This window comes from Hyperolius riggenbachi, chromosome 6 (genome assembly GCF_040937935.1).
Source record: "Hyperolius riggenbachi isolate aHypRig1 chromosome 6, aHypRig1.pri, whole genome shotgun sequence".
Taxonomy (NCBI): Eukaryota; Metazoa; Chordata; class Amphibia; order Anura; family Hyperoliidae; genus Hyperolius; species Hyperolius riggenbachi.
The window spans coordinates 371911634-372055812 of NC_090651.1; the positions used below are offsets into that span (position 1 = coordinate 371911634).

General features: G+C 46.7%; 2 protein-coding genes across 4 annotated transcripts; both read right to left on the minus strand.

Annotated features, from left to right (window-relative positions):
• Nucleotides 1-35370: 35370 nt before the first annotated feature.
• Nucleotides 35371-43616, minus strand: LOC137523063 (serine protease inhibitor swm-1-like). Of its 3 annotated transcripts, none has more exons than XM_068243258.1 (4): nt 43415-43616; nt 38354-38412; nt 38203-38247; nt 35371-36091 (listed from the first exon to the last, which is right to left on the minus strand). In XM_068243258.1, the coding sequence occupies exons 1-4, from the start codon at nt 43480-43482 to the stop codon at nt 35721-35723; spliced, it is 543 nt and encodes a 180-aa protein (XP_068099359.1). In that variant the 5' UTR covers nt 43483-43616; the 3' UTR covers nt 35371-35720. The 3 variants fall into 3 exon arrangements, with proteins under 3 accessions (XP_068099359.1, XP_068099357.1, XP_068099358.1); XM_068243256.1 differs by having other exon boundaries at nt 38354-38729; nt 43415-43442; XM_068243257.1 differs by lacking the exon at nt 43415-43616 and adding an exon at nt 43002-43067 and having other exon boundaries at nt 38354-38729.
• Nucleotides 43617-58938: 15322 nt separating this feature from the next.
• On the minus strand, nt 58939-99044 carry LOC137523064 (zonadhesin-like). Its single transcript, XM_068243259.1, has 5 exons — nt 98946-99044; nt 94262-94309; nt 84317-84364; nt 60775-60945; nt 58939-59150 (listed from the first exon to the last, which is right to left on the minus strand). The coding sequence occupies exons 2-5, from the start codon at nt 94299-94301 to the stop codon at nt 58969-58971; spliced, it is 441 nt and encodes a 146-aa protein (XP_068099360.1). The 5' UTR covers nt 94302-94309; nt 98946-99044; the 3' UTR covers nt 58939-58968.
• Nucleotides 99045-144179: the final 45135 nt, after the last annotated feature.

A 144179-nucleotide genomic window follows, 5' to 3' on the forward strand; every position in this document is an offset into this window, starting at 1 on the left:
GATTGGCCAATGACTGACTAATTTTACTACCTACGAGCAGTGTGAAAGCCAACAGATTTTTAATACAATGAATAGAGTGTGTAAGAAACCTCTCAGACCATCTGGAGGTGACAAAATTGGCCAATCATCGGCCAATCAAAATTGGGTTTGTGTACGCACCCTAAAGCCCGGTACACACTTTCAGTTATGATTGGCCAATCACTGACCAATTTTTCCATCTCTATGTAGTATAAGAGCTTACCTACCCAATCTACTCATAGTACTCAATATCTGTTGACTCTCATACTACATGGCGGTGGTAAAATTGTTCATTCATTGACCAATCATAATTGAAAGTGTGTACCTGGCTTAAAGATAGGTGAATTTGTTACTTGAAGAGTCACTATGTCAATGTTTGCTAATAAATCCCGTGATAGTGTCAAAATCATCATTTTATACACCCCCCAAAATCATATATTAGGCTACTTTCACACTATGGCGAGGAGAACGCCAGCGCATACCACTAAGGCTGCATCTGAAATGACCACCAGCTCAGTGTGCAGCACCTAAATAGACTTTCTGCACACTTCGCATTCAATTCAGATGCAAATCATATGCAAATCTGCTACTACTTATCATGCAAACAGGAAACTCAGGAGGAGGGGCTGGGAGCAGCTAACCTGATAGATATACAGTTACAAAGTTAAGAAAAGGCCCATATGCCATTCCCTTTTTTCTCCCGAGTTTTCTCCTAGGCGATAATTTTTCAACTTCGATTTTTAGTAACTTTTTAGCATTTTGCAATGGAACAAGTACCAAAACATAGTTGAAAAAGTACTGTAAAATTTTTTTTGAGTATTTGTTTGCTTGCTGGTGATTTAACCACTTCACAACTGAGGGGTTTTACCCCTTGAACACCAGAGCAATTTTCACCTTTCAGCGCTCCTTCCATTAATTCGTCTATAACTTTAATATTACTTATCGCAATGAAATGAACTATATCTTGTTTTTTCCGCCACCAATTAGGCTTTCTTTAGGTGGGACATTATGCCAAGAATTATTTTATTCTAAATGTGTTTTAATGGGAAAATAGGAAAAAATGTGGGAAAAAAATTATTACTTTTCCGTTTTTCGGCCATTATAGTTTTTAAATAAAGCATGCTACTGTAATTAAAACCCATGAAATGTATTTAACCATTTGTCCCGGTTATAAAACCATTTAAATTATGTCCCTATCACAATGTTTGGCGACAATATTTTATTTGGAAATAAAGGTGCATTTTTTTCAGTTTTGCATCCATCCCTAATTACAAGCCCGCAGTTTATAAAGTAACAGTGTTATACCCTCTTGACATAAATATTTAAAAAGTTCAGTCCCTAAGGTAACGATTTATGGTTTTTTTTATTGTATTTTTTTTTTTTAATTACAAAAAAAAAATAAAAAAATTGGGGAGTGTGGGAGGTAATGAGTTAATTTATTGTGTAAATGTAATGTTTGTATATGTAAAATGCTTTTAGGGTGTAGTTTACTATTGTGTGTTTGTTTACATGCGACCTGTAAGCGTCCTTCCGGACGCTTACAGAAAGCAGTAGGAGGCTGGGAGAATCACTATGATCGCGCTGTTTCTAATAGATGCAGCGCAATCATTGCGGTGGCTTAGATCAACGAACGGGAATAGATTTTCCCGTTCATTGATCTCCGTGCGAGCAGGCGGCGGCGTGCACGAGCGGCGGGTGCGCGCGCACGAGCGGCGGGAGCGCGGACAGCGGCGGTAGCGCGGAAGGTACGGATTTCTCCGTCCCTGGTTTTTAGGGGGAAAAAAAGGGACGGAGAAATTCGTACCGCGGGGGTTTAAGTGGTTAAAAGGGATTTCATTGACAAGATTGAAAATTTCACCTAGGAGTAAACTCATGGGCCATCTGCAATTTACTTTTTCTCCTGAGTTTTCTCCATGGGTAATATTTTCACAATTGTCAATAAAATGTCTTTTTGAATCATGAGCAAGCAAGAAAATGCTCTGAATGGTTATGATAGTACTTTTTATCTACTTTTTAGTACCTTTTCAATTGAAAAAAAAAAGTTATTTTAAAAATAAGCTAAAAAATTATCTCCTAGGAGAAAACTCAGGAGGAAAAGTTAGCTGCTTAGTTATCTCCTTGGAGATTATTTTTCATCTTCTCTTTAAAGGACACCCGAGGCGAAAATAAACTAATGAAAAAAACGTTTGTATCTATCTTCCTTGTCCTTAAAATGACTGTTTAAGATATTCCACAGTTTTATTTTATGTTTAAATCCACTTTTTACGTTTTAACTGTTTTATTGTTTTTGCTCAATGACACATTCATTGAAGTATGCCAGAGCTAAAATCTATGAACTATTGACCGTTTTTATCTCTTTCCTGCTCTCAGGCCTAGTGCACACCAGAGCGGTTCTGCTGTGGTTTGCGATCCGCTTGCGGGTGCGGATCCGCTAGGGTAATGTATCTCAATGGGCTGGTGCACACCAGAGCGGGAGGCGTTTTGCAGAAACGCATACTCCCGGGCTGCTGCAGATTTTGGATTGCGGAGGCGTTTCTGCCTCAATGTTAAGTATAGGAAAAACGCAAACCGCTCTGAAAAACGGCACTTCAGAGCGGTTTGCCAGGTGGTTTTTGTTACAGAAGCTGTTCAGTAACAGCTTTACTGTAACAATACATGAAATCTACTACACCAAAAACGCTACACAAAACCGCAAAATGCTAGATGAAACGCTACAGAAAAAGAAGAAAAGGCGTTTCAAAATCTGCTAGCATTTTGCGGATCTGCTAGCGGTTTTTGGTGTGCACCAGGCCTCAGAAGACATTTTCTGCTAGGAAAGTGTTTTATAGTTGGAATTTCTTATCAGTGAGGGTCACACTGTAGTCACTTCCTGTCTGAGTCAGGACGGAGTAAGCCACTTACATACCTGATATTTAACTCTTACAAGCAGAGAAAGAAAAATAAGGAACACAGCCTATAACTTTTCCGGATTTTACAATTGAAATAGTAGTTAAAAGTTAGTAAAAAAAAATAGTTCTGTCAAAATTATTTTGAAGTATTTTCTTGCTTGCTGGTGGCTTAAAAGGCATTTTATGACAGGGGGCCTTTTCCACCTGTGCTTCCTCCTAGGTGATACTTTCACAACTTGTAATAAAAATGCCTTTAAACCTCCATCACGCAAACAAATAGTTTAAAGAAACTTCCCCTGGGGGGTACTCACCTCGGGAGGGGGAAGCGTCAGGGTCCCAATGAGGCTTCCCCCCCCTGTAGCTGCAGGCAGTCCAGCCCTGGCTCCCCCGAAGCCTCCCTCGACAAGCCTGTCAAGCGCTGATTTATTTACCTTCCCTGGCTCCAGTGGGGGCGCTGTTGCAGCTCTCTGCACGGAGATAGGCGGAAATAGCTGATCTCTGTCGGGTCCGCTCTACTGCGCAGGCGCCGGAGACTTGCACCTGCACAGTAGAGCAGGCTGACAGCGATCTGCTATTTCTGCCTATCTCCGTGCAGAGAGCCGATACTGCGCCTGCGCTGGAGCCAGGAAGGTAAATATTTACATCCTCGCTGTTCGGAGGGGCACGCGCGAGACCACCGTGGGACACAGGAGGACGGGGGAAATCTTGATAGGATCCGGAGGCTTCCTCCACCCGAGGTGAGTTCCCCCCAGGGGAGTTTTTTTGGTTACAGGTTTTCTTTAAATAATTTTGGCAGTACTTTTTCGCCTACTTTTTGGTACTTTTTCCATTGCAGAATGCTAAAAAGCTATTTTAAATCGAAAATGAAAAATGATCTCCTGGTAGAAATCTCAGGAGAAAAAGTGAATTGCCTATAGGCCTATATCTGTTGCAGGGTGCATCCACATGAATACTACATCGCAACAACGATGAAAAACTGCATCACCCATTTTCAACGCGCTACATATGGTGCAGCGTACAGTACACAGTCTTAGTCTTCTTTGCACACCACGCATGTTGCCCTGTAACGCACTGCATACAGTCTGTTGCACCGCAGCTCAAATGTGCCAGCGTCGGAGCGCCACTGAAATATAATTGCATTTCAATGCAAATATATTGTCTATTGTGCTGCGCTGCAAGGAACGTGGGGCCGCGAATATTTCCGTTACCACGCAGGGGAAGCACCGGCCATTAACCCTTAGTGCCACGTGTGTTACCATGGTAACGTGCGTGCTGTTAAAGTAAGGCTCGTTACACCACACGTTACCATAGCAATGCCTGTGTTAACCCGGTATCATGCATGGCACTAAGGGTTGACAGTCATTGCTCCAACTGCGCTAGTAATGGTGCAATTACTGCATCAGGCCTGTAGTGTAATAGAAGCCAAACAAAGTGAACTTTGTTTCTCTATTATTAGTTTTGATTTTGGAGGGGTTGCTTTTTTTTCTGATGTACTTGTGGCATGTTACACACCCTCATGGGGGTAGGTGTTATATGCAGCCATTATTAAACAATTCTCGCTCCCTGTGAGACAGCTGAATTTTGTAGGTTTACTCCAACAAGTTCCACAGTACCTAGGAGACCAGCAGAGGCACTGGCCATCTTCTTTTAGTTACTTGCTGCCAGGGACAACCTTAGGCATTTGCCATTTGTGCACGTGCATAGGGCCACCATTCTCAGGGGGGCCAGAGATTCAGATGTAATGGGGCCCTAGGCGAGGTATTTGATTTATTTGGGGCGCCTTGTGGTCTTCTTTAGCCCTGCCCCTACCAGCAAGGCGAAAGGACGCCACAGGCTGAGACAGTGGGGGCAGAGGCAAAACGCTGTGGCAAATTTCAGCAAAAGTTAGAGAACCCGAGGTGGGTTCTGTGTCCAATGACCTACCTCTGTGTCTGTCCCTCCCCGCCTCCGTAAGCTTCCTCCAATCGGAAGCTAAGCCATGACCCAGGAAGTACTTCCAGGGTACTAGCTTAGCTTCCAATTGGAGGAAGCTTAGGAGGCGGGGAGGGAAAGGCCACAGGCAGGGACCCGTGCAATACAGGAGGCGGGGAAGCGGCGATGAATGACAAGCACAGGTAAATAGCAGGCTAGCAACAAGCAGATTGTCGCTAGCCTGGCGCTTTTTTTAAGGGGGACAGCAGAGCCGGGGGGGGGGGGGGGTGGAGGGACAGTAGAAGGACACAGAGTCAGGTCATTGGACACAGAACATGCCCTTGTGTCCTATTATGGTTTGACAAACCCACCTCGGGTTCTCCATAAGCATTTGTGTCATGAGCCCAAGACTGCTATGCAGCGTCCGCAATGGATGTGGCCGTTTACTGTGCGTAAAATACTGTATTGACATTGGTAGGGGCAAAGGGGCCCTTTTTCTCAGCCCAGGGCCATTGCGCAGAAGAGAATTAAGATAAACTGGAGCCCTAGGCAAGATAGCAGTTGTCACCCACCACTGATGGTCACCTGGCTTTTTTAGCAGCATTTGGTGGGGGCTAACATCCACCGGGCCCCTAGACTCTCTCCAGGCCCTGGGCAACTGCCTAGGATTGCCTTGTGGATGACCCGGCTCTGCCACCACGAGCCTAGAGCTGCCCCTGTTCCTGCTCATCAGAAGGCATATCCCGTAATCACCACTTTATCTAAACTTTAGGTGCTGCTACTCGTAGCTAGGTGAGGTTGAGCCTCTCTCCATCAAGCTGCACATACCTGACTAGGCACATGCACGGTCATGGGCCATGGCCTAGGGCGCCAGGATACAAGGGGCAGGCTATGGGCAGCAGACTTTATTGGCAGTTAGCCTGCCGAACATTCACAACGGTCGGGACACGGGCGTCGGCCATACCATTTCTGCACAAGCATAGATAGACACTAGCTTTTAGCAGTAGCAGCCAGACCCAGTCTGTGGCCACTTTGCTTAGCTTGTATATAGCAGAGGGTGGCCAGGTCTGGCACTCAATCAGGGGATGAAAGGACTCTTTCAGCAAACTCCAGGATGATGTATCTCTGTGTGAGGCTGGCTTCCCAGCATGTGATGTGCTCATGCGTTTTACTGTGGATGAAGGAAGACTTGGAAGCTGAAATCTGAATGGTCCTGGATGCTGTTGGTCAGGGGCGGCTGGTGATAGTGGGCCTTGGGCGGTAAAAAGTATAAATCCGGCCCTGTGCACGGTGCATTATAGATAGGCTTACTTTCAGTGGAAAAGGCTTGTCTAGTGTGTAACCTGAAAAGTAAATAACTGCTTTTAAAATGGTTTCTCCTCAAAGTTCTTATAGGAGATACAAAAGAAGTGACACTGAGAGCCCAATATAGTGTAGTATGTACTGGTAAAATGGATGATTAGTAAAGAGTATGAAGTTATACTCACAAACACGGGTTATCGCAGAGGCAACCGCTGTACAGGATCTTCTCAAAAAATTAGCATATTGTGATAAAGTTCATTATTTTCTGTAATGTACTAATAAACATTAGACTTGCATATATTTTAGATTCATTACACACAACTGAAGTAGTTCAAGCCTTTTATTGTTTTAATATTGATGATTTTGGCATACAGCTCATGAAAACTCAAAATTCTTATCTCAAAAAATTAGCATATTTCATCCGACCAATAAAAGAAAAGTGTTTTTAAAACAAAAAAAGTCAACCTTCAAATAATTATGTTCAGTTATGCACTCAATACTTGGTCAGGAATCATTTTGCAGAAATGACTGCTTCAATGTGGCGTGGTATGGAGGCAATCAGCCTGTGGCACTGCTCAGGTGTTATGGAGGCCCAGGATGCTTCGATAGCGGCCTTAAGCTCATCCAGAGTGTTGGGTCTTGCGTCTCTCAACTCTCTCTTCACAATATCCCACAGATTCTCTATGGGGTTCAGGTCAGGAGAGTTGGCAGGCCAATTGAGCACAGTTATACCATGGTCAGTAAACCATTTACCAGTGGTTTTGGCACTGTGAGCAGGTGCCAGGTCGTGCTGAAAAATGAATTCTTCATCTCCATAAAGCTTTTCAGCAGATGGAAGCATGAACCCACTTTTGAACCAGAAACAGCGGCAGAGGCGCCTGACCTGGGCTACAGAGAAGCAGCACTGGACTGTTGCTCAGTGGTCCAAAGTACTTTTTTTTGGATGAAAGCAACTTTTACATGTCATTCGGAAATCAAGGTGTCAGAGTCTGGAGGAAGACTGGGGAGAGGGAAATGCCAAAATGCCTGAAGTCCAATGTCAAGTACCCACAGTCAGTGATGGTCTGGGGTGCCATGTCAGCTGCTGGTGTTGGTCCACTGTGTTTTTTCAAGGGCAGGGTCAATGCAGCTAGCTATCAGGAGATTTTGGAGCACTTCATGCTTCTATCTGCTGAAAAGCTTTATGGAGATGAAGATTTCATTTTTCAGCACGACCTGGCACCTGCTCACAGTGCCAAAACCACTAGTAAATGGTTTACTGACCATGGTATTACTGTGCTCAATTGGCCTGCCAACTCTCCTGACCTGAACCCCATAGAGAATCTGTGGGATATTGTGAAGAGAAAGTTGAGAGACGCAAGACTCAACACTCTGGATGAGCTTAAGGCCGCTATCGAAGCATCCTGGGCCTCCACAACACCTGAGCAGTGCCACAGGCTGATTGCCTCCATGCCACACCGCATTCAAGCAGTCATTTCTGCAAAAGGATTCCCGACCAAGTATTGAGTGCATAACTGAACATAATTGTTTGAAGGTTGACTTTTTTTGTTTTAAAAACACTTTTCTCTTATTGGTCGGATGAAATATGCTAATTTTATGAGATAGGAAATTTGGGTTTTCATGAGCTGTATGCCAAAATCATCAATATTGAAACAATAAAAGGCTTGAACTACTTCAGTTGTAGTGTAATGAATCTAAAATATATGAAAGTCTAATGTTTATCAGTACATTACAGAAAATAATGAACTTTATCACAATATGCTAATTTTTTTAGAAGATCCTGTATAGGCAGGTGAGGAGATTAGACCTGTCCCCACTCAGGATGAAGTCGCTCTCTGTAGACAGGAAGAAAGGGGGTATATCACCCCTCCACCAGGGGTGGACATAAGTATTGTATGTAGTAAACAGAGGAGCCAAAAGAATAAAATAGGCTAACAGGGCCGGTTCTAGATACAATGGGGCCCTGAGGCAAAAGTAACTTGGGGGCCCCCTAGCAATGCCCCCCGCTTTCCCTGCAGCCCTCGAGCCACTCCCAGGATCCATCCCACCACACTCCCAGCTACACAAAATCATTAGGTGTCCATTATATATCCCCAAAACCATTGCTGGGGAGTGGGGACCCAGCCATGATCTATGCTCCAGACTTCTCCCCACGTTCTCTTCCTTGTTCTCTGCAGGCATGTATGGGGTCACCATAGCTGGAAGGGAGGGGCCACACCTAGGGGGGCCCCTACAGGCTCTGGGCCCCTAGAACATTTGCCACCTTTGTCTCTATAGAAGCGCCAGCCCTGTTGGCTAAAATAGTTAAAAATGCTTGGAAGGCAGTGGTGGACTTAGCGCCTTAAAGCAGATACAAAAACTGTCAATTTCAACAGGCATACATTTATTGATATACGCCACAAAGTGTCCAACGCGTTTCACAGGTATAGTCCTGCCTCTTCAGGCAATAAAAAAGGGGGGAGTATACAACAGTTGTAGGTCAAAGATGCACCAGGTGCTTACTTTGTACTCCTTATACACACAGTTTTATCATCTGCAAATAATACTTATGGTATATCACTGCATAGTATTGTGCCACTTTGTAAATTAACTTTCTGGGGACCGCCGTAGGTTTGAATCAACGTCCAGCAGGTGTTGGTACAGTTCTGACCGGATGTTGATTCAACGTCCGCGCTACCAAACCATCCCGACGCGATCGTGTGCACCCGAGAGGGGAGATTAAGCTGTCATGTGACAGCTGGCATCTCCCCTCAGTGATCAGCAGCCATCGCATATGGCTGCTGATCACGTGATCACTACGATCGCCGTTGGATCGTAGTGATCACTTTGACAGCGGCGGCGGCAGGGGGGAAAAGAAGAGGATCCACTCACCTCCCTGCTGTTCCAGCGACGATCGGCGCCCCCCTCCGCTCTGGCCGGCGTCTCTGCTCCGTCTGACGTCAGCGCCGGGTCCCGACTTGATGACGTCATCAAGCCGCGACCCGACCTGAGCGTCATTTGGAGCGGAGATGCCGGCTGGAGAAGAAGGGGGCTACTGCGGCTCATCGCTGGAGCCTGGAAGGTGAGTGATTGCTGCTGGCGTAAGGGGGGACACTTGCCACCTTGGGGGGGGGACACTGCCCAGCCAGCCACAGATGGGATCCGGCGGCCTGACCCCCCCAAACGCGCGCACCCCCCTCCACTGCAAAATGCTCTGGTCCTTAAGGGCGGTTAGGCGGCCGGTCCCGAAGTGGTTAAAGATAATAAAAGTAACAAAGTTGAAACAAATAAAAGACTGACATTGCAAAAACTAAAGTTCCTGGACCTAGTGATTGATAACCCGGTCCTATTGTTCCTCATGGCTTGCCTCCAGAGCGTACAAGGCACAACAACTGAGGCAGCTCCAAATAATACATGGGCAGAAGTTCAAAAAAGTGTCAAGGTGAACTACAATACAAATCTGCCCTGTCAAGGCAAAAAGTAGCAAACCCACTGTTAGTTTGGAATTATTTAAAGTAAACTTAAAGCCGAATATAAAACTGCATTTCAACTTTGCTCTAAAACATTATTTACAGCATATTATATGCAACCAGCATTTTTTTTTTTACTAGACCAGCATTGGAAGGGTTACACAGAGTTTTAAAGTTCCAGGAGATTTCTGCAGATGAAGCTCAGATAGATACATTTTGTTTACATAAATGTATCTAAGTGTTGAATGTGACTCATCTCTCTGATTGAGAAGGAGCTGGAGTACAGCCAAAGTGTGTAACATTCAACACTTAGATACATTTATGTAAACAAAATGTATCTATCTGAGCTTCGTCTGCAGAAATCTCCTGGAACTTTAAAACTCTGTGTAACCCTTCCAATGCTGGTCTAGTAAAAAAAAAAAAAATGCTGGTTGCATATAATATACTGTAAATAATGTTTTAGAGCAAAGTTGAAATGCAGGGTTATATTCCGCTTTAAAGTGAAAATAAACTTATGGTATAATGAATTGTATGTATAGTACAGCTGAGAAATAGCACATTAGTAGTACAGATATGAGTCTAATATTGTTTCCAGTAATGGAAGAGTAAAGGTACCTATACACTACGACGATTTCCCGTGTAAATAAAACGTAAAACGCAAATGTTGACCGATCTACCGATTTCCACCCGAATTTTGATCGATTCAGTTGATCTGTCCAGGCAGAAAATTTTGCTCGATCGCCGGCGGGTCGGGAGCGTCAATACGTCCACGACCGACGCAGCAATACATCACTTGTCCGCCCGGCGTAAGTCTCCGGGTTCCCGCAGTCTCTCACTTCTTCCGGCATTTTCTCCGTCTTCACTTCCTGTCCCGTCCTGTGAGAAGGCGAAGTTCAAACAGTAGAGGGCGCTTTACTGTTTGAACTTCTGCTTGTCGCAGGACGGGACAGGAAGTGAAGAGGAGACAGAGGAGGACGCTGGAAGAAGGGACAGAAGCAGCAAACGGGTGATGTATTGCGCTGGCCAGGGGAGCATGGGCGGCAGCGGCAGTTCCACAGGTTGTGAATCGATTTCATGCTAAATTTGATTCAAAATCTGTATGCAGTGTATAGGCAGCCATTAGATCCTTCTCCAATCAGATTCCATCAGAGAGGGACCTATCTGGTGGCAATCGACCAGTGTATGGCAGCCTTTAGGAAACTTCACATGTTATCTATGCAAAAGAGCTTCTCTGAGCTCTCTGACCCAACTTGGTCAGCTACCGTCCTGTTTTCTGAAGCACGTTTACTTCAAAGAAACAGAGAAAGACAACTTCAGTTAAGATTTTATTGCAAGGAAGTTCAAAGGGTCATTAGCTCTGCTCTGTTTCATAGTTTCAAATCATGTGTGTAGTTTGTAAACTGCAAATATTAGAGACTGATGCAATGTTATAAAAAAAAGCTATATAACTGAAAATAAACTGAAAATAAAAATATGAGACTCTTTTCTTTGCTGCTAATGTTCTATGAATTACCCGTACTACACAGATAATTCATTTTGGGTAGGAACACACTAAGGGCCCTTTTCCACTACGGCGTTTGCGATGGCTGAATCGCAAAACCGCAAACCGCTAGTGATTTTACAAATCGCTACAGTTTGCTTTTAACATAGGAATCGCGGTAGGTCATTTCCACTACCGCGATTCGTTTTTGACCTGATCGCGATCGCGCGGCGGAGCGATTATTGCCGCGATTTTGCTATGCAGTGCTTAGCATAGCAAAATCGCGGCCGCAAACGTCGGGAAATCGCCGGTCATTTTTTACATTTTGCGATTCAGCAATCGCTAGCGTTCAGCGCGAACGCTAGCGACTGCTAATGGAAAAGGGCCCTAAGCAGAATCGCACATGTGTTTTCCACAATGTGCTATGGAATATGCGATTCTGCCTTTTTTTTTTCTTTATTGTCACTTTAATTCATTAACTGTGTTAAAGGAAGCAAGATCTATAGTTTAGTAACACCTCTGTAGTAATATTTTAACTTTCAGAGATTTTTTGAGAATTTTAAAGAGAACCCGAGGTGGTTTCCTAAGAATGAAATCAGCACACAGAGGCTGGGTCTGCCTATACTGCCCAGCCTCTGTTGCGTTCTCAATCCCCCCTAAGCCCCCCCTGCACTCTGCTATGCCCTCATAAATCACAGCCGTGCTGTCGACATGCAGCGGGCTGTGTTTACCTCTGTACTGTCACTCACACCGTTCCCCCCGCCTCCTGCATAGCTCCGGTCCCCGCCCACGTCCCATCCCTCCAATCAGCGGGGAGGGAAGGGACGCAGGCAGGGACCGGAGGTATGGAGGAGGCGGGGGAGCAAGCAGACTGACAGTACAGATGTAAACACAGCCCGCACAGCTTGGCTGTGATTTATGGGGGATTGCAGAGCGCAGGGGGAATTTAGGGGGGAGTGAGATAGCAACCGAGGCTGGGCAATATAAGCAGACCCAGCCTCTGTGTGCTGATTTCATTCTTAGGAAACCACCTCGGGTTCTCTTTAAGACGTCACTAACTGGCTGACGAAGCATATTGTTATTGGCAATTCTTGAAAAAAAAATCAGCTTTTATGGACTGTCCTCCATTTGCCTAGTCAGGGCAGTAATATTAAGAAAATGATAAAAAGATCTCTGAGCATAAAGCTAAATATAACTTTTATACTCTGGCCTGTTTGCAACAACCAATAATCAAAGGTATATTTTAGCTGCTGTTAAGATGGCTTTTTATCAGTAGCTCTAAATGAGCATCACGTCATTTGTGACAGTTACTGTTTTTGCATTTAAAAGGGGGGAAAAAAGGAAAAGGAAAAATTAAAAAAATCTTTTTTTCCTTTATATGTATTTTTTTAAAAAAGTAAAAGATCCACTTAGAATTATTTAATAATTATTTTTTTTCAGATTAGATTTAAAGAGACACTGAAGCGAAAAAAAAAAATATGATATAATGAATTGGTTGTGTACTATGAATAATTACTAGACGATTAGCAGCAAAGAAAATATTCTCATACTTTTATTTTCAGGTATATAGTGTTTTTTCTAACATTGCATCATTCTATAATATGTGCAGATTACACAACACTCAGCATTCAAAATGATTCTTTCAGAGCAGTCTGTGAACTAATGACCTCTCCTCTGGCAGAGAAAAAGTAAAAAATTAACTAACAGTTGAGATAATAGAAGTCAGAAAACAGCCCTCTCCACGACTTTGAAAATCTTAGAGCTTAAAGGCCCATACACACGTCGGATTTCCGCGAACGACGGGTCGTTTGAACGTCCCGCCGTTCCGTCGTTCGCCCGCTAAATCGGACGTGTGTACAGACTATCGTTCGTTTGCCGGGCGGATCGCTCAAACCCACTCTTATCAAACAAACGATAGTCTGTACACACTCCCGATTTAGCGGGCGAACGACGGAACGACGGGACGTTCAAACGACCCGTCGTTCGCGGAAATTCGACGTGTGTATGGGCCTTAATGGCTTTTTTGTATAGAGATAACAACTGGAGTTTCTTAACTCTTCGTGTACTGGAAACAATTAGACTGATGTATCTGATTTTAATGTTTTATTTCTTAGCTGTACTACACATACAAATCATAATATCATAATTTTTTTTCCGCTTCAGTGTCTCTTTAAGCTGTACTTTGTTTAAGAAAAAAACAAAAAACTGGAGTTCATTATGAGAAAATAACATCATTCTGTGTAACCATTTTCATTGGTCCAGACCAGCCTTTCTCAACCTTCTTACCCTGGAGGAACCCTGCAAACACTTTATGGATCTCAAGGATCTCCTCCTAGTAATTTTTGGATCTCAAAGAACCCCTGGCATGGTCTTTAAAAGCTTATGTGGCTGTTTATGCCACTACCCACTTGTACTGCGCCCTTTATTAGAAATTCGAATGCTTTTTATTAATGTGCTCATTATTATTCTGACCCTCATTTTAGTGCTTCTTTTTTACAGTACCCCTTATTATAGTGTGATCTCTATCATATTTCCCCCAACCCCCACAATGGGAAAAATGCCATAGAACCCCTGTAGAGATTGAGTACTCAAGGAACCCTGGGTTTCCAGGGAACCCTGGACGAGAAAGCCTGGTCCAGACAGTGGACCAATGGGGATTGCCGGCGGTGTAAGAAACTATACGTTGGTTGCTATGGGCAACAACACAACAGCTTTGTTCGGCACCAGCAACTCCTTAGAGCTGCAACTCACAGGAAGTGTGAGAACTCAACTCTCATCACAGCAAGTAGTATAGGAGATAGAACTTCTTAGGCGTCTTCAAAGTTTCAGGTGTTTATTCAGTAAACAGACATACAGATACAGTTTGTTACATCTTTAGCCAAGCAGATTATTCTTTGGTAATAGTTTCTTACAGGCGGGAGCTTCAATGCTGATGTGTCGGGGCTCAGAGATAATTACAGCGACGGGAGTTGAGGCAAAGGGACCGCGGGTGTTCAGTGAATGCAGGTAAATTGCTCCTGCCTCATCTGCGGGAGGACTTGCAGGGGGGAGTTAGCTGATTTAGATCTGCTCTTTGCAGACCTAAGCTAATGCTCATGTCTGACCAGAAGCACCGCTTACCGGCAGCATTAAAAATGTAATAGAATAGGGTGTAATGAGCTTGCTGGGAGATTATATCACCCAAGCGAGTTCTTTTCCACCCGGTGGGGAAATGATCCCCAAGTGTCTCCCATCGCCAAATGCTCTGATCGCCAAGAACCCGCCATCACTTATCGCTGGTGAGCTTGATTACAGAATATGGCCCTTTGTGTAAACAATCGTATAACTAACCTTTACTGTGGGGCAGATAAGATCCTCTGGCTGCTTGAAGATGTATCGTACCTGGCAACAAAGTCGAAACAATGGAAAACAAAACACTTATTCACCATCACACACTTTATTTCATATACAGTATATATGATTGACAGGACATCACTGAATGGCAGGTGGACAGAGCAAAAGCAAATAAAATACTTTCAATCATTTTATGTATTAATATTATTTTATTTTTTTTCAAATAAACCAAGGTAATACTGTACACCTAAAATAATTTTTTCAAAAAAAACAAAGCACACTTTTGTGACGTCCCATCTGAACATGAGGAAAGTGCAATGTAACTATATCCTGAGACGCTAGTAGATGCAGTAGTGAGCAATGTTGCTATTTTTGCAGATGATACAAAATTGTGCAGAATTATCAACTCTCAGGAAGATAGTGTCATGTTGCAACAGGATCTGGATAGGATGGCTATACGGGCACATACATGGCAGATGAAATTCAATGTTGACAAATGTAAGGTCATGCATTTTGGACGTACTAATGGTCTAGCACCATACAAAATAAATGGGATACAGTTGGGAACATCAAACTTGGAGAAGGACTTAGGAGTACTCATTGACAACAAGTTAAATAATTGTACTCAATGCCAAGCAGCTGCAGCTAAAGCTAACAAAATTTTGGGATGCATTAAAAGGGAAATAAAAACTCGAGATGCTAGCATAATATTGCCCCTGTTTAACTCTCTAGTAAGGCCACATCTGGAATATGGAATTCAGTTCTGGGCACCACATTACAAAAAAGATATTGCAGTTTTAGACCAGGTGCAGAGACGAGCAACAAAATTGATGCGTGGGATGGAAGGTCTCACTTATCGAGAAAGGTTAGATAAACTGGGTTTATTTAGTCTAGAGAAAAGACGCCTTAGAGAGGATCTAATTAACATGTATAAATACATCAGAGGGCAATATAATACCTTGGCGGATGAGCTTTTTGTCCCTAGGCCTTCTCAAAGGACTAGAGGACATGATCTGCGCATGGAGGAAAAACGTTTTAGCCATTTATTTAGGAAAGGGTTCTTTACAGTAAGAGTGATTAAGATGTGGAATGCATTGCCACAGGAAGTCGTTATGGCAAACTCTATACCTGCATTTAAAGGGGGCTTAGATGCTTTCCTTGCGTTGAAAGACATCCATGGCTATAATTACTAGGTAATGCCTAATGATGTTGATCCAGGGATTTTATCTGATTGCCATCTGGAGTCAGGAAGGAATTTTTCCCTTTAGGGGCTAATTGGACCATGCCTTGTGGGGGTTTTTTCGCCTTCCTCTGGATCAACAGGGATATGTGAGGGAGCAGGCTGGTGTTGTACTTTATACTGGTTGAACTCGATGGACGTATGTCTTTTTTCAACCAAAATAACTATGTAACTATGTAACTATGTAGCTATACTGATTTTCTTATATTTTTCTCACCTTACATATCAAACTGAATTTCAGTACAGTTCCCCAAAAAATAAATCCTTCAACATGTTGTTCCTTAAAGGGAACCTGTACTGAGTAAAATTATTTAAAATAAACACATGAGGTAACTTCAAATGAACATTACATAGTTACCTCGTCATCAGTTCCTCTCAGAAGCTCACCATTTTCTTCTGACAATAATCCCTTCCAGTTCTGACAACATTTTGTCAGAACTGAAATATGTCAGTTGCTGTCAGTTATATATCAGTTGCTGTCAGTTACAGCTGAGAGGAGAACTGATGTGTCCAGTTATGTCCATGTTTCCCTATGGCACAAGTGGGCGATGTTACAGTTTAACTGTGTGCTGACCAGGAAGCTGTTATGGGGTAATGGCCATTTTCAAAATGGAGGACAGAAAATTCCCTTGATCACAGTGGACAAACAGGATGCGGGAGAGGAGAAAGAGATTGAGGAGTAGATTACATGGGAGGCAAGTATGACTTGTGTATGTTCATTTTGACTTTTTATTTTCAGTTCAGGTTTTCTTTAAAGGGCAACTGAAGTGAGAGAGATTTGAAGGCTGACATATTTATTTACTTTTAAGCAATACCAGTTGCCTGGCTGCCCTGCTGATCCTCTGCCTCTAATACTTTTAGCCATAGCCCCTGAACAAGCATGTAGATTAGGTGTTTCTGACATTATTGTCCGATGTGACAAGATTAGCTGTATGCTTGGTTCTGGTGTGATTCAGACACTACTGCAGCCAAATAGATCAGCAGGATATCCAGGCAACTGGTTTTGTTTAAAAGGAGATAAAAGGAGATAAATATGGCAGCCACCATATTACTCTCGCTTCAGTTCCCCTTTAAAGCGGACCTGAGCTCAGAAAAAGCTTCCTATCTGCTCTAAAAGATAAGCAACAGCACAATAACCTTTAACCACTTGCCGACCGCGCACTCATACCGCGCGCCAGCAAAGTGGCAGCTGCAGGACCAGCGACGCAGTTCTGCGTCGCCGGCTGCAGGCTAATTAATCAGGAAGCAGCCGCTCGCGCGAGCGGCTGCTTCCTGTCAATTCACGGCGGGGGGCTCCGTGAATAGCCTGCGGGCCGCCGATCGCGGCTCGCAGGCTAAATGTAAACACAAGAGGAAATAATCCGCTTTGTTTACATTGTACGGCGCTGCTGCGCAGCAGCGCCGTAAGGCAGATCGGCGATCCCAGGCACAATCAGCGGCCGGGGATCGCCGCCATGTGACAGGGGACAGCCTGTCACTGGCTGCACAGGACGGATAGCGTCCTGTGCAGCCCGGCTTACCAGGGGGGAACAGGTAGGAGAGGGAGGGGAGGAATTCCGCAGCGGAGGGGGGCTTTAAGGTGCCCCCCCCCCCGCAACACCCATCAGGCAGGAGCGATCAGACCCCCCCAGCACATCATCCCCCTAGTGGGGAAAAAAGGGGGGCGATCTGGTCGCTCTGCCTGCACCCTGATCTGTGCTGAGGGCTGCACAGCCCACCCAGCACAGATCAGCTAAAACAGCGCTGGTCCTTAAGGGGGGGTAAAGGGTGGGTCCTCAAGTGGTTAAAGAAAAAAAAACATCCTGCTTTGATGGAAACAGACAACAGGTTAAGACTTGTAGAAAGTCTTGGCGTCACACTGTTGCCGCTGTACTCAGCTGTCTAATGACTGCTAAGCTCCGTCCAAGTTCATTGGCTCCTGACCCAGTGACCACTGTGAGCCAATCGCAGTGGTCACATTAAAAAAATAAAAATAAAAAAGAAAGAAAGAAAAAGGCTCTGGTCTGTAAGGGGCAAGAGCCTATTAGTCCTGAAAGGGTTCACATTTTCCAGTTCCAAGTTGCAAATATATCGATACAATTAACTTACAACCTGAAATTATCTCACTGATCATGTCTTGTCTAGTCCTATTTTCACAAAGCCTTTGTTTGAGATATAAAAAAAGTGTTTTTCTGAATTTACAAAAATAAAAAAAGTGTGATGTATTCAGCCGATCCTTTTTGTTATTCAATATTATATTTCAGATTTGTAAACTTAAAGGGCATCAGTAATTATAACTTAATTCTTACCTAATAGAAATATACAGTGGCAAAGTTTCAAGCCCATCGTTTTGTCACACTTAATAATCTAGGGGAAAAAAAAGCCGAAAAAAAGTTACTTCAGTGCAATAAGGAGACACTTGGAATGAGGATCGATTTGATTGGGTAAATAATATTTTTTTTTTAAGTATAAACTTTGCCCCTCCTCCCTTTGAGTGGCAAATTACTGTAGACCGTAAGACCCATAAGTGTTCAGTGATTAAAGCACTAATGAGTCTTCTTAAAAAAATATCCCTAGAAATGCCATCCAGTCTCCATCGTTCAGTTCTCCATGAGTCCCCAACTTTACTAAACTGGGCCCTAATATAATTAACCAGGACCATGGGCTTAAAGAGGAACTCCAGTGAAAATAATGTAATAAAAAAAAAAAGTGCTTCATTTTTTCAATAATTATGTATAAATGTAGTCAGTGTTTGCCCACTGTAAAATATTTTAAATCCCTAATTTACATTCTGATATTTATTACATGGTGACATTTTTACTGTTGGCAGGTGATGTAGCTGCTGCATGCTTTTTTGTCAGTTGGAAACAGGTATTTCCCATAATGCAACAAGGTTCCCAGACAGGAAACTGCCAGGAGTACCACGGTCCTCGGAGTTTCTTGTGGGAGGGTTTTCACCACAATATAGGCCACTGCAGCTTTAAGGGCTCACTGCAGGGCCGTACAACTCAGCACACAAGTGATTCCCCCCGCCCCCCTTTCCAGCCCACCAACAGAGCTCTCTGTTGGTGGGGTCTGATCCCCGCTGCGATGTTTATTTATTTTTCTACAAATATTTATGTCTTTTATTTTTAAATATATTTTGCTATATATATATATTTTTTTTTACTGAATTCCCTCCTTCCCCCACCAGCCAATCACTGTGATCGGCTGTCATAGGCATCAGCCTATGACAGCCGACCACCGCTGAGCCTGCCAGGGGGACAGCCATGTCACACGGCTGTTCCCAGTACAGCGCTGCTTTAGATTGCAGCGCTGTACGGAGTAAATAGATTGCGGTTTCGCCGTCTAACAGTCTCCTAGAGGCGATTGCCGCTGGGAGACTGATGGCGGAGCTCTGTCATTTCAGTGGAGATGCGCACGCATCGGCGCATGTGATCTCCTGCAAAACACACCCCCAGGACTGCACGCTGGTCCTGGGGCTGCCGCCACGTGCACGCCAATTGGTGTGGAGCGGTCGATAAAAAGTTAATGACATTAATGATCACATACTGTACAATTGCACATATGTAAATGTGAGTTATTTAAATTCAAGGCATAGTAATGAAACAAAGATGAAATAAGTTGTGTTGAGCAGTGCACAAACGTTGCATCCTATTCTATAATCTCCCTGTGTCGCTGCCTCCAGCTGTCCCTGTATCCCTGTTATTTGCCTACTGCGCATGTGCGGCGGGTGCGTGCACGTGCACGGTGGTTGTGTGTGTGCGCTGTTTTGCGTGCGCATGTGCACTGGCGGCGGCGGCAGCAGAAAAAAGACCTAGAGCCCCTAGGGCTTGGGTCTACTAGTAACCATATAATTTTGCACTGTAACTAACAATGATTATGCAAAATCGTAATGCAAGATTTCAGAATTAAACATAATTAATTTTGTTTGTAACCTTTTCCAGGAACTGCAATTTCATAATTTTGAGAACTTTATCACGTAATGTTGTGCCGTCTTTGTCACCAAAATGGCTACATATGTTATGGGGATTAGTGGGAAAAAGTCAAAGAGACCTTGTAGCTTTTGAGAAAATTGATTTTAAAAAATACAAAAGGAAAAATGTTTTTTAAACTTTCATCTTTTCTGAGTTTATGAATCATGTTTCCTTTGCATTTTTAAAATCAATTTTCTCAAAAATGACAAGGTCTTTTGGGATTTTTTTTTTTACTCATTCCTACTATTCTCCTTAACATACGTAGCAATTTTGGTGACAATAGGGGGGCTTTGCTATTAACTTCTAACATCGGGATAAAATTATACAACATGAGGCGTAATTACACAAAATTACGAATGGATTACTCAATATCAATTGTATTTCCAAAGCACAATTACGTGTGGCTGTAATAACATTTTTTTACGCACAATTTTGCGTAATCCTAATTAGCAGAGTATGATCATGAGTAGTAATCAGTTATTTAGGTCATCCATAGAATTCAGAATTTCTGAATATTTCATTTGCATCGTAAGCAAGGAGCGATCACCATTCATAAGCAAAAAGGCAAATGCGATAACATAGCAAATGGAAACACAGAATTGTATCATTATTATCTTTATAGCAAAAAGCAGGAAGAGTTGACCGAACTCACCTTTCGTAGCATCCTAAGACAGAATGGAACATCTCAGCGATGTCCAGCAGGATCCTATTAAGAGAATGGATCGATATTACACCTGTTGGGCTACTGTGTCCCTGCATTGTATGTGGCACCAATTATGTCACGTTAACACTTGTGCTAACAATGAGTTACCTGCGGCTGATTGATGGCGGGATACACAGCCGTGAATGGAAACAATTTGTCACATAAGAGGTAAGTGTCTGCTTTGCAGGCTCAGATTATCAGTGTTAAATTGAACCCGAGGAGAAAATAAGCTGATGAGATAAACAATCATTTTTATCCTCCTACTCCTAAAAATGACTTTTTTACTTATCATGGTTTTATTTTATATTGAAACATTTACAAATGTTGAAGGTTTTACTGTCTCTAATCAGTGGCAGCCTATTAAGTGTCCCAGAGTTAAAGAAAAAAAAAAAGTCAATAGTTCGTGTATTTTATGCCTCCCCTGCCCTCAGAAGTTGTATTCTGCCAGGAACACTTTTTTTTCCCATCATATTCTTTTTATTGAGTAATATAACAGGTTAATTTCCATCAACAAATGGTGCGTGAAACAAAGCATTGACTTAACCAGAAAACACAATGCAGCAATGACAATTTTGCAACAATGAGTATACTTTTCATTTCTGCCTGAGTATAGGCACCTATCAAAATGCTTCCGCAGTGGCATTTACACAACCTGATAGGTAGCCTGCGGGAGAGCTGCTTTTAATATTATTACACCCGACAAACCCAGTGGGCCAGCACGGACCCTTGTCTAAAGAGACACTGAAGCGAAAAAAAAAATATGATATAATGAATTGGTTGTGTACTATGAATAATTACTAGAAGATTAGCAGCAAAGAAAATATTCTCATATTTTTATTTTCAGGTATATAGTGTTTTTTTCTAACATTGCATCATTCTATAATATGTGCAGATTACACAACACTCAGCATTCAAAATGAGTCTTTCAGAGCAGTCTGTGAACTAATGACCTCTCCTCTTGAAGAGGAAAAGTAAATAGTCCAGGAACAGTTGAGATAATAAAAGTCAGATAACAGCCCTCTCCACGACTAACTTAGTCGGAGAGCTTAATGGCTTGTTTGCATAGAGATAACAACTGGAGTTTCTCAACTCTTCCTGTACTGGAAACAATTAAGGTGGCCATACACTGGCCCGATTCGCGGCCGTTTCGACAGCAGATTCGATCCTGGGATCGAATCTGCTGCCAATTGTTCGCGCTAAACGCACCCGCCGATCCGATTTCCTCCCGAAATCGGATCGGCCCGTCGATCGCGCCGTGCGGGAAATTACCCTTGATCGCCCGCGGGTAGGGAGCGCGTCGCTAGCGGCGGCCGATCCGATCAGGTATACATTACCTGACGCTGGCTCCCGGGCGTCTTCTCCGCATCTTCTCCCCGCTGCACCCGCTCCATCCCGGCACTTCCTGTCACTGCAGTGACCAGGAAGTTCAAATAGAGGGCGCTCTATTTGAACTTCCTGGGCACGGAGTGACACAGGAAGCGCCGGGTGCAGCGTGGAGAAGATGCGGAGAAGATGCCCGGGAGCCAGCGTCAGGTAATGTATACGCGGGGGGGGGGGGGGGTACAGGCGGCAGCGGCGGCTCCACAGATTGTGATCGGTTTCAGGCTGCAACCGATTCCCAATCTGTTTGCAGTAAAGGCAGCCATACGATCCCTCTCTGATCAGATTCGATCAGATAGGGATCTGTCAGCTGGTCGATCTAATGGCAAATCGACCAGTGTATGGCTACCTTTAGACTGATGTATCTGATCTTAATGTTTTATTTCTTAGCTGTACTACACATACAAATCATAATATCATCATTTTTTTTTCGCTTCAGTGTCTCTTTAAGTTCAAAAGAGTAACAGCAGGCTTAATTGAATACCAAATACCAAAGAGAAATTAAAAAAAAAAAAAAGAAACAAAAAACATATACTAATGAGAGAAAGAACATATGAAACTGAATGAGACTATTTGAGAAATAACACTATTTTTATCACCTAATGAATCAGCTTCTCTTCTCTTCTGCAGTTTTGCATTGAATCAGATTGTGTATTGAAATATAGAACGTGTGATTATTTTGGAAAGATTTATCTGTGGCTGACTTCAATATCCACCTTCTGGAAAGTTATAGTTATCCATATTAAGGCCTAGTCTTGCTCTCACCTTCTGTTCCAGTGATATACTGTATTTGTTGGACTATAAGACTCACTTTTTCACCCCCAAAAGTGGGGAAAAAAGGTCACTGCGTCTTATAGTCCAAATGCAGAGAGTTCCTGACACCGCAATGTCGGAGACTCCCTGTACTGTGCCCATGCAGAGTAGGACATAGGGCGACAAACGAAGGACACAGGCGGAAACAAAACGGCATAGCGGACACAAGGGGGACACAAAGGGGTATAAAGGAAGATGCAAGGAGGACAGACACGGACACATTGGGACAGAGGAGGACACAGGGAGACACAAGAGGTACAAGGGGGCATGAGATACAAAGGGGGCATAATCCACAAGATGCCCCTTTACCAAGAATGCACCAGGTTTAGTTTATATTTTTTTCTCTGTTCTTTTTGTCCTCTAAACCTAGGTGCGTCTTATGGTCAGGTGTGTCTTATAGTCCGAAAAATACAGATTAGTATTGGCAAGTAATTGAGAAAACGAGAACTGTTCTGCTGACTTCCAATTGGACGTGATAATCCTGCTAGGAAAACTTTTATGGTTGTAATTTGCTTATCAGTGATGTTTACTATATTCCCGACAAGCTACAGACAAGACAGAAGCTGTCACTCCCATGCCTAGAAATTAACTCTTTCAGGCAGTTAAATAAAACAAGTAAAACAGCCTGGTTATTAATATGTTTTGTACTGTACATACACATGCTTATCTCATCATGTCACCTCCGGTACACTTTAAAGAGGATCTGTAACGTCAAAAGATCCCCTGGGGGGTACTCACCTTGGGTGGGGGAAGCCTCCGGATCCTAATGAGGCTTCCCACGCTGTCCTCCGTCCCTCAGGGGTCTCGCTGCAGCCCTCCGTGAAAGATGACATCAATATTTACCTTCCCGGCTCCTGCGCAGGCGCTCTGACGGCTGTCGGCTCCGAAGTAGGTGGAAATACCCGATCGCCGTCGGGTCTGCTCTACTGCGCAGGCGCAAGTTTCCGACGCCTGCGCAGTAGAGCGGACCGGACTGAGATTGGGTATTTCCGTGTAGTTCGGAGCCGAAAGCAGCCACAGCGCCCCCGCTGGAGCCAGCAAAGGTAAATATTGAATTTACAGTCGGGTCTGTCGCCGGCTGTTCGGAGGGCTGCAGCGAGACCCCCGTGGGACAGAGGACGGCGTGGGAAGCCTCATTAGGATCCGGAGGCTTCCCCCACCCGAGGTGAGTACCCCCCAGGGGATATTTTTGAGGTTACAGAGTCTCTTTAAACTGGCCTTACAATTTTACAGGAAACCTAGGAAGGAAAAAAGTGCCCTACAGGGGTACTTACCTCTGTAGAGGGAAGTCTCTGAATCAGAGCCGGATCACCCACAAGGCAACTAAGGCAGATGCCTAGGGCTTGGAGAGATTCTAGGGGCCTGGTTTGTGCTAGCCCCCAACGATTCTTACAAAAAAAAAACAAAAAAAACAGGTGACCTTCATGAGTGGGTCCGAAGTTGTTGCTTGCCTAGGGTCCCATTTCATCTTAATTCTTCTCAGCGCTGCATAATCCAGAGGATTCCCCCCTCCCCCGCACCTCCACCGATCCAACATTGGGACCCCCTGAACTTCTTAGACAAGGGCCTAGTCAAAGACTGCTCAGGACCGCACTCCCACTGGTGAACGAGTGTGGCTGCACTGTGCAGGTTCAGGGCACCTTGCGCCTTCCCAGTAGCTTAGAGCGGCACTCGTTCGGGGGGAAAAGTCAAGCCCAATCGACTCTGTGCTACCGTGCAGACAAGAGGTGTCCAGTACAGTGTGGCCGTGCCCATTCACCATCACCAATGGAAGCCACAAACCAGGGGGGTCCTGGCGTCCAGTGGTGGTCTGGAGCAGGACATAGGAAGCCTCTGGAGGATGTAGATTTGAATTTTCCAGTCTGTACCTTTATCTTCAAGATGCTGCACGTTAGAGACAGAGATGTCATCTTGCAGGAATCCCGTAAGAAAGCTCGACTTTCAAAAAGCAGAGTTTAAATTCTTCCTGGACTTCTCCGCAGAGACACAGAGGCAGCGTCGGGCTTTCCTTACAGTGAAAAGACGACTGTGGGATAGGGAGATGCAAAACTCTGTGATGTTCCCCGCCACACTGAGATTCCATGCATTTTTTCTCACACCCTGGAGAGGCCATGGCGGGGTTAGACAGTGTAGTGGATTAAAGATGGCTGGATGCTACCAATAGACTGTAAGCACTTCTGACCTTCTTAGCAGCATCTCCTCTCCTACGAAACTCTCTACCACAGCCAGTTTGTCATGCTCCGAGCCTGGAAACCTGCAAACATACTCACAAAACACACCTGTTTGCATAAGCCTATTATTTGCTATAGGTAGCATTGAAGGTTCACAGTTCACTGAGAGATGGAGGGACAGGAGAAGTGGGCTGATTGCAAGCATTGTTATCTGTATCCACTGGCCTCTGCAGCCTATTCAGTGAATACAGATAATAATGAGGACAGCCAACATCTGTAATGAGAATGGAAGGTCCTGACTTCCTTCTTTACTAGCACACAGCACCCCCTGCAGGGCTGTGCTCATACCTGGCTCTGTGCTCTGTCAAGTTCCCCAGTGCTGCTCCAAGCTCTGCAAACTGCATCCAAAGTCAAATGTAACTGGGAAAGAAAGGGGGCGGACGGCACATAGTGCAGGAGCAGCATGGTGATGTGAGCTGCAGGATGCCAGCAGACATTCTGAGGTCTCAACTTGTACCTGTCCACAGACACTGCATTGGCCCGGGTCTGAGGGGGGATTCTGGGCAACAGTAATCCCCCCCTACACTTGCCAATGATACATATGGCATCCCTATTACTGCGCACATTCATTTTACACTCTGCTGGCTGCACGGTACACTTTGCCTTTAGTGATGTCACAGCCATTGCAGACGTGCAGAAACGGAAGGAGTGAATATTATTTTTCATCACAGTTTATCTATCCATGTTTGTAACTATTCTCCTGCAGGATCCTCTTAGAACTCATCAGTTTGTTACCTGTTAGGCTGCTATGTTCTTTCTGTTATGTCACCTTAACACCGGGGCTGACAATGAGTCCCCTGAGGGCTGATGGATGGAGTGTCAGCTGAGAGTTTGGCACAGGACAACCATTTGTCACCTAACAATGAGAGTATTCATCCAGAATGCACACCTCATTAAAGGAGACAACATACACGAAGATAGAGCGATAATTAGTCTACAGGTGCTCACTACTATACTGAAATAATCTGAAAACCCTCCGAATAATCTATAAAAAGATGACGTTTATTAGAACACGTAGGTTACTGAAAAAACATATTAAAACCACATGAGATGGCCATCCCCACACGCTAGCACTCATCACGCGTACCAACAGGCATACTCCTGGCCAGGATGAAGTTATATAGATGTTGTTAATGACGACAGAGAATGTCTAAATGGTAACCTGCTTCAAGCTTAAAGAGAAACTCCAACCAAGAATTGAACTTTTTCCCAATCAGTAGCTGATACCCCATTTTACATGAGAAAGACAATGATTTTCACAAACAGACCATCAGGGGGCGCTGTGTGACTGATTTTGTGCTGAAACCCCTCCCACAAGAGGCTCTGAATACCGCGGTACTGCTGGCAAACTGCCACAATGTAACAATGTTCAGAGACAGGAAATAGCTGTTATTAGCTGTCTCTAAAGCTGGCCACTAACGGTCCAATTTCTAGCGAAAAATCGTTCGAGCGATCAGAAATTCTGATCGGATTGGTTGTAAATAATCTCCATTGGTGGACACAATCGATTATGAACGAGTGAAAAAAATGTCGCCCGAATGAATTTTCGTCGAACGAAAATTTGGATTTTCTTGGTGGTCGTGATAGATAGGAAGCAAAGATTGGTTAGTTGATGGTGTAGTGAACGATTTTTCGTCCGATCAGAATTTCTGATCGCTGGAACGATTTTTCGCTAGAAATTGGACAGTTAGTGGCCACCTTTACAGACAGAGCAGCTAGAAACAGCTAAATAACCTGCCCACAGTAACAATGTCACCATGTAATAAATGTCAGAATGTGAATCTGGGAGAGGAAAGATTTTACAATGAGCAAACACTGACTAAATCATTTATACATAATTATGGTAAAAAATGAAGCACTTTTTTTACTACATTATTTTCACTGGAGTTCCTCTTTAAGTTATTGTAAGCAACATGCAGTTCAATCCAGCTGTGGTGATGAATATGCGTTAGAGAGCAAAGCAGCACAAGCGGGGTGCAAGTTAGATGCAGCAGCAGTCATTGGTAACAGTTCACATCAAAAAATGGGAATAGCAACCATCATATCTCACCACTCCACCGTCTTGGGAAAGGAGCTTGAGTGATCCACTTGTGGTTAAAGGTTACCCTGGAGCTGCTGCACTGCAGACTGTCACAGCTGACCAACCGGAACAGAGTCTCCAAAACACTTATGGGCTGGCTGTGTGGAACATGCCGTCCTAGGTCAGTGTAGATGTGAGCTTGCTCAGAGGGATGCGAGCAGGAGCAGGCATAGGTGTGTAGCCCAGCTGGAACCAAGGCATATAAGTCCTGTGCCGGAGGCGGCGGAGAGTGCTGCGGATGGGGACGGCGTCTCATGCAAGCACGTCCTTTACATGTTTCGCCGTTCTCACGGCGTCATCAGAAGGCGTGTCTTGCCGTGCTGTGCAATCATTCATATCCCCTGTGGCAGCCAATCCCAGCCTAGCGGAAGTGCGCGTCACGGTCGGAAGCTACGCGTGCGGGCCACAAAGGAGGAAGTGTGGCATGCCTCTCACCGCCGCGTCTCAACCCACAATGACGCGATTCAGCAGCGCTACGGTGGCTCCACAGGGACAAACATCCAGACCACATACAGACATCCCAGTCACTCTCGGCAACTAGTGTCCATATTTGTTATCTATACCAAAATTCAGAAAACAAATCAAAAAATGCATATATATACAGATATACTTAATAAGTAATGTGAGGTCTAAATGGGCACAATTTATATATATATAAACTCCCGAATACCAACCCACAAAGAGTAATGGGGCTGGATGAGAGATCCATGCCTGCCTGAGGCACCATAGCCTACAGATCTGCATGTGAATAACGTAAGGGAGCCCATCATATGCCAGAGAGTGGACAACATCGCAGCCCTATGCAAAAAGCTCAAGCAGCCAACGGGGGACCCATTACTAGGTTAAAGTAGAGTGACCAGACGTCCCGGATTGCCCGGGACGCGTCCCGGATTCGGGGTCCGCTGTCCCAGGCTTAATGAGGTCCCGGGAAACGTCCCGCTTTCAGCAGCGGGACGTCCCGGCCTCGGGACTCTGGCCACTCTCTCCTCAATGAACTGGCAGCGGCGTCTATAGACGCCGTGCCAGTTCATTGCCTGCAGCCCCGCTCCAGCCTCCTCTTCCGGTGTCTGTTCCGACACCGGCAGAGCAGAGCAGGGCTACGGCAAGATGGCTGCCGAAGCCCTGTACTGGAGACCTATTTGTGTCTCCAGTACAGGGCTTCGGGCGCCATCTTGTCGTAGCCCTGTCAGCGCGGGAGACTGCAGGAGAAGTAAGACGGTCCCAGGAGCAGCGCGCCAGAGGCCGGAGACTTCTGCCAGGTGAGTAAATCAATGCTTTATTTTCCAGGTGAAATGTTTGCCCACATTGTTTCTTCTACAGGTGAAATGTTTGCCCGCATTGTTTCTTTTACAGGTGAAATGTTTGCCCACATTGTTTCTTTTCCGGTGAAATGTTTGCCCGCATTGTTTCTTTTCCGGTGAAATGTTTGCCCGCATAGTTTCTTTTCCGGTGAAATGTTTGCCCGCAGTGCGTTTCTTTTCTGGTGAAATGTTTGCCCGCAGTGCGTTTCTTTTCTGGTGAAATGTTTGCCTGCATTGCGTTTCTTTTCTGGTGAAATGTTTGCCCGCATTGCGTTTCTTTTCTGGTGAAATGTTTGCCCGCATTGCGTTTCTTTTCTGGTGAAATGTTTGCCCGCATTGCGTTTCTTTTCTGGTGAAATGTTTGCCCTCATTGCGTTTCTTTTCTGGTGAAATGTTTGCCCGCATTGCGTTTCTTTTGTACTGACATGTTTGCCCGCATTGTGTTTATTTTGTACTGACATGTTTGCCCGCATTGCGTTTATTTTGTACTGACATGTTTGCCCGCATTGCGTTTACTTTGTACTGACATGTTTGCCCGCATTGCATTTATTTTATACTGACATGTTGCCCGCATTGCGGTTATTTTGTGCTGACATGTTGCCTATTGCGTTTATTTTCTGGTGTCTGGGGTAACCGTTACTGCAATTATTATTTAATGGTCATAGATGGCTATGTTTGCTGCTTTGTGGTTACGGTATACTATTAGCATCACACAGTTTCTGCACACCCATGATGCAAAGTCCCGTTTGTCCACATCATGGCGTAAACACTGCTTTCTTATGCCTCGCTGTTACATCATTACGTTAGCTCCGCCCATACAATGTCATGGCCACACCCATCCCCCCCCCCCCCCCCCAGTCTTCGTCGCTGCGCGCTCCTCAGTCCTCCCCACTTTTCGCCCCCCCCACGCCCCCCTCCCCGTCCCAGGTTGGACCCACAAAAATCTGGTCACTCTAGTTAAAGGGGAGGGGGTGAATGACATGCAGGAGGCCATCAACACAGGATCAATGAGGCAGGAAATGAGCAACGCTAAAAGTCTCGTTCAGACCCGGGGGTTGGCATGCTTTTAAGTTAAAGGGGAACTGAAGTAATAGGTATACGGAGGCTGCCATATTTATTTCCTTTTTTAAGCAATAACAGTTGCCTGGCAGCCCTGCTGGTCTATTTCTCTGCAGTAGTATCTGAATCACACCAGAAACAAGCATGCAGCTAGTCTTGTCAGATCTGACTTTAAAGTCTGAAACACCTGATCTGCTGCATGCTTGTTCAGGGGCTATGGCTAATAGTATTAGAGGCAGAAGATCATCAGGGCTGCCAGGCAACTGGTATTGCTTAAAAGGAAATAAACATGGCAGCCTCCATATACCTCTCTCTTCAGTTCCCCTTTAAAGCAGACCTGAACTCAGGACTTCGTCTCTGCTCTAAAAGATGAGCAACAGCATAATAACCTTCAGGCTAGGTTCACATATAACATAACATTTTTTTCTGGCGTTTTCCGCAGGTGCGTTTCCGTTAGAGTAATCAGTTTTTACTGTGTTTTTGGTGCGTTTGCGTTTTTTTGAATACAGATGCGCTTTTCATGCATATGTACGGTTTTTCAGTTCGCTAATAGAAAACGCATCTGTGTTTTCTGTGTGTTTTTTTAATTAATTATATGCAAATCATTAGGAAGACAACAGGAAGCAGAAACATGTCAGAGATCTTTACTTTTTAATTAAAAGCGCAGCATAAAACACATGGAAAACCACAATGCATAGACGTCTCCATAGACTTTCATGATGTGCGTTTTGGCAGCCAGCCTGCATATTATGCAACACTGCCAGCGTCTGCAGAACGCTTACTGTAAATCGCAGGTGGAACGCTGGTCCTTCTGCGTCCCATAGACTAACATTGCTGCATAAAACGCAGCGTTTCCTGCTCGGCAAGCGTTTCTGCCATGTGTGCAGCCGGCCTCACAGAAAAACATTTCTGTGTTACAGCTGATACAAATCCTGTAATAAATCCGCAGTATGTCTACTTCCTGCTTTCATGGAAGCAGACATATCAGGAGTATTGCCTGTTCTCCTCTTGGGAGAGGAGAATGGGAAATCTTCCTGGTATGCCAGTAGTGGCAGTTGAATTAAAGGCGCACTATCTATGGCAAAAAATGTAAAATATGTGCAAACATAGACAAATAAGAAGTCCATTTTTCCAGAGTAAACTGAGCCATAAATTACTTTTCTCCTATGTTGCTGTCACTTACAGTAGGTAGTAGAAATCTGACAGAACCGACAGGTTTTGGACTAGTCCATCTCTTCATGGGGAAATCTCAGGGATTTATTTATTTTCAAAAGCACTTAGTGAATGGCAGTTGCTCCATCTAACTGCCAAAAAACTGTGTAGCGAGCCGGGAAGCTGGCCAGCATCATTGTTTAACCTTCCTGGCGGTAAGCCCGAGCTGAGCTCGGGCTATGCCGTGCAGGAGGATTTTTTAGGCCCTGCTGGGCCGATTCACATTATTATTTTTTTTTTGCAACATGCAGCTAGCACTTTGCTAGCTGCTTGTGCATTCCGATCTCCGCCGATACCCGACAATTAGCCGCCGATCGCCGCGTCATCCCGCCCCGTCACCATCCCGCCCCGTCGCCCTTCAGGAAATCCCATTCTTTCAACTGGATTTCCTGATCAAAGATCGCCGGAGGCAATAGAAGCGGGCGGGGGGATGCCGCTGCACAGCGGCTATCATGTAGCGAGCCCTAGGCTCGCTACATGATTTAAATTTTTTTTTTTTAAAACTGCTGCGCTACCCCCTGGCGGTTTCTAATAGACCGCCAGGAGGGTTAAATCCTTTTTAAGGAATATCTTTGTAAAGAATAAAAGCCTTGCTGAGAATCCCCTATGAAGAGATGGACTAGTCCAAAACCTTTCACTTCTGTCAGATTTCTACTACCTACTGTAAGTAACAGCATTATAGGAGAAAAGTAATTTATGGCTCATTTTACTCTGGAAAAAACATACTTCTTATTTGTATATATTTGCACATATTTTAAATTTTACAATTTTTCACCATAGTGCCACTTTAAGGTGCACTTTACTTCTGGGTTAGTGCAATATCTGCTGGAACGCCACATTTACTCAGAGTTGTCTAACTTTCTCTCTGCTAATTCCCTGTTGGACCCCTTCCAGTCTGGCTTCCGCCCTCAACACTCTACGGAAACTGTTCTCACTAAGGTTGCCAATGACCTCCTAGCTGCTAAAGCCAAAGGCAGATTTTCGGTACTAATACTCCTAGATCTGTCCTCTGCCTTCGACACTGTTGATCATACCCTACTTCTCCAGACCCTCTCAACACTGGGAATCAAGGGCCTAGCACACTCCTGGCTCAACTCTTACCTGTCTGGACATTCTTTCATGGTCTCCTATGCCAATACCAACTCCTCTCCGCGCCCACTGTCTGTGGGAGTACCACAAGGGTCCGTCCTTGGACCCCTCCTCTTTTCCATTTACACCCATGGCCTGGGACAGATAATAAGCTCTTTTGGGTTTCAATATCACCTCTATGCTGATGACACCCAAATTTATTGTTCTGCCCCAGACCTCTCCACACTACTATCGAAAGTTCCCGAATGTCTATCCACTGTATCTACATTTATGTCATCCCGCTTCCTTAAACTCAATATGAGCAAAACGGAGATTGTGATATTTCCACCTTCGCTCTCTGTTCCACCTCCCATTGTCACAATCAATGTAGATAACACCCCAATAGCATCAACCCCCAAAGCTCGTTGCCTAGGGGTAACTCTGGACTCTGAGCTCTCCTTTAAACCACATATTAACACTTTAACTACCTCCTGCTACTTCCGTCTCAAAAACATTTCCAGAATCCATCCCTTTCTTTCACAAGAAGCAACTAAATGCTTGTACATGCCCTAATCATCTTCCGTCTTGACTACTGCAACACACTACTCTATGGTCTACCAAAAAGTAGACTGGCACCTCTCCAATCTCTACTAAACTCTGCGGCCCATCTCATCCACCTCTCTTCTAGATCCTCTGAGGCAGCCCCTCTCTGCCAATCCCTCCATTGGCTACCAGTTGCCCAAAGGATCCAGTTTAAACTTCTCACACTTGCATACAAAGCCCTACACAAGCTATCGCCTCCATACATTTCCTCTTTAATCTCCAGATATCTCCCCGTCCGGACCCTCCGTTCCTCACAGGAGACCCTTTTGTCCTCCAGCCTAGTCACCTCCTCTAACTCTCGCATCCAAGACTTCTCACGGGCTGTCCCTCTCCTTTGGAACTCTCTCCCTCAGTCGGTTCGTCACGCCACGAGTCTGGAAACCTTCAAATGTACTCTGAAAACACACCTGTTCAGACAAGCCTATAATTTGCTATAGGCAGCACTGAAGGCACACTGGCTCACCCACTAATCCTTGTGTTTCCTTCCCTTTTGTTTCCTCCCCACTACCCTCTAGATTGTAAGCCCGCAAGGGCAGGGACCTCCTCCTAGTGTTTCTCATACTGCTGTTATTTTAACACATGTACATGTACCAACTACATATCAACTATGTATGTATCTGTATTTATTCTATTCAATGTCATGACTGTACAGTGTCTTGCATTTCTTATGTATATTTGTTCCCCATTATTTGTTTGTACTATGTACAGCGCTACGGAAGATGTTGGCGCTATATATCGCTGGATCGCTGTAGGTAAATATCAACCTCGCCGCTGTTCGGGGGCTTGCAGTGCTGGATTGCTGGGATGGAGGAGGACGGGGGAAGCCTTATTAGGATCAAGAGCCTTTCCCCTCCCGAGGTAAGTTTTCCCCAAAGGGTTTTTTTTGGTACAGGTTTTCTTTAACCACTTCAGGACCGGCCGCCTAACCCCCCTTAAGGACCAGGGCAATTTTCACATTTGGGGGGGTTGGGCGGCCGGATCCCGTCTGTGGCTGGCTGGGCATGGTGTCCCTCATGGAGGCAGGTGTCCCCCCTGTAGCTGGCAGCCATCGCTCACCTTTCAGGCTCCAGCGATGAGCCACAGTAGCCACCTCTTCTCCAGCCGGCATCTCCGCTCCAAATGACGCTCAGGTCCGGGTCGCTGCTTGATAACGTCATCAAGCCGGGACCCGGCGCTGACGTCAGATGCAGCAGAGATGCCGGCCAGAGCAGAGGGGGGCGCCGATCGTCGCTGGAACAGCACGGAGGTGAGTGGATCCTCTTCTTTTCCCCCCTGCCGCCGCTGTCAAAGTGATCACTATGATCCGATGGCGATCGTAGTGATCACGTGATCAGCAGCCATACGCGATCGCTGCTGATCACTGAGGGGAGATGCCTGCTGTCATATGACAGCTTAATCTCCCCTCTCCGGTGCGCACGATCGCGCCGGGATGGTTTGTTAGCGTGGACGTTGAATCAATGTCCGGTCAGAACAGTAGCACCACCTGCTGGACGTTAATTCAACGTCCGTGGTCCCCAAACGGTTAAGTGCCGAGGCATATACATATTCTGTGCTGTTGATCCACTGTGAAGTGGGAACCTCTGGCAGCTGTTTATATAGTTCAGCGCTTATATCATCACCTACCATGTAGTAAAATATCGTTATTATTTACCAATGTTCTACTACGTTAATTTACTCTATTGAAATTTAGAACATTTGTAATCTTTACAGATAATCTACCAGCCGAAATCGGGTGTCCAGATCTCCTTACGCACCTGTTTCATGTACGCTTGCGCAAGGCTGCATCAAATGATTTGCACTGCAGAAGGTGATGAAGCCTTGGGTCAAAGCTCCAGCATAACACAGGGGTGAAAGAAGAAATTACTGGACTTCCCAGCTTAACTTTGAAGTGTGAGCGGGCCGAGTGGCTTTCTACTGGAAACTTTTGTGGTGCCCTGGGCCCTGTACGGAGTTTACATGTTCTCCCTGACTATGTCTGTGTGGCAGTGGTGTAGCAATAGGAGATGCAGAGGTATCAACCGCAACAGGGCCCTGGACCATAAGAGCCCAGTAGGGACCTCCTTCAACTGTTTTATTAGCTCTTTGTTGATGCTCTGTTGCTAATGATCACCTCTATATGTGCTTTGATAAGTTATAACCTTTAATAGACTATTCTCCTCCCCAGCTTACACCTCTCTGACACTGCAGCTGTCCCCTCCCCTGCTTATACCTCTCACACTGCAGCTGTCCCCTCCCCTGCTTACACCTCTCTGACACTGCAGCTGTCCCCTCCCCTGCTTATACCTCTCACACTGCAGCTGTCCCCTCCCCTGCTTACACTTCTCTGACACTGCAGCTGTCCCCTCCCCTGCTTACACTTCTCTGACACTGCAGCTATCCCTTCCCTGCTTACACCTCTATGATATGGCAGCTGTCCTCTCCCCTGCTTACACCTCTCTGACACTGCAGCTGTCCCCTCCCCCTGCTTACACCTCTCTGACACAGCAGCTGTCCCCTCCCCTGATTACAGCTCTCTGACACTGCAGCTGTCCCCTCCCCTGATTACACTTCTCCGACACTGCAGCTGTCCCCTCCCCTGCTTACACTTCTCTGACACTGCCGCTGTCCCCTCCCCTGCTTACACTTCTCTGACACTGCAGCTGCTCCCCTCCCCTGCTTACACTTCTCTGACACTGCAGCTATCCCCTCCCCTGCTTACACTTCTCTGACACTGCAGCTGCTCCCCTCCCCCTGCTTACACCTCTCTGACACTGCAGCTGTCCCCTCCCCTGATTACACTTCTCCGACACTGCAGCTGTCCCCTCCCCTGCTTACACCTCTCTGACACTGCCGCTGTCCCCTCCCCTGCTTACACTTCTCTGACACTGCAGCTGCTCCCCTCCCCTGCTTACACTTCTCTGACACTGCAGCTATCCCCTCCCCTGCTTACACTTCTCTGACACTGCAGCTGTCCCCTCCCCTGCTTACACTTCTCTGACACTGCAGCTATCCCCTCCCCTGCTTACACTTCTCTGACACTTCAGTTGTCTCCTCCCCTGATTACACCTCTCTGACACTGACACGGACATTAGAGTATGACTATGGTAGAATTAGATTGTGAGCTCCTCTGAGGACAGTCAGTGACATGACTTTGTACTGCAAGAGATGTCGGTGCTATATACACAATAAATAAATACAATTAAGATTAATAAAATAAAATGTTTATTTAAACAGTACATTTACTTTTCTTACATTTTAGATTCAAAAAAGCGCTTCATAAAAATAAGGATTTTGAGCTTAATAAAGCAGACCTGTACTCAGTCAGAACTTCATCACTGCCCTAAAACATACACAACATGCATAATAACCTTTAAAGAAAAACATTTATTTGTTATAGTGGACACAAATCCTGCAATAAATCTGCAGTGTGTCTGCTTCCTGCTTTCATGGAAGCAGACATATTTTTAGCATCCTGTGTTTACAAATTAGCAGCTCTGCCATGGCAAAGAAGATTCCTGAGCTGAAACAGCTGAGAGATCAAATTACACTGGTGATTAGTCACAGATGAGGGGGAATTAGACAGGCTAAACTCTCTAAATACATACAGGGTGGATTTCTCTATGTTTTCCTTCCGTCCTGTGAAAGAGTTCAGGTCCATTTTAAGTCCTTGAAGAGGATGCTGCTTTGCTTCACACTACTGAGAAGAACGTTCCTTTACTTCCCTCTGAATTGCGGGCATGTCTTCAGCTTTATGCAGCGAGGGGCGGGCTCGTCGGACAGAACGTAGTTGTCATCACACAGACATCGTGGGAAGCATTTTTCAGACTGCTGATAGTGGATCCCCCAAGTGTCGCAGGTCACTTGGGGCTGCTTGTAGCATTCGTTAAAATGGGAGTTTTGGGGACAGGTGACATGACAGGTCTGAACCGGCACACACACATCAGACTCTTTAGACTGGAAGACGAAGCCTTCGTTGCACTCACACAGTGACAGGCACTCTTTACTGCAGAGGGTGAGGTTGAGGGTATCACAGCTGCTTCGGCAGTCCAGTCTGCAGCCAGGGGAGGCATTAGGAGGACAAGAACCTGCAGCGATAAAAACAGGCACCACAAACAATGAAATTATTAATGAATTCAGCACATCACTGAAACCTACACCAAAATACCCGGAGCTGAGTGGAGTTACACTGAGATGTTGGGATATGTCATCACTATAAAGCAAACCGGAGGACAAAACAATTGTAACCTTTAAAAAACATGTAAACACATACCAATAGGAAGTATTTTTCTTACAAAGTAAAATGAGCGATAAATTACCTTTCTCCTATGTTATTGTCAGCAGGAGGTAGAAATCTGACAAACTGACAGGTTTTGGACTAGCCCATCTCCTCATGGAAAAAAAGTGTTTTCTTTACTTCTAAAAAGCACTTAGTGAATGGCAGTTTCTCCGACGCCTACTGCCAAAAAAGTGTACGGTGAGCGGGGAGGCTGGCCAGCATCGTTGTATAAATCCTGTTTGAGGGAATGTCTTTATAAAGAATAAGGATTGTGCTGAGAATCCCCCGTGAGGAGATGGGCTTGTACAAAACCTATCAGTTCTGTCAGATTTCTACTACCTATGGAAGGTGTCAGCAGCATAGAAAAAAAGTAATTTATGGCTCATTTTACTGTGGGAGAAATATGCCATACTTCTTATTTGTATGTGTTTACATGCATTTTGCATTTTTTTCACAATAGTGGCCCTTTAACTGTTAAGATTAAATGAAGGATGGTGGTCCTACAAGTTTACCCTGTCCATGACCTCTATTGTTTCCCCAGCTTGCTCCAGAATCTTTATTTCCTGACGCTGAACTGAAAGCCCCACACTTATGAACAAGGGCATGTGCAAGTCCGTGAACTGTGCATAAGGACACCTGTAAAAGGAAGTACTTTCCTTTGTGCCTGAGCTATCGTTCTTACTGAGCATGCTCAGTTCAGGAACTCCTGCAGTAAACGTGCTTGTTGACGATTATGCGCGGTGTGTGCATGCCCAATGCACATGCTTTGTTTGCATCTGAAGGCACTTCTAGACACAAGGATGCAATTGTCTGGGCAGTCTAACAACAAAACATGCTGGAATGGGGAATGGAAGGGAAACTGGTCTGGAGCCTGTTACTAACTTAAAGTGAACCTCCGGACTAAAAATCTACTCAGCAGAACTGAAAAGGTTTGGTATTTCTTTAACAGTTTCACAGCATCAGAACATTGTTTTTCTTACTGAAGCATCATTTTTAGCTGCATTTTTAGCTAAGCTCCACCCATCAAAGAAAAAAAGCCCGGGCTTTTTTTCCTTGATGCTGTGCAGAGCATGATGGGATTTCCTATGTTGTTATTCACGTTGCCTAGCAACTGGGAGAGGTGCTCAGGACACAGAACAGTTGGAACTGTGTCTCATGCTCCCTGTCACCTCCTTTCAACCAAAAAGATGGCTGCCCCCATGAAATCAAACATTTGCCTGTTCTTTTAAAACAGGGTGGGTAAGAGATTATATTACCTATCTATTTTAATTAACATAACTAATGTAACTTAATGACAGTATTTTTGTTTAGGCTGGAGTTCCTCTTTAACATTAACGTCCACCTCCGCAAGATTGCAAAGTCCCCTATCCATCCCCCGACACCATCAAACGACTGGTCCATCACCTGTCTGGACTAAATAAATTCCCTCCTTTCTGGACTTCCTGAGACCAGGCTCCGCCCCCTGCAATCCGTTATGAACGCAGCTGCCGGACTCATTCACTCCTCCCACCGCTTCTCATCAGCTGCCCCTCTCTTCAAGTCCCTTCACATCTAGATCTTGTCCAGAAAGACTCCCCAACCCATCTTGGGAGGCTCCAAGACTTCTACAGACAGAGCAGCCCCTACTCTATGAAACTCCTTTCCTACCACCATCATGATTATCTTACAATATCAGTGCCATGAGGTTCACGGACAGCAAACTGTCAGGACCATGGTCATGACATCACACTGTGGGAGGGGTTTCAGCACAATATCAGCCATACAGATGTCCGTGATGATCTATTAGAGAAAAGGTTAAGATTTCTAATGGGAAAAGGGGTATCAGCTACTGATTGGGATGAAGTTCAATTATTGGCTAAAGTTCCTCTTTAGTGCTGTCTGCCATGAGAGAAGAGAATGGAGGATATTAAGGCTACTCACCTGTAGGGACACCACGACATTCTCCAATAAAAAGCACAGCCAAAGCTGAAAACACAAAGGAACAATGTAACATGAATAATCAGGAGAGAAGAGCAATGATTGAAGAAAATCTTCTATGATAACGTGACAGCGTCTTGTAGCATGAACTCACCCAAGCAAAGGAACGGGACTGCCGTGTGGACTCTGCTTTTGCCCATGACCGCTTTGTTCCTGCAACAAAACCAAAGTGAGGTTGTATGAAAGTATATGAAGAAATGTTCTTGCCTTTCTCTCTTTCTATTTTCCTTATCCACTCTGCAAGTGTGAGGAGTCCTGCAATTTCCTGGTTCATCTGATGGTGGCAGCATGTGCTAGAACTTCAGCTATTCACCAGCAGGTGGCTCTGTATTTTTTCCTGCAACTCCTTTTGAAGCCAGTAGGGGCAAGTGCTTGAATTGCCTTGTACCTCTACTTCCCACCAGCAGGGGGCCCCTTACCACTTCTTTGGCAATTATGTAGCAGATGTGGATCATCTATTTAAAGAGAAACTGAAGCGGAAAAAAAAATATGATATTATGATTTGTATGTGTAGTACAGCTAAGAAATAAAACATTAAGATCAGATACATCAGTCTAATTGTTTCCAGTACAGGAAGAGTTGAGAAACTCCAGTTCTCTCTATGCAAACAAGCCATTAAGCTCTCCGACTAAGTTAGTCCTGGAGAGGGCTGTTATCTGACTTTTATTATCTCAACTGTTCCTGGACTATTTACTTTTCCTCTGCTAGTAGAGAGGTCATTACTTCACAGACTGCTCTGAAAGACTCATTTTGAATGCAGAGTGTTGTGTAATCTGCACATATTATAGAATGATGCAATGTTAGAAAAAACACTATATACCTGAAAATAAAAGTATGAGAATATTTTCTTTGCTGCTAATCTTCTAGTAATTATTCATAGTACACAACCCATTCATTATATCATTTTTTTTTCGCTTCAGTGTCTCTTTAACCTCTTGAGGATCACAGGCTAAAGGTGGCCACACACCATACAATTTTTTAAATATCTGTTCAATTTAAGAATTGCAAGAATTTTTTCTGACTGATTGTAACATTTCAAAAATATGACCAATGTACCACACACACAATTTTTCCCCAATTATGATAAAAATAATTGGAAACTCTGACAAAATTGCTAGGGTATGTATATTAATAAATTGACAATCCAACACCCACCATACAATCTTGAGAAAGATTGAAGAAAAATATCTGGCATTCCGGATCGATTAAAATCGAAGAAAACGGGAAATCCGATCGGATTTTTCAGTCGAATGAAAAAAAAGCTTTCGTTTTTATGGGAGATCCGATCGTTTTTATCGAATTAACGTAAAATCGGATCATTTTATTGTATCGCGTGTGGCCACCTTTACACCCCCCTAGTCACCAGGCGATTTTTACAATTCAGCACTTCGCCGCTTAACTGATTAATCCATTCTTCATTACAGGCCTCGACCCACCGCAGGGTCGCCTTATCAGATGGGATTAGAATCGCCGCTTTCAACAGCAAACGCATTTGCGCAGTTCGCTTAGCCACTGGTGCTGCTGCGCAGGTTTCCAGCCCTGTCTGTGGGCCGTCCTCGCTCTGTGATTACGTCATGTGGGCATCCCCACGTGACCGTCCACATGGCTAAGTTAAGATCTAGTTAGCCGCGCCCCCTCAGCATACACTAGCAACACTGAGCCAGCGAGGACGGCCCGCAGACGGGGCTGTAAACCTGCGCAGCCGCACTAGTGGCTAAGCGAACTGCGCAGGCGTTTGCTGTTTAAAGTGGCGATTCTAATCCCATCTGATAAGCCGACCCTGGGGTGGGTCGGGGCCTGTAATGAAAAGTGGATTTAGATAACAGAGCGCCTGAAGCTGACAAGGGAGGCACTGATCGTCTGCCCTGAGGTCTGATATTGCAATACCAGGCCCAGATTTACATCACAGGAGCCTGTAGACACAGATATCCTGGCACCCTAAACTTCACCCACCAGAAACCCACAAACCCCTGCCAAACTGCACTGCAATTGTACTGGCTGACCCAGCTTTGACTTCTCCCTTTCTAGTTATACTGTAGGTAGCTACAGGTGTCCCTTAGCATTAGGTAGGCTGACCCAGCTTTGACTTCTCCCTTACTAGTTATACTGTAGGTACTTACAGGTGTCCCTTAGCATTAGGTAGCCAGCTAGTGGTGCACCGACTGAAGGGAGCTCTTGTCAGTGGAATGTCGAGAGCCAGGTGACTAAACTCTCATTTGCGCTTTGCTCAGGACTCTGCATAGAGAAGGTGGGAGGAGTTATGGGAGGGGAGTGAGCCGCCTTTCCATCATAGGCCCTCATAGGCACGTGGCTACAGTGCCTTATGGTAAATCTGGCCCTGTGCAATACGGTAATAAACTTTTTGCATGACAATCGCCTCGTAAGTCTTTTAATCATGTTCAATATTTCCTTCTGTGCTAGCATTCCATTGATGTGGGCACCTATTTCTTATTTTTTTGGACTTGTAAATGTTGCACTTCACCTTAATGTTAATAGCAATATTTATAGCAACATCATATAATCAAAAAGAGGTACAAATACAGTAAAGTTTTGGTTATACCGCAGAGGTGTGGATTGCTTGATACAAGAATACTGTATGTGTAATACCCAGTTGCTTGAGAACTCGAGTAACCTGGAGCCTCAACATAACACTAACTACCCCCCCCCCCCCCCCCGCCCGCCCGCTTCCTCAGGTCAATACAAACAAACAACCTTATGCAGGAGTCCTGTGGGGCACGGGTGCCTTTTAGATCCTAAATCCTTTTAGATTCTTAGGATCTGCTAGGTGCCCTTGCCCCACAGGACTCCTGCATAAGGTTGTTTGTATTGGCCTGAGGAAGCGGGCTGAGACCCGTGAAATGCGTTGTCTACAATTAACCACTTTATAATAAAGACTTCTTATATCCTATCCGAGTGAGTCTTCTTTGGAGATAAGACACCTCTTTCTACATAACTGTACAGTAATTATACTTAGACCCATTAGTAGAGTATCCCGGCACCTCCCCAAACCTCTTAATCTTAAACAGGAATCCCCTGATGACGCTAGTTTGCAAAACCGGTCGGGAAGGAGACAGGCGGCACCTTCATACTGTCCTTTACAGCTGACTCATACACGCGTGCAACTTTCTCGGGGTTCCCATTGCATGGGCCCCGTATGTAAGTTTTGTTTTTATGCTATTTTTAAGCTGTTTTTACTATGAAAACTCTATATTAAATGGTTTACACTTAGAGTTGTTGTTTGTTTGTTTTTTTATGATGTTTACTGATATCCATTTGTGAGATGAATCATTGCTGAATTGGTGGATCCTGGACAGACTGTTGCTTCCTGATGTCCTACCAAAGCGTTGATACAACCTTATAATGGGGGTTGTCACCAGCTGGTAAGCCTCTTTCCTTTTTCTGGGTATCCATGATTGCAGAGCTATGCCGTGACCCCCATACTTATTGTGGTGGAGATATGCCCGCTCTTATTCTTTGTTGAAGACTCATCTTTTGTTTTTGGATTCTGTGCTGATTCTATATAATTTACCTGTTTGTGAACTCTGGACATTGTTCTTCTCTCAGCAGCGTCCACTTTGTTTCCTTGGCGCTGATACACATATGCAAACTTGTATCACACCAGAAACATGCAGCTAATCTTGTCAGATCTGACAACAATGTCAGAAACACCTGATCTGCTGCATGCTTGTTCAGGGTCCATGGCTAAAAGTATTATGCCTAATACACATGGTACGATTTTTTGTGCGATCTGATCCGATAGATAAAATCCGTCATGTCCGATATTGCTCCCGATCGTTTCCGCGCTCCATTTCTCATAGCGGTGAATGGAAAAAGATAAGAAAAACTAATGAAGACAAGAGAATTGAGCGCAGAATGGAGTGCGGAATTGTGCAGGAAAAACAATCGGGTCGCAAAATCGCACAGAAAATCTTACCGTGTGTACCCAGCATTAGAGGCAGAGGGTCAGCAAGACAGCCAGGCAACTGGCATTGCTTAAAGCACAGGTGTGGAACTCCAGGCCTGGAGGGCCAGATCCATGCCAGTGTTTAGGATGGACTGAGAAAGAAAGGAATGTGTTCTACCTGATGGACCGCACTTTTCCTGATTCAGACCCATCAATTCATTTGAGCTGAGTAAAAAATGTGTGAGGACCTCGGCCCTGGAAGGACTGGTTTGACATCCCTGGCTTAAAGAGACACTGAAGCGAAAAAAAATATATGATATAGTGAATTGGTTGTGTACTATGAATAATTACTAGAAGATTAGCAGCAAAGAAAATATTCTCATATTATTATTTTCAGGTATATAGTGTTTTCCAACATTGCATCATTCTATAATATGTGCAGATTACACAACACTCAGCATTCAAAATGAGTCTTTTAGAGCAGTCTGTGAAGTAATGACCTCTCCTCTGGCAGATAAAAAGAAAACTGTTCACTTACAGTTGAGATAATAAAAGTCAGAAGACAGCCCTCTCCGCAACTTTGAAAGTCGTAGAGATTAATGGCTTGTTTGCATAGAGATAACAACTGGAGTTTCTTGACTCTTCCTGTACTGGAAACAATTACACTGATGTAGCTGATCTTAAAGGGGCACTATTGGTAATCTGCTTAAAATAAGTCTCTTTAACATAAATATTTGCTAGTAAAGCAATGTTAGTGAGGAGTATGAACACTGATCAAAAGGTATTTCCACACTGCCAATACCCACTGATAGCCAGATAGTCACGACGGCAGATTTACCTTTCTGACGCCGACTGGGCTAATCCATTATGTAGTAGGGGGCTCCTGTAACTGCTGCTTGAGCTGCCGTTGGTTTTCATCTGGTCAGCTCAGCTATGCGCTTTCAAACTTCTAACTGCACTATCGTGCAGTTACTGTGCTCCCAGCGCAGCCGCCGTACAGCGCAGGACAGCGCCGTATGGCTCTATGTTTATGCGCTGCCCGGAAAGGACCCCTTATGGGAAGCTGGCAAAGACACGGACACCTATTGTTGTCCGTCGCCCTGGTAACCAGACTTCGGCTTTTTTTCCATATCCCTCTCACTTCAATTGTCCTTTAATGGTGCTGTCCGCTTACCTACTATATGCTACTATTATAACATGTTTTTCCTCTTACTATTGTTGTAATGCTAATATTAATAATGATAATATTACCTGTGCAGCTTCTCTCCTGGTATTCTGGTCTCTGCAGGAACAATCCTGCGTTCCCTCTTATAAAGCATTGATCTAGGTCACCATAATGTGGCGTAGGCAGCAGGTTTGGTAATCCTCATTGCTGCAACGGCTGTGAGTAACACCTTGGGGTGTCATGTGCCGCTGTCATCATGCAATCCCCCAGAAGATCGTACAGTTTGTGCTGCTGAGCCACTGTGTGTAAAAGAGCCATAATACAACAAAAACATTTCCTTATGTTCCTTTCCTTCCCGCCACAACTCCTAGCCAGGGACGCTGTATGACGCAATATGTACTTTTACAACATTGCAGAGAACTCTGGCATTACACCAGATAAAAAAAAATATTACACATACAGGAACTTTATTATATATTAAAGAGGAACTGTAACCCAGGATTGAACTTCATCCCAATCAGTAGCTGATACCCCCTTTCCCATGAGAAATATTTACCTTTTCTCGAATGGGGAGGGGGGGGGGGGGTCTGTGTGGCTGATATTGTGGTGGAACCCCTCCCATAGTGTGATGTCATGACCATGGTCCTGACAATTTACTGTCTGTGAACCTTGTTGCATTGTGGGAAAATTACTGCCTTTTTCCAACCACCAAGCAACCAGTATGAAATCAGCTTCTGACCCACAGGGCTCTGCCGTTAAAGAGACGGCAGAGAGAGTGAGCTGCAGCGGGGAGACAGTGGCGAGATCATTGGGAGCAACGACAGCGGCGAGGACACGCGGCGTCGGTGAGCTGAAATCTACGCCCTGGCAGCCAGATAGCCAGGGACGGATCTAGGGGGGCGAGCGGGTCTCTTGCCCCAGGCGCAGTTTGTTGAATTCTTAAAAAGCCGTCAAAACTGGATAGGGAAAGGCAGTTTAAGCACCAAAACCTGTCCTTTAGGCACCAAAACCTGACCTTTAGGCGCCAAAGCTGGATGAGAAATGGCGGTTTAGGCGCCAAAACCTGACCTTGCCCCAGGCGTAATTTGGTCTAGATCCGTCCCTGCAGATAGCCATGAAAACAGGGCATAGATTTCGATTAGCGCGGCCCATATCTAGTTATTGTGTGGATTTTAGGAAGTGTCTATTTTTGCTCTGATGTAGCGATGTGTGTACTCCAGGGTGAGCAGCAGTTATAAACATCCTACATTTTACATACAGCTTTGTACGGTTCTGATCCAGCTCTCTATCTGCCTGAAACTTAAAGTGTCAAAAGCTTGTGAAGAAATCTTTTGCAGCCTATCGACTATCCGATTTGATAATTATTATAGAATCGGATGAAACTTGTACAGCGACAAGTGTGCCCAATCTACAAATCACCCGCTTTTGAGATGACATCAGTCAAATGTATCGATAAATGGGAATTTACAGGCCAACATAGCTGATTTAGTGCACCGTGATAACAGCTACTAACAGGTGACAAGCGCAGTGGACCCCCCGGCCATTTCCCCCCCAAATCGTAAAGGTGCACCCAGGTGCCTGTGCATAAAATTACTTTACCTGTCCAGCTGCCTGCTAGTGTCCAGCTGCTTCCGCATTCCCACCCCATGTGACTACCGGCATATAGGTGGTGGCGCATGTGTGACACCCCATGTGTTTACAGCCATGTGGGCCGCCAATGTGGAAGCTGGAGGGTTGGACATTAGCGGGTGGCCGGACAGTTAAAGCAGGCCGGGCCGAGACAGAGGCGAGAGAGGCTCCAGCCTCAGGGCGCAGTGTAGGAGGGGGAGCAGGGGCGGGGCCGAGGTAAGGGAGGCTCCAGCCTCAGGGCGCAGTGTAGGAGGGGCGCACAACTCACTCTGCTATCATTCCCTATTGTGTTTGAAGCAGAGAGAAATAAGAAAAGGGGATACATGGCAGGGACTGCAAGTCAGATAACTGGAGATGAAGGTGTTGGGGACCCTGGGGCGCCTCTTAGTGTAATAGCAACCAGTGTGTGACGGCTTGGGTGGGAGGGATGGTGGGCACACTTTGGTGTCTCAGCCTTGGGTGCTGGAGGACCTTGTCCCAGTTTAGTGAAATTTTTTGCAACTTTATCAGATTTTGCAACCAGTTGCACTTATTTATAGGTATAGCTATCAGAAAGTGCAAGCTAACCATTGACTTCAACCTATCTGTATCAGAAAAAACAACCCAGCCAAACCCCATTCTCACACAGAGCCCTCCCCTCTTGCTCAACTAACAACCCCTCCCTGGAGGGAACAATCCCCCCCTTCTTACTCATGTAATAACCCCCTCTGGAGGGAACAATCCCCCTTCTAGCTCAATGGGATCTGTGGTTGCAAAAAATTACAGGCGTGTTAACAGAGAGAAGCCACGTCTATGCAGTTATTCACTGTCCTCTATAGCAAGTTGCAAAATATAATGGGTTGCAAGATCTTTCATTACACCGGCTCTGAGTTAAAGTATTTAAATGCATGGGCAACAGGGGGGCACATATAACCTTTGGACACCGGAGGAGGCGGCGCCACAAGGTCAATTCCTGAAAGATTCCATGCTGGAATTGCTCAGGAATCATCCTGTGGTGTATGAGCAGCCAACAGATCTCTCTCCTCGATCAGTTTCGATCAGAGAGATCTGGCTCTTAGCCCAACTGCCCAAAAAAACATTTTTCCTTTGCATTTTTAAAATCGATTTTCTCAAAAACTACAAGATCTTTTTTCAACATAATGAATTAGCATGTATGGGGGCTATGCTATTAACCACTTCAGGACCACACAGGTTTTACCCCCGCCCCCCCCCCCCCCCCCCAAGACCTACTTTGTCAAATAGGACACTGCAGCTTTAAGGCCAAGCTGCAGGGCTGCACAACACAGCACACAAGTGGGGCACTTTTCTCTCATTGGTAGGGTCTGATCGCTCCCCCAATGTTTTCTTTTTCTTTTTTATTTGTAATTTTTTTTTTTATTTATTTTCAAATAAATGTCCTTGTTTTTTTTAATTCTAAACCCTCCCTGCCTCCCCTGCGCCAGCCAATCAGTGTGATCAGCTGTCATAGGCTTCAGGGCTTCAGTCTATGCCAGCCGATAACCTCCGAGCCCACAGTGGGGACAGTCGTGTCACACGGGTAATTAGATGGCGGTTTCGCCAACTAACAGTCTCCGAGCGGCGATCACCGCTGGGAGACTGAAGGTGGAGTGAAGCTCCGCCTACCAAGCAGGAGATGAGCGCAATCTCCTGCAAAAGCAAGCCCCAGGACTTTATGCCTTGGTGCAACCGTAACTTTAATAGTTTTGCAAGACCTCACCAGAGGGGCTGGTGAGGTACAATCAGTACACTGACAGTATAATAGCGTACAAGCCCCAGCAAGCTGGAGATACTGATACTGAAGAGATAGAATCTCCCGAGGAGCGGGTGATTCAGACTGTACTGCAGCCCAGTGATCACCCGAGGAGCAGGTGATTAAGACAGTACTGCAGCCTAGAGGACAGGAGATACAAACAGTACTGCACTAATGATCACCTGAGAGGCAGGCGATTTAGACTGTACTGCAGCCTAAGAGCAGGAGATACAAACAGTACTGCACTAATGATCACCTGAGAAGCAGGCGATTCAGACTGTACTGCAGCCTAGGAGCAGGAGATACAAACAGTACTGCACTAATGATCACCTGAGAAGCAGGCGATTCAGACTGTACTCCAGCCTAGGAGCAGGAGAGACAAACAGTACTGCACTAATGATCACCTGAGAAGCAGGCGATTCAGACTGTACTGCAGCCTAGGAGCAGGAGATACAAACAGTACTGCACTAATGATCACCTGAGAAGCAGGCGATTCAGACTGTACTGCAGCCTAGGAGCAGGAGAGACAAACAGTACTGCACTAATGATCACCTGAGAAGTAGGCGATTCAGACTGTACTGCACTAATGAATAACTTCACCAGAGGAGCTGGTGAAGCTAGCATTTCACCAGTGGTGAGGGCCCACTGGTGAGTAGAATGGTCAGACAGGCAAGGTTCAGCAACAGAGGGGTTAGTTTCAGAACAGAATTGTGAGACAGAAGAGTAAACGGTAATCAGGCAGAGGTTCAGCAACTTTAAGGCAGATAGGCAGAAGTACAGAATCAGAAAACGAGATCAGAGTCAGAGTTGAGCCAGAGTCATACACAGGAAATCAGTAATAATCAATACAATCAAATGAGCTAACTATAGATAGATATCGCAATTATTGCATATACATCTATCATCAACTGGAACCTCACTACAATATACAAAATAACAAAAGTCCTAGTCTTGTGTGAAATCCCTGGTTTCCTCCCAGATCAAAACACACCGGAACTAATCTGAGGTCTGAGCGCTAACACACTAGTATTCACGACAGCAGACAAGGACAGAGTAACAACTCCAGGTTTAAATACTGAAAGCAGATTCAAGCAGCCCCGCCCAAGGGGCTGAACCAACCTGCAAGGTAGATTGACAGGTAGAAGTCAGCTGACCACAATGTCAGCTGATGTGTCTCCTACGCCCATAAAGGTCCTTTTGCTCCATGCGCAGGCGTGTGGACCTAAGCTGCTGTGCAACAGAGACTCCTGTCCCACCTGAGTCGGGAAGCGACACCCGGGATGGCGTGGCCACAGAGGTGACATCAGGTGTGAAAGCAGCTGCGCTGCTTTCCACCACAGAGGTAACATCTTCGATCGTTACATTACCCCTCCCCTGAGGCGTGGACTCCGGACACGCCCTAGACAGGCCCCCAAGAGACAATGATTGCAACGTCCTCATCTCATACCCAAACTCTTCACCACTCTTCACCTGCTCGGGTACCAGAGTCGAGGACCACCCTGTTTCAGATTCAAGATTTTGGAACAAGGTATCAATGTGATAGTCAAAGCATTCCTCACATTCAGAACACAAGTACAACCTCTCACTGACAAGCGGTGCATCAGGTACAAAAGATTCCCCACACTCAGAAAATGAAGTGAGGCCTACTATGATTGATGAGATCTAAATTATGCTCGAAACATTTCCCACACTCAGAACATAAATGCGGTTTCTAATTACTCACTATCTGATCAGGTAATGGAGCCGATGACTGCACTGTTTCAGGCTCCAGAACTTGTTGCACTGCAGTAGGCAAGCTTGACCCCTGTCCAGCAGATACACTGCAGTAAGTAGAACTATCACTCTCATCCAGTTCTGAGCTGCTGTCCGCATTGTAGCTTTCTATCTGCCGCCTCTCCAAACTAATTTCTGATACCAGTGAGTAGGGATGCTCATTCGGATTCCGCGGAAATGCAATTTCTGAAATTCCGATCGGAAATTGCATTTCCGCATCGGAATGCAGAAATCGGTAATGCAAGTGCCGTAGGCGGATTTCTGCCGGAAATCGCGGAAATTCCACCCGACTTTAACATCGATTTTCTCAAAAACTATAAGGTCTTTTTGAAAACTTTTTTTGCATCTTGTTCACAAGATTCGGTTTAATAAACCCTGAAAATTTGATGTTTCTAGAACTTAAGGGGGCTTTGCTATTAACCGCTAAAGTCGGCGGATTTTTACTGTAGTGTAAAATGCAGAAAATCTGCATCTGCCTATTTTCTGCATTTTACATTACAGTAAAAATCCGCCAAATTTAGCAGTTAATAGCAAAGCCCCCGTAAGTCCTAGAAACACCAAATTTTCAGGGTTTATTAACCTCCTTAGCGGTAACCCCGTGTGTGACACGGGGTAAGCCGCCGGAGGGTGCCGCTCAGGCCCTGCTGGGCCGATTTACATAATTTTTTTTTTTGCTGGACGCAGCTAGCACACCCCGATCGCCGCCGCCGCGCGCCCGATCGCCGCTATCCGGTGCGGCGCGCGGCCCCCCCAGACCCCTGCGCTGCCTGGCCAATCAGTGCCAGGCAGCGCCAAGGGGTGGATCGGGTCTCCCAATGACGTCCCAACGTCGGTGACGTCATTCCGCCCCGTCGCCATGACGACGGGGGAAGCCCTCCAGGAAATCCCGTTCTTTGAACGGGATTTCCTGATCGCCTATCGCCGGAGGCGATCGGCGGGGCTGGGGGGATGCCGCTGAGCAGCGGCTATCATGTAGCGAGCCCTCGGCTCGCTACATGATTTAAAAAAAAAATTTTAAAAAAAAACTGCTGCGCTGCCCCCTGGCGGTATTTTTCATACCGCCAAGGGGGTTAAACAGAATCTTCTGAACAAGATGCAAAAAAAGTTTTCAAAAAGACCTTATAGTTTTTGAGAAAATTGCTGTTAAATTTCGGGCGGAATTTCCGTGATTTCCGGCGGAATTTCCGCATTGGAAATTGTAGCGGAAAGCGGAATCGGTAATTGGTACATGACGGAATGCGGATTTACCGCGGAATCGGAAACTGGCATTCCGACCATCCCTACCAGTGAGGTCATACTTCCCCTATTGGATTTCAGAGAGCCAGGGGATGCCTTAAAACATTCCCTATACGACTTCTCACCAGTGTGAGATTCCTCATGAATGATAGGTTGTGCGGGATGTACGTGGGATCTCCTATGACTGAGAAGATCTGCACAATATACAAAACCTTCTCCACACTCTGAGCATGAAAAAGACCTATCAGATGGACAGGAGGCATCTAAATCAGGAGTGTATCTGAGTGACAAGCTTCCCACGGTAATTTTAGTTACACCAACACACACATTCTGCAATCCCGGATCCAAACAAGTAAGAGATCCACTATTTTCCTGAGATAGTGCAGCAGACTTATTAGATGCCGTATTCCTCCCAAAAAATTTTCTTCAACTTTTTTTTGCAATTCTGCACCCAATGACCTCTCACTCCACAGTAAAAGCAAAGACCCTCTCTGCGTCTTCGCATCCTTTCGGTTTCAGACAGTCTAGAGTGACCCAATTGTGTTAATTTATTAGAACCATTCAGGGCTGAAGTGGTGGGGGATACATTTTTGACAGGTGCACTTGATCTGCTCTGTTTGAGCAATCGAGCTCCGTGATCACTCCCCAAATCCGACTTGTGATCAGATAACCCCTGAGGTACCAGTCCCTTAAGCTCCGCAACATGAGGGGGGGCAATGATGTTAATATTACCCGCAGGTTATTCACAGTGTCAGCTAGCAGTTTTAATTGCCCTTGCTGTGAAACAATGGTGTGGTGTAATTGACCTATAGCTGTGGTCAACATCTGTACCTGTCGGTAAAATGCCTCCATACTATTTTGGTCTGCTGTTCTGTAACGGTGGGGTGCCGCAACTCAGATGTCTGATTATATGGTGATCTGCAGAATCACCAATAATGCAGATGCTATACTTGATTATGTGGTGATCTGCAGAATCACCAATAATACTAGTATAGCCACAAGGATGCTATGAGTGTAGTGCTTGGTGCAACCGTAACTTTAATAGTTTTGCGAGACCTCACCAGAGGGGCTGGTGAGGTACAATCAGTACACTGACAGTATAATAGCGTACAAGCCCCAGCAAGCTGGAGATACTGATACTGTGTTATGATCGCTTCTGCAGCGTTTACTGCTGACTGCAGTGATATTGCAAACCAAGCAGTTCTAATGTCATTACATGCATTTGCTTGCATAGTTTGGTTTGCACTTAAACTAGTTGCTGATTCCATCTGCAGTCGCTCTGAAGTTAATGACAGTTTAATATGCTTTTGTGTAAACAAACATTGTCTGCTGCAATGGAGGGGCAATCCCTTTCCTGCAGGCTGCATATCATTGTCTGCCTTTTCCTGCTATCAGCCTGTGATTAATTACCATTCACTTGTGTGGGAATCTGCAGGTCTGCTCCCATTGGATGACCTCAGTATAAAGAACTGCTTCCTGCAATGCCTCATGGGCTATCATAGTCTCAGATTGTATCTGTTACTCTGCTCGTGCCCCACCTCGTTCCTAGTCCGTGTGGACTGCGCTGACTCCTGCGAAGGGGTCAGCGAGTCCTCCTAGTTCTGCTCTTGTTCTAGAAGTTGTTACTCTGCTTGTCTTGTGTCATATATTGGTTCATCGCCAATATATACACATACTTGCACATTTTGTTATTTTCCTTGTATTCGTGTTACGTTGATACATCAGTGCCGCTGATATATACGTACACGAACTGTTTATATCCTGTGTTCCGTTAGTCAGCGTTCCAGCACGTTTTAGTGGTTGCGCGTATCGTGATCACCCGTGCTGAGCTAGTTATCCTGTTCCTGGTCCTGTTTGTGGATTGCGTTCATCTCCGCGAGGAGATAACGAATCCTTCTGAATCCTGTCCTGTTACCGTTTGTGGATTGCGTTCATCTCTGCGAAGAGATAGCGAATCCTTCTGAGTCCTGTTCCCTGTATCGTTCCAGTCCTAAGTCAGTGTTCCTGGTTATGTCATATATCGGTTCGTTGCCGATATATACATATGTTAGTCAGACGTTACAAATAGTTTCATTGATAGCTGTAATTGTAATACGCTAGGAAATCATACTTATTGTATATTTATCTGTGTTACGTTCATCTATCTTGATCCTGCTATTTCCTGACTATCCTGTCCTGTCTTGGTGAGGCACGCCATCGCTGCAAACGCATTGGCTACCTCATTCCAGTCTGTCTTGTTGTGGACGCTTGCTGTCACTAAGTAGTGGCTAGTTAAGCAAGCGTTCATTCTGTCTACCTGTCCTGATCTCCTCAGTCCTGGTTTATGCGCTCAGCGCTACTTTGCGCTGAGACGTTATTACGAAAGTGTTGTTTGTGGCTGTTTGGATCTGCACCGGCTCTGTGCACCACAATCTCCTATTGGAGTCAGTCCTCTCCTCCACTAAACTGGGGATATCCTGATTCCTTGTGCTGGTGTGTGTACCTCCTTCACGTCAGCTTATGTGTTGCATGCTGACTGTGGAGATTACACCTCCAAGCTTAACATTATGGTAGCCCCATTACCAATCCCCATTGTGGGGGGGGGGGGGGGGGGGGTTCCCAGCAAAAATGACACTGTTTGTTATGGTTCCTGTTCCTTTAAGAAATTTGAGAAACTTAATTCTGAAACAGAAAATGAGTTTTTTTCTGAATGTACCAGGTTTTTGGCCAATCCCGAGCTCCAGGCTACTCCTGTTTCAACGTGGGCCCCCCAGTTAATTTATGTTTTGTTTAAGGGAAATTTGTTCCAGTGGGCGTATGATGTCTTGGATCATACGAATTTGAAAGAAAGACCGCTGGAATTTCTAGCGTTTGTGATCCATAACTGGCTGCGCAAAACCGATTTGCCTAGCCCTTTTGATAAGCTCCTGGCAGCTTGTCAATCAGCTGCTCCTTCTACTGCCTACAAAAATAATCAGCAAGCAGATAATTGTTCTGATAACTTTTCTTCTGCTTTGAATAAATCACCTAAGGCAGCAGGGTCTAAAGTCAAACGTAAACGCTCCAAAAGAAAAGCGTTACAATCAGCGGAGTCGTTGCCCTTAGCGATTGCGCATCAGATCTGTAATGAGACTCCGCCATTAGCCGATAATGAAATTCAGTCACCATTCAGGGGAGTCAAATGGACCTATGAAACTACTAATGAACTTTCATTGCTAGCCAGGGAAAATAAAAGTTCTTGTTTAATTGAATTATCTGAATATGATTATGAAGATATATTACAGAGCATTGAACAGATCAATTTATTCGTGCAGCAAGGGAAATTTGCATACACTACAGTTCAACACTTGCTACAGATATTGGAGATCCTTAGGAATAAGAAATCGGCCAATCACCTGCTAAATAACCCAATGTATGTTTCTGCCACTAACACATTTGCAAACTATGATCAGCTTGAATGCTCAGCTGATAAATATGCATGGGATCCTCCATTTGAGAAAGGAGAGATGGAAGCCCTGGTCTATGAATGGAAGAAAGATGCAAGTTCATTTTGTCCGTTTTACAGTGCAAAAAGTGAATTAGTATTGAATGCATGCATTAAGTCTGCCTATAACCTAATAAAAACTGGTGTGTGTGGGTATGACTTTGTGGCTCCATTGATCGATGTGTGGAAGATGATTTTGGACGATTTTTATGCGATTCAATCAGTTGATACCAGGGAAGACACACTGTCAATTGGAGACTGTCCCACTTCTCCAGTTACTGAGTCCCTGCCATGTCTTGTGAATGTTCCTGTAACTCCACCCTGTACCATGGATAACTCAGTGTTACTTCCCAGTAAAACAGAAGCCACTGATACTTTCTTAACTTTGCCCTGCACAAATTTCTCAGCAGAGAATCCAGAGGTCCTGTTGACTTCTGAGTCCAGCCTAGCCAGTACTCATGAGTCTTTGTTCAGTGAAACAGACACCAGAAAAATCTTGCCTGTCTCTGCAAACACTTCTGCAGAAATTACCTGTGTTAATAAAGTTCAACTCCTGTCTGATCCAGCAGATGCCAATAGATGCACTACATTCGTTTCTGAGTCCCAGCAATCCTGTCTAGAAACCTCAGAACCCCAGTATCTGAATTTCCCAATTTTACAATTGAATAGTGCTTCAGATGCACAAACTTTGTGTCTTGATCTTCCTGTCTCTACACCTCGCTCTAGTTTCGTGAATAGCTCAGAGCATCTGCTATGTGAACCTGAAGTCGTAGAGTTATTGCCTTGTTCAGAAAATGTTCCAGTAAATTTGCCCTGTACCATGAATTGTGCAGTAGATCTTCCCAATGAAGCTCAGGTCACAGAATCATTATGCTGTCCAGCAGGTGCTTCCATGGTTTTGCCCTGCGATATGGCCTGTTCAGTGATCCTGTCCAGTAAAGCTGTGGTCGCAGAGTCTTATGCTTCACCCAGTACTTTGGATACTTCAGATCCTCTAGTAGAGGAGTCTGAGGCACTGCTTACTTCAGTGGGTGTTGCAGTAGTATTCACTTGTTTAGCAGCTGTTTTGGAATTACAGTCTGCTCTAATAAAACTTGATGAATCTCTGCCCAGTGAAGCAGAAGCTATTGAAACATTGTCTTTGTCAGCAAGCGTTTTTGATACCTTGCCCTGTACACAGTCTGATTTAGCTAAAGATGTTGAGTCCCTCTCTGATCTCACAGTAGTCAGGGAACTTCAGCCCTGTCCTCTGAATGTTTCAGAAGTATTGCCCTGTAACATGGATAATTCTGACTCGCTGGAAAAAATAATAGAAATCTCAGAATTTCAGTCCGGGTTAATGAGTGTTTCTGAAACCCAGCCCTGTATCCTGGAAAATTCTGGTTTTCTGGCCGGTGTGGCAGTAGTTCCAGAGTCCCCTTCCTGTCCAGTGAGTTTCTCAGTTTTGCCTAGTTCAGTGGGGATTGCTGCAATGCTGACTTGTTTTGCAGCCCTTCATGAGCTCCAATCCAGTGTATTTGATGAGTCTCTGTCTAGTCCAGAAGAAGCTATGGGAACCCTGTCTAGTTCAGTGCATACATCAGAAGATTTGCCCTGTCTTGTAAATGCCCCTGAACATGATTTGTTAATAACCTTGCTGGAATCAGCGACATCTAAGTCTGATCCTGCAGTTTTTAGTGAGAATCCAGTAACTGTGAAGTCTAGTCATGATGAATTTTTTTTGCCCAGCTCTGGTTTCGGTCCTGTCTTGACTGACTTTGAGGTTCGCAGTTCCTTGACATGCCCAGAGGTTTCTCTTGTGCCGGTGTGCCCAGATGTGCTTCGTATGCCAGAGTGCCCAAGTGTGTCTGTGTTAGCGTGCTCACGTGCTTCCCTAGTGGAGACATGTTCTGATGTTGCCGGTTGGCCTGCATGCCCGGAGATGGTTCTGGTCCCTAAAAGCCCTGATCTTGATGTTTGTCCTTGTGACCCTGACTCTGGAGTTGTCCTGGGTTCCATAGGGGTTCTTGATAGTTCTCCATGTGAGCCTAAGGGGCGTTCTGACCTGTGGGGATCTCTTTGGAGCTTCCAAGTGTTCTGGGAGATCTCTGAGGAAACTTGTCCTGGTACCTTGGACTGGTTCAACAGTGGGTTTTGTGTTGGTAAGGACAGTTCCGGTGGGCATTGCAAAGGCTTTGGCGTTTTTGGACGGTCCCTGGAAGGCGGTGGGTATCGCTCAGAGAGTTTCTTGGGTTTTTTTTCTGGAAGTCGTGGTTCTGACGGGTATCACACTGAGGCTTGTAGTGCTGACGGGCATGGTTCGGTAGGTTCTGGTTCCAATTGGTCTAGTTTTGGTGAGACTGATTCGGGAATGTGGTTTTGTCGGGCTGATCCGACCTTCATGAATTTTCAGTCAGATCAGTTTGCTGGATTTCCCACTTCTGATTTTTTGGTTTGGGTGGTTCAGGAGAAATATGTCAGTTTTTATAGGCGTCCAGAGGCCGCGTTTAAGGGGGGGGGGGGGTACTGTTATGATCGCTTCTGCAGCGTTTACTGCTGACTGCAGTGGTATTGCAAACCAAGCAGTTCTAATGTCATTACATGCATTTGCTTGCATAGTTTGGTTTGCACTTAAACTAGTTGCTGATTCCATCTGCAGTCGCTCTGAAGTTAATGACAGTTTAATATGCTTTTGTGTAAACAAACATTGTCTGCTGCAATGGAGGGGCAATCCCTTTCCTGCAGGCTGCATATCATTGTCTGCCTTTTCCTGCTATCAGCCTGTGATTAATTACCATTCAGTTGTGTAGGAATCTGCAGGTCTGCTCCCATTGGATGACCTCAGTATAAAGAACTGCTTCCTGCAATGCCTCATGGGCTACCATAGTCTCAGATTCTGTCTGTTACTCTGCTCGTGCCCCACCTCGTTCCTAGTCCGTGTGGACTGCGCTGACTCCTGCGAAGGGGTCAGCGAGTCCTCCTAGTTCTGCTCTTGTTCTAGAAGTTGTTACTCTGCTTGTCTTGTGTCATATATTGGTTCATCGCCAATATATACGCATACTTGCACATTTTGTTATTTTCCTTGTATTCGTGTTACGTTGATACATCAGTGCCGCTAATATATACGTACACTAACTGTTTATATCCTGTGTTCCGTTAGTCAGCGTTCCAGCACGCTTTGGTGGTTGCGCGCATCATGATCACCCGTGCTGAGCTAGTTATCCTGTTCCTGGTCCTGTTTGTGCATTGCGTTCATCTCCGCGAGGAGATAACGAATCCTTCTGAATCCTGTCCTGTTACCGTTTGTGGATTGCGTTCATCTCTGCGAAGAGATAGCGAATCCTTCTGAGTCCTGTTCCCTGTATCGTTCCAGTCCTAAGTCAGTGTTCCTGGTTATGTCATATATCGGTTCGTTGCCGATATATACATATGTTAGTCAGACGTTACAAATAGTTTCATTGATAGCTGTAATTGTAATACGCTAGGAAATAATACTTATTGTATATTTATCTGTGTTACGTTCATCTATCTTGATCCTGCTATTTCCTGACTATCCTGTCCTGTCTTGGTGAGGCACGCCATCGCTGCAAACGCATTGGCTACCTCATTCCAGTCTGTTTTATTGTGGACGCTTGCTGTCACTAAGTAGTGGCTAGTTAAGCAAGCGTTCATTCTGTCTACCTGTCCTGATCTCCTCAGTCCTGGTTTATGCGCTCAGCGCTACTTTGCGCTGAGACGTTATTACGAAAGTGTTGTTTGTGGCTGTTCGGATCTGCACCGGCTCTGTGCACCACAATCTCCTATTGGAGTCAGTCCTCTCCTCCACTAAACTGGGGATATCCTGATTCCTTGTGCTGGTGTGTGTACCTCCTTCACGTCAGCTTATGTGTTGCATGCTGACTGTGGAGATTACACCTCCAAGCTTAACATACTGAAGAGATAGAATCTCCCGAGGAGCGGGTGATTCAGACTGTACTGCAGCCTAGTGATCACCTGAGGAGCAGGTGATTAAGACAGTACTGCAGCCTAGAGGACAGGAGATACAAACAGTACTGCACTAATGATCACCTGAGAGGCAGGCGATTCAGACTGTACTGCAGCCTAGGAGCAGGAGATACAAACAGTACTGCACTATTGATCACCTGAGAAGCAGGCGATTCAGACTGTACTGCAGCCTTGGAGCAGGAGATACAAACAGTGCTGCACTAATGATTACCTGAGAAGCAGGCGATTCAGACTGTACTGCAGCCTAGGGGCAGGAGATACAAACAGTACTGCACTAATGATCACCTGAGAGGCAGGCGATTCAGACTGTACTGCAGCCTAGGAGCAGGAGATAAAAACAGTACTGCACTTATGATCACCTGAGAAGCAGGCGATTCAGACTGTACTGCAGCCTAGGAGCAGGAGATACAAACAGTACTGCACTAATGATCACCTGAGAAGCAGGCGATTCAGACTGTACTGCAGCCTAGGAGCAGGAGAGACAAACAGTACTGCACTAATGATCACCTGAGAGGCAGGCGATTCAGACTGTACCGCAGCCTAGGAGCAGGAGAGACAAACAGTACTGCACTAATGATCACCTGAGAAGCAGGCGATTCAGACTGTACTGCAGCCTAGAAGCAGGAGAGACAAACAGTACTGCACTAATGATCACCTGAGAAGCAGGCGATTCAGACTGTACTGCACTAATGAATAACCTTACCAGAGGAGCTGGTGAAGCTAGCAGCTCACCAGTGGCGAGGGACCACTGGTGAGTAGAATGGTCAGACAGGCAAGGTTCAGCAACAGAGGGGTTAGTTTCAGAACTGAATCGTGAGACAGAAGAGTAAACGGTAATCAGGCAGAGGTTCAGCAACTTTAAGGCAGATAGGCAGAAGTACAGAATCAGAAAACGAGATCAGAGTCAGAGTTTAGCCAGAGTCATACACAGGAAATCAGTAATAATCAATACAATCAAATGAGCTAACTATAGATAGATGTATATCGCAATTATTGCATATACATCTATCATCAACTGGAACCTCACTACAACATACAAAATAACAAAAGTCCTAGTCTTGTGTGAAATCCCTGGTTTCCTCCCAGATCAAAACACACCGGAACTAATCTGAGGTTTGAGCGCTAACACACTAGTATTCATGACAGCAGACAAGGACAGAGTAACAACTCCAGGTTTAAATACTGAAAGCAGATTCAAGCAGCCCCGCCCAAGGGGCTGAACCAACCTGCAAGGTAGATTGACAGGTAGAAGTCAGCTGACCACAATGTCAGCTGATGTGTCTCCTACGCCCATAAAGGTCCTTTTGCTCCATGCGCAGGCGTGTGGACCTAAGCTGCTGTGCAACAGAGACCCCTGTCCCACCTGAGTCGGGAAGCGACACCCGGGATGGCGTGGCCGCAGAGGTAACATCTTCGATCGTTACAGATGTCTTATATTTCAAGCACGCTTGAAATATAGGATGGGTCTTATTTTTGGAGAAGGTCTAATTTTAGGGGAAAGATGGTAGAAGTTAAACTTCTAAACATGTAAACCACAGTGGTTACAGACCCACTCCGTGGCCAACCAGCTTCCATAGGGCAGAGCAGTCGAGCACAGCACAAGTTGGGGAAGCACAGGACAGGGGAGCATAGGACGGGGGTGCTCAAAGACCAGGGAAGAAATAATGGGCGGGGTTAACAGTGGGCCTTGGGCGGTAAAAATACAGCCCTGTAACCAGGTTCAGGGAAGAGTGAGTGTTTTTCCTACTTTTCAAATGAAGACATGGACAGACAAGTTTATTAATGGTTGTTTTTATTGTAAGGCCTCACACCTGTTTACACTTGTCCACTGGAATGCAGGAATCGTTGTGCATAACTTCGTTTTCATTATCGCATTTGCATCCCAGATGGCATTCTAAGCATTCACCGTGAATTCCAGGGCAATAGTCCTTACAGTCCCTCCGACATTCCGGCCTGTAGGTAGAACCCTTGGGGCACTGCACCGGCACTTTTTGAAATAGAAGAGGAAAAAACAAAAAGGTAAAACTGTTGCAGAAAGTTCTACTGACAGAAGAAAAATAGCATTCTTTGTGGGAAATCTTCAAAACTCTATAAACATCTGACCAGTTAAAAATGCTCATATTTCTGGGATTTTTTTGGCTGATCAAAAGAACGTCTGGATTAAAAGAAACCTGAGGGGAAAATACAATGATGAGAAAAACAATTGTATCTATCCTAAAGAATGTTTTTTTTCTGAGAATCTTGCAGTTTTTATTTTCTTTGTATCAGCTAAGAAAGAATGTTATCCCTTTCAGGCAGAAAAAGGAACACAGACTAGTTAGTTGTAGGTTTAGCACTGTACATACACACATGTCTATCTCATGTCACACGTCACCTCAGGTATCCTTTAAGCACATTACTTGGCTTATAAAAGGGAGACTGAAAGTTCAAATTGTTGACCTTAACCACAGAATTTGACCAAATTTCTTAAAGGACAACTGAAGTGCGAGGTATATGGAGACTGCCATACTTTAGTCCTTTTAACCACTTAATGACAATGTATCGTACTAAAAGGTCCTGCTTGAGCCTGTTAACAGCAACAGGACGTGTTAATAAATTGCTCGTTCCCGCCGCCACTCCGCACGTGTGCGCACCGCTCCCGCCGCCGTTTCCCATCGGGATCCCGTGTTCAGTGATTGAGGAAGAGGTCCTCTACCTAATCGCAATGCCTGGAATGAATGGAAGTGACCGCGATCACTTGGCCACGTCCATTCATAAAACAAGAAACAGTCAGAGTGTCACAGTGTAGTTAAAAAGTGAACACTTCCCATCTTGTGCCCCTCCCCCCCTCCCACAAAAAATAAAAATAAAACACACTTGTAAAAAAAAAATCAGTTTAAAAAAAAAAAATAGTTGCCTTAGGGACTCAGCTTTTTTTTAATCTATATTTTATGAGGGAAAATTACTTTTACTTTACTACATAGGGGCTTGTAATTATGGATCGGACAAAAAAACAAACAGAAAAATAACACCTATATTTCAAAATAATATATCGGCGCCATACATTGTGATAGGGACATAATTTAAATGGTTTAATAATTGGGGCAACTGGGCAAATAAAATGTGTCAGTTTTATCCACAGGAGAATATTTAATTTTAAAACTATAATGGCCGAAAACTGAGAAATACTGATTTTTTTCCATTATTTTCTTATTTTTCACATTGAAACACATTTAGAATAAAAACAATCTTAGCAAATTGTACTACCCACAGAAAGCCTGATTGAAAAAAACGAGGTAGAGATCATTTTCTTGTGATAAGTAGTAATAAAGTTATTAGGGAATCAAAGGGAGGAGCACTGAGGTGAAAATTGCTCTGGTCCGTTAGGGTAAAAACCCTTGGGGGTGAACTGGTTAAGCAATACTAGTTCCCTGGCTATCCTGCTGATCTTCTGCCTCTAATACTTTCAGCCATAGCCCCCAAAAAAGCATGCAGCAGATCAGTTGTTTCTGACATTATTGTCAGATCTGACCTAAAATCTGGAAATAATCTTACACACAGGGAGGTTAAAAATGCACACAAATGAATAGAAAGGAAATATAATATAAAGAAAAAGCAGTGGTTGCTGTTACCTGTCTTTAGTGTCGTGCATTGCTTGGTGTGAACACATTCATAGTCCAATCTACTATGGTGTGCATGTGTACATCTGCATCCTTCTTTGCAGGAAGTGGGGCAAGGGGTATTAGGACAAAAGGAACTACAGGTCAGACAGTCCGTGTGCTTGTAGTCTTCGGGACACCTCTCTGTGAAGAGCAAATAGGTTTGTATTACAAAAAAAGGCAAAGCTCAATGTACCTGAATTATAACAGGACATACTGTGCAGCCACATCACATGACACATATCACACCCCTATTACTCCTCACATTCCCTGGTCCATACAGTGCAGACACATGACACACATCACACCCCTATTACTCCTCACATTCCCTGCTCCATACTGTGCAGTCACATGACACACATCACACCCCTATTACTCCTCACATTCCCTGGTCCATACTGTGCAGTCACATGACACATATCACACCCCTATTACTCCTCACATTCCCTGGCCCATACTGTGCAGTCACATGACACACACCACACCCCTATTACTCCTCACATTCCCTGCTCCATACTGTGCAGTCACATGACACATATCACACCCCTATTACTCCTCACATTCCCTGCTCCATACTGTGCAGTCACATGACACATATCACACCCCTATTACTCCTCACATTCCCTGGTCCATACAGTGCAGTCATATGACACACATCACACCCCTATTACTCCTCACATTCCCTGGTCCATACTGTGCAGTCACATGACACACATCACACCCCTTTTACGGAAGCAGTAGATTTGGGCGCATGAGACAAGTGGACAAAAAGGGCGCCCCATTCACTTCCATTATAAATATCGTTTAATGGGCGCTGAACGGGGAAAATAAGGCGCCGGAGATTTTTAAGGATTTATAACGGCGCCTGGAGATTTTTAAGGATTTATAACTATGTTTGTGATGGTTTAAGTTTACAAAATGAGCCCGTGACGAATAACGTTTATGAAGATAATAAATCACTATTTCTAAAACATTTCTAACACATTATTATCCACCCAAAAAAATAATTTACATTTTTTTTCTTTACATTTTTTATTTATTAATGTCTGTAAAACATTATTATCCATAGGGGGTTTTAGGTTTAGGCACCAACAGGGGGGTCTTAGGTTTAGGCACCAACTGGGGGGTCTTAGGTTTAGGCACCAACAGGGGGGTCTTAGGTTTAGGCACCAACAGGGGGGTCTTAGGTTTAGGCACCAACAGGGGGGTCTTAGGTTTAGGCACCAACAGGGGGGACTTAGGTTTAGGCACCAACAGGGGGGTCTTAGGTTTAGGCACCAACAGGGGGGTCTTAGGTTTAGGCACCAACAGGGGGGTCTTAGGTTTAGGCACCAACAGGGGGTCTAGGGGTTAGGGATAGGTACAGGGAGGGTTTTTAATAAATGAAAATATAAGTTTCACTTTACAAACAGGGAAGATTAACGTTTTAAGAATTGCCGATCTCATACACATTATTTAGTGATTTATAAATTCTTAAAACACTATTTATAAACGAAATTCTACACAATAATTTCTATAAACGATATTTCCATTTATCGTTTATACCACGCGCCCTTTTTTCCCGACGCCCTTTTCGTACGTACGCCCTTTTACTCCTCACATTCCCTGCTCCATACTGTGCAGTCACATGACACACATCACACCCCTATTACTCCTCACATTCCCTGCTCCATACTGTGCAGTCACATGACACACATCACACCCTTATTACTCCTCACATTCCCCGCTCCATACTGTGCAGTCACATGACACATATCACACCCCTATTACTCCTCACATTCCCTGGTCCATACAGTGCAGTCATATGACACACATCACACCCCTATTACTCCTCACATTCCCTGGTCCATACTGTGCAGTCACATGACACACATCACACCCCTATTACTCCTCACATTCCCTGGTCCATACTGTGCAGTCACATGACACACATCACACCCCTATTACTCCTCACATTACCCGGTCCATACTGTGCAGTCACATGACACACATTACACCCCTATTACTCCTAACGTTCCCTGGTCCATACTATGCAGTCACATAACACACCCCTATTACTCCTCACATTCCCCGCTCCATACTGTGCAGCCACATGACACACATCACACCCCTATCACTTCTCACATTCCCTGGTCTATACTGTGCAGCCACATGACACACATCACACCCCTATCACTCCTCACATTCCCTGGTCCATACTGTGCAGTCACATGACACACATCACACCCCTATTACTCCTCACATTCCCTGGCCCATACTGTGCAGTCACATGACACACATCACACCCCTATTACTTCTCACATTCCCTGGCCCATACTGTGCAGTCACATGACACACATCATACCCCTATTACTCCTCACATTACCCGGTCCATACTGTGCAGTCACATGACACACATCACACCCCTATTACTCCTCACATTCCCTGGTCCATACTGTGCAGTCACATGACACACCTCACACCCCTATCACTCCTCACATTACCTGGTCCGTACTGTGCAGTCACATGACACACATCACACCCCTATTACTCCTCACATTCCCTGGTCCATACTGTGCAGTCACATGACACACATCACACCCCTATTACTCCTCACATTCCCTGGTCCATACTGTGTGCAGTCACATGACACACATCACACCCCTATTACTTCACACATTCCCTGGTCCATACTGTGCAGTCACATGACACACATCACACCCCTATTACTCCTCACATTCCCTGGTCCATACTGTGTGCAGTCACATGACACACATCACACCGCTATTACTCCTCACATTCCCTGGTCCATACTGTGTGCAATCACATGACACACATCACACCCCTATTACTCCTCACATTCCCTGGTCCATACTGTGCAGTCACATGACACACATCACACCCCTATTACTTCTTACATTCCCTGGTCCATACTGTGCAGTCACATGACACACATCACACCCCTATTACTTCTCACATTCCCTGGTCCATACTGTGCAGTCACATGACACACATCACACCCCTATTACTCCTCACATTCCCTGGTCCATACTGTGTGCAGTCACATGACACACATCACACCCCTATTACTCCTCAAATTCCCTGGTCCATACTGTGTGCAGTCACATGACACACATCACACCCCTATTACTCCTCACATTCCCTGGTCCATACTGTGCAGCCACATGACACACATCACACCCCTATTACTCCTCACATTCCCTGGTCCATACTGTGCAGTCACATGACACACATCACACCCCTATTACTCCTCACATTCCCTGGTCCATACTGTGCAGTCACATGACACACATCACACCCCTATTACTCCTCACATTCCCTGGTCCATACTGTGTGCAGTCGCATGACACACATCACACCCGTATTACTCCTCACATTCCCTGGTCCATACTGTGTGCAGTCACATGACACACATCACACCCCTATTACTTCTCACATTCCCTGGTCCATACTGTGTGCAGTCACATGACACACATCACTTCCCTATTACGCCTCACATTCCCTGGTCCATACTGTGGAGTCACATGACACATCACACCCCTATTACTACTCACATTCCCTGGTCCATACAGTGCAGTCACATGACACACATCACACCCCTATTACTCCTCACATTCCCTGGCCCATACTGTGCAGTCACATGACACACATCACTCCCCTATTACTCCTCACATTCCCTGGTCCATACAGTACAGTCACATGACACACATCACACCCCTATTACTCCTCACATTCCCTGGCCCATACTGTGCAGTCACATGACACACATCACACCCCTATTACTCCTCACATTCCCTGGTCCATACTGTGCAGTCACATGACACACATCACACCCCTATTACTCCTCACATTCCCTGCTTCATACTGTGCAGTCACATGACACACATCACACCCCTATTACTCCTCACATTTCCCGCTCCATACTGTGCAGTCACATGGCACACATCACACCCCTTATTACTCCTCACATTCCCTGCTCCATACTGTGCAGTCACATGACACACATCACACCCCTATTACTCCTCACATTCCCTGGTCCATACTGTGCAGTCACATGACACACATCACACCCCTATTTCTCCTCACATTCCCTGGTCCATACTGTGCAGTCACATGAGACACATCAAACCCCTATTACTCCTCACATTCCACGCTCCATACTGTGCAGTCACATGACACACATCACACCCCTATTACTCCTCACATTCCCTGGTCCATACTGTGCAGTCACATGACACACATCACACCCCTATTACTCCTCACATTCCCTGGTCCATACAGTGCAGTCACATGGCACACATCACACCCCTATTACTCCTCACATTCCCTGCTTCATACTGTGCAGTCACATGACACACATCACACCCATATTACTCCTCACAATTCCCGCTCCATACTGTGCAGTCACATGGCACACATCACAACCCTTATTACTCCTCACATTCCCTGCTCCATACTGTGCAGTCACATGACACACATCACACCCCTATTACTCCTCACATTCCCTGGTCCATACTGTGCAGTCACATGACACACATCACACCCCTATTTCTCCTCACATTCCCTGGTCCATACTGTGCAGTCACATGACACACATCACACCCCTATTACTCCTCACATTCCACGCTCCATACTGTGCAGTCACATGACACACATCACACCCCTATTACTCCTCTTATTCCCTGGTCCATACTGTGCAGTCACATGACACACATCACACCCCTATTATTCCTCACATTCCCTGGCCCATACTGTGCAGTCACATGACACACATCACACCCCTATCACTCCTCACATTCCCTGGTCCATACTGTGCAGTCACATGACACACATCACACCCCTATTACTCCTCACATTCCCTGGTCCATACAGTGCAGTCACATGGCACACATCACACCCCTATTACTCCTCACATTCCCTGCTCCATACTGTGCAGTCACATGACACACATCACACCCCTATTACTCCTCACATTCCCTGGTCCATACTGTGCAGTCACATGACACACATCACACCCCTATTACTCCTCACATTCCCTGGTCCATACAGTGCAGTCACATGGCACACATCACACCCCTATTACTCCTCACATTCCCTGCTCCATACTGTGCAGTCACATGATACACATCACACCCCTATTACTTCTCACATTCCCTGGTCCATACTGTGCAGTCACATGACACACATCACACCCCTATTACTCCTCACATTCCCTGGTCCATACTGTGCAGTCACATGACACACATCACACCCCTATTACTCCTCACATTCCACGCGCCATACTGTGCAGTCACATGACACACATCACACCCCTATTACTCCTCACATTCCCTGGTCCATACTGTGCAGTCACATGACACACATCACACCCCTATTACTCCTCACATTCCCTGCTCCATACTGTGCAGTCACATGACACACATCACACCCCTATTACTCCTCACATTCCCTGCTCCATACTGTGCAGTCACATGACACACATCACACCCCTATTACTCCTCACATTCCCTGGTCCATACTGTGCAGTCACATGACACACATCACACCCCTATTACTCCTCACATTCCCTGGTCCATACTGTGCAGTCACATGACACACGTCACACCCCTATTACTCCTCACATTCCTTGGTCCATACTGTGCAGCCACATGACACACATCACACCCCTATTACTCCTCACATTCCCTGGTCCATACTGTGCAGTCACATGACACACATCACACCCCTATTACTCCTCACATTCCCTGGTCCATACTGTGCAGCCACATGACACATATCACACCCCTATTACTCCTCACATTCCCTGGTCCATACAGTGCAGTCACATGGCACACATCACACCCCTATTACTCCTCACATTCCCTGGTCCATACTGTGCAGTCACATGACACACATCACACCCCTATTACTCCTCACATTCCCTGGTCCATACTGTGCAGTCACATGACACACATCACACCCCTATTACTTCTCACATTCCCTGGTCCATACTGTGCAGTCACATGACACACATCACACCCCTATTACTTCTCACATTCCCTGCTCCATACTGTGCAGTCACATGACACACATCACACCCCTATTACTCCTCACATTCCCTGGTCCATACTGTGCAGTCACATGACACACATCACACCCCTATTACTCCTCACATTCCCTGGTCCATACTGTGTAGTCACATGACACACATCACACCCCTATTACTCCTCACATTACCTGGTCCATACTGTGCAGTCACATGACACACATCACACCCCCTATTACCTCTCACATTCCCTGCTCCATACTGTGCAGTCACACGACACACATCACACCCCTATTACTCCTCACATTCCCTGGTCCATACTGTGCAGCCACATGACACACATCACACCCCTATTACTCCTCATATTCCCCGCTCCATACTGTGCAGTCACATGACACACATCACACCCCTATTACTCCTCACATTACCTGGTCCATACTGTGCAGTCACATGACACACATCACACCCCTATTACTCCTCACATTCCCTGGTCCATACTGTGCAGTCACATGACACACATCACACCCCTATTACTTCTCACATTCCCTGGTCCATACTGTGCAGTCACATGACACACATCACACCCCTATTACTCCTCACATTCCCTGGCCTATACTGTGCAGTCACATGACACACATCACACCCCTATTACTCCTCACATTTTCCGGTCCATACTGTGCAGTCACATGACACACATCACACCCCTATTACTTATCACTTTCCTTGGTCCATACTGTGCAGTCACATGACACACATCACACCCCTATTACTCCTCACATTCCCTGGTCCATACTGTGCAGTCACATGACACACATCACACCCCTATTACTCCTCACATTCCCTGGTCCATACTGTGCAGTCACATGACACACATCACACCCCTATTACTTATCACATTCCCTGGTCCATACTGTGCTTTCACATGACACACATCACACCCCTATTACTTCTCACATTCTCTGGTCCATACTGTGCAGTCACATGACACACATCACACCCCTATTACTTATCACTTTCCCTGGTCCATACTGTGCAGTCACATGACACACATCACACCCCTATTACTCCTCACATTACCTGGTCTATACTGTGCAGTCACATGACACACATCACACCCCTATTACTCCTCACATTCCCTGGTCCATACTGTGCAGTCACATGACACACATCACACCCCTATTACTCCTCACATTCCCCGCTCCATACTGTGCAGTCACATGACACACATCACACCCCTATTACTCCTCACATTCCCCGCTCCATACTGTGCAGTCACATGACACATATCACACCCCTATTACTCCTCACATTCCTTGGTCCATACTGTGCAGCCACATGACACACATCACACCCCTATTACTCCTCACATTCCCTGGTCCATACTGTGCAGTCACATGACACACATCACACCCCTATTACTCCTCACATTCCTTGGTCCATACTGTGCAGTCACATGACACACATCACACCCCTATTACTCCTCACATTCCCCTGGTCCATACTGTGCAGTCACATGACACACATCACACCCCTATTACTTCTCACATTCCCCACTCTATACTGTGCAGTTACATGACACACATCCCACCCCTATTACTCCTCACATTCCCTGGTCCATACTGTGTGCAGTCACATGACACACATCACACCCCTATTACTTCTCACATTCCCTGGTCCATACTGTGCAATCACATGACACACATCACACCCCTATTACTCCTCACATTCCTTGGTCCATACTGTGCAGTCACATGACACACATCACACCCCTATTACTCCTCACATTCCCCTGGTCCATACTGTACAGTCACATGACACACATCACACCCCTATTACTTCTCACATTCCCCGCTCTATACTGTGCAGTCACATGACACACATCAAACCCCTATTACTCCTCACATTACCTGGTCCATACTGTGCAGTCACATGACACACATCACACCCCTATTACTTTTCACATTCCCTGGTCCACACTGTGCAGTCACATGACACACATCAAACCCCTATTACTCCTCACATTACCTGGTCCATACTGTGCAGTCACATGACACACATCACACCCCGATTACTCCTCACATTCCTTGGTCTATACTGTGCAGTCACATGACACACATCACACCCTATTACTCCTCACATTACCCGGTCCATACTGTGCAGTCACATGACACACATCACACCCCTATTACTCCTCACATTCCTTGGTCCATACTGTGCAGTCACATGACACACATCACACCCCTATTTACTCCTCACATTCCCCTGGTCCATACTGTGCAGTCACATGACACACATCACACCCCTATTACTTCTCACATTCCCCGCTCTATACTGTGCAGTCACATGACACACATCCCACCCCTATTACTCCTCACATTCCCTGGTCCATACTGTGTGCAGTCACATGACACACATCACACCCCTATTACTCCTCACATTCCCTGGTCCATACTGTGCAGTCACATGACACACATCACACCCCTATTACTCCTCACATTCCCTTGGTCCATACTGTGCAGTCACATGACACACATCACACCCCTATTACTTCTCACATTCCCCGCTCTATACTGTGCAGTCACATGACACACATCACACCCCTATTACTTCTCACATTCCCTGGCCCATACTGTGCAGTCACATGACATACATCACACCCCTATTACTCCTCACATTCCCTGGTCCATACTGTGCAGTCACATGACACACATCAAACCCCTATTACTCCTCACATTACCTGGTCCATACTGTGCAGTCACATGACACACATCACACCCCTAATACTTCTCACATTCCCTGGTCCACACTGTGCAGTCACATGACACACATCACACCCCTATCACTCCTCACATTCCCTGGTCCACACTGTGCAGTCACATGACACACATCACACCCCTCAGTTTCTCAAGATGGCGCCGTAAGAGGCAGCCACGGACACACTGGCTCCCGGCAACTTCGTGTTTTTTTGCTACTTTTGCTACTTTTTGCTACTTTTGCTACTCTCTTTTGCTACTTCTGCTACTCCTGCTACTCAGGAACTTTTAGGTTAGTTGTTTGTTGTTTTTTAGTTTGTTTGTTTGTTTGTCTAGACAATTAGGAATAGGCATTTAGAAATGAGGAACGGGCCTCTGAACCCCGGCCTGCAAGCACCACGCTCCTGCTACCCTGAAGATGACCAACGCTCGCCGGCCATGCAGGAGACACAGGGCAACCATCAATGCTAACGCACAAGTGATTCGACATCCCGCCGGTGTTCCGTCGTGATAACCTACAGTTGGTGCACTGGACAAATACCTGCCGCCGCTGCATGGATGCTCAGCCACCCAGGAAGCCACTCCAACAAGACGTCGGAGACCCGCAGCACAGCTGGTCCGCTACAGGACATTACTGCCTCCCCCCCGGACAACACAGCACAGCCACTTGGAGTACGATCCGGCCGCTGCCCTCCATCCTCACGTCTGCAGCCCTCCGTCCTCACCGTCTGCCCATTGGACCTGCAGACCTCCCTCAGCTGTTCCCCACCATCGCCTGAGGTACTGCTCCACCATCGCCTGAGGTACTGTCCTCCGCTGCAGCCGCAACGCTCGTGCGGCCTGAGGTTCTTCTTCCACCCCGGCTGTCTTCCGCTGCCGCCGCAGTTCCTCCCGCAGACCTCCGGCAGGCTGTCCCCCACCATCGCGGCCTGAGGTACTGCTCCTCCCCGGCTGTCTTATGCGGCCGCCGCAACGCTTGTGTGGCCTGAGGTTCTTTTTCCACCCCGGCTGTCTTCCGCTGCCGCCGCAGTTCCTTCCGCAGACCTCCCGCAGGCTGTCCCCCACCATCGCGGCCCGAGGTACTGCTCCCACCCCGGCTGTCCTCCGCTCGCTGCTGTTTTGCGGTGCGCCTAAGGGTTCACACGCAAGTTGTCTCCTCCACCCACGGCATCCAAACGGGAGTAGTCCAGCTTCTTCCCCCATCCCGGAGCGGCAGACCAAGGCCAATTAGGGCACCTACATCCCACGTGGTCGGGCACCTACAACCCACGTGGTCGGCCGCGGCCTACTCCCCCACACGTGCGGGGCTGGAACCAGGACCGCACACAGCTGCACTGAGTGACTGACCATCCCTTGTCCTGCTCCAACTCCCGGGAGGCCTGTTGGTGCCACAAACTTTATGAGGGACGCTGCCTCCTCCAGAACTTGTGTGAGTAACTGCTGTTGTTTCCTACTCCAATGCTACACCATGTACTGGTAAAACTGTTTACATTGTTATCCTAACCTGTTTATGCACCTTAGTAGGCCTTTATAGGTTATACGTGAGAGCTTTTATATGTTATACTAGACAGTGGTGCTCAGCAGAGCTCGAATATTCGAGTAGCTCGAATATTCGAGCTCTTTTTCAGCTATCCGAGCTCGGTATTCGAGCTCCGAATAGCTGTAGCTATTCGAATGGGCTATCCGAGTACACTCGAATAGCCCATTCACTATTCGAGCTATTCGAGCAAACGGCGCTATTCGAGCTCGGTACCGAGCTCGAATAGCGTCATAGCCCAGATTGATGTCCTTAGAGCCAATCAGAGGGCTCCCAGGCCCTCTGACGGCAGCCAATCACAGAGGGGGACCCTGGCCAGCCCCTACCCTATAAATAGCGGCCGCCATGTTCCGTTTCTCCATGCTTGCCTGAGACTTGTACAGAGAGAGAGTTGCTCCTTTGTGCTTTGGCTTAGCAAGTGCTCTATTGTGATCATTTACCTAGCGTTTTTGCTCACCTACACCTGCCATATACACCTATATTGTTGTTAGTTAGATAGACATTGTATTTTAGTTAGTAGCTTGTGTGTTACATTAGAGACAGGCAGCTGCTGCAAGCTTACAGGTTTAGGCCTCAGGGGGGCCTTGCCTCTGTGGGCAGCTGTCCTCTGTTTATTTCTCTCATCTATACCAGTATTTCTGCTGTCCTTTACTAATAGTATTGTAGTTATACTGTACTAGGAGTAGGACACTCACTGACTGTCACTGTTTATAGGCTACTAGCTAGCTCCTGCGTGTGTGCACTCACTCACTGTCTGTGTGTACACACACTCTATTTCCTTCTGATTACTGATAGATTATTGTTAGTTAGTTGTACTTACTTACTCTTACTGTACCCGTAGGGACACTCACTGTCACTGTTCATATAGGCTACTAGCTCCTGCGTGTGCGCACTGCACTCACTGTCTGAGTGTACACACACAACACACACTCTATTTCCTTCTGATCGCTGATTGATTATCGTAATTAGTTAGTTCTACTTACTGTTACTACTTACTCTTACTGTACTAGGAGTCTAGGACACTCAGTCAGACAGTCACTGTGTTCATAGGCTACTAGCTCCTGCGTGCGTGCACTCACTGTCTGAGTGTACACACACCCACACTCCATTTCCTTCTGATCGCTGATTGATTATTGTAATTAGTTAGTTCTACTTACTGTTACTACTTACTCTTACTGTACTAGGAGTCTAGGACACTCAGTCACTGTGTTCATAGGCTACTAGCTCCTGCGTGCGGGCACTCACTGTCTGAGTGTACACACCACCCACACTCCATTTCCTTCTGATCGCTGATTGATTATTGTAATTAGTTAGTTCTACTTACTGTTACTACTTACTCTTACTGTACTAGGAGTCTAGGACACTCAGTCACTGTGTTCATAGGCTACTAGCTCCTGCGTGCGGTCACTCACTGTCTGAGTGTACACACAACACCCACACTTCATTTCCTTCTGATCGCTGATTGATTATTGTAATTAGTTAGTTCTACTTACTGTTACTACTTACTCTTACTGTACTAGGAGTCTAGGACACTCAGTCACTGTGTTCATAGGCTACTAGCTCCTGCGTGCGGTCACTCACTGTCTGAGTGTACACACACCACCCACACTCCATTTCCTTCTGATCGCTGATTGATTATTAGTTAGTTCTACTTACTGTTACTACTTACTCTTACTGTACTAGGAGTCTAGGACACTCAGTCACTGTGTTCATAGGCTACTAGCTCCTGCGTGCGGTCACTCACTGTCTGAGTGTACACACACCACCCACACTCCATTTCCTTCTGATCGCTGATTGATTATTGTAATTAGTTAGTTCTACTTACTGTTACTACTTACTCTTACTGTACTAGGAGTCTAGGACACTCAGTCACTGTGTTCATAGGCTACTAGCTCCTGCGTGCGGTCACTCACTGTCTGAGTGTACACACACCACCCACACTCCATTTCCTTCTGATCGCTGATTGATTATTGTAATTAGTTAGTTCTACTTACTGTTACTACTTACTCTTACTGTACTAGGAGTCTAGGACACTCAGTCACTGTGTTCATAGGCTTCTAGCTCCTGCGTGCGGTCACTCACTGTCTGAGTGTACACACACCACCCTCACTCCATTTCCTTCTGATCGCTGATTGATTATTGTAATTAGTTAGTTCTACTTACTGTTACTACTTACTCTTACTGTACTAGGAGTCTAGGACACTCAGTCACTGTGTTCATAGGCTACTAGCTCCTGCGTGCGGTCACTCACTGTCTGAGTGTACACACACCACCCACACTCCATTTCCTTCTGATCGCTGATTGATTATTAGTTAGTTCTACTTACTGTTACTACTTACTCTTACTGTACTAGGAGTCTAGGACACTCAGTCACTGTGTTCATAGGCTACTAGCTCCTGCGTGCGGTCACTCACTGTCTGAGTGTACACACACTAAATTTACTTGTGATTACTACTGATTATTGTAACTGCTAGTTGTACTTCCTGACTGTTACTACTTACTTACTGTACTAGGGGACACTCACTCAGTCACCTCACCAACCAACCCACTCCATTAAAGTACCCCACTTTTCACCCGCCCTTTTAAAAAACTTTTGTCTATACGCCCAAAACATTGAAGATGTCTGGAAGTGGCAGCCAGCGCGGTTTGGGCAAGGGGAAGGGCAGCAAGGGAATCAGGAGGAGAGGGAGCAGCATTGTGGCAAGCCGCGGCCGCGGGCGCGCCACCATGCACAGTTCCGCAGCAGCAGCAGCAGCGTCAGTGGCTAACATTCCTCCCATAGCCACTGGCCGTGGACGCCTTGGGCGCCGCCCAGCAGGAGCATCTGCAACTCACGCTGCAGAGACACAGCAGCAGCAGCGTGTAGCACCTGCTCCCATTTTCCTCCAGCCGGGTCGGAAACGTCCCATTGAGGAAAAGGATGCAGACACTGTGGTGCAACTCATGACGGAGGATGAGCAGCCCGCCATCAGCTCTGCATCCGAGGCCTCCACCCTCACCACCACCACCACCCCTGTTCGCAGCAGCCGCCCAGCAGGGTCTGGGGAGGAGGCCAGTTCACCGTCACTCGCCGACCTGTCATTCAGCAGTCTTTTGACCCCAGGCATCATGAGTAAATTGTCTGCTGTTGTTGGCGATCTTGAGGAGGAGATGCTGATGGGCACTTTGGGGGATGAGGGATTGGACAGCAAGACTGTGGCGACAGTCAAGCAGCCCATCCATGCATCAGGAGAGGAGTTTGGGGGGTCCTCATCCCAGCAGGACATGTTTCAGGAGGGGGAGGATGATGATGACCCGGTGACAGACAGAGACTGGGTGCCACCACCTCCAGGGGATGTCGTCCTCAGCAGCTCTGAGGAGGAGGAGGAGGATGCGCTTGTGGGCCTTGCAAGGAGGCGCATCATTGCAAGCATTGGCAGCGTCCCACACCCTGCTGGTGTCTCAGGCTCAGCAGCAGCAGCAGCAGCATCAGCCAGTACCACCACCAGCCGCACCCAAGCCCCCCCCCCCAACCACTACAGGGAGACAGGCAGCAGCGCTTCCATGCCGTAGGGGGATGTTTCTGTCACCAATCTGGCGCTTTTTCACCATGCCCACTGTGTACAGCAAGTACGCCACTTGCAACCACTGTCAGCGGAAGTTGAGCAGAGGTGCAGACCCCTTAAAGTTCAGCACCAGCTCGCTCATCAACCACCTTGCGGCTAAACATTTCCACCAGCATGAGGAGTTCCAGAGGCTGAAGGCATCTGGTGCTGGCAGTGGCACCACACCCATTACTGCACAGCCTTCAGCAGCAGCAGCAGCAACAGCAGCCACCCGCCCTCCTGCTCCTCCAGCAGCACCAGCAGGAGTGCGGAAACGCACTGCTCCTCCCCCCTCTGCAACTCCTGCCGCCGAAACTGAGGCCTGTTCTGGCAGCCAGTCCTCAGTGGCCTCCTCTGCTGTGTCTGCTGATTCCCGTGTCAGCAAAAGGCCACGCCAGAGCCTTTTGAGCGAGTCCTTCCAGGGGGTGGTTAGGGCTCTGCCTCCCAGCAGCCGTCGCGTGCGGCAGCTGAACGGCTTGCTGGCACGGGCCATGTGCTCCCAACTCCTGCCGTACACGCTCGTGCAGGAGGGGAGCGACATTCGTGCGCTGCTTGCTTGCGCAGCCCCAGACTGGCAGCTCCCCAGCAGACACTTTTTCTCCCGCAAGGCCATTCCTGCACTGCACCGCTTTGTGATGGCCAATGTGGAGCGAGGGCTGGAGCACGCGGTTGGTGAAAGGGTCCACGTCACCATGGACTCCTGGAGCAGCCGCTTCGGGACAGGCCGCTACCTGTCCTTCACTGTCCACTGGGTCAGCTTGGTGGAAGGGGGTGAGGATGGGAGAGCAGCAGCGGGCACAGCAGCAGCAGCAACACAGTGGGTGGTGCCACCCCGCAGGGTCAGGGGAACTGCAGCAGGTTCCTCCGATCCTCTGCCATCCTCCGGCACACCTGGCCAAACCCCCCGCCTCAGCAGCAGCGTGAAGGCCCGCCACTGCCAAGCGCTGCTGCACTTGGTCAGCCTTGGGAAGACCAAGCTGACGGCAACCCATGTGTTGGCCAAACTCCAGGAGCAGGAGAGGATTTGGCTGACCCCCAGAGGCCTCAGAGTCGGAGAGGTGGTGGCCGACAATGGGGCCAATCTGGTTGCCGCAATACACAGGGGAAACCTGACCCACATCCCCTGTCTTGCCCACGTGCTGAACCTGGTGGTGCAGAAGTTCCTGCGCACCTACCAGGGGATGGGCGAACTGCTGGAAACGGCAAGGAATGTTGTGCGTCACTTCCGGCGCTCGGCTGCAGCCTGTGCGAGCCTGGAAGACGTGCAAAAGGAGCTGGATCTGCCACGCCATCGGCTGATCCTTGACGTTCCGACTCGCTGGAACTCCACCCTGGCGATGTTGGAGCGTCTGGTTGAACAGAGGCGCGCTGTCAACCAGTACCTTGCCCTGGCCAATGTTTCCGCAGCTCAGAGAAGGGACAAGACCAGCAACATCCCGTCCATCGTCCCCGATGATGACTGGAGGCACATGCAGCAGGTGTGCTTAGTGCTGGCTCCCTTCCTGCAGGCCACAAACATGGTGAGCAGGGACCATGCTATGGTCTGCGAGTGGGTGCCCCTGGTTTCTCTGCTGAACAGGGCCCTCGATGCTTTGCTGGAACAGGGAGCGGCAGCCTTGGACCAGCAGGAGCGGCAACCAGCTGCGCAGTCCACCTCTGAGGGGGAGGAGGAGGAGGACTTGGTGGAGGTCCCTGACCTGGCAGCTGATGAGGGGGATCAGCACAGCGCAGCTGAGTTGGTGCGGGGGTGGAGAGAGGATGAGGCGGCAGAGGAGGAGGATGAGGACAGCACTGACGTCGATGTGCCAGCAGACGTGGCCCGCCTCTTCCCAATGGCAGCGCACATGCTGACGTGCCTGCGCAGGGACCCCAGGGTGATCCAGATGAAGCAGAGGGAGGACATCTGGATCAGCATGATGTTGGACCCACGCCTCAAGGGGAAGTTGAGCCAGTTCCTGCCGCCTGCAGGAGGAGACCCAGCACAACAAATAAGGAGCTTGCAGCAGGCCCTTGTTGAGCGCTTGGAGGAAGCCTTCCCCCAGCCTTCCACCCCCACTGTCCAGCAGCCAGCACAGAGGCAGCAGCAGGTGCCTGCATCCAGCAGCAGCAAGCGCCCCACAGACCTGCTGTCTCTCAGCCACGAGCTCTACAGGACTGTAGAGGCTCCGGCAGCAGTGACTAGAGAGGAGATGCATGCAGCAGCATCCTCCTCCGGTCACAGCCAGCGCCTGACCCGCATGGTGGCTGACTACATGGGGTCGTACAGCGGGCTTGACAGCGATGCCCCTGTTGATCCCATGGAGTATTGGGTCAAGCGCATGGAGATCTGGAGCGAGCTGGCGCAGTACGCCCTGGAAGTGCTGTCCTGCCCCCCTTCCAGCGTGCTGTCCGAGCGCTGCTTCAGTGCAGCTGGTGGCGTGGTCACCGAGAAACGCTCACGTCTGTCTCACAAGTCTGTGGACAGACTGACGTTTCTCAAGATGAACCAGGCGTGGGTGGAAGGCGAGTTCCTGGCCCCTGTTGTCGGCGAGAGGGGGACATGAACTGGCTGCCGGAACCATCGTTAATGTGCCTTACCACCCTTTACCACCTCCTGGCTCCTGCTCACTAAGCCAGCCTGGTTCACTTTGACTATTACGTCACCTGCAGCCACACATTTTACACCTACAGTGGGCTGCTGTGTACTGCCCTTCTGCTGTCTGTCTGTGTTTCCCACTGCCAGGGTACACAGATGATTAACCTTCTGCTGCCACTCTGCCACCAGCTATTACGTCAAACAATAGCTATATTGGTTGCAAAACCAAAACCAAACAAACCATTAAAAAAAAAAAAAAGGTTTAATTTTTCTGAGGTGCCCGGGTTGAAAACTGTGTTGTCCCAGTTGTGTATTGGACACAATGTGGGCTGCACGACCGCTGTCTGGGACCTCCTGTTGTGTTTATTTACAGCCCTGGTATCACCGCTAGGTACCAGGGCTATTATGTCACGCTGCCTACCTGCTGCCACACTCACACTGCTCCTCCATACCTCCTCCTGCTGCTGCTGCTGCTGTCTGTCTGTGTTTCCCACTGCCAGGGTACACAGATGATTAACCTTCTGCTGCCACTCTGCCACCAGCTATTACGTCAAACAATAGCTATATTGGTTGCAAAACCAAAACCAAACAAACCATTAAAAAAAAAAAAAAGGTTTAATTTTTCTGAGGTGCCCGGGTTGAAAACTGTGTTGTCCCAGTTGTGTATTGGACACAATGTGGGCTGCACGACCGCTGTCTGGGACCTCCTGTTGTGTTTATTTACAGCCCTGGTATCACCGCTAGGTACCAGGGCTATTATGTCACGCTGCCTACCTGCTGCCACACTCACACTGCTCCTCCATACCTCCTCCTGCTGCTGCTGCTGCTGTCTGTCTGTGTTTCCCACTGCCAGGGTACACAGATGATTTACCTTCTGCTGCCACTCTGCCACCAGCTATTACGTCAAACAATAGCTATATTGGTTGCAAAACCAAAACCAAACAAACCATTAAAAAAAAAAAAAAAGGTTTAATTTTTCTGAGGTGCCCGGGTTGAAAACTGTGTTGTCCCAGTTGTGTATTGGACACAATGTGGGCTGCACGACCGCTGTCTGGGACCTCCTGTTGTGTTTATTTACAGCCCTGGTATCACCGCTAGGTACCAGGGCTATTATGTCACGCTGCCTACCTGCTGCCACACTCACACTGCTCCTCCATACCTCCTCCTGCTGCTGCTGCTGTCTGTCTGTGTTTCCCACTGCCAGGGTACACAGATGATTTACCTTCTGCTGCCACTCTGCCACCAGCTATTACGTCAAACAATAGCTATATTGGTTGCAAAACCAAAACCAAACAAACCATTAAAAAAAAAAAAAGGTTTAATTTTTCTGAGGTGCCCGGGTTGAAAACTGTGTTGTCCCAGTTGTGTATTGGACACAATGTGGGCTGCACGACCGCTGTCTGGGACCTCCTGTTGTGTTTATTTACAGCCCTGGTATCACCGCTAGGTACCAGGGCTATTATGTCACGCTGCCTACCTGCTGCCACACTCACACTGCTCCTCCATACCTCCTCCTGCTGCTGCTGCTGCTGTCTGTCTGTGTTTCCCACTGCCAGGGTACACAGATGATTTACCTTCTGCTGCCACTCTGCCACCAGCTATTACGTCAAACAATAGCTGCTCGCCTACTCCTCCATTCCTCCTCCTGCTGCTGCTGTCTGTCTGTGTTTCCCACTGCCAGGGTACACAGATGATTTACCTTCTGCTGCCACTCTGCCACCAGCTATTACGTCAAACAATAGCTATATTGGTTGCAAAACCAAAACCAAACAAACCATTAAAAAAAAAAAAAAGGTTTAATTTTTCTGAGGTGCCCGGGTTGAAAACTGTGTTGTCCCAGTTGTGTATTGGACACAATGTGGGCTGCACGACCGCTGTCTGGGACCTCTTGTTGTGTTTATTTACAGCCCTGGTATCACCGCTAGGTACCAGGGCTATTATGTCACGACGAGCTGCCTGCCTCATTGACTGCCTGCTGCCACACACTCATCCTCCTCCTCCTGCTGATGAATTTACCTCCTGCTGTCTTTGTGTTTCCACTGCCAGGGAGCACATACAATGGCGCTTCCAACATGCGTGCGCCCACCAGCTATTTGTTACGCTCAAAAATAGCTGCATTTCTTTAAAAAAAAATTGAAAAGAGAAATACGTGAAGAAGAAGAAGACGATATTGAAAAGGAAGGAGAAGAAGAAGAAGAAGAAGAAGAAGAAGAAGAAGAAGAAGAAGAAGAAGAAGAAGAAGAAGAAGAAGAAGAAGAAGAAGAAGAAGAAGAAGAAGAAGAAGAAGAAGAAGAAGAAGAAGAAGAAGAAGAAGAAGAAGAAGAAGAAGAAGAAGAAGAAGAAGAAGAAGAAGAAGAAGAAGAAGAAGAAGAAGAAGAAGAAGAAGAAGAAGAAGAAGAAGAAGTATATACAGTAACACTACTGAACAAAATTAAGGACACAACTTCTCTTTCCACATTTTTTTTTAAAGGAACATCCCCACATAATCACTTGCTGTTGTTACTTGGAAAAAAAGAGGTTTCTTGCATCATTCACCCTCAAAACAAGTGTTGGAAGCTATTTAAGGCCAATTCGAATAGTCAGCTCGAATAGTTAGCTCGAATACCGACTCGAATAGTGAGCTCGAAGTCCGAGGTCGAATCGAATAGTAAAAATTATTCGACTCGAATATTCGAATGACCTCGAATAATTTACTATTCGAATTCGACCAAACTCGAATTTTAAAAAGGGGTATTTGAGCACCACTAATACTAGAGATGTTATATGTCATACAGGGGATGTACAAGTAACGCCAAATTGTTCTCACAGGACTGTTTTACACTGATACCCTAGCATGCCTTTTATGTTTCTGTGATCTGCTGATGCTCGACAGGAGATGTATAAATAATGCCAATGTCCCCCACACCATTGCTTGCACCGCGCAATTTTCCGATGTCCCGTCCCAAACGCCAACCCTCCCAGCGCACCACCTACACCAAGGCAGAGCTCCAGGAATGGGAGCCCAAGGCCCAAGTTTTGCCCCTGTGGGACACAGTCTGGTCCCACATCAAGAAGTTGGTCCGCGGGAGCAACCACCGGCCTAGGGGGAGGAGGGCAGGCGCACAAGCAAGACTCAAAAGAAAGGGGCTGAGGTTAGCCTTACCGCCCATCCTGCTAGCAAACGTTCGCTCCCTCCCAAACAAGCTGGATGAGCTGCTTCTGCTACTTGACAGAAAGCCTTCGCTAGGGTCCAACTCCCCAGTCCTCTGCTTCACCGAGACCTGGCTAAACGATAACATCCCGGACAACTCCCTCAACCTACCAGGCTTCAATCTTTTCCGCGCAGACCGCGACCACTGTCTCTCAGGGAAAAGTAAGGGCGGTGGAATCTGTTTTTACATTAACGCCACGTGGTGCTCCAACACAACCATCCTGCACAAATGCTGCTCCCCAGATGTCGAGCTTCTACTTATCAACTGCAGGCCTCAGTACTCACCCAGGGAGTTCACCTCATATGTCCTCGCAGGTGTCTACATCCCCCCAGATGCGGACGTCAGAAACGCCCTGCGCACACTCAGTGACACCATCTCGCTGTGGGAGACAACTCTCCCGGACTCCCTCTTCATCATCCTAGGTGATTTCAACAGAGCAAACCTTCTCCAGGAACTTCCTCGATACAAACAACACATCACCTGCCCCACCAGGAACCAAAACACCCTGGACCACTGTTACACAGTCCTCAAAGACGCGTACAAGGCTAATCGCCGAGCTGCACTTGGTAACTCTGACCACTGCCTAATCCACCTGATCCCCACTTACAGGAGGCACCTTGAAACCTCAAAGGCAATCGTCAGGTCTGTTAAGAAGTGGACAGAGGAGGCCAAGGAACAACTTCAAGCCTGCTTCGACAGCACGGACTGGTCAGCCCTGGAGGCTCCCTGCCTAGACGAATGGACAGAGAACATCACCGCTTATATCAGCTTCTGTGAGGAGACATGCATCCCAACGAAGACCGTCAAAATCTTCCCAAACGATAAACCCTGGTTCAACGGCAGGCTGCGGAGACTCCGGAGAATCAAGGAGGAAGCACACAAATCCGGATCCCCAGAGGAGTTCAGGGTGGCCAGGAACACCTTAAACCGTGAGCTGAAGGTGGCAAAGAGAGACTACTCTAATAAGCTGAGTCTGAACCTTCAGTCTAACAACCCACGGGACGTCTGGAAAGGCCTCAGAGCAGCCACTAACTTCAAGCCCCCTCCTCAACACATACTTCCTAGCTTTGCGCTAGCTGAAGAGCTCAACAAATTCTATTGCAGGTTTGAGAAACAACCCACCCATCCGGTGGACCTAGCACTCACCTCTTCTCCAAGGGAGTCTCCTCCCACTTCATCTCCCCACGCTGCTAGTGCCCCCCTGGCACTGAGGATAGTCCAGGAGGCGGATGTCTTACGACACCTCCAGAAGCTCAACACCAGGAAAGCTTCAGGCCCGGACGGCATATCTCCAACTTGCCTGAAGACATGTGCAAGCCAGCTAGCCCCGATCCTCACCTCCATCTTCAGCAAATCCCTGACGCTAGGCAAGGTCCCCTCCTGCTTCAAAAAATCAGACATCATCCCAGTCCCCAAGAAACCAGGAGCCACTGATCTAAATAACTACAGACCTGTTGCTCTAACTCCAATCATCATGAAGACCTTTGAAAGACTGGTTCTCACCTATCTGAAGGGACACACAGCCACCTTAATGGATCCCCTGCAATTCGCTTACAGGGCCAACCGGTCCGTGGAGGATGCCATTAATATCAGTCTAGCACACATCATGGCTCATCTGGACAAATCCAACACCTATGCCAGAATCCTGCTCCTGGACTTCAGTTCCGCTTTTAACACCATCTGTCCAAACATTCTGCATGACAACCTGGCACGACTTGGTGTGGACCTCTCTCTCTGCACCTGGATCAAGGACTTCCTCACCAACAGGACACAACTAGTGAGAATCGGCGGCTGCTCCTCTGGAGTCAGATCTACCAACACGGGGGCCCCGCAAGGGTGTGTGCTGTCCCCAATTCTTTTTTCCCTGTACACAAACAGCTGCACATCATCCACTGACTCTGTCAAGGTCATCAAGTTTGCGGATGATACCACCATCCTAGGTCTCATTGGAGAAGAAGGGGAGTTTGTATATCGTAGCGAGATTGAGCGGATCCTCAGGTGGTGCACGGACAACAGACTGGTACTAAACGCAGCAAAAACAGTTGAACTGATTGTGGACTTCAGAAGGAATGCCCCATCTCCCCATCCAGTCTACATTGATGGCACTGAGGTCTCCAGAGTACGCAGCGCACGGTTCCTTGGCACCACCATCACTGAGAACTTAAGGTGGGATGTGAATACCTCCGTAACTCAAAAAAAAGCCCAGCAGAGACTGTTCTTCTTAAGGCAGGTGAGGAAGTTTGGAATGTCGCGGGAGCTAATGACTAGCTTCTACACGGCCACCATTGAGTCTGTCCTCTGCTCCTCCATCATTGTCTGGTACTCGGGGGCAAATACAAAGGACAAGCACAAACTTCAGAGGGTAATCAGCACCGCTGAGAAGATCATCGGGTCACCTCTGCCTCCCCTGGACCTCCTCCACACATCCAGAATGAGGTCCAGGGCCAACAGGATTACCGACGACCAATCCCACCCTGGCAGTGACTTCTTCGACCCCCTGCCCTCAGGCCGCCGCTACAGGACCATCCCCACCAAAACCACGAGGCACAGGAACACCTTCTTCCCCCAGGCAGTTCTCATACTCAACGAATGAGAGCATGCGTGCATGCCTGTAGTCCTCACTGTCCCACTGTTCCAATCGTATCACGCTACTCTGGCACAATGGGGCTGTTCAGCCACACTATGCTTTGTTACTGTTACTATCAATGTTGTTGTTATATTGTCGCTGTTAACTGTTGTATTACTATGTTGTATTCCTATACTGTTGTTGCAATACTGTTGCATTCCTATGTAGCTACTACTGATGCTGTTAACACGCACTACCATCCATGTCTGCCATGTGTCCACAAATAATTCCGGGTGCGGAACCTGTCGCACTTGGCGAATAAAGCTGATTCTGATTCTGATTCTGATTCTGATTACTCCTCACATTCCCTGGTCCATACTGTGCAGTCACATGACACACATCACACCCCTATTACTCCTCACATTCCCTGGTCCATACTGTGCAGTCACATGACACGCATCACACCCCTATTGCTCCTCACATTCCCTGGTCTGTACTGTGCAGTCACATGACACACATCACACCCCTATTACTCCTCACATTCCCTGGTCCATACTGTGCAGTCACATGACACACATCACACCCCTATTACTCCTCACATTCCCTGGTCCATACTGTGCAGTCACATGACACACATCACACCCCTATTACTCCTCACATTCCCTGGTCCATACTGTGCAGTCACATGACACACATCACACCCCTATTACTCCTCACATTCCCTGGTCCATACTGTGCAGTCACATGACACACATCACACCCCTATTACTCCTCACATTCCCTGGTCCATACTGTGCAGTCACATGACACACATAACACATCTCTATTACTCCTCACATTCCCTGGTCCATACTGTGCAGTCACATGACACACATCGCACCCCTATTACTCCTCACATTCCCTGGTCCATACTGTGCAGTCACATGACACACATCACACCCCTATTACTCCTCACATTCCATGGTCCATACTGTGCAGTCACATGACACACATCACACCCCTATTACTCCTCACATTCCCTGGTCCATACTGTGCAGTCACATGACACACATCGCACCCCTATTACTCCTCACATTCCCTGGTCCATACTGTGCAGTCACATGACACACATCACACCCCTATTACTTCTCACATTCCCTGGTCCACACTTTGCAGTCACATGGCACACCTCACACCCCTATTACTCTTCACATTCCCTGGTCCATACTGTGCAGTCACATGACACACATTACACATCCTAGACAGAAGAATAGACGGAGAGAGATATCTCGGAAGTGAACTTACCAAAGGCAGAAGTCTCTTGAATGACAAAAATAAAGCATTGGATGAGGACTGGGAGAGAAAGAAAGATACCAAAAAGAGGTATTAGAAAAACAAATAAACAAAAGACATGAAATGAACAGGGTAGTATGCACATCACTTTCAGAGCCATGATGATCAATGAAAAAAAAAAAAAAAAAACACTGCTAATTTTCTTTTACTGGCAATATATTATATCATCAAAGTTAAGTGTTGTATTTAGTTAAAGTGAACTTTAACTGTAGAAAAATAAAGACTTTAACTTACCTGGGGCTTCTACCAGCTCCCTGCAGCCACCCTGTGCCCGTGCCGTGACAACGCGGTCATCCGGTCCCCTGCAGCGACCTTCTGTCACTGGGATGCGGGGTCCTGGTCCACACGCCTCATAACCGCGCTGCAATGGACAGGATCACTCTGTGCACAGAAGAAGCCGACCTGGAACCCGACCTGGCGAGGTCGGCATCTACAGCGGAGGAGACCAGGAGCCACGGGAGATGCGGCAAGGGCACAGGACGGCTGCCAGGGGCTGGAGGAAGCCCCAGGTAATTTGATTTTTGTTTTTTGTTTTGCCTGGATGTATCCTTTAAAGCAAACATGTTAATACTCTACACAATCCTTTACCAATTTACCGACAGTAGTGTTTATTTATAAACGGCTAGTTAAATTGAGAGTTTTCACTTATTTTTATAGGACGTTATTCACAATGTTATATTGTAATTCTATTCAAATAACCACTACCAAAAGAACTGTAAGAAAACTTGTTTGTGGTGGGTGAGCCCAAATCCAGCCAATAAAATCGTTTAGCTGCCTTTCTTTTCCTGGGGACTGGACTAGTAAGAAAACTTCTTTTTGGTGGATGGGCCAATGGCCTCTTGCACACTGCAAGCGATTTAGATTCAGATTCCGCTTTTTAATCAGTTTTTACTTCCGATTTGCTCCCTGCACACTGCAAATCGGAATCTGAATCTGATGCAAAAACTGATTAAAAAGCGGAATCTGAATCGGAATCGCTTGCAGTGTGCAAGAGGCCTAAATCCAGCCAATACAATCTTCTAGCTGCCTTTTCTTTTAAACCAAATTGGGAAGTGGCTTCTAGGTTTGATTGGTTCAGTTTCTATCAATTCCTGTTTATGTTTGAAAAATTCTACTAATATGCTAATTAGTGTTACCCTGGGGACAGAAATGAAGGCAAGGAAATCTGTGATTATTCAAATTTGCTAATATCCACTGCAGACCATCAAGGAATTGGTAATTATAATGGTAATGCAAATGTAATGGAAATTGCATGGATTTGGATTGGCCTAATTTCTAGCTACATACTATTTGCATATAAGCATGTAAGAATCTCATTAACCATCTCTAATGCCAATCTGTACCTGCTGGGTGGGGCTAATGAGTATTTTACAAGGTTTTAAGTTGTATTATCTTATATGAATGATGCAGTCTTTCACACAGTCTTAAGGCTCATACACACATCAGACTATACTCTTTGGAAAATGAACGATCACAGACCAATCTTACCACCATTCATGTAGTATGAGAGCCATACTCTACACAGTCTTTTCTATGGAGCTGAACTCCACATCAGAAAAAAATCTTTGCAAGATGCTGCACACACAGATGCTGTACAGACACAAAAGATCAGTATCTGCAAAAGATCTGTTCCTGCCAAAAATCCATTCCTGCAAATTGCAATGATAGTCTATGAGATCTGCAGATCATCATACACACATGATTTAACTGACATTCATCTGCAGATCAAGCAATCATCCGCAGATCTGAAAATCCATCCTGGTGGATCTGATCTGCAGATAAAGGACAGTTAAATCATGTGTGTATGATGATCTGCACATCTCATAGACTATCATTGCAATTTGCAGGAATGGATTTTTGGCAGGAACAGATCTTTTGCAGCTACAGATCTTTTGAGTGTGTGCAGCATGTTTGTGTGCAGCATCTTGTAAAGATTTTTTTCTGATGTGGAGTTCAGCTCCATAGAACAGACTGTGAAGGTATGGCTCCAGTGCAGTTTCTAGGCTAAAATGCACCCAGGGCGAGGGTGTAAAAATTGCGCCCCCCCCCCCCCCTAGGTTAGATAGGTAGGTGCCTCTCAGTATAGGTTAGATTAGGTAGGTGCCCCCTAGTATAGGCTAGATTAGACAGGTGCCCCCCAGAATAGGTTAGATAAGGTAGCTGCCCCCCAGTATAGGTTAGATAAGGTAGCTGCCCCCCCAGTATAGGTTAGGTAGGTGCCCCCCAGTATAGGTTAGGTAGGTGCCCCCCAGTATAGGTTAGATAGGTAGCTGCCCCCCAGTATAGGTTAGATTAGGTAGCTGCCCCCCAGTGTAGGTTAGATAGGTAGCTGCCCCCCAGCGTAGGTTAGATTAGGTAGGTGCCCCCCAGTGTAGGTTAGATAGGTAACTGCCCCCCAGCGTAGGTTAGATTAGGTAGCTGCCCCCAGTATAGGTTAGATAGGTAGCTGCCCCCCAGCGTAGGTTAGATTAGGTAGCTGCCCCCAGTATAGGTTAGATAGGTAGCTGCCCCCCAGTGTAGGTTAGATTAGGTAGGTGCCCCCCAGTGTAGGTTAGATAGGTAGGTGCCCCCCAGCGTAGGTTAGATTAGCAGCTGCCCCCCAGCGTAGGTTAGATTAGGTAGGTGCCCCCAGAATAGGTTAGATAGGTAGATGCCCCCAATAATGGAGGGGGGAGCCGCAGGGAGGGCAGCCCGACCTCTCCCTCCCTCTCCTCTCCCGGGCGCCCTCCGTGCTCCCCCCTCAGATGCAGAGTTCGTGAGCAGCAGGGAAGCGCTGTTTACAACTCACCGGCTGCCTGGCTCCAAGCGCTGCTCTCTCGCCGCTGGTCTCCTCTCTCTCTCTGTATACATACTGATACACGCTGCTTCCGGCTACAGGAAGCAGCGTGTATCAGTATGTATACAGAGAGAGAGAGGAGACCAGCGGCGAGAGAGCAGCGCTTGGAGCCAGGCAGCCGGTGAGTTGTAAACAGCGCTTCCCTGCTGCTCACGAACTCTGCATCTGAGGGGGGAGCACGGAGGGCGCCCGGGAGAGGAGAGGGAGGGAGAGGTCGGGCTGCCCTCCCTGCGGCTCCCCCCTCCATTATAGCGCCCCCCTCCCAACAGCGCCCCGGGCGGCGGCACGCTCCGCACGGGGCAAGAAACGGGGCTGTATGGCTCTCATACTACATGGAAGGGGGTAAAATTGGTCTATGATCTTTCATTTTCCAAAGACTATGGTCTGATGTGTGTATGCACCTTTGGTGTCCCAGAGCTAAAATACATGAGCTGTTGACTTTTTTAAAAAAATTTATTGCCTGCAGTCAGAAGTAGTGTTGGGCGAACAGTGTTCGCCACTGTTCGGGTTCTGCAGAACATCACCCTGTTCGGGTGATGTTCGAGTTCGGCCGAACACCTGACGGTGCTCGGCCAAACCGTTCGGCCATATGGCCGAACTAAGAGCGCATGGCCGAACGTTCCCCGAACGTTCGGCTAGCGCTGTGATTGGCCGAACGGGTCACGTGGTTCGGACCCGAACGCGCTCTGATTGGCCGAACTGTCACGTGGTTCGGGTAAATAAATACCCGAACCACGTCATATCTCCGCCATTTGTCTGTGGGTTTAGCTTTGGGTAGGCAGGCAGGGTAGTTCGCGCTCCAGCCACGCTAGCCAGGGTCCCCCCCAGTCATTGTGTGTCACTGCTGGGAACAGTAATACACCGCTCGTTCAGCCACACTATATAGCATTCTGTGTACTGTTCTGTGTCTGCTGGGAACAGTGGTACACCGCTCGTTCAGCCACACTATATAGCATTCTGTGTACTGTTCTGTGTCTGCTGGGAACAGTAGTACACCGCTCGTTCAGCCACACTATATAGCATTCTGTGTACTGTTCTGTGTTTGCTGGGAACAGTAGTACACCGCTCGTTCAGCCACACTATATAGCATTCTGTGTACTGTTCTGTGTCTGCTGGGAACAGTAGTACACCGCTCGTTCAGCCACACTATATAGCATTCTGTGTACTGTTCTGTGTCTGCTGGGAACAGTGGTACACCGCTCGTTCAGCCACACTATATAGCATTCTGTGTACTGTTCTGTGTCTGCTGGGAACAGTGGTACACCGCTCGTTCAGCCACACTATATAGCATTCTGTGTACTGTTTTGTGTCTGCTGGGAACAGTAGTACACCGCTCGTTCAGCCACACTATATAGCATTCTGTGTACTGTTCTGTGTCTGCTGGGAACAGTAGTACACCGCTCGTTCAGCCACACTATATAGCATTCTGTGTACTGTTCTGTGTCTGCTGGGAACAGTAGTACACCGCTCGTTCAGCCACACTATATAGCATTCTGTGTACTGTTCTGTGTCTGCTGGGAACAGTGGTACACCGCTCGTTCAGCCACACTATATAGCATTCTGTGTACTGTTCTGTGTCTGCTGGGAACAGTAGTACACCGCTCGTTCAGCCACACTATATAGCATTCTGTGTACTGTTCTGTGTCTGCTGGGAACAGTAGTACACCGCTCGTTCAGCCACACTATATAGCATTGTTTACTGACACTATATAGCAGACTATATAGCATTGTGTGTACACCGCTCAGCCAGACTATATACCATTGTTTACTGCCACTCTGATTCTGCTGGGAACAGTAGTACACCGCTCGCTCAGCCAGACTATATACCATTGTTTACTGACACTATATAGCAGACTATATAGCATTGTGTGTACACCGCTCAGCCAGACTATATACCATTGTTTACTGACACTCTGTGTACACCGCTCAGCCAGACTATATACCATTGTTTACTGCCACTCTGATTCTGCTGGGAACAGTAGTACACCGCTCGCTCAGCCAGACTATATACCATTGTTTACTGACACTATATAGCAGACTATATAGCATTGTGTGTACACCGCTCAGCCAGACTATATACCATTGTTTACTGACACTCTGTGTACACCGCTCAGCCAGACTATATACCATTGTTTACTGCCACTCTGATTCTGCTGGGAACAGTAGTACACCGCTCGCTCAGCCAGACTATATACCATTGTTTACTGACACTATATAGCAGACTATATAGCATTGTGTGTACACCGCTCAGCCAGACTATATACCATTGTTTACTGACACTCTGTGTACACCGCTCAGCCAGACTATATACCATTGTTTACTGCCACTCTGATTCTGCTGGGAACAGTAGTACACCGCTCGCTCAGCCAGACTATATACCATTGTTTACTGACACTCTGTGTACACCGCTCAGCCAGACTATATACCATTGTTTACTGCCACTCTGATTCTGCTGGGAACAGTAGTACACCGCTCGCTCAGCCAGACTATATAGCATTGTGTTTACTGCCACTCTGTGTACACCGCTCAGCCACACTATATAGCATTGCGTACTCTGCCAGTCAGTGTGTATATTGCTGGGATCAGTAATACTCCACTCACCGTCAACCACTATATGAGCTCAACATGAGTTCCCCAGAGACCTCCGCTGTGAGCAGCACTCCCAACAACAGCAACAGCCAACGCCCCACGCAAGCTATAACATCCACCCCAGCAGCCAGTGGTCAGCAGCAGCCCTCCCCGGAGGAGAACGTTGTGTCCATCAGTCCGTCGCCAGAGCGATTAATGAGGGCTGCCATTGAGGAGATGATGGGGCCTGATGTGGAGGAGGAGGTCTGGCTCAGGCCAGCATCCCAAGTTAATGTTGAGGACGATGAGGGGTCTGTGTCTGGGGATGTTGGGGTGGCAGAGGTGGTGGGTGGGTCAGACTCAGGAGAAGAGTTGTATGATGAGGATGATGATCGGGACCATCTGTATGTGCCTCAGAGTCCGACCCCGGAAAACATGTTGTATCGTGTGTTTAGGTACTAAAATCTGCGTTCCCTCCCAGTAGTGTTGGGCGAACAGTGTTTGCCACTGTTCGGGTTCTGCAGAACATCACCCTGTTCGGGGTGACTATATAGCAGACTATATAGCATTGTGTTTAATGCCACTCTGTGTACACGGCTCAGCCACACTATATAGCATTGTGTTTACTTCCACTCTGTGTCTGCTGGGAACAGTAGTACACCGCTCACCCGCCACTGTATAGCATTGTGCTCTGTGTCACTGCTGACAATAGTGGTACACCGCTCACCCACCACTGTATAGCATTTCTGTACTGCCACTGTACTGCTGCCAGTCAGCGTGTACTTTAAGGATAAGTGAAATGAGGAAGAAATCCGGTGAAAGAGGGAGGGGCAAGGGAAGAGGTGTTTCCCCTGACGGTTCACGTACAGGCCACAGGGGAGCACCCAAGAAAACCCACTCAATACTGCCCATGTTGTCCAGGACAACAACCCTCACAGATCCAAAAGAACAGGACCAGATAATTACTTGGATGACCTCTCAAGCGTCCAGCAGTGGGTTAAGCAGCACCAGCACATCACGCACGAGGTCCGAGTCCTCAGCCAGTTAAAGTCTGGGCTTTCTTTGAAGACTGCACTGAGGATGTTACCATGGCGATTTGCAAGGTGTGCAAGACCCGCCTGAGCAGGGGGAAAAGTATTAACAACCTCTCCACCACCAGCATGAGCCGCCACATTCTATCCAAACATCCCACTCTGTGGGCAAACGCGGCAGGACAGGGTACCACCAGCAACACTGCCTCCCTTGGGTTCACCAGACTCACCACCAGACCCGCCTCAGCAGCAGCAGTAGCCCAGCCATTGCGTGGTTCACAACATTCACAAACATCAGACGATGCTGACACTGTCACTTTCCGGACTAGTGCTCTTGAGGTCTCCCAGTGTTCATCAAACACAACAACCAACAGCCCTTCGGTGTGCAGCGCTACGGTTGAGTTGTCTGTCTCTGAGATGTTTGAGCACAAGAGGAAATTGCCAGCAAATGACCCCCGGGCCGTGGCAGTAACAGCCAGCCAGCATAGCCAAGCTTCTGGCCTGCGAAATGCTGCCATATCGAGTGGTGGAGACAAACAGCTTCAAGGGCATGATGTCAGTGGCCATCCCACGTTACGTGGTTCCCAGCCGCTACCACTTTGCGCGCTCTGCAGTGCCTGAGTTGCATGAGCACGTGGTCAGCTAAATAACCCGAAGCTTGAAGAATGCCGTTGCCTGCAAGGTTCACCTCACCACTGACACCTGGACGAGTGCGTTCGGCCAGGGTCGATACATCTCCCTTACCGCGCACTGGGTGAACCTTGTGGAGCCTGGCAGCGATTCCTCACCTGCTACGGCGCGGGTGTTGCCCACGCCGCAAACAGCTGCACCGCCGTCCCTCCCACTGGATAACAACAGCAGCACCTACCTCTCTGACTCCTTCTCCTCCAACGCATCTCAAAGCTGTACCTCATCCGGAAACGCTAACCCAGCACCAGCAGCAGTAGGATCGTGGAAGCAGTGCAGCACAGCTGTTGGCATGCGTCAGCAAGCGTTGCTGAAGCTGATCTGCCTTGGGGATAAGCAGCACACAGGGGAGGAAATTTGGAGGGGAATAAAGGAACAGACGGATTTGTGGCTGGCACCGCTGGACCTGAAACCGGGCATGAAGCTAGACACCTGGCACGAACTGGCAATGTACGCAATAGAGGTGCTGGCTTGCCCGGCAGCCAGCGTTATGTCGGAACGCTGTTTCAGTGCTGCCGGAGGCATCATCACAGATCGGCGTATCCGCCTCTCCACAGAAAATGCAGACCGTCTGACTCAAATTAAAATGAATCAATCCTGGATTGGAAAGTAAACGACTACGCAACACTCCTGGACCCCAACCAAGTAACATGACCGATGAACATCTGGGATGGTTTAGCGTTTCCGGTCCCTGTTTATTGAACCTCTCATCTGTATTACATTTATGACTGCATGGCGGCAAAAAGCATTGCTGCTATATCCGCACGCTTTTTGTCCTCATGCAAGGCCTGGGTTGTTGTGTCTCACAAAGCGTGGCCTTCTCCTCCTGCGCCTCCTCCTGTTCCATCACGTGTGCTGCTGCTGCTGCTGCTGCTGCTGCTGCTGGGTTACCGTTGCCGGTCCCTGTTTATGGAACCTCTTATCTTTATTACATTTATGACTACATGGCGGTACAAAGCATGCTATCCGCACGCTTTTTGTCCTCATGCAAGGCCTGGGTTGTTGTGTCTCACAAAGCGTGGCCTTCTCCTCCTGCGCCTCCTCCTGTTCCATCACGTGTGCTGCTGCTGCTGCTGCTGCTGGGTTAGCGTTGCCGCGTGGTCCCTGTTTATTGAACCTCTTATCTTTATTACATTTATGACTACATGGCGGTACAAAGCATGCTATCCGCACGCTTTTTGTCCTCATGCAAGGCCTGGGTTGTTGTGTCTCACAAAGCGTGGCCTTCTCCTCCTGCGCCTCCTCCTGTTCCATCACGTGTGCTGCTGCTGGGTTAGCGTTGCCGCGTGGTCCCTGTTTATTGAACCACTTATCTTTATTACATTTATGACTGCATGGTGGTACAAAGCATGCTATCCGCACGCTTCTTGTCCTCATGCAAGGCCTGGGTTGTTGTGTCTCAAAGCGTGGCCTTCTCCTCCTGCGCCACCCTCCTCCTGTTCCATCACGTGTGCTGCTGCTGGGTTAGCATTACCGGTCCCTTTTCCTGGAACCTCTTATATGTATTACATTTATGACTGCATGCCGACAAAAAGCATGTTACCTGTGCAAAGAAAACAGACATTTCCCGCATTTAAAAGACAGTTTTCCCTTTGAAACTTTAAAATCGATTTTCTCAAAAACTATAAGCTCTTTTTGCTAAATTTTTTTTTCCTCTTGTACCCACTCCCAAGGTGCACATACCCTGTAAATTTGGGGTATGTAGCATGTAAGGAGGCTTTACAAACCACAAAAGTTCGGGTCCCCATTGACTTCCATTATGTTCGGAGTTCGGGTCGAACACCCGAACATCGCGGCCATGTTCGGCCTGTTCGGCCCGAACCCGAACATCTAGATGTTCGCCCAACACTAGTCAGAAGCTGTTCTGTGCAGGACAGAGTTTTATGGCTGTAATTCATTATCAGTGAGAGTTAAACTATAGTCTGACTAGGTCCCAACTGAAGAGAAACTGTCACTTGCATACTTCAATGTTTAACTCTTTCAGGCAGCAAAAGAAGAAAAGAAACCCAACATATTTATTTGTGTACTGTAACATCATGTCACGTGTTACCTCGGATACAATGTTGCTTGCACACTTTCGCTAAACTCATTTTTGCATTTGGATTGAAAATGCAATTTTCGATTTTGAGAAGATATTTGCAAAAAAACTAAATCTTTCTTCCGATGTGAAAATTCATGGAAAATGTGAAAAATGTATAATTTTGCAGTGAAAACCACAAAAATAGTTTATTTTAGAGCGAAGAATGTGAAATATCACAAACGTATTGCAAAATGTTTTTTGATGGCATTTTTGCTCGAAGGTCGAATTTTTACATTATTTTTGAGAAAATGAATGTGAAAAGAATATCGGCATTTTCGCTCATCACTGCTCAGGTACACTTTAAAGGCCTTGTTCACATCTCAAATCGAAATCGATGACACCAGGGATTGTCGATTTTTTGAAAAAAATTTCCCCGCTCTCAGCACTTACCTGCGCGCTTCGATTTTGTATAAAGCGCTTTTCTAAGCGCTTTTGCAGAGCGATTCTGTTTTTTTCACTTCCTGACGTCAGTCAGGAAGTGAACTCTTTCACCCGGCGCTTTTAGGCCGATTTTGCAAATTGCCAGTGCTTAAAAAAAGTTGAAAACGCCCTCTAGTGTGAAGAAGCCCTAAGAAAAGCTGCCCATCACTAAAAAAAATAAAAATGTTTGCATCCATCGGGTATACAGTTATGGCGTTTTATTTAGTTTATCTCTGTTATTGATTTTACAGAGGTTAACCAGTCTTATTACTCACTTGCTTGTAGCAGCATGAAGTTCCCAAAAGTCCAAGGCATGGTTTGGCCTAAACACAAATTTTGGATTAATTTTTTGAGGAAGAAAAAAGGATATTTGCAAAATCTCAGTCAATCAAATCAAAAGAAAGCAGTGCAATAATTAAAGTAAAAAAAAACAAAATATTATAAGAACGTTATATAAGATTAGACCATTTAAAATTACCTGAAGTGAGAGGGATATGGAGGTTACATATCCATTTCCTCTTAAACAATGCAGATGTCCTGGCTGCCCTGCTGATCCTCTGCTTCTAATACTTTTAGCCATAGCCCCTGAACATGCATGCAGATCAGGTGCTCTGACTGTGACATGCTTGTTTCTGGTGTTATCAGGGCCGGATTTAGGCCTAGGCCACTTAGGCCATGGCCTAGGGCACCACAGGAGCAAGGGCACCAAAGCAGCAGGCTAAACTGGGGCAGCATTTGCAAGCTTGCAAATGCTGCAATACAGGGAGATCAGGCGAGCATGATCTGTGCATGTTTGCATTGTGGCCGGCGGCTGTGGACTTTGGCAGCATTGGAGACGGAAAGGAAGAGGAAGCTCCTGCACTGGAGACGAGCGGAGAAATGAGTGACACAGATGGTTGCTGCGGTGTGAAGGTGAGCTGGCTACCCATATCATGAAAGGGGGGGGAATGAGGGATTAAGTGAGTCATGTGGCTACATATACTGGAGGGAAAGGGGGAGGAGTCATCTGGCTACATATACTAGAGGGAAGGGGAGGGATCATCTGGCTACCTATACTGGAGGAAAAGGGGGGAGGGGTCATCTCGCTACCTATACTAAAGGGGGCCAGCTGATGACAGTGGCCTTGGGGGGTAAAGAGTACAAATCCGGCCCTGGGTGTTATTCAGAAACGACTGCAGCCAAATAGATCAGCAGTACAGCCTGGTAACTGGTATTGTTTAAAAGGAAATAAATATAAGAAAATCATTTCTACTCCTGCAAAGGCCCGCTCATGGACAATCAATGCAATGGGGCAGATTCCTCAAACCTAATGTGCTAAAAGAAGTGCGTTATATTGCCTTACGCGCGTAAATAAATGACTGGCACTTACTTGCACCCAACGCATGCTATGTGTGGTACTGGCAGCCTAGTGTACGCTCCTTAGCAATGGCCGTTTATTTGAACTGCCACACAATAGTGACTATCGCCACCGCCATACCTTACTAGCGCGGCCGCTACTACTACGTTAATTAGGCTTGATTAATCTGCCCCATTATGACAAGATTAAAGCGGACCCAAACCAAACATTTTTTTAATTCAAAATATTTAGCTGCACCACTCTGACACATACAAAGATAAATAAACGCTCCTTCAAGCCTATGAGCATTTCAGTGCATGCTTTTCACCCTTCTCTTTTCATAACTAGGGTTATACAGGTGGCAGCCATTATTTCTGAGCTTAGTAGGAGGTTTTAGATCATGGGTGTGTTTGTCATCAGCTACCCTCCCTCACAGGGGTGTCGTCTATGTGAAATCTCACACAAGCTGAGATCACCTCCCCTGTGACATCATCAGTAGCAGCCTGTGTTTTGTTTTTGTTTTTAATCTCCTTCACCAGTTTGCCGGAAAAATCCCGGCAATTTGAAAGAAAGGGAGGGGTTTCTCCAATAAATGTAAAATATTTTATATTTGTCATCATGCAGCTGAAAAAAGGCTGCAATTTATCATTCTAATTTAGAAAATAGATTTTATTTCTGAAATCTTGTATTTTTAATTTGGGTCCACTTTAAACAAACCACAGAAAGTAATAACCTACTTTAATAAATCATCATATTATACTCAATCATGCACTATACAATTTGTCATAGATCAGATAAACAATCAATTTCTCCCTGACAATCAGTGGTGGGACGAAATTTCGCCTATGCAAAATTTTGCATCAAAATTCACAATTACGCATTGTAATCTTAATGCGAAATTTCAGAGAGTAATTAATTTCGCATGTAGAAGTAATAATTCATCATTTCGCGTATTTTTTTGCGTAATTTCGGGAAATTTTGTGCTGACTTTTGTGGTTAATAGCACTCGTACTTGCAACCAAAATTGCTGCATATGTTAAGGAGAATGGTGGGTACAAGAACATTTTTACTTAAAAAAAGACCTTGTAGTTTTTGAGAAAATCAATGTAAAGAAAAATGTGTTTTCAACTGTCATTTTTCAGAGTGTTAAAAATTATTTTTTTCTTTGCATTTTTAGAATCACTTTTCTCAAAAACGACGTCTTTTTGGAAAATTCTTTTTTTTACTTGTCTACTATTCTCCTTAACATATGTAGCAATTTTGGTGTCAATAGCATATATGGCAGCTTTGCTATTCACTGCTCAACTCAGCATGAAACTATGCAAAAATTACCAAAATTTTATGCAAAATTCCGAATGACTATACGAAATCAATTGAATTTACAAATCGTAATAAGGTATAGGCAGGGGCGTAACTAGAAATCACTGGGCCCCCTTGCAAAACTTTGGTAGGGGCCCCCTCCCACTATGGGGGCTGGGTGATGTACACAAGACCCTGCTGCACACTGAATGGGGACTGTCTACAAATCTTTGTCTGCAAAACTTTTTATGATTACTTATCAGTGGCTGAACAGATGCAGTCATTAGAACAATTGTGCAGAGAGCAGAACATTTTTCTCTTCATGCCCCTAGTTGTCAGTCTCTCAAGACGGGGCCCCCTGTGGCTTCCGGGCCCCCCTGCAGCTGCATCCCTTGCAGGGTCTATTGTTACGCCCCTGGGTATAGGCATAATTGCAAAAATTTACGCAGAATTTTGTGTAATCGTAATTAGCTGATTACGATCATCTGACAATGATCATTTACGTGTTCTGTCTTCTCATACCTGGAGATACTGGACAAGATTTCAGCAGAAAGTATGTACAATATCGCAGCTGCAGCCACTAACTTTGCACTGATGGGGGTCTGGAGTACCTGTCATTCTTCCAGTGGCAGATAAAAAATAAACAGGAGAGAAGCCGGAGCCCCTTATTGTGTAGTATGTAAAGAAATGTAGAAAGCAAAGTAAAGAAATAGGCACTCCCTCCGAGCATTTTCAAGCCTTTACCTTGAGACACCTTTACCTTGTTTTATTGACCCGAGGAAGCGGGTGGATATCTGCGAAACGAGTTGTCCGACGTCTTTGGGTAAATTATTTTATGAGGTTTATATCAGTCCTTGTCTTGGGATATGTTTTACTCGTCTTTTAAACTGTTTTCATTTTAATATTATTATTGTATTATAATTATTTAGTACTTACATAGCGCCAACATCTTACGTAGCATATATATTGTCTTGTCACTAACTGTCCCTCAGAGGGGCTCACAATCTAATGCCTACAATAGCCATATGTCTATATCATGTAGTGTACGTATCGTAGTCTAGGGACGATTTAGGGAGAAACCAATTAACTTATCTGTATGTTTTTGGGATGTGGGAGGAAACTGGAGTGCCCAGAGGAAACCAACTCAAACACAGGGAGAACATACAAACTCCTTCCAGATGTTGACCTGGCTGGGATTCGAACCAGGGACCCAGCGTTGCAAGGCGAGAGCGCTAACCACTACGCCACTGTGCTGGGGAGAAAGGGCAGAGCATCTTAAACAGGAACTCCAGTGAAAATAATGTAATAGAAAAAAGTACTTCATTTTCACAATAATTATGTATAAATGATTTAGTCAGTGTTTGCCCATTGTAAAATCTTTTAAATCCCTGATTTACATTCTGACATTTATTACATGGTGACATCTTTACTGTTGGCAGGTGATGTACTGTAGTTGCTGCATGCTTTTTGGCAGTTGGAAACAGCTGTAAACAGCTATTTCCCACAATGCAACAAGGTTCACAGACAGGAAACTGCCAGGAGTACCATGTTCCTCAGAGTTTCTTTTGGGAGGGGTTTCACCACAATATCAGTCATACAGCGCCCCCTGATGGTCTGTTTGTGAAAAGGAATAGATTTCTCACATGTAATCTATGAATCCAAATACAAACATCTCATAGTGTAAACCTGTTCCAGAATAAAGTTTGTAAACCAGCATCATGTAAACTCATGGGAATCATAGCTTTAAATAAACCACTTCGGGACCAGCACCCTCTGCCCCCTTAAGGACGAGAGGGTGCTGGTCCAGTAATCTGCTGCTTCCCGACTAATCGCCGCAAGTTACCGTCGCTCCCTCCGGTCACGCCTCTCTGTCCCCGCCGCAGGCTGCTCTCTCTGCTGTCGCTATGACGGCAGAGCACTGTGCGCCGGTCAGGAGCCTCTTTCATTGGCTCCTGACCCTGTCACTCCATGTAAGCCAATAGGAACGGCTCCTGCCCGGCTCACAGTGCTCTGCCATCATAGAGGCGGCAGGGCAGCACATTACGGCGGGTACACAGCGGCGGGGTCGGGCGGGGGCGCATGGTCAATGGGACGTAGAGCTTAAGTCCGGTCAGAACCGCAGCGCCCCCTGCCCGACGTAGATTCATACTGCGGTGGTCCGCAGGTAGTTAAATAAGCAACACATAACTTACCTGCACAAAACAAAGCAATAATAATAAGAAGACATAGTAAACCATTCCTAGACAATGAACCATAACACAAAAATAGCAAATCACGAAGAAATACGGCACAACACAGTAGAAGAAGCCTTGAACTTATCCTACCTGTTTCTTTGTGAGTTTATCAATGGGGAACCTTGAGCTGTGGCTGCTGCCTGATGAAGGAGCGCAGAGCTATTTATATGTGCTGGATGAAAGGACACACCAAGGAAACAGGTGGGATGTCTCAGTCATCTCAGCAGCGTTACACAATCACTTTTCTTATTTATTGGTTTCTTATCCTATTAGCATAATATACTGGATCTTCCTGGAAAGAACAGGTGCCGTGTAAATATAGCATGGGTGTAGGACTTGATAATGATAGACTACACTGGTTGCAGTGGGAAACTTCAAACTTATTGAAAGTGGCCCTGAACTCTTACACAGGACACAAGGTAAACAAAGAGAAATGCACCATGTGTGTTTTTAGAGAGAAAAGCCTGACTAATTCCCCTTCATCTTTATGTAGCCACAAGTGTAAACTGATCTCTCAGCACAGAAATTCGGTAGTCCTTGGCACTGACACAGCTAATATGAAAGCACAGGGGCCCATATGCAATTAACTTTTTCTCCTCAGTTTTCTCCTAGGGACCTAGGAGATATTTTCACATCTCAAAAATAAAATTCTGTTCAGCCCACCAGCAAGCGTGAAAATACTCAGAATTGTCTGTACTTTTTCACTAACTTTCGGTATTTTTTCAGTTACATAGGGCTGAAAAGTTATTTTAAACAGAAGATAAAAAATGATCTCCTAGGAAAAAACGTAGGTGAAAAAGTGAATTGCATATGGGCCCGGGTGTTAAGATTGCATTCACAGTTATGGGACGTTATATTTGCACGTTATAAAGTCTTATAATGCAGCTTACCGCACTGCAATGCTAATCCTATGGACCATTCACAGTGCGATGTTAAAGTCGCGTTAAAAATGTTGCGTTACTGCTTGCAGTGCGTTACCTCAACGCAGACACATTGCGACTTTAGTCCTCTTTCACAGTAGGACATTGCGTTTCATTGCGACGTTAAGATCGCACAGCGTGGCCCTAATGCAACGCATATAGGGCCTGATTCACTAACTGGTGCTAACCTAGTTAGCACGCCTAAAGGCTTTAGGCGTGCTAACTAGGATGCTAATAGTTAGCATGCACCAAGCTCAATTAGATGGAGCACAAAACTTTGCGCGTGCACAGCCCGACGAAAACGGCGCACCCGATGCGCCTATAACACCGCATTGGATGCGCCTTAAACGTCACACCCATGCGACGTTTCAGGCGCATCCAATGCGCCGTTATAGGCGAATCGGGTGCGCCGTTTTCGCATGCCCCGGGCTTTGCACGTGCAAAGTTTTGCGTGCGATACTTTGCGCAGGAGCGCTAATTAGCACGCGCAAAGTATGTTTGGGCGTGATAAGGGGCTTTTCACAAGCGTGCTAACAGCACCGCTTTGTGAATCAAGCCCAAAGACTTTAACTTAGACGTTATTGTGCGTTCTTTAACACTGCGTTAAGTGTTATGACGTCTTTTGTTATGCGCCTCTTGGTGCGCCGTTTTCGTCGTAAAGTGATGGCTATAAATTAAAAATTTAGAGGCTAATAGCAAAGTCCCCCATACATGCTATTGCTACCAAAATTCCTACTTATGTTAAGCAGAATAGTGGGTATAAGTCACAAAAAGAATTTTTCAAAAAGTCCTTGTGGTTTTTGAGAAACTCGATTTTCAAAAATGCAAAGAGAAATAGGTTTTAAACTGTCCTTTTTTCTAAGTTTAAAAACTCTTTTTTTACTTGCACTTTTAAAATCGGCTTTCTCAAAAACCACAAGGTCTTTTTGCAAAATTCTTTTTTGTGACTTATACCCACTATTCTGCTTAACATAAGTAGCAATTTTGGTAGCAATAGCATTGTATGGGGACTTTGCTATTCACTGCTAAAGTCAGCAAGAAATAATTTTATGCGAAATTACGAATGACTACACGAAATCAATTGAAATTGCAAATCGTAATTACGTATAAGCGGAATTGCGAAAATGTACGCGAAATTTTGCGAAATCGTAATTTGTTGATTACGATAATCACTAACTAGGACTAGCTCATGGATGCACTTAACTACCTTGCTGGTCCAATTCCCGCCGGCAAGGGGGCAGCGCAGCACTTTTTATTTATTTTTTATTTTTTTCGAATCATAGCGAGCCCAGGGCTCGCTACATGATAGCCGCTGAGCGGCGGCATCCCCCCACCCACTCCGCCTCCGGCGATCAGGGTAAGCAGGAAATCCCGTTCAGAACGGGATTTCCTGCGGGGCTTTACCGGTCACTATGGCGACGGGGCGGGATGACGTCACCGACGTCATGGACGTCGGGACGTCAGAGGGAATCCCGATCCACCCCTCAGCGCTGCCTGGCACTGATTGGCCAGGCTGCGCAGGGGTCTGGGGGGGCGGCGTGGCGGGTAGCGGCGAATCAGCGGGTAGCGGCGGCGATCGCGTACCACACGCAGCTAGCAAAGTGCTATCTGCGTGTAGGAAAAAAAAATTATGCAAATCGGCCCAGCGGGGCCTGAGAAATCCTCCTGCGCAGGTTACCCCGAGCTGAGCTCGGGATAACCGGCAAGGAGGTTAATGGACTTAATGTAGCTTCACATTCGTGCTTTGCTGAGATAAGAATATTGCTCATGTACACACCTGTATGCGTGAATTTGCCAAAATAGAGGACCTTGAGGCATCTGGGGTCCACTTTGAGATATCTGCCAGGTTGTGAGAATGTTGAACAGCCAGGTGCAGCCATTCATTCAGGCAGCTGTTGCCAAAGAACGGTGTGTGTGGTAACCCCTAACGCCCACAAATGATGTACCATAAATTATGTATTTTTTTTTCTCACAAAAAAATTTTATTGAGAAAATTGTAGTAAAAATACAAACATTACAACTTTTGTAAAGAAAAGCACATACAAAATATTGGAAACATAGAAACAGCATAGCCCTGGTGCAGCAATAAGCCTCGTTGTAGAGGCCAGAACTAGAGGCAAATCGAGTGAGTGTTGGCAGCCAAAGGCGGAAACAGTAAATTCGGGCGCCTGAGGCTAGTGGACAAATCGGGCGCCGCCATTCACTCCTACAATAAATATCGTTTAATGGGCGCCCGATAGGAAAAAAGGGCGCCGGAGAAAAATAACGTTTTAAAAGCGGCGCCCGGAGACTTAATGTTTTATTACTGCTTCTCATGATTACACATTATTTAATGATTTATACATTTTTAAATATTATTTTAAAACGAAAAACAGTACAATATTTTTTTTTAAAACATTATTTTTAAACGAAAAACAGTACATTTTTTCTTTTTTTTTTTTTTTACATTATTTTTAAACGAAAAACAGTACAATATTTTTTTTAAAACATTATTTTTAAACGAAAAACAGTACATTTTTTTTCTTTTTTTTTTTTTTTTTTTACATTATTTTTAAACGAAAAAACCAACAGGGGGGTCTTAGGTTTAGGCACCAACAGGGGGGTCTTAGGTTTAGGCACCAACAGGGGGGTCTTAGGTTTAGGCACCAACAGGGGGGTCTTAGGTTTAGGCACCAACAGGGGGTCTTAGGTTTAGGCACCAAAAGGGGGGTCTTAGGTTTAGGCACCAACAGGAGGGTCTTAGGTTTAGGCACCAACAGGGGGTCTTAGGTTTAGGCACCAACAGGGGGGTCTTAGGTTTAGGCACCAACAGGGGGGTCTTAGGTTTAGGCACTAACAGGGGGGTCTTAGGTTTAGGCACCAACAGGGGGGTCTTAGGTTTAGGCACTAACAGGGGGGTCTAGGGGTTAGGGGTAGGTACAGGGAGGGTTACTTAGGCACCAACAGGGGGGGTCTTAGGTTTAGGCATCAACAGGGGGGTCTAGGGGTTAGGGGTAGGTACAGGGAGGGTTACTTAGTAATTATTTTTTTTAACGTTATTATACGTTTCACTATTTAAACGAAAGATTAACGTTTTTACAATTGCCGATTTAATGCACAATATTTAATGATTTATAACTTTAAAAAACATTAATTTTAAACGAAATACAGTACAATACATTTTTAAACGTTATCCATGCTTATCGTTAAAAACCCGGCGCCCTTTTTTCCCAGCGCCCCTTTTTAACGTACGCGCCAAAGGCAACATATGCCAACACTCCCAAGGTATTGAGTTCTACAGATATACACAGAGAGAATGCATAACATATTTAAGGTCCAATGTGGGGGGGGGGGGGTGGACCACAACGGAGATGACCTCAGATACTTATATCATCAGGACTAAATGGGGACAGAGGGAGGGTGCCATAGGGCACTCACCAATGCACTGATGACTGTGGATAACCAACTGAGTAGGAGGAGAAAGAGGAGGAAGGTGTGGAGACATAAATTATATTTTAACAGTACAGTACATATCCCAAGCCAAGTTCCAAAATGTTAGCTTACAACTTTCTTAGAGAGTAAATGATGGCTTGGAACCAGAGCAAAGACCAACTCTGTGAATAAAATGTTTTCGCAAAATGTAGGTGGTGTTCCTATCAGTATGTTAATTTGAACATGAAACGTGTTTCCCAGTACATGTCTCCTTTCTCTACTAGAAAACATATCATTGAAATTAATAATGGGTGTGACCGACAAATGAGGCTGGGTGGAGTGTTTAAACTCCTTGACCTGTTTGTGTTTCCTGTTAAACTTTATGTGTGATTCCTATTTTAGGGTTTGAAGGGGATCTCCGGAATAAATAAAAGCACCCTCCCCAGTTATTATAATTATTATGGCAATTACTCTTTTAATCCGGTTCTTTCCTGCTAATAACGTGTTTTTGAAAGTGAGTATTGAAATCAGCATCAGCAATTCCTTCCTACAGTTTCCTCCACCCCAACGCTTCTTGCCGGGACCTTCTTTTTCTTCAGCAATCCCACCCAACAGTTTCCTCCACCCCAACGCTTCTTGCCGGGACCTTCTTCTTCTTCAGCAATCCCACCCAACAGTTTCCTCCACCCCAGCGCTTCTTGCCGGGACCTTCTTCTTCTTCAGCAATCCCACCCAACAGTTTCCTCCACCCCAGCAACGCTTCTCGCCAGGATCTTCTTCTTCTTCGGCAATCCCACCCTACAGTTTCCTCAACCCTAACGCTTCTCGCCGGGACCTTCTTCTTCTTCAGCAATCCCACCCTACAGTTTCCTGCACCCCAACGCTTCTTGCCAGGACCTTCTTCTTCCTCGGCAAGCCCACCCTACAGTTTCCTCCACCCCAACGCTTCTTGCCAGGACCTTCTTTGGAAATCCCACCCAACAGTTTCCTCCACTTCAACGCTTCTCGCCGGGACCTTCTTCTTCGGCAATCCCACCCTACAGTTTCCTCTCAGTCAACGCTTCTCGCCGGGACCTTTTTCATCTTGGGTAATCCCACCTTACCTGTTCCTCCACCCCAACGCTTCTCGCCGGGATCTTCTTCTTCGGCAATCCCAGCCTACAGTTTCCTCCACCCCAACGCTTCTCGCCGGGACCTTCTTCTCCTTCAGCAATCCCAACCTACAGTTTCCTGCACCCCAACGCTTCTTGCCAGGACCTTCTTCTTCTTCGGCAATCCCACCCTACAGTTTCCTCCACTTCAGCGCTTCTCGCCGGGACCTTCTTCATCAGCAATCCCACCCTACAGTTTCCTCCACCTCAACGCTTCTCGCCAGGACCTTCTTCTTCTTCGGCAATTCCACTGTAATAATCTTACCTTCCAGCGGCAGGTCCCGTGATGGCTCCGGCGTTGTTCGGGCAAGCGGCGGGACTCCGCAACTGACGTCCTCTGGCGGAATCCCCAGGAATCCCTGTGTCTTCCGGCTCACGTGCGACTCAAAGGTCGCACTGCGCGACTTTGAGCAAGCCTTATAGGCTCAGGAGGAGGGTAAGGGACGACAACAAGTGACGTCACATGTGACATCACTAATTGGGAGGTGGCCTCTGGAGTTGTGGATCTGTATATAAGGCCAGTGTCTTCAGTCATGCACTGGCCTTGATACTAATCAGTTTACTGGTTCTTGGTCTAGCTACCTTCCTGTTGTTTCTTATTGATAGCTGTAATTTGTAAGTCATTCGTAATATCCTCCTGATATTATTGAAGTACTATCTCATTGTATATTATCTGTGTACCGACCTTATGCCTGTCTTGACCTTGCTCCTGTCTAGTCCCTCTGTACGACTGTCATCTGATTTACGTTACCGACTTGTCCCTGACTCCGTTACTGTCTGATCCTTGCAATACGACTGACATCTGATACACGTGTATGACCCTGCTCGAATTCGACTACGTTTAAGCTTAACGATTTTGTACCTCGACATTGTAAAACTTGTGTACAACTTCTGACCGGACTAAGAATACGCATTGTACTGTTATTGTGTATTGATCAGTACATTATCTCGTCACACACCAGCGTGATATTATCAAGGCCCATACCAGATATCATGGAGGCAATGCGGGAACAGATTCAGACACTTGTTGGCGCGGTGACTCACCTTACTGAGCAACTGAATAACCAGCAAACTCAGATTATGCAGCTATCAACTGCTATAGCCCAGATTAACACACCCGCCAATGTTCGCAAACACCTTCACCGGCTCTCATTCCACCTATCATTGAGCCAAAAATGCCATTACCTGAAAAGTTTTCAGGGGTCCGTGCTGATTTCAGTAATTTCCGCAATCATTGTATGTCATATTTCGAGGTCTGACCTAGATCTTCTGGTACAGAATCACAGAAAATTACATTGGCTAAGACATTATTACAGGGTGACTCACAGACCTGGGCATATGGGTTGAGTCCTGAGGATGTAGCTCTTACCTCTGTGGACATTTTTTTTGACACCATGGCTGTAATATACGCAGATCCAGATATTTCAGCAACAGCAACTCACCGTTGGCGAGATTTACGTCAGGGAAAGCATACCGTTGAGGAGTATGCAGCCAAGTTTAAGAAATGGTCGGAATCTGTTAAATGGGGAGAAGCAGCACTCCTCGACCAATTTCTTTTTGGGTTAACTGATACAGTAAATTATATTTTGGTGAGCCACCCAGAACCCAAAACTCTGGAGGAGGCTATCTCCTTGGCTATAAAGGTTGACAGGCAGATTAGACATTGACGCCAACACAAAGTCTATTCCGTCTCAGGGAACCCTATGCCAAGTAGTACACCCTCTAGTGAGGAGCCAATGCAACTGGGTTTCTCACGATTGTCTCCTCCTGAGAAACTCAGGAGGAGGAATGCAGGCCTTTGTATGTATTGTGGGGAGAAAGGCCATTTCGCGCAAACATGTTCTGCAAAGAGACAGGCTCCGGGAAACTCCAGCGCCTAGGTGAAGTTGGGGAACCTCACCTGGGCGGGCCTATCGTTCCCCTTAAAATAAAGAAAATTTTACTGCCAGTCACCTTACATTGAGGTATGACTTCATTTCATACTGAAGCCTTTATCGACTCCGGTGCGGCAGGAAACTTTATAGGAAGCTGACCTAGGAATTCCAGCACTCTCTTTGCAGAATAAAATTTGCGTTACCGCTATTGATGATACCCCCTTACAGCCCAAACAACCCATTTCCATTACACCAGAGAAAACTTTGCAGCTTGGGGCTCTACATCACGAGCAAATGCAGTTCTATGTTTTCCGTATGCCTTCCAGTCCACTGGTGTTGGGGTTACCGTGGCTTCAGAAACACAACCCTCATATCCATTGGTATTCAGGGCAACTTACGGGTTGGGTTCAACAGTGCCAGGATGTGTGCATTCGGGGTATCCCTTTCCACAGTGTAGAGATCAAACAGATAGCAGTGCCACCCCAGTATCTAGATTTTGCTGACACGTTCTCTCCTCAAGCTGCAGATAAGTTACCACCTCACAGGTCTTACGACTGTCCCATTAATTTGCTACCTGGTACCATGCCCCTGGAAGGTCATTTATACAACCTCACAGGACCCGAGAAAATCTCTGAGAGAATATATCAAGGAAAATTTAAAGAAAGCTCTTATCAGACCATCCACGTCACCAGCCAGCGCCGGTTTTTTCTTCGTTGAAAAGAAGGATGGAGGGTTACGTCCCTGTATAGATTACAGAGGGCTGAACAAAATCACTGTTAAAAAACAATATCCTTTGCCCCTGATTGAAGATCTATTTGCTCAGGTATCGGGGCAAAGATTTTCTCTAAGTTGGACTTTTCTCTAAGTTGGAACTGGGTGCATACAACCTCATCAGAATTCGTGAGTGTGATGAATGGAAAACGGCCTTTAACACTCAAGATGGGCACTACAAGTACTTAGTGATGCCCTTCGGTCTGTGTAATGCACCAGCCGTTTTCCAAGATTTTGTCAATGATGTGTTCAGGGATGTACTGGGAAGATTTGTGGTCGCCTATCTGGATGATATCTTAATATACTCTAATTCTGTCTCAGAGCATCGAGGTCATGTGAAATTTGTTTTACAGAAGCTGAGGGAGAACTCGTTATTTGCTAAAATTGAGAAATGTATGTTTGAAGTCACGCAGGTCCCGTTTCTAGGTTACGTAATCTCCGATACTGGCCTATCTATGGATGACTGTCAGCAGTTCTAGATTGGCCACCTCCTAAAGGTCTCAAGGCTATTCAGCGCTTTATTGGCTTTTCCAACTACTATTGTAGGTTCATTAAGAATTTTTCATCCTTAGCGGCACCTTTAACTGATCTGACCAAGAAGGATTCAGATCCGGTTAATTGGTCTCCGCAAGCCTACAAAGCTTTTTCTGATCTGAAGACTGCATTTTGCTCTGCTCCTAATCTCACGCATCCAGATGTGAGCCTACCGGTATTGTGGAAGTGGATGCCTCAGAATTGGGAGTAGGAGCTGTTCTGTCACAGTACTCTGGCCGGCCAGAACGCTTACATCCATGTGCCTTTTTCTCCAAGAAATTTACGTCAGCCGAGCGTAATTACGATATTGGTAATCGAGAATTGCTGGCTGTAAAAATGGCATTCGAGGAGTGGAGGCACTGGTTGGAAGGAGCTAATCACCCTATTACTGTTTATACTGATCATAAGAACTTGCAGTATATTGAGAGGGCTAAAAAACTTAATCCTAGACAGGCTTGATGGGCACTATTTTTCACCAGATTTACTTTTATAATTACCTATAAACTGGGAACCAAGAATGTAAAAGCAGATGCTTTGTCTAGAACCTTTGAACCCGAAGCTTCACGGTACCTTTCCCCTATGGAAATTACTCCTACTCATTGTGTTTTGGCTGCCACTCACACTCAGGAGTTTTCAGATTGTGCTGAGATTTTACAATCCTTGCTTCTTGCCGGGACCTTCTTCTTCCTTCGCAGCCATGGTCCCATCCATGCCACATTGCTGCCCAGTGGAATGTCAGCATCCTATAAGGCCTTTTTCATGCAACTCTGTGGTGCGGGATTTGTGATTTCGCAACTGTAGTTCAACTAATGTGTTTCAACGACATTGCTTTGAAATTGTATTTGCATGCAAATGTTCTAATTTAATCTTTCTGTGATTTTAAAACGTCCGGAAATGCTGCATTTTTTTAATTGTTCTTTCTGCGAATTCGCATGTCATGTAAGTAAGCCAGTGGAAATGCAAAGAAAAAACTGCATTTGATATCTTAAAAGTTCCATGTGAAAATGATGTTAAAGGGAACCTGAGATGAAAGAAGTCCCAGGTTCCATACTTACCTGGAGCGTCCTTTAGCCCCCTTGAGGTCGCACAGTCCCTTGCAGTCTCCCGGGTCACTCCTGTTCCCCGCTAGCCGAGTGGCGCTTCGCCCCGCATGCACGGCCTTGGCCACTGTCGTGCTCCTGTGGCTGGGAGCATTGTGCGCCTCTTTAGTAGTACTGCGGGGGTCAGGAGAGACCCGGGGAGATGACAAGGGACCAAGCGGCCTCAAAGTGGGTTAAGGTAGCCCCAGGTAAGTATAACACCTGTTTTTGTCTCAGGTACACTTTAACTACATAGAATTGCATTCAATTACCCTTATCAGTACACACAAAAAATGCACACAATACAAAAACATCACTGCAGGCCAAATACTGTGGGTGTAGCAGATGTCTATATCACATGATCATCCCAAAGACTGAACGCTGGAGGATAGGCAACCGCACTGCACATCAGCAGCATGTCTTGGCAGATGTCTATATCACATGATCATCCCCAAGACTTAACGCTGGAGGATAGGCAACCGCACTGCACATCAGCAGCATGTCTTGGCAGATGTCTATATCACATGATCATCCCAAAGACTTAACGCTGGAGGATAGGCAACCACTCTGCACATCAGCAGCACGTCTTGGCAGATGTCTATATCACATGATCATCCCAAAGACTTAACGCTGGAGGATAGGCAACCACTCTGCACATCAGCAGCACGTCTTGGCAGATGTCTATATCACATGATCATCCCAAAGACTTAACGCTGGAGGATAGGCAACCGCACTGCACATCAGCAGCATGTCTTGGCAGATGTCTATATCACATGATCATCCCCAAGACTTAACGCTGGAGGATAGGCAACCGCACTGCACATCAGCAGCATGTCTTGGCAGATGTCTATATCACATGATCATCCCAAAGACTTAACGCTGGAGGATAGGCAACCACTCTGCACATCAGCAGCACGTCTTGGGAGATGTCTATATCACATGATCATCCCAAAGACTTAACGCTGGAGGATAGGCAACCGCTCTGCACATCAGCAGCACGTCTTGGCAGATGTCTATATCACATGATCATCCCAAAGACTTAACGCTGGAGGATAGGCAACCACTCTGCACATCAGCAGCACGTCTTGGCAGATGTCTATATCACATGATCATCGCAAAGACTTAACGCTGGATACAGTGCATACCTTTCACTTCATTCCCCCCCCCCCCAATATGGACAAAATAGCAGGCAGAGGCAGGCCACCCGGCAAGTCTGTTCGAGGTGCCATCAAGTCCAGATTGTCCCAGACGTCAGGACGTAGTTGACTATTTAACACCGAACACCTCAGCTTCTGCACGGTACCGTGACATATCTTCCTCCTCCTGCTCTGATTCTGGCACCCCACTTAACACTCAGCCGGCAGCCACCAGTGCTACTACTAGCACCACATCAGCTCCATTTGAGTTGTAACAAGATGAAGGTGCTAAGCATGTTACATCACCTCATATGTCAGAGTTAGGCATCAGTATGGATGTAAGGTATGAAGATGATGAAGTGCCTGTTGTTGGTGCAGTTTTGGAGGTGTCTGATACAAGCGAAGCTGTGGAGGAGGATGATGATGATGATGATCATGGATGTCACGTGGTTTTCCAATAGACAAGATGAACAGGGGGACAGTTCATAGGTGGAGTCAGAGAGGAGTAGGAGGAGACAAGTTGCTGTAAGAAGCAGGGGAAGCTCGACGTCAGAAACAACTTGTGGCAGTGTCCGGCGGCATGTATCGCCACCTATGGACAGCTAGCCAACATGCCCTTTAAGGTCAGCTGCTGCCGCCACCACCACCTCAGCGGTGTGGAAATGCTTTTGTGTGTCTGCCTCAGATGACAGCAATTCCATCTGTACTCTCTGCCACCAAAAATTGAGTCATGGAAAGAGTAAGACCCACGTAGGGACAACTGCCTTACGAAGGCACCTGATGAAGAAGCACAAACAGCAATGGGATGACCACCTTAGGAAAAGCAGCACACAAACGCAAAGCCACCCTACGCCTCCTCTTCCTCCTTCAGGTGCAGCATCTTCAGCCGCTTCATCCCTTGCACCTTCACAGCCACCCTCCTCCACTCCGCCTCTCACCTTGAGCGGTTCCAGCTCCTCTGCACACAGCAGCCAGGTGTCCATTAAGGAAATATTTGAGCGGAAGAAGCCAATATCTGCCTGTCTCCCCCTTGCCCGGCGTCTGACAGCTGGCTTGGTGGAACTGTTAGCTCACCAGCTGTTACCATACCAGGTGGTGGAATCTGAGGCCTTCCGAACATTTGTGGCGATTGGGACACCACAGTGGAAGATACCAGGCCGCAATTAGTTTTCTAAAAAGGCGATACCCAAACTGTACCGTAATGTTGAAAGGCAAGTGGTGTCATCTCTGGCACACAGAGTTGGGTCAAGGGTCCATCTGACCATGGATGCCTGGTCTGCAAAGCACGGTCAGGGCAAGTACATTACTTATACAGCACATTGGGTCAACCTGGTGACTGCTGGCAAGCAGGGAGTACGTGGCTGTGCAGCGGACCTAGTTGTGACACCTCCACGGCTTGCAGGCAGGCCTCCTGGCACCTCCTCTCCTCCTCCTGCTACATCCTCTTCGCTGTCATCCTCCTCCTCCTTGGCTAAGTGGCATTGCTACTCTACTGGTGCTGCAATCTCCTCTCCAACTACACACCCCCAGCTCCCCAGGGCCTATGTTGCATGCTAGGTACGACGGTGTAACGCCATCTTGAACATGTCTTGCCTCAAAGCCAATAGTCACACTGGAGCAGCTCTCCTGGCTGCTCTGAACAAACAGGTGTATCAGTGCGGCTGACCCAGCACCAACTGGAGATCGGCAACGTGGTGTGTGACAATGACAGCAATCTCTTGTCGGCTTTGAGTTTGGGAAAGTTGGCACATGTACCATGCATGGCATATGTGCTGAAACTTATAATCTAAAGCTTTGTGTGTAAGTACCCAGACTTACAGGAGATCTTGAAGCAGTCCAGGAAGGTGTGTGGGCATTTCAGGAGTTCCTACACGGCAATGGCGCACTTGGCCGATATTTTGCAGAGAATTAACTTGCTGGTGAAGCACTTGATTTGCGATAGCCCGACTCGGTGGAATTCAACCCTCCTCATGTTTGACCGCCTGCTACAACAGGAGAAAGCCGCCAACTATGTACAGCTATGGTCAAAGGTCAACTCTGGGGAGCTAGGCATTTTCTGGCCGAAGTACTGCAGGCTTATACATCCGTTTGAGGAGGTGAAAAACCTGGTGAGTCGCAGTGAAGGCGCCATCAGCGACTTGATCCCATATGCTTTCTTCCTGGAGCGTGCCGTGCGTAGAGTGGTGGATCAAGCTGTAGAGGAGCGTGAACAGGAAGAGGAGGAAGAGTTGTGGGAACCATCACTGTCAGGAACCGGCCCCACGGCAAGCCTACAGAAACGGTTACCGACTGGGAGTTTGACCAGATCGAGAGGGGAAGCAGCCTTGTTCAAGCTAACCCAAGGCTGTCACCCCTCAAAACACTTCTCACTGCCACCACTAGCTGCTGCTAGACACTTCAACAATTCCCACTCTGCTGTCGAGTGGTCTGCATTCAGTCCAGTGTTTCCGTATTTGGGTCAGCTGCATTCTTAGGCCAAAATATGGGAACGCCACACACACACACACACACACACACACACAATACAATCACATGGTAGCAAGGCACAATCAGGCACTGAACTTGTAATGCAAATTCTCTTTCTAGGCTATGAGCTGTTAGTACATCAGAAGTCAGGCTTATTAAATAAATATTTAATATTCCAAAAAGTGGAACAGTGCAGAAAGGAATAGATACAAAAGTTTTACAAAAACAAAGTAAAAATTACAAAGACACACAACAAGACAGTTTGCAAAAATAAAAATGGGAATCAAAACAGAAATTGAACTTTTACTAGCGCAAAGGTCCAACTTGGCCGTAGAAGGACACGAATTCTGATTGGATCAGGATCATCTCTAGCTGTCGCTACCTTCAGGAGAAGATGAGTTGTGAATGTCCTCCGTCGACTTTTATAGCAAGCAGCGTATCCCCAGGGTACACGTCTAGATATAATTTAATTTCCTCAGAAGGTTTGCACAGAACGCTTGTCATATCCTTGCTGGCTGTGATATGCTAACTTCAAAGGTTCCTGTTTTAGCTTCCAACTTTCCAGACTCAGTTAGTCCGGATTGTATATTGGGTCAACAGGGCTGTTTACATGCATACAAAGTTCAAATGCAACACCTTTTCAGCAGATTCAGGACAAAAGAGGGGGTCGTTATCTAATTACCTGTTTCCTTGCTGGAGGCCGTAATGTCCAGAGGAAACTGAATGCTAATGTACTTTATAAGGCCATACAGACAATGAAATTAGCAGCTTACTTCAGCCAGGTGACAATTATACTCCCAAAGCCAGACGGCTTCTGAACATGCTGTGACATTCTGAGGGTTTTAACTCATTGGTACAGTAGGTCAGCATCATCAAAGGTCACAACACACCAGCCAGTGAGTCTTTTTTTAGGGTAAAAATAAAACAATTCAGCTTTATTGTCAGTCGAACAATGTCCATAAACAGTGTGATAGGGTGTCAGTTGCCTTGCAAGAGAAGGTTGTGGATGGAATATATGTGTCACCTCGTTTGAGGTATTGGGTTAGATAAAGCTCCAGGAAAAAAAAAAAAAAAAAAAAAAAAAAAAAACTGCATGAGTAAAATAGGCTCTTTCAAGAGTCGGTTTAGGGTCCTGGAGTTGGCCAGGGGAGAGTGGGTGGGTTCCCTGGCCATCTGGCCCAGCCCGGGTTTTACACCTGTGCAGGGTGGAGCACAGGTGCTGTATAAAAGTCAGCCAGGCTGACCAGGAAGTAGCTCACTGGGTTCCTAAACTCTGGAGGGAACAGAGCTCTCACGCATGGAGGAAAAACTAATCTTTGCATGTCTAAATGTAAGTTGCCATTTGCTGGACTGTCTTATTGAAACCCTGTTTATGTGTAGTCAGTTAGGGGCTAAAAGTGAGACAGGTAGTTGCTCAGCCGAGCAAGGTTTTTGTTTTGCTGTTTGTATTTTCTGGCAACTGTTTATTTTCAAAAATAAACCAGGCAGGAGCCTGACTTTTACAAAATTGGAAGCCTGCTGTCTCGTCTATGAACATTCCCATCCCCGTTGCTAGGGGAAACCGCTACAACAGTAACAAAAATATACAGCCTTCTGCAGCCACACTGGCTTTTTCAGTGACACCCTGCCACGGGCCTAATGACAGTCCTGGTGCCACACCTTTTCCAGGATTCACCTGGTTTACCAGTCCTGGAGTGCAACTTCCCTCCAGCACTTCCGCATCAGCAGCTTCCCTGCTACTACAGGCCTGGCAGCCCTCTTGGCTACACAGCCTTTCTGGAGCCTGTTTGCTCCACGTACAGCCCACTGCATTCTGGGTGATGCAGCCATTTATCCAAATTCACTCAGGTGAGTTTGTTAACCCTCCGCCTGCCAGACTTGGAGGAGTGGCATGTATGGCCCACCCTTCTCCCAATACACGCCAGCCCTGGATACCATACTAACATGCAGGAAAGCGTTGTTGCAAATGTGCAACAACTGACAACATCCAGGACCTTTTCCTTCAAATACAGGCCTGAAAGAAACAGGCATCTGCTCTGACCATCACAATCCATACACATCTGAAATAGTACACAGCAGACAGAAAAATGAAAAATATGGCTTCTGTATTATCCCAATATCACAAACAGCTGCTATATTATGACAATTAGACCAGAACCAGATTTGTCATCAACACCTGCAGCAGCACAGAGGAGGGGGGAGGAGGAGGAGTCTCTGGGAAAGAGGAGTCAGATGAGGAAGGTTGTTTTTTTTGAGGAGAAGGCGGAAGAACAATTGTAACAAGCATCGCAGGGGGTCCTGTGCTGCTCAACTTGGAATGGAATTGTTCATGGCTGGGGGGAGGAGGAGAACTTACCTGACATCACTGAGGAAGAGCAAGAGGAGTTGGCTAGTTGGTCGGCATCCAACTTTGTGCAGATGGCATCTTTCATGCTGTCCAGCCTGTTGAGGGACCCCCGTATAAAAAAACTCAAGGGGATTGAGCTGTACTGGGTGGCCATGCTACTAGAACCTCGGTATAAGCACAAAGTAGCAGAGATGTTACCAAATTACCAGAAGGCAGAAAGGATGCAGCACTTGCACAGCAAGCTGGCAAGTTTGCTTTATAGTGCGTTTAAGGTTGATGTCGCAGCACAACGGAATAAAGGTGGCACTGCCAGTAAACTTCCTCCTCCTCCCATGTCCACGCAGGCAAGGAGCAATCTCATGGTGATGTCGGACATTCTTTAGTCCAACGCCTCGCCTTAGCCCTTCCGGATCCACCCACCACCAACGCCTCAACCGGCAGGTAGCCGACTACCTGGCCTTAAATGCGGATATAGACACTCTGAGCAGCGATGAACCCCTGGACTACTGGGTGCACAGGCTTGACCTGTGGCCAGAGCTGTCAAAATTTGCCATGCAACTTCTGGCGTGCCCTGCCTCAAGCGTCCTGTCAGAAAGGACCTTCAGCACAGCTTGAGGCATTGTCACTGAGAAGAGAAGTCGTCAAAAAAGTGTTCAGTACCTCACCTTTATCAAAATGAATGAGGCATGGATCCCGGAGGGCTACTGCCTGCCCCAAGACTAAGTCAGTCCCCACACAGCACCTCTGCCTGCAGACCGCTTGACTGCCTTCTCCGCCACCACCAACAGGGTCCAGGACTCCAGGTGGATCCCTGAATTTTTAAGGCCGTTGCTAGCAGCGGCTGCTAACAAAAACAATAATAATTTTTCTGGAGCGTGTACATGCCTGCCTAATTTTTCTGGCCAGCTATATGAGTGTCTCGGTGGGGGGCACACCCAAAATAATAAGGTCGTTGATTCATTGTGGGCAGACCAAATTCAATCAGCTGGACAGTCACTGTTGTTCTATCATTGAGCTACCTCAGCCCAACCATATGGGCTTGAAAACCACCAATGCCTGCACTCTGGCCATGGTGCGCACCAGTCCAGCACGGCCGTCACTACACAATCAGCAGTTTGCGGTGCGTTACACAGTCAGTTTGGTCTGTCAGTGTGAACCAGTACACTAATTACACTACCTGATTGATGCATACACACGCAAGGGGCTCGATTCACAAAGCGGTGATAACCCAGTTAAAGATATCCATTTTATCACGCCTAAACTTATCATGCCTAAACTTATCATGCCTAAACTGAGTTTAGGCGTGATAAGGGGCTTTTCACCACGGTGCTAACAGTTTGCACCGCTTTGTGAATCAAGCCCTAGATGTTTTCAAGCACTTTATGCCTCCAATTTAGGAATGCAATGTGATTTCTGCCCTTTAGGGATTGTAACCCTGCTGTGCGTCAAATCTGTAATTTTCCCCGGGACTTTTGACATGTATCCCACTCCGCCATGCAGCCATGGTGTTAGACCCCTTGAAACATCTTTTCCATCACTTTTGTGGCCAGAAACAGTGCTTGTAGTTTCTCAAGTTCACCTGCCCATTGAAGTCTATTGCGGTTCCCCGAGTTCGCCTGTTCACAAACTTTTGCGGAAGTTCGTGTTCGCGGTTCGTGAACCCAAAATCTGAGGTTCGAGCCATCTCTACTTAGAGGCTTCTCTATGGGGAGGATCATACATGACGTCATGACCAGACCCGATCCTCCCCATAGAGAGACCGGAGCTGTGCGGGAATCGCTGGAGCCAGGCTGGGTAATGTATTAAGTGGCTGGATCGGGGGATCGGGGGCGATTCGGGGGTGCCGGTTACCTATACTAGCAAGCCTTGTGCTAGCTAAAGCTTTTCTGTTACATTAATCCTGGGGGACTCCTGAGGTGAGTGAGCGGTACACCCGACACAGTGTTACCGCAAAAGAGGTGTGCATTTATTAAATTAAAAAAAAAAATGATACTTACCTCAGGTGGGGGAAGCCTTTGGATCCTAATGAGGCTCCCCCCATCCTGCTCAGCCAGCCCGATCCAGCGCTGGCAGCCCCCAAACAATCCAAAACAATAATAATAATAACAGTGGTCTGCCTGCACAGGCACAGCAGCGGCTTTCCTATAGGGCTCCAGTGGAAATAGCCGAGCCGGATTTATTTATCACTAGCTGGACGCCCGGCGTTGCCTGGGTATGTATTTGGCTGGTGTTGGCTCCGCCCACTTTTCCTAACCCTAACACACAATTACTCAATTACTTAATGACCAAGTTTGTGAGCTTTGCGGTCTTTGACATCAATAATTTGCATTGAAATAAAATAAATCTGATTGGATGTGGCTCCACCCCTTTTCTAAATTGGAACCCCAATCACCCAATGGCTAACTGTATCAGGTACAGGTGATTAACAGTGCAAGAGGCTTGTGCCATTAACAGTGGAAGAATGGCAGCAATTAAATATTCCCCTTAAAAATCAATAGGTGAATTTTGATTGGCTTTTGTAGCTCCACCCACTTTTCTGAATATTAATCCCAGTCACCCAGTGACCAACTGTGCAAAGTTTGAGAACCCTACCATTAACAGTGTAAGAATGGCTGAAGTTTACATTTTCACAATGAAATGTGTACTTTTCTCCACCCACTGATTTCCTGACATTGCCCGATTATGTATTTGGCTGGTGTTGGCTCCGCCTTCTTTTTCTAACCCTAACACACAATTACTCAATGACCAAGTTTGTGAGCGTTGCGGTCTTTGGCATCAATAATTTGCATTGAGATTAAACAAATCTGATTGGCTGTTTGTGGCTCCACCCCTTTCTGAAATTGAATCCCAGTCACCCAATGATCAACTGTACCAGGTTTGAGGCTTGTGCCATTAACAGTCCAAAAATGGCAGCAAAGTAAATATTTCCCTTGAAAATCAATAGGTGAATTCTGATTGGCTTTTGTAGGCTCCACCCACTTTCCTGAATATTAATCTCAGTCACCCAATGACCAACTGTGCGACGTTTGAGAACCCTACCATTAACAGTGTAAGAATGGCTCCCGTTTAATTCTCCAGTGAAATGTGTATTTGTCTCCGCCCCCTTTTTGGTTATGGGAATAAAAAGTATCCTATACTTTATTCCAGGTAATGTACTATGTGTGTGCCAAATTTCATTCAAATCCGTTCAGCCATTTTTGCGTGATCGAGTAACAAACATCCAAACATCCAAATATCCAAACATCCAAACATCCGAACTTTCCCATTTATTATATTAGTAGGATTTACCGCAGCTCGGTAATTTTAGTCCAGTCAAAGAACCCGTAACCTGTTGACCGAACAGAGAATGCAGAATTTTTCTGCAAAAGTCAGATTACCACGGTTATTTTAGACCAGTCACAAGGCTCAGACACTACTCCTGAGTCTTCTTATTGGCCTAAAATTTCCGTGGTATTCTAATTAACGCAGTAAAACTCTGAACTCTCCGATTGGTCCAGTACTTCAAGGAACTCAAAAGTAGTTAGTCAATCCGAGAATGCAAAAAGAAAAAAAAAAGACAAACAAAGGCCAGTTTAAGGGGCTCCAGGGCCCTGGGGCAAACTGAAGCGGGGGCCGTACAACCCCCCCCCCCCCCCGCCCCTTCCCTGCCCTTGTGTGTGAAGCAGCAGCAATAATTACTCACCTGTCCTGGAGGGCGGCGGCTGCACAGTCCAGGCACTCTAGCCACGCCCACACGTGTTTACTCCTAACACACACTGGGTCATGCAGCATTTGGCAGGGTCGGCGACGCGCGGGCCCTGGGGCAATTGCCTCCTTTGCCTTTTTGGCAGCATCGGCCCTGCTTTCAGGGGTCCCACTGCTTGAAGGGGGCTTAAAGGAATCATCAGACAAAAAACTCTCCCCCACCGCTCTACTTACCTGAGGTTTCCTCCAGCCTCTTGCAGCCGACATGTGCCACGCCGCATCTCTGCTCTCAGCCGCCGGCAGTACACCGCGGACACCGTGGGCTTGATTGACAACGTCGTTTGCACAGGCGCAGTAAGGAAGACCTCTAGGGCGACCTCTGCAATGGTGGAGGCCTGCGGCTGAGTGCGGAGCTGCGGCATGGGACGTGAGGCTGGAGGAAGCCCCAGGTAAGTGTGGGGGGGGGGGGTTGTGAGGATTTTTTGCCTGAGGATTCCTTTAACCTTTTGAGGACTGCAGTGCTGAACCCCCCTAGTGACCAGGCCATTTTTAGTAAAATAGGCCACTGCGGCTTTAAGACCAAGCTGCAGGGCCGCACAACACAGCACACAAGTGATTCCCCCCCTTTTCTCCCCACCAACAGAGCTCTCTGTTGGTGGGGTCTGATCGCCCCCACATTGTTTATTTCTATTTGTACAAATATTTTTCTTACTGTTTTTTAATAAAAAAAAGTGTTTCTTTAAATATATCCCCTCCCTCCCTCCCCACAGCCAGCCAATTATGGCGATCGGCTGTCATAGGCTTCTGCCGATTGCAGCGCTGTACACGTAAATAGACGGCGATCACGCCGTCTAACAGTCTCCCGAGTGGCAATAGCCGCTCGTAGACTGAAGGCGGGGCGGAACTCCGCCCCCCAAGCAGGAGATGCACGCGCAGCCTGCGCGCGATCTCCTGCATTAGCTGGCCCCAGGACTTTACGCCAATCGGCGTTAGGCGGTCCTGGGGCTGCTGCCGCGGCCACGCCCATCGGCGTGACGCGGTCGGCGAGAGGTTAAAGCAGTGTTTCTCAACTCGGTCCTCTAGTACCCCCAACAGTACATGTTTTGCGGAAAACCACAGAGGTAGTTAATAAGTTCTGCTGAGACACTAATTACCTCACCTGTGAATGGTTGTGGTTTTCTGAAAAACATGTACTGTTGGGGGTAGTTGAGGACCGAGTTGAGAAACACTGCTTTAAAGGAAGGATGGGAGAAGCCTCTTTAGGCAGGGCCGATGCAAGCCACATGGGGCCCCCGGGGGAAAAAGTTGGCCCCCCCCTACCCTCCATGCAAGCAAATATCCCTGCCCCCCCCCCCCCCCCCCCCCCTCCACTGGACCACCCGGGTGATCTATAATCTTAAAGGGACACTTAAGTCAAACAAAAAAAATGAGTTTTACTCACCTGGGGCTTCCAATAGCCCCCTGCAGCTGTCCGGTGCCCTCGCTGTCTCCCTCCGATCCTCCTGGCCCCGCCGGCAGCCACTTCTTGTTTCGGGGACAGGAGCTGACAGGCTGGGAATGCGAGTGATTTTTTGCGTTCCTGGCCACAATAGCGTCATCTATGCTGCTATAGCATATATCATATACCATATAGCAGCATAGAGGGTGCTAATGTGTCTGGGAACGCGAAGAATCACTCGCGTCCCCAGCCTGTCAGCTCCTGTCACCGAAACGGCAAGTGGCTGCTGGCGGGGCCAGGAGGATCGGAGGGAGACGGCGAGGGCACCGGACAGCTGCAGGGGGCTATTGGAAGCCCTAGGTGAGTAAAACTCATTTTTTTTGTTTGACTTAAGTGTCCCTTTAACATTTGTATAGATCTCCCGCTGACTTACTGCTCCCGTGGCCCCCCATATACCCCAGCTGAGGCTTTTAACAATTTCCCGGTCGCGGCTGCTGCTCCTTCCCAATTTCCATCTGGGGGCTTCATGAGCAGTAAGTCATCGTGAGATCACCTGGGGGGTCCAGAAGTGTGAGGGCCCCTGGAGTGGTTGCTCCAATGGAAGCACTGGCCCTGTCTTTAGGATCCAAAGGCTTCCCCCTCCTGAGGTAAGTACCCCATAGAAACACTTTTGTCACTTCAGGATCACTGTAAAAACAGATATACATAATAATAGTAGTAATATTAGTAGATTCTCCTAAGGGAGGCTTTTTCTGCCCTGGCAGTATACGGCAAAGGACAATACACAGAATTTATTCAGGCAGAACAAGTTGCTGTGACATAAAAGTTTAACAGAAGCCCAGCAATCAGCAACACCAGTAACAACAATGGATCGTTACAAAATGACAAAATGATGACAGGCGGATGAGCTTTTTGTCCCTAGGCCTTCTCAAAGGACTAGAGGACGTGACCTGCGCATGGAGGAAAAACGTTTTAGCCATTTATTTAGGAAAGGGTTCTTTACAGTAAGAGTGATTAAGATGTGGAATGCATTGCAACAGGAAGTCGTTATGGCAAATTCTATACCTGCATTTAAAGGGGGTTTAGATGCTTTCCTTGCGTTGAAAGACATCCATGGCTACAATTACTAGGTAATGCCTAATGATGTTGATCCAGGGATTTTATCTGATTGCCATCTGGAGTGGGGAAGGAATTTTTCCCTTTTCGGGCTAATTGGACAATGCCTTGTAAGGGTTTTTTTGCCTTCCTCTGGATCAACAGGGATATGTGAGGGAGCAGGCCGGTGTTGTACTTTGTTCTCTGGTTGAACTCGATGGTCTTTTTTCAACCAAAATAACTATGTAACTATGCTAACCACAAGAAAATGTATGCGTGTTCAACACCAAGCTTAACCCTTACAAATCTGCCTGTGCAAATCTGGCTAAATTGGCTTATCATGAGGCATTGCTCATGCAAAATTGCATTTGCTTTCGCATGCCAAACTTTGCAGGGTCAAAATAACTATGTAACTATGCCGGACGCCGATGAAACTAGTTAGAGTGGTACTCTGTATGGGACGCCGTCCCGCCACGCGGACCTCACAGCACACCTCCTATCACCCTCTACACACAGTCCAGCAGACCCAGGAACTGTTTGGGCAGCGAACATCAGGGTGGTGCTTCTGCCCATTGCGGGCTGGACACAACAACTGCCTGGCACAACTTTGTGTTCCCTTTGGAACTCTATCCATCTGCCACCACATGTGAGTCACCGGTGAATGCTATCTAGCCGTCACTGTGGGCAATCTGGCAGCCTCAATCCTTGATGTGCATGCTGCAGTTTGACACACAAACATCAGGAGTACTGTCACATCATCTCAGCTCCTCAGAAAACTCATGAATTCCTTGGTATGGTGAGATTTCTATTCATGCTTATTTCTGCATCTGGATGTTGCTGCCATTATATGTTTATCCACTCTGCCTGCTGGAACTTTTACCTTTGCATGTCTATCTGCTGATGTGCTAATCTATGTTGCCTGCTGGAACTTTTTGTATCTGCAAATTCGTTTGCTGGCTCTATATGGTGAACTACCTGTGACGGTCCGGTTTTCTCTGCACTGTCTCAATGTTGCACTGTAGGAGTGTGAAGATATAGGCCTCAATTCACTAAGCTTATCTCCTGTATTTAATAACGTTTCTAGAGTGATCACCAGGGGCGTAGCTAGAAATGACTGGGCCCCATAGCAAAAAAAAATTATGGGCCCCCCCCCCCCCCCGGCTTCCCCCCCCTCCCCCAACCCCACAGACCTCAGACCTCCCACCCAAACATTTTGTGGGGAGATCTGATTTCCCCACAAAATGCAACCAGATTGTCAGCAGATTTCCCTACAATATGCAACCAGATTGTCGGCAGATTTCCCTACAATATGCAACCAGATTGTCGGCAGATTTCCCTACAATATGCAACCAGATTGTCAGCAGATTTCCCAACAATATGCAACCAGATTGCCGACAGATTTCCCAACAAAATGCAACCAGATTGTCGGCAGATTTCCACACAATATGCAACCAGATTGTCGGCAGATTTCCACACAATATGCAACCAGATTGTCGGCAGATTTCCACACAATATGCAACCAGATTGTCGGCAGATTTCCACACAATATGCAACCAGATTGTCGGCAGATTTCCACACAATATGCAACCAGATTGTCGGCAGATTTCCCCACAAAATGCAACCAGATTGTCGGCAGATTTCCCCACAAAATGCAACCAGATTGTCGGCAGATTTCCCTACAATATGCAACCAGATTATCGGCAGATTTCCACACAATATGCAACCAGATTGTCGGCAGATTTCCCCACAAAATGCAACCAGATTTTTGGCAGATTTCCCTACAATATGCAACCAGATTGTTGGCAGATTTCCCTACAATATGCAACCAGATTGGTGGCAGATTAACATTAATTTCCTGGAGGGAGGGTGGTTGGGCAGGCTGGTACACTATTTACGGTGCAGGCGGCACTGCATTGGGTAGGCAGTTAGGTAGCTGGGTAGGAGGGTAGGCAGATAGGTAGACGGGTGGGCAGTTAGGTAGACGGGTGGGAAGTTAGGTAGAAGGGTGGGCAGTTAGGTAGCCGGGTGGGGAGTTAGGTAGCCGGGTGGCAGGGTGGGCAGTTAGATAGCTGGGTGGCAGGGTGGGCAGTTAGGTAGCCAGGTGGGAGGGTGGGCAGTTAGGTAGTGGGCAGCTAGGTAGCCGGGTGGGAGAGTGGGCAGTTAGGTAGCCGGGTGGGAGGGTGGGCAATTAGGTAAACGGGTGGGAGGGTGGCCAATTAGGTAGCCGGGTGGGAGGGTGGTCAGTTAGGTAGTGGGCAGTTAGGTAGCCGGGTGGGAGAGTGGGCAGTTAGGTAGCCGGGTGGGAGGGTGGCCAGTTAGGTAGCCGGGTGGGAGGGTGGCCAGTTAGGTAGTGGGCAGTTAGGTAGCCGGGTGGGCAAGGGTGGGCAGTTAGGTAGCCGGGTGGGAGGGTGGCCAGTTAGGTAGCCGGGTGGGAGGGTGGCCAGTTAGGTAGTGGGCAGTTAGGTAGCCGGGTGGGCAAGGGTGGGCAGTTAGGAAGCCGGGTGGGAGGGTGGGCAATTAGGTAAACGGGTGGGAGGGTGGCCAATTAGGTAGCCGGGTGAGAGGGTGGCCAGTTAGGTAGTGGGCAGTTAGGTAGCCGGGTGGGAGAGTGGGCAGTTAGGTAGCCGGGTGGGAGGGTGGCCAGTTAGGTAGCCGGGTGGCCAGTTAGGTAGTGTTCAGTTAGGTAGCCGGGTGGGAGGGTGGTCAGCTAGGTAGCCGGGTGGGAGGGGAGGTAGCTGTGTAGTAAGTGGGGTAGGAACCCGACTCCTATCCCCCCCGCCTCACCTGGGGTCCCCCCTCCTTCCATCAGCAGCGAGAGAGCGGCAGATACAGAAAGCTCCGGCGGGGTAATCAGCCGCTAGAGGTTCAGCTGCCTCCCGGGCTACGGTGTCCCCACTGTATTGCTGCTCGCAATAAACCAGGAAGTGGTGCGAGCAGCAATACAGTGGGGACACCGTAGCCCAGAGGCAGCTGAACCTCTAGCGGCTGTTTACCCCCGCTGGAGCTTTCTGTATCTACCGCACTCTCGCCGCTGATTAAAGGAGGGGGGACCCCAGGTGAGGCGCGGGGGGGGGAGGGCGCCACGGTGAGGGAGGGGGCCCCTGCCTTACCCGGACGGCCGGCGAGAAAAAAAAAAAGCAAAAGAAAAAAAAGTCCTCTCAGGCAGATGCGGGCCCCCTGTGACGTAGCGCTGCTGCGGGGCCCCGTAGCAACGCTATGGCTGCTATCCCCAATGCTACGCCACTGGTGATCACCATGGTGATGAGGCATGTAGTATTCAGGAAACATTTTACCTCAGGCAAACCTTAAGTTAACTCTTCTGTCTTTAAGTTAACTCTTCAATCCTTAAAATAACTCCAGATTTAAAGGCAGGCTGTTAATTAACTGCGTATGAAAATAACTACAGAGGAGGTAACTTAACTACAGAGGAGGTAAATTAACTACAGAGGAGGTAACTTAAGGAATGAAGAGATAAGATAACTCTCTCACTGCGTTGAGGTAAGTTTTCTCTTGCCTTATTATCTCCAGCATGATCTTAGTGAATTAAGGCCATAGTGTAAACTGTGCCTTTTAACACACTTGAGGGACTCATTCGCATTGGCCATTACTATAGGTGATGCAGGTGTGGTGACAGTGTGAGGTGTGAGTGTTTGTGTGGCGGTGTGGCCATCCCATACTGTTTTGAAAGCTTTTTCTATGTATACATTTGACCAATAAATGCTATTTTTATACTTTTTGAAACCAGTTAGTTATGAGTAATTATTGGGATTACCTGTAGCTCTGATTTCCTCTCTTTTTTGCATAAACTATGTAACTATGACAAAAGTACGCACCAAGGTGGATTTACTGAGGCTGGAGAACAAACTATACAGGCATCGTTTTTTCTGTTTGATTCCCAGCAGAGTCAAAAGCTCTGACTAAATCTGCCAGAAATTGATTCCACCAACATTTCAGATAACATTTTTAACGAAAATCGATCAAAAGTATTAATTGGACAAAATGGAAAATCTAGATCGATCGGGTTTGTGTGGGTGTGTGTGTGGGTGTGTGAGGGGAGGGAGGAGTGGTAATTGATCAATGGTTTGTAGCAACGTACTGCATAGAACAGTGCAATGCTGCAGATTTTCAATAGATTCTTTGCTAGAAGAATAATCATACTGATAAGTCAACTGATCCACCCCCCCCCCCCCCACCTCCTAAGTTTGACCATAGACTGTGGTAAAACATTAGATTATGACTATGGTTGGGCTAAACTGTCAACTCTGAGTACAGACAGTGACATGACTATGTACTTTGTAAAGTGCTGCAGAAGATGTCAGTGCTTTATAAACACTTAATAATAATATGGTAGGACATTACACTGACTATGGTAGGGATTAGGTTGTGAGCTCCTCTGAGGACAGTCAGTGACAAGACTATGTACTCTGTAATGTGCTGCAGAAGATGCCAGTGCTATATAAATACATAATAATAATATGGTAGGACATTAGACTATGACTATGGTAGGATTAGATTGTGATCTCCTCTGAGGACAGTCAGTGACATGACTATGTACTCTGTACAGTGCTGCAGAAGATGCCAGTGCTATATAAATACATAATAATAATATGGTAGGACATTACACAATGACTATGGTAGGATTAGATTGTGAGCTCCTCTGAAGACAGTCAGTGACATGACTATGTACTCTGTAATGTGCTGCAGGAGATGTCAGTGCTATATAAATACATAATAATAATATGGTAGGACATTAGACTATGACTATGGTAGGATTAGAGTGTGAGCTCCGCTGAGGACAGTCAGTGGCATGACTATGTACTCTGTAAAGTGTTGCAGAAGATGTCAGTGCTATATAAATACATATTACTAATATGGTAGGACATTAGGCTATGACTATGGTAGGATTATATTGTGATCTCCTCTGAGGACAGTCAGTGACATGACTATGTACTCTGTACAGTGCTGCAGAAGATGTCAGTGCTATATAAATACATAATAATAATATGGTAGGACATTAGACTATGATTATGGTAGGATTAGGTTGTGAGCTCCTCTGAGGACAGTCAGTGACATGACTATGTACTCTGTGATGTGCTGCAGAAGATGTCAGTGCTATATAAATACATAATAATAATATGGTAGGACATTAGACTATGATTATGGTAGGATTAGAGTGTGAGCTCCTCTGAGGACAGTCAGTGACATGACTATGTACTCTGTAATGTGCTGCAGAAGATGTCAATGCTACCGAAATGCATAATAATAATTATAATATGGTAAAACATTGGGCTATGACTATAGTAGGATTAGAGTGTCAGCTCCTCTGAGGACAGTCAGTGACATGACTATGTACTCTGCAGAAGGTGTCAGTGCTACATAAAAACATAATAATATGGTAGGACATTAGACTATGCAACCACAAGGATGTGTGAGACCGCACACTAGCGATGTCGGGGAATGAGCATGCAGCGGATCCACCCCTGTACCCACAGGGTATAGCGAACAATTTCTCCAAGATGATCCAGCACAGCTCTTTTAATCAGAAAATTATTTTATTGGATCATAAAAGTACAAACATTAAAGCTGCATAGTGGCTACGGTCCACCGTTTCGGACCATTACAGTCCTTGTTCACGCCACACAGCCAAATGAACAACTGCAAGCATGTTCCTTATATAGTCAAAGCTATGACATGGCAACTAATCAGAGGAACCTATGCAAATGACTGGACCTGATGGGGAACTACAGGACTTGTCCACAAAGAGTACCGCCCTCCCACTCCATTGGTCAAACATTTTGAAATGCATGATGTCATTGCAGTAACATAAACATGTGAATAGAAACATTTCTAACTCTGATCTATTGCACCTATTAAACATCTAAAAAGATCCTGGGAGGAATCCAGGGCATCATGATGCAGAGGGCATGGGCATGGATGTGTCATACACAGTGTAAAACTGTAAATAAAAGTACACCGAGCGCTGCCCGCCGTCTCCATGGCAACCACTGTCACATGACAACCAATGCGGTTGTCATGTGACGGTGCATCATAGAACTAGGGGTGTTATTTTATGGGTTGAATCCAGGTCACCCATTGATAGCATTGGGCATGCGTATTTTTTATAAGCGTACTATGCGTATGTTTTTCCGCATCGCGACGGCAATGGGATGCCTGTAGGGGCGTCATTGCGTACGTCCTTCCGCATTGGTTGTCATGTGACGGTGGTTGCCATGGCGACGGCGGGCAGCGCTCGGAGTACTTTTATTTACAGTTTTACACTGTGTATGACACATCCAAACCCATGCCCTCTGCATCATGATGCCCTGGATTCCTCCCTGGATCTTTTTAGATGTTTAACAGTAGAGTTGGGCCGAACGGTTCGCCGGCGAACGGGGTTCGCGCGAACTTAGGTGGTTCGCGTGCGGGTACCGCACGCGAACCTTTTGCGGAAGAAGTTCGGTTCGCCCCATAATGCACCTGAGGGTCAACTTTGACCCTCTACATCACAGTCAGCAGGCCCAGTGTAGCCAATTAGGCTACACTAGCCCCTGGAGCCCCACCCCCCCTTATATAAGGCAGGCAGCGGCGGCCATTACGGCCACTCGTGTGCCTGCATTAGTCAGAGTAGGGCGAGCTGCTGCAGACTGTCTCTCAGGGAAAGATTAGTTAGGCTTAACTTCTTCCTGGCTGCATACCTGTTCTGTTCAGTGAGCCCTCAGCCCACTGCATACCTGTACTGTGATCCTGCCACTGCATAGCTGTTCAGTGATCCTGCCACAGCATACCTGTTCTGTTCAGTGAGCCCTCAGCCCACTGCATACCTGTACTGTGATCCTGCCACTGCATAGCTGTTCAGTGATCCTGCCACAGCATACCTGTTCTGTTCAGTGAGCCCTCAGCCCACTGCATACCTGTACTGTGATCCTGCCACTGCATACCTGTTCAGTGATCCTGCCACAGCATACCTGTTCTGTTCAGTGAGCCCTCAGCCCACTGCATACCTGTACTGTGATCCTGCCACTGCATAGCTGTTCAGTGATCCTGCCACAGCATACCTGTTCTGTTCAGTGAGCCCCCAGCCCACTGCATACCTGTACTGTGATCCTGCCACTGCATACCTGTTCAGTGATCCTGCCACAGCATACCTGTTCTGTTCAGTGAGCCCTCAGCCCACTGCATACCTGTACTGTGATCCTGCCACTGCATACCTGTTCAGTGATCCTGCCACAGCATACCTGTTCTGTTCAGTGAGCCCTCAGCCCACTGCATACCTGTACTGTGATCCTGCCACTGCATAGCTGTTCAGTGATCCTGCCACAGCATACCTGTTCTGTTCAGTGAGCCCCCAGCCCACTGCATACCTGTACTGTGATCCTGCCACTGCATACCTGTTCAGTGATCCTGCCACAGCATACCTGTTCTGTTCAGTGAGCCCTCAGCCCACTGCATACCTGTACTGTGATCCTGCCACTGCATACCTGTTCAGTGATCCTGCCACAGCATACCTGTTCTGTTCAGTGAGCCCTCAGCCCACTGCATACCTGTACTGTGATCCTGCCACTGCATAGCTGTTCAGTGATCCTGCCACAGCATACCTGTTCTGTTCAGTGAGCCCTCAGCCCACTGCATACCTGTACTGTGATCCTGCCACTGCATACCTGTTCAGTGATCCTGCCACTGTATACCTGTTCTGTGAACCCGCCACTGTATACCTGTTCTGTTCAGTGGACCCGCCACTGTATACCTGTTCTGTGAACCCGCCACTGTATACCTGTTCTGTTCAGTGGACCCGCCACTGTATACCTGTTCTGTGAACCCGCCACTGTATACCTGTTCTGTTCAGTGGACCTGCCACTGTATACCTGTTTAGTGAACACGCCACTGCATACCTGTTGTGTTCAGTGAACCTGCCACTGCATACCTGTTCTGTGAACCCGCCACTGTATACCTGTTCTGTTCAGTGGACCCGCCACTGTATACCTGTTCTGTGAACCCGCCACTGTATACCTGTTCTGTTCAGTGGACCTGCCACTGTATACCTGTTTAGTGAACACGCCACTGCATACCTGTTGTGTTCAGTGAACCTGCCACTGCATACCTGTTCTGTGAACCCGCCACTGTATACCTGTTCTGTTCAGTGGACCCGCCACTGTATACCTGTTCTGTGAACCCGCCACTGTATACCTGTTCTGTTCAGTGGACCTGCCACTGTATACCTGTTTAGTGAACACGCCACTGCATACCTGTTGTGTTCAGTGAACCTGCCACTGCATACCTGTTCTGTGAACCCGCCACTGTATACCTGTTCTGTTCAGTGGACCCGCCACTGTATACCTGTTCTGTTCAGTGGACCTGCCACTGTATACCTGTTCTGTTCAGTGGACCTGCCACTGTATACCTGTTTAGTGAACACGCCACTGCATACCTGTTGTGTTCAGTGAACCCGCCACTGTATACCTGTACTGTTCAGTGAACCCACCGCATCAGTGCGCATACCTGTGCAGTTAAGTGAACCCACCTACCTACGTGAGTGCACGCAGTGTGATATACCACTCCGTGCATACCCGATATGGACAAAACAGGTAGAGGAAGAGGAAGAGGTAGTGGCAGAGGCAGGCCACCCGGCAGGTCTGCGCGAGGTCGTGTAAATGTAATTTCGTGTGGACCTGGCCCACAGTACAGTGCTCGGAAGAAGGCACGTCCCATCACCTCCCAAGATTGTCAGGACGTGGTTGAGTATTTAGCGACACAGAACACCTCATCTTGCTCAGCCACCAGCGCTACTACTAGCACCACTTCCGCTGCATTTGACACTTCGCAAGAATTATTTAGTGGTGGTGAAATCACTGATGCACAGCCATTGTTACAGCCAGATGAATTTTCACCAGCTCATATGTCTGCGTTACGCGACAACACTATGGATGTAACGTGTAAGGAGGATGAAGGACCTACACATTTGGATTTTTCTGAGGCAAGCGAAGCTGGGCAGGATGATTACGATGATGACGATGATAGGGATCCTCTGTATGTTCCCAATAGAGGAGATGAAGAGGGGGACAGTTCAGAGGGGGAGTCAGAGAGTAGTAGGAGGATAGAAGTTGCTGAAAGAAGCTGGGGCAGCTCTTCGTCAGAAACAGCTGGTGGCAGAGTCCGGCACCATGTATCGCCAGATTCGCCACCTATGTACAGCCAGCCAACTTGCCCTTCAGCATCAGCTGCTGAGGTGCCCACATCCCAGGGTGGCTCAGCGGTGTGGAAATTTTTTAATGTGTGTGCCTCAGATCGGACCAAAGCCATCTGTTCGCTCTGCCAACAAAAATTGAGCCGTGGAAAGGCCAACACTCACGTAGGGACAAGTGCCTTACGAAGGCACCTGCAGAAAAGGCACAAACAGCAATGGGATGGCCACCTGAGCAAAAGCAGCAGCAGCACACAAAAGCAAAGTCACCCTCCTTCTCCTCTTCCTCCTTCAGGTGCATCATCTGCTTATGCCGCTCTCTCCCTTGCACCTTCACAGGCACCCTCCTCCACTCCGCCTCTGCCCTTGAGCGGTTCCTGCTCCTCTGCCCACAGCAGCAGTCAGGTGTCCGTGAAGGAAATGTTTGAGCGGAAGAAGCCACTTTTGGCCAGTCACCCCCTTGCCCGGCGTCTGACAGCTGGCGTGGCGGAACTGTTAGCTCGCCAGCTGTTACCATACCGGCTGGTGGACTCTGAGGCCTTCCGTAAATTTGTGGCCATCGGAACACCGCAGTGGAAGATGCCAGGCCGCACTTATTTTTCCAGAAAGGCCATACCCCAACTGCACCGTGAAGTTGAGAGGCAAGTGGTGTCATCTCTTGCGAAGAGCGTTGGGTCAAGGGTACACCTGACCACGGATGCCTGGTCTGCCAAGCACGGGCAGGGCCGCTACATTACCTACACAGCCCATTGGGTGAACCTGGTGGTGAACGATGGCAAGCAGAAAGCGGCGGACCAAATTGTGACACCTCCACGGCTTGCAGGCAGGCCTCCTGCCACCTCCTCTCCTCCTGCTACATGCTCTTCGCTGTCCTCCTCCTCCTCCTTGGCTGAGTGGCAGTTCTCCTCTCCAGCTACACAGCCCCAGCTCCGCAGGGCCTATGCTGCATGCCAGGTACGACGGTGTCACGCCATCTTAGACATGGCTTGTCTCAAAGCGGAGAGTCACACTGGAGCAGCTCTCCTGGCTGCTCTTAAGAAACAGGTGGATGAGTGGCTGACCCCGCACCACCTGGAGATAGGCAACGTGGTGTGCGACAACGGCAGCAATCTGCTTGCCGCTTTGCATATGGGGAAGCTGACACACATACCCTGCATGGCACATGTCATGAATCTGGTGGTTCAAAGATTTGTGGCAAAGTACCCTGGCTTAGCGGATGTCCTGAAGCAGGCCAGGAAGTTCTGTGGGCATTTGAGGCGCTCTTACACAGCCATGGCACGATTTGCAGAAATTCAGCGTAAAAACAACATGCCGGTGAGACGCCTCATTTGCGATAGCCCCACTCGCTGGAACTCGACCCTCCTCATGTTCTCCCGCCTGCTAGAACAGAAGAAAGCCGTCACCCAGTACCTCTACAACTGGAGTAGAACGAAACAGTCTGGGAAGATGGGGATGTTCTGGCCCGACAACTGGACAATGATGAAAAATGCATGCAGGCTCATGCGGCCGTTTGAGGAGGTGACCAACCTGGTGAGCCGCAGTGAGGGCACCATCAGCGACTTAATTCCCTACGCGTACTTCTTGGAGCGTGCTGTGCGTAGAGTGGCGGATGAAGCTGCGAATGAGCGTGACCAGGAACCGTTACGGCAGGAACAGGCATGGGACCAATTTTCATCAGACCCAGCTGTTTCCTCAACACCTGCGGCAGCACAGAGGGGGGAGGAGGAGGAAGAAGAGAGGTCATGTGCAGAAGATGAGTCAGACTCAGAGGATGATGAGCAAGGTGTTTCTTTGGGGGAGGAGGAGGAGGAGGAGGGGACAGCGGCAGGAGAACAACCGCAGCAGGCGTCGCAGGGGGCTTGTGCTGCGCAACCTTCCCGTGGTATTGTTCGCGGCTGGGGGGAGGAGGTTGACTTACCTGACGTCACTGAGGAAGAGCAAGAGGAGATGGAGGGTACTGGATCCGACTTTGTGCAGATGTCGTCTTTTATGCTGTCCTGCCTGTTGAGGGACCCCCGTATAAAAAACCTCAAGGGGAATGAGCTGTACTGGGTGGCCACACTACTAGACCCTCGGTACAGGCACAAAGTGGCGGACCTGTTACCAACTCACCGGAAGGTGGAAAGGATGCAGCACATGCAGAACCAGCTGTCAACTATGCTTTACAATGCCTTTAAGGGTGATGTGACGGCACAACGCCAGCAAGGTACCACTGCCACTAATCCTCCTCCCGTGTCCACGCAGTCAAAGACAGGACGCTCCAGCGATCTCATGGTGATGTCGGACATGCGGACGTTCTTTAGTCCAACGCCTCGCCGTAGCCCTTCCGGATCCACCCTCCACCAACGCCTGGAACGGCAGGTAGCCGACTACCTGGCCTTAAGTGTGGATGTAGACACTGCTGTGAACAGCGATGAGGAACCCTTGAACTACTGGGTGCGCAGGCTTGACCTGTGGCCAGAGCTGTCCCAATTTGCCATCCAACTTCTCTCCTGCCCTGCCGCAAGCGTCCTCTCAGAAAGGACCTTCAGCGCAGCTGGAGGCATTGTCACAGAGAAGAGAAGTCGCCTAAGTCACAAAAGTGTTAAGTACCTCACCTTTATAAAAATGAATGAGGCATGGATCCCGGAGGGCTGCTGCCCGCCCCAAGACTAAGTCAGTCCCCGCACATACAGCATCTCTGCCTGCACGCCGTGTGACTGGCTGCCTGGCCTGCCCCAAGAAGACTAAGTCGCTCCCAGTCCCTCCACACAGCATGTCTGCCTGCAGGCCGCTTCACTACCTTCTCCGCCACCACCAACAGGGTCCGGGACTCCAGGCGGATTGCTGAATTTTTTAGGCCGCTGCTAGCAGCGGCCGCTGTAATAATTTTTCGGGTGCGTGTACATGACTGCCTAATTTTTCTGGCTGCACTGCGGGCAGCTGCAACAACAAAAGAAAAGGCATGAACATGCGCCCATTCCCCTTCGTGATCATTACCTTGCCGTGGTGAAGGGGCTTGCGTATCACAATGGAGCAATGACCGGCGCCTAGATGAGTGTCTCGGGGGGCACACCCACGATAATAAGGTCGTTGCCTCATTGTGGTCAGACCAAATTTGATCAGCTGGACAGTCACTGTTCTGTCATTCAGCTACATCAGCCAGGTGACTGACCATATGGGCTGTAAAGCCACCAAAACCTGCACTCTCGCCATGGTGCGCACCAGTCCAGCACGGCCGTCACTACACAAACAGCTGTTTGCGGTGCGTTACACGATGAGTTTGGTGCGTCAGTGTGAAGCAGTACCTTAATTACACTACCTGATTGATGTATACACATGCAAGATGTTTGAAAGCACTTTAGGCCTGTCATTTAACATTCAATGTGATTTCTGCCCTTAAAACGCTGCTTTGCGTCAAATCCAGATTTTTCCCGGGGACTTTTGGCATGTATCCCACTCCGCCATCCCCCCCTCCAGGTGTTAGACCCCTTGAAACATCTTTTCCATCACTTTTGTGGCCAGCATAATTAATTTTTTTTTTCAAAGTTCGCATCCCCATTGAAGTCTATTGCGGTTCGCGAACTTTAACGCGAACCGAACCTTTCGCGAAAGTTCGCGAACCCGGTTCGCGAACCGAAAATCGGAGGTTCGGCCCAACTCTATTTAACAGGTGCAATAGATCAGAGTTAGAAATGTTTCTATTTACATGTTTATGTTACTGCAATGACATCATGCATTTCAAAATGTTTGACCAATGGAGTGGGAGGGCGGTACCCTTTGTGGACAAGTCCTGTAGTTCCCCATCAGGTCCAGTCATTTGCATAGGTTCCTCTGATTGGTTGCCATGTCATAGCTTTGACTATATAAGGAACATGCTTGCAGTTGTTCATTTGGCTGTGTGGCATGAACAAGGACTGTGATGGTCCGAAACGGTGGACCGTAGCCACTATGCAGCTTTAATGTTTGTACTTTTATGATCCAATAAAATAATTTTCTGATTAAAAGAGCTGTGCTGGATCATCTTGGAGAAATTGGACATTAGACTAGGACTATAATAGGATTATATTGTGATCTCCTCTGAGGACAGTCAGTGACATGACTATGTACTCTGTACAGTGCTGCAGAAGATGTCAGTGCTATATAAATACATAATAATAATATGGTAGGACATTAGACTATGACTATGGTAGGATTAGATGGTGAGCTCCTCTGAGGACAGTCAGTGACATGACTATGTACTCAGTAATGTGCTGCAGAAGATGTCAGTGCTATATAAATACATAATATTAATATGGTAGGACATTACACTATGACTATGGTAGGATTAGATGGTAAACTCCTCTGAGGACAGTCAGTGACATGGCTTTGTACTCTGTAAAGTGCTGCAGAAGATGTCAGTGCTATATAATTACACAATAATAATATGGTAGGACATTAGACTATGACTATAGTAGGATTAGAGTGTGAGCTCCTCTGAGGACAGTCAGTGATATGACTATGTACTCTGTAAAGTGTTGCAGAAGATGTCAGTGCTACATAAATCTATATATATAAAATCGGATGTATGTATGTGTGTGTGTGTGTGTGTGTGTGTGTGTGTGTGTGTGTGTGTGTGTGTATGTGCCGCGATCACGCAAAAACGGCTTGACCGATTTGAACGGAACTTGGTACACAGATCCCTTACTACCTGGGATGATATGTTCTGGGGTCTTGCGGCCCCCCTGCACATGTGGGCGGAGCTACAAACAGCTAATCAGATTCCACTCATTCAAGTCAATGGAAAAAATGTAAAAGGCTGCCATTCTCACAGTAATCAAGCCAGAGTCCCCACACTTGGCACAGTTGGTCACTTGGTGACCGAGGTTACAAAGCCAGGAATACAAAGCCAGGAAAAGTGGGCGGAGCATAAAACAGCAAATCAAATTTCAGCCGTTCATTTTACATCGTAAAATGTAAACTGCAGCCATTCTTAGACTGTTAATCACAGGGTTCTCAAACTTGGCACACTTGGTCACTGGGTGAATGCGATTAAGATTCAAGAAAATGGGTGGAGCCTACAACAGCCAATCAAAATTCACCTATTGATTTTCAAGGGGAATATTTAAACTGCTGCTATTCTTACACTTTTAATGGCAGAGACTTCAAACTTGCTACAGTCAGTCAGTGGGTGACTGGGGTCCAAATTCACTAAAGGGGCGGGGCCACATACAGCCAATCAGATTTCCTTGGTGGATAAACTGCTTCAAATCACACATTTTTTGATGCCAGTAACCTGAAAACTCACACACTTGGTCACTGGGTGACTGTGTGTCAAGGTTACAAAAAGTGGGCGGAGCTAAAAACAAATTTCACTGGAAAATATAAACTGCAGCCATTCTTACACCGTTAATAGCAGGGTTCTCAAACTTTGCACAGTTGGTCATTGGGTGACAGATTAGGATTTTGGAAGGTGGGTGGAGCCTACAACAGCCAATAAAAAATCACCTTTTGATTTTCAAAGGGAATGTTACATCTGCTACCATTCTCTTATACTGGTAAAAGCAGATGCCTCAAACCTGGTACAGTTGGTCACTGGGTGGTTAGGGTCCAAATTCAGGAAGGGGGCGGAGCCACAAACAGCCAGATTTGTTTATTTTTCAATTGGAATATACAAAGTATTAATACCAAGGACCCCAAAGCTGATAAACTTGATGATTGAGTGACTGTATGTCATGGTTAGAAAAAGTGGGCGGTGCCAACAACTTCATTTTTTACATTGCAGGGTTCCCAAACTTTACACAATTGGCCACTGGGTGACTGGGATGAATATTCAGAAATGTGGGTGGAGCCTACAACAGCCAATCAAAATGTACCTATTGATTTTCAAGGGGAATATTCACATTGCTACCATTCTTACACTGTTAGTGGCAGAGGCCTCAAACCTGATACAGTCAGTCATTGGGTGACTGGGGTCCAAATTCACTAAAGGGGTGGAGCCACAAACAGCCAATCAGATTTGTTAGATTGATTTCAGCCATTCTGTTATTGGCAGGGTTCTCAAACGTGACACAGTTGGCCACTGGGTGACTGGGACTAATATTCAGAAAAGTGGGTGGAGCCTACAGCAGCAAATCAAAATTCACCTTTTGATTTTCAAGGGGAATATTTACATTGCTGCCATTCATGCACTCTTAATGGCAGAGGCCTAACATCTGCTACAGTCAGTCACTGGGAGACTGGGGTTTAAATTCTGATGGTAGCGGGCCAAAAACAGCCAATCAGATTTGTTTAATTTCAATGGTAAAATGCAACTTTTTGATGCCAAAGACCCCAAAGCTCATAAACATGGTCATTAGCTGACTGTATGTCAAGATTAGAAATAGTGGGCGGAGCAAAAAACAACTAACTTTTTACATGGGGAGATGTAAACTGCAGCTTTTCTTACACTGTTAATGGCAAGGTTCTCAAACTTCACACAGTTGGTCACTGGGTGACTAGGATTAATACTTGGAAAAGTAGGTGGAGCCTACAAGAGCCAATCAAAATTCACCTATTGATTTTCAAGGGGAATATTGAAACTGCAGCCATTCTCACACTGTTAATGGCAGAGGCCTCAAACCTGCTACAGTCGGGCGTTAAGTGTTTGGGGTTCAAATTCAGTAAAGGGGTGGAGCCAAAAACAGCCAGATTTCTTTGCTGGATAAACTGCTTCCATTAGCACAATTTTGATGCCAAGAACCCAAAAGCTCACAAACTTGGTCATTGAGTAGTGACTGTGTGTCAAGGTTACAAAAAGTGAGTGGAGTTAAAAACAGAATTTTCTGGGAAACTGCAGCCCTTCTTCGCTGTTAATGGCAGGGTTCTCAAACTTAGCATAGCTGGTTACTGGGTGACTGGGATTAATATTCAGAAAAGTGGGTGGAGCCTAAAAATGCCAATCAAAAATCACATGTCACTTTTCAAGGAGAATATTAAAATTGCTGCCATTCTTGCACAAGCCTCAAACCTGGTACAGTTGGTCATTGGGTCACTGAGGTTCAAATTCAGAAAAGGGACAGAACCACAAACAGTTAATCAGATTTGTTTCATTTCATGGGAAAATACAAATTATTGATGCCAAGGACCCCAAAACTCACACACTTGGGCATTGAGTAGTGACTTTGTGTCCAGGTTACAAAAAGTGGGCGGAGCCAAAAACAAATTTCACTGGGAAAGTGAAACTGTAGCCATTCTTACACTGTTTATTTCAGGATTCCCAATCTTTGCCCTGATGGTCACTGAGTGACTGAGATTAATATTCAGGGAAGTGGGTGGAGCCTATAATAGCCAATCAAAATTCACCTGTTGATTTTCAAGTGGAATATTTAAATTGTTGCCATTTTTACACTGTTAATAGCAGATGCCTCAAACCTGCTACAGTTGGTCATTGGGTGACTGTGGTTCAAATGCTGGAGAGGGGTGGAGCCACAAACAGCCTATCTGATTTGTTTAATTTCTATGGGAATATACAAATTATTGATGCCAAGGATCCCAAAGCTCACAAACTTGGTCATTGAGTGTTTGTGTGTTAGGGTTAGAAAGTGGGCGGAGCCAACACCAGTCAAATACATACACAGGCAACGCCGGGTCATCAGTGGCTGGAGACAAATACAAATTTCACTGGGAAAATGTACACTGCAGCCATTCTGTTAATGGCAGGGTTTTTAAACGTTGCACATTTGGTCACTGGGTGACTGGGATTAATATTCAGAAAAGTGGGTGGAGCCTACAAAAGTGAATCAAACTTCACCTATTGCTTTTCAAGGGGAATATTTAATTGCTACGATTCTTGCACTGTTAATGGCACAGGCCTCAAACCTGGTACAGTTGGTTATTGGGTGACTGGGGTTCAAATTCAGAAAAGGGGGTGGAGCCACACACAGCCAATTAGATTTGTTTCATTTCAATGTAAATTATTGGTGCCAAACAATGCAAAGCTCACAAACTTGGTCAGTGAGTAATTGTGTGTTAGGGTTAGAAAAAGTAGGTGGAGCCAACACCAGCCAAATACATACCCGGGCAACGCCGGGCAATCAGCTAGTACATAATAATAATATGGTAGGACATTAGACTATGACTATGGTAGGATTAGATGGTGAGCTCCTCTGAGGACAGTCGGTGACATAACTATGTACTGTGCAGTGTTGCTCAGATACAATCCGTGATCACGGCATAGCCCTGATTCACTAGTATTTTTTCACTATCCGACATAGTGATCCGAATCCGTTATTGGGAATCGATCACAGCAGTCAATCACAAACTCAGCCGTTATTCCAAGTATTCGGCAAAGCCCCCTTACATGGTAGAAACACCACATTTGCCATATGTTAAGAATAACAGTGGGAACAAGAGGAAATTGTTTGTTTGTTTTTCAAAAAGACCTTATCGTTTTTGAGAAAATCAATTTTAACATTTCAAAGGAAAAAAGTTACATTTAAATGCGGTAAATGACAGTTTGTTAATGAAACAAAGCCCGCTGACTTTAGCAGTTAATAGCAAAGCCCCCTTACATCCTAGAAACACCAAATTTGTAGGATAAGTCAAAAAGATAGTGGGAAAAAAATAATGTTTTCCTATTTTTTTTAACTTTTTTGTTTATGTTCAGATGGTGGGAAATAAAAAAAAATAATTTAAAAAAAATGATGTGGGGTCCCCCCTACCCAGCATATTTAACCCCTTGTCCCTCATGCAGGCTGGGATAGCCAGAATGGGCGCCCCGGCAGACTGGGACTTCGCATCCTGAGCTATACCAGCCCGCTGGTCCATGGTATAGGGGGCCTTGGGGGAGAGGGGCGGCCATCCCTTCCCCTCCACCCCGGAGCTCTTGTCCAATCCATGAACAAGGGGCTCTTCCCCAGCTCCAGTGCCCCAGGAGGAGGTGGGGCGAACGACTCCCTGGCAGGGGTTCATGGTGGCATCTGGGAGTCCCCTTTAAAAAGTTGGGTGTTGTTTTAAATAATGCATAATGATGATTTCTTGGCATTGTTTCAGTTCTTTTTCAATTGTCTGTCATTAGGGCCTGTTGAAAAACATGTTAAACTTGTTCATCTTGCCATGTGTTGTTTGTCATTTATGTTAATATTTGGTCCAGGGAGATTAGATGATTGTCTGAACTGTTACAACAAAGGCTGGGCCTGTGAGCTCTTTATCTTAGAATAGTTGTTGTATGCCCTTGGGAACTATACAGTATAAAGGTGGCCATACACTGGCCCGATTTGCGGCAGTTTCGACAGCAGATTCGATCACTGGGATCGAATCTGCTGCCAATCGTTCGCGCAACACGCACCCGCCGATCCGATTTCCTCCCGAAATCGGATCGGTCCGTCGATCGCGCCGTGCGGGAAATTACCCTCGATCGCCCGCGGGTAGGGAGCGCGTCGCTAGCGGCGGCCGATCCGATCAGGTATACATTACCTGAGGCTGGCTCCCGGGCATCCCGTCCGTCACTGCTCCCGTCATGGCACCTCCGGCATCCTCGTATAACTTCCGCTGTCATGCCAGTGACAGCGGAAGTACAACTAGAGGGCGCTCTATTTGAACTTCCGCTGTCACTGGTGTGATAGCTTAAGTTCTATGCGGATGCCGGAGCCGGAGGTGCCACATGACGGGGACATCACGCCCGGGAGCCAGCCTCAGGTAATGTATACCGGCGGGGGGAGCGGCGGCAGCACCACCACAACAGATTGTGATCGGTTTCAGGCTGAAATCGATTCACAATCTGTTTGCAGGAAAGGCAGCCATACGATCCCTCTCTGATCAGATTCGATCAGATAGGGATCTGTCAGCTGGTCGATCTGATGGCACATCGACCAGTGTATGGCTGCCTTAACTCCTTTCCCTCTAGCTCAGGGGTAGGGAACCTATGGTTCAGGAGACGGATGTGGCTCTTTTGATGGCTGCATCTGGCTCACAGACAAATCAGTAGGGGTTGACTCACTAAGCTACACTGCTCAAGCAGCGTAGCTTACATTTAACATTTTCAAAGTAGGCACGCTACTGCTGTAGCATGCACTACTAACTTACTCACACTCCCCCCAAAATGAACAGCTGCTCCAATTGTCCAACTTTGGACCCTGTCCAATGACTTTGTAGAACTAGATCCCGGCACTTTGATTGGCCCAATAGGCTGCCTGTCACTTGCCACTTAACAGGCAGCCTATTGGGCCAAAGTGCGGGGATCTCGTCCTACAAAGTGAATCAACCCCCAAGTTAGCTAGCTAATTGTACAAGCTGTTAGGGCTGGTGCACACCAAAACCCGCTAGCAGATCCGCAAAATGCTAGCAGATTTTTAAACGCTTTTTTTTATTTTTCTATGGCGTTTTGCTAGCGTTTTGCGGATTGCTGCTGCGGTTTTCAGTATAGTAGATTTCATATATTGTTACAGTAAAGCTGTTACTGAACAGCTTCTGTAACAAAAACGCCTGCAAAACCGCTCTGAAGTGCCGTTTTTCAGAGCGGTTTGCGTTTTTCCTATACTTAACATTGAGGCAGAAACGCACCCGCAATCCAAAAAATGCCTCACCCAGGCATTTTTCGTTTCTGCAAAACGCCCCCCGCTCTGGTGTGCACCACCCCATTGAGATACATTGACCAAGCAGATCCGCAGCCGCAAGCGGATCTGAAAACGCCCAAAAAGCCGCTCGGTGTGCACCAGCCCTTTGTCGGTATTTCTCCTGTTTGGCTCTCAGGGAAATTGCTGCTGTTGCTGAAACCCAAGAGAAGCTGAAGACGTGTTTGACACTTCCGCTGCACAGAGGACCAACTGTAAACACATAACCATAGTAACAGGGACGTGAGCCCTCTGCTGCACATGCGCACTGTCCCAGTTTGAAACATGTTATATGGCTCTCACGGAAATACTTTTTAAAATATGTGGCGCTTATGGCTCTCTCAGCCAAAATGGTTCCTGACCCCCTGCTCTAGCTAATCATGTATTTGTGAATTTTGTGGTGTAAGGGCCTGTTTCCACTAGAGCTAATCTATATGCGTTTTCTGCATGCAGATTGGCATAACCAATATAAATCATTGGGCCTGTTTCCACTTGTCAGAAATTCTGTGCAGTGGACTGCGCAGAAAAAAATCTGCACGGCAGTGCCATCAGAATTCACACGCCGCACACACCGCGTGCGATTGGCCTGCAATGAATTTGATAGGAGAATTGCCTGTGTTTTTGCTTAAAATCAATGTAAAAGCACACAGGCACTAACATGGTTACATTTGGTTAAATTTGCCTTCAAATTCACATACTAATGCGTACAAATTTGTTTACGCAAATTTTGCAACGAATCTGCAACGCTATAGTGGAAACGTACCCTAATGCTGCATTAGGGGAGAAAAAAATCATCATACCAGCCAGCAGACTGTAGTGTAAGGTCCTCAGAGTCAAGGCCTTTTTCACCTGCATGCATTGCGACCGTGCATGTGTTTGGCAAATCGCACCACCACCAGAAGATTAAAAATTGCTATTTTCCTTGCCGCTATGCAATTTGTTTTGACCCAAATACAAATTCTGTCCCTGCTGCATTTTTTTCAAAAATTGCATTTGTGTAAAGTCAAGAAGAATAGCATACTAGTGTCCATGTTTCATTTTTTTTTTTTTTTTACTTTCAAAAAAATCTTTATTATTAGCTAAAAGAAGTGAAAAAGATAAATAACAAGATAGCTGGAATGAACAAAAATAACAAGGTCACACAAAATTTAACATTTTAACATTATTGGTAATGAAATGAATTGGAGGGGGGGGGGGGGGGGGGACATGAATGCTACTGAATGGTTAAAAACAAATTAAAAAAAGTATGCAAAAGGTAAGGCATTACATGCTACAGGATGGCCCCAGCTGCCTGCCACGAATGTGAGAGTATATAGGCAAATGCTAGCCAGCCCATTCCTGCACCAGTGCTCTCTCCCTCCCTGCTCTGTGTGGGTGTGGTCTCTAGTGATACAGATTAGCTGAAAGTTCACGTGTTCATATTTACAACACTACATTTTAAATTACAACACAAAATTGTAACTCGTAAGTATCATAAAATTGTAATACGTAATTTTGTGTTGTCATTTTGAGTTAAATCGTAATTAGAGTTGGGCCGAACCTCCGATTTTAGGTTCGCGAACCGGGTTCGCGAACTTCCGCGGAAGGTTCGGTTCGCGTTAAAGTTCGCGAACCGCAATAGACTTCAATGGGGATGCGAACTTTGAAAAAAAAAAATAATTATGCTGGCCACAAAAGTGATGGAAAAGATGTTTCAAGGGGTCTAACACCTGGAGGGGGGCATGGCGGAGTGGGATATACGCCAAAAGTCCCCAGGAAAAATCTGGATTTGACGCAAAGCAGCGTTTTAAGGACAGAAATCATATTGAATGCTAAATGACAGGCCTAAAGTGCTTTAAAACATCTTACATGTGTATACATCAATCAGGTAGTGTAATTAAGGTACTGCTTCACACTGACACACCAAACTGTTCACTGAACAGAACAGGTATGCAGTGGCGGGTTCACTAAACAGGTATACAGTGGCGGGTCCACTGAACAGAACAGGTATGCAGTGGCGGGTCCACTGAACAGAACAGGTATGAAGTGGTGGGTTCACAGAACAGGTATGCAGTGGTGGGTTCACAGAACAGGTATGCAGTGGCAGGATCACTGAACAGGTATGCAGTGGTGGGTGGGTTCACAGAACAGGTATGCAGTGGTGGGTTCACAGAACAGGTATGCAGTGGCAGGATCACTGAACAGGTATGCAGTGGTGGGTGGGTTCACAGAACAGGTATGCAGTGGCAGGATCACTGAACAGGTATGCAGTGGTGGGTGGGTTCACAGAACAGGTATGCAGTGGTGGGTTCACAGAACAGGTATGCAGTGGCAGGATCACTGAACAGGTATGCAGTGGTGGGTGGGTTCACAGAACAGGTATGCAGTGGCAGGATCACAGAACAGGTATGCAGTGGTGGGTGGGTTCACAGAACAGGTATGCAGTGGCAGGATCACTGAACAGGTATGCAGTGGTGGGTGGGTTCACAGAACAGGAATGCAGTGGCAGGATCACTGAACAGGTATGCAGTGGTGGGTGGGTTCACAGAACAGGTATGCAGTGGCAGGATCACTGAACAGGTATGCAGCCAGGAAAAGCTAAGCCTAACTAATCTTTCCCTATGAGAGACAGACAGCAGCTCGCCCTACTCTCTCTAATGCAGGCACACGAGTGGCCGTAATGGCCGCCGCTGCCTGCCTTATATAAGGGGGGTGGGGCTCCAGGGGCTAGTGTAGCCTAATTGGCTACACTGGGCCTGCTGACTGTGATGTAGAGGGTCAAAGTTGACCCTCATAGTGCATTGTGGGGCGAACCGAACTTCCGGAAACGTTCGCCTGCGGGAGGCGAACGCGAACCACCGAAGTTCGCCGGGAACCGTTCGCCGGCGAACCGTTCGGCCCATCTCTAATCGTAATTTCGTGTTTAATTTTGTGTTTCTTGTAAAATAGGAAAATTACTCAAATTTACCATACTAGTAACACGAAATTGTAATTTTGTGTTTTCCACAAAGATTTGCCACGAAAAATACTCTTATTTGCAAAAATTTTAGGAATTATGAAAATGTCATCACAGAAGCAATGGTAATTATGAAAACAACTGTAATTATGAAATTTTGCATGATTTTTTGTGATTGCAATTTTTCCATCACGATCGTTACATAGTTATTTGGGTTGAAAAAAGACAAACGTCCATTGAGTTCAACCAGAAAACAAAGTACAACACCAGCCTGCTCCCTCACATATCCCTGTTGATCCAGAGGAAGGTGAAAAACCCTTACAAGGCATGGTCCAATTAGCCCCAAAAGGGAAAAAATTCCTTTCCGACTCCAGATGGCAATCAGATAAAATCCCTGGATCAACATCACTAGGCATTACCTAGTAATTGTAGCCAAGGATGTCTTTCAACGCAAGGAAACCATCTAAGCCCCCTTTATTTATTTAAGTATTTATATAGCAGGTATAGAATTAAATGCAGGTATAGAGTTTGCCATAACTAGTTCCTGTGGCAATGCATTCCACATCTTAATCACTCTTACTGTAAAGAACCCTTTCCTAAATAAATGGCTAAAACGTTTTTCCTCCATGCGCAGATCGTGTCCTCTAGTCCTTTGAGAAGGCCTAGGGACAAAAAGCTCATCCGCCAAGATTTTATATTGCTTTCTGATGTATTTATACATGTTAATTAGATCCCCTCTAAGGCGTCTTTTCTCT

Excerpts from the sequence above, each read along its gene's own strand:
- LOC137523063 (XM_068243256.1), bottom strand. The coding sequence starts at position 38,549 with ATGCTGCCACCATCAGATGAACCAGGAAATTGCAGGACTCCTCACACT. Across the intron at positions 38,248-38,353 it reads AGTCCCGTTCCTTTGCTTGG|CTTTGGCTGTGCTTTTTATT; the intron begins GTGAGTTCATGC and ends TTGTGTTTTCAG. Across the intron at positions 36,092-38,202 it reads ATGTCGTGGTGTCCCTACAG|GTTCTTGTCCTCCTAATGCC; the intron begins GTGAGTAGCCTT and ends TTATCGCTGCAG.
- LOC137523064 (XM_068243259.1), bottom strand. The coding sequence starts at position 94,301 with ATGCCTTGGACTTTTGGGAACTTCATGCTGCTACAAGCAA. Across the intron at positions 84,365-94,261 it reads CTTCATGCTGCTACAAGCAA|TCCTCATCCAATGCTTTATT; the intron begins GTGAGTAATAAG and ends TTTCTCTCCCAG. Across the intron at positions 60,946-84,316 it reads TCAAGAGACTTCTGCCTTTG|AGAGGTGTCCCGAAGACTAC; the intron begins GTAAGTTCACTT and ends TGCTCTTCACAG.